Source organism: Cervus elaphus, chromosome 32 (assembly GCF_910594005.1).
Source record: "Cervus elaphus chromosome 32, mCerEla1.1, whole genome shotgun sequence".
In the NCBI taxonomy this organism is placed as follows: domain Eukaryota; kingdom Metazoa; phylum Chordata; class Mammalia; order Artiodactyla; family Cervidae; genus Cervus; species Cervus elaphus.
In genome coordinates, this window is record NC_057846.1 from 52,036,597 (window position 1) to 52,146,905 (window position 110,309).

The 110,309-nt window shown below is 39.1% G+C and overlaps 2 pseudogenes; both read left to right on the forward strand.

The window, feature by feature from the left end:
- Positions 1–22,836: 22,836 nt before the first annotated feature.
- On the forward strand, positions 22,837–88,249 carry LOC122688110 (annotated as a pseudogene).
- On the forward strand, positions 47,048–50,169 carry LOC122687728 (annotated as a pseudogene).
- Positions 88,250–110,309: the final 22,060 nt, after the last annotated feature.

The window sequence follows — 110,309 nt, forward strand, 5'->3', positions numbered from 1 at the left end:
ATTTCGATTATTACCTAAGGAAACTGTGGCTCAGAAGAATCTGCCTGCAGTGCAGGAGACCTGGGTTCCATCCCTGCGTCAGGAAGATTCCCTGGAAAAGGGAAGGGCAACCCACTCCAGTATCTCTGCCTGGAGAATCCCATGAACAGACGAGCCTGGAAGACCACAGTCCATGGGGTCACAAAGAATCAAACACGACTGGGTGATTAACACGCACACAAGGAAACTGCAAAATGCATCCTTTTTTTTGGCTGCACCATGTAGGGCATGTGGGATTTTAGTTCCACGACCTGTGATCAAGTTCAGGTCCCCACCTTGGGAGGGTGGAGTCTTAACCACTGGATCACCAGTGAAGTCCCATAATGCATCTATTAACAGAGTCCCCTGGATCAATAGTGATAGGGTAAATACAGATTCCACAGATGCTGTGACCAAGAAATAAACGAAAATTCCTACATTGAACTGCAAACCAGGTTATGCCCAAAGAGTTTCTGCAAGTAAATGATAGGAACAGTACAATAAAAAGAAATTTCCAAAAAAGAAAAATATTTGCATTTGTTTATTTTTATACCATTTGTGAAATAAGAACTATTTCTAAGAGAGAAACTTCTGGAGTCTTCTGTAGAAACAATCCTGTCTTAAACCTCAATGTGATGCAAAACGGTCAGGATGGAATTGAATTTGACCTAATTATAAGAGTGACTTTTCATCATGTTGGCACTGATTAAGGGCTTAGTTTACATTTAGGGAGTGCCCGTCTTTAAACAGCACATACATTAACCCATCCTACATTACTGACGGAAAAGCTCACTGTAATGCATTGTCAGGTGTTTTTATCCCATGCAAGAGCCAGCTCTGTGAGCAGTAATAATGTAATTAAAGCCATTAATGTTTACTCCTCTGGGAAATACAGTTATTCATAGGTATCAGAGTCTTTCATGTTCTTCTATCTACTATACAATTTATATTGTGTTTCTTGCTTATGAGACTCTTCAGGAGTTATTTTCCTGTCACCCTAAAATAGAAATGTATCCTCTGGCAATGTTTTTAATATAGCTATTTGCAGTTAAATTGAATAAAAATGAATAATGTGTTTATTAAGAGTATCAGGAGCAGAGATGGAACTTTTCTCATTATGTTATATTACTGTTTCTGCTGAGATACAATATATTAATAATTTTATAGCATAAATAGTAGATTAAGCTTTGAAAAGTCATAACATCCACTGAAACATACCTGGACCAGAAATTCTTTCATATAGTGTCAATATTTTTTGTAAATCAATGTGAAGTATAAATAGGTACAAACTTCTAGAATTTTATTTTCCTGGGAAGTGTTTTCATTTTTTTTAACTAAAATACATTTTTATGTTGATATTATAATATTGCTATAAATATTATATAAATGCACTCTTCAATATACCTACAGGGTCCTTAACCAAATAATACACATAATACAAAACTAGCAAAGATAAAGAAATCATTTTATACTATTTCCTTAACATCGCTCACACCACATACTCTATTTTGAAGGACAAATAAGCTTAAATATTAATGGACAGTAATGACTTACAAATTTTTTAGGGTTCCTATACCAGGCACTGGTTTAAAATCTTTGTATTACTGCATTAGATCTTAACACCTTATTCATATTAACTTCTTTTGACAGAAGGGGAAAGTGGAGCCCAGAAAGTTTAAGTAACTTGCTAGGAATAAACTGGCTAGTAAGTGTTGGGGCCAAGATATTAATACAAAGTTGCACGTTTTGACTCTAGTGCTGGACTTAGTAGTACTGGCTTTTCCTTGCTATTCTCTCTCTTAAATTTAGAGCTGCTCCATTTTCAAAGTTGTGGTCATTCAAGTGCTATCTACAAGTTTTTTGAACTCCCTGCTACCTCTTCATTGCTTCTGAAACAATATTGTAAAGTAGATTTTTTTTTTTTGAAGTCTACATTTTCAGGGCTTCCCTGGTGGTTCAGTAGTAAAGAATCCACCTGCAAACTCAGGAGACATGGTTCCATCCCTGATTCCGGACAATCCCATGTGCCTCAGAGCAACTAAGCCACGTGCCACAATTGCTGAGCCTGTGATCTGGAGCCCAAAAATCACAACTACTGAGACACATGCTGCAAATACTGAAGCCCAAGTGCCCTAGAGCCTGTGCAACAAAAGAAGCTGCCACAATGAGAAGCCTGCAAACCGCAAGGAGAGAGTAGCCCCTGCTGGATGCAACTAGAGACAGAGCCCACATAGCACTGAAGACCCAGCAGAGCCAGAAATAGAACAAACAAATAAATAAAAGTATTTTAAAAAGTAAAGTCTGTGTTCAGACACCAGGCTTGCCACTTGCACTGTACACATGTAGACTTGTCTTCCATACTCTCTAAACTTCAATCTCCTCATCTGTAAAGTAGTAGCTCTTTCAGAGATCCGTCTGGATGATTAAGCATGGAACACATGTAAAGCAGTTAGCTAAGTGCCTGGCTCATCGCCAGCACTTGATAAGCATTGACTACTAAGATTATTATGGCCTTATTTAAACAAAAGGTGGACCTGTATAGTCATCTGCTAAGGAGGAAAGAGATGCTTTTCTTACAGCATCAAGCCAAACACAATTTTGTGTTTGATACAAAGCTGCGCTGGTTTTGGTCTGAGTTATTTTTATTGGATCACTTAAAGGGAGGGTCTTTCCACAATGTGGATGGATAAGCTTTGTAAAATAACTGATGATCTCTCTATTGGAGTTGCAGATCTTTCTGACAGGTTAGGAATACAAACTAAATAACGGGAAAGTATCTGTGCCTTTCAAACAAAATTTTAAATGATACTTTCTAATAGTATATTGAACAAATGACAGTGAATCAGAAAGATAAGTAACAACCAAAGTTCTGGAATGGATAAAGAAGATATGCAGATATACAATGGAACGTTACTCTGCCATAAAAAAGAATGAAATTGTGCCATTTGCAGAGGCATGGAAGGACCCTGAGTCTGTTATACAGAGTAAATTTTTTTCAGAAAGAGTAAAACAAATACAGTCTATTAATACATACAGTAGAATCTAGAAAAAATGGTATAGATGAACTCATTTGCAAAGCAGAAACAGAGACACAGAGTAGAGAACAAACATACAGATGCCAAGGAGGAAAGAGGGGGACAGGGATGGATCGGGAGGTTGGGATTGCTGTGTACACACTGCCTTGTACAGAATAGATGACTCACGAGAACTGACTGTGTGGTACAGGGAACTCTACTCAATACTCAGCTGTGACCTAAATGCGAAGGAAATGCAAGGAAGAGGGGATATGTGTTTACGTGTGGCTGATTCACGTTGCTGTACAGCAAAAAGCTGACATAGCAGTGTCAAGCGACTATATTACAATTAGAAAAAAAAAAAAGAAAAAGAAAGTCCTAGTGCCCTTATTGCCTTCAGCAGCCTTGATTAAAATGAATAAGCAATTATTACTATTATTATTTTCTATGTCTGGAAATTCTTTTCTTTTTTTTTTTTTAATTTTTTTCCATTTATTTTTATTAGTTGGAGGCTAATTACTTTACAATATTGTAGTGTTTTTTTTGCCATACATTGACATGAATCAGCCATGGATTTACATGTGTTCCCCATCCCAATCCCCCCTCCCACCTCCCTCTCCACCCTATCCCTCTGGGTCTTTCCAGTGCACCAGCCCCGAGCACTTGTCTCATATATCCAACCTGGGCTGGTGATCTGTTTCACCCTTGATAATATACACGTTTCGATGCTGTTCTCTCGAAACATCCCACCCTCACCTTCTCCCACAGAGTCCAAAAGTCTGTTCTGTACATTTGTGTCTCTTTCTCTGTTTTGCATATAGGGTTATTGTTACCATCTTTCTAAACTGAATATATATATGTTAGTATACTCTATTGGTCTTTATCTTTCTGGCTTACTTCACTCTATACAATGGGCTCCAGTTTCATGCATCTCATTAGGACTGGTTCAAATGAATTCTTTTTAATGGCTGAGTAATATTCCATGGGGTATATGTACCACAGCTTCCTTATCCATTCATCTGCTGTTGGACATCTAGGTTGCTTCCATGTCCTGGTTATTATAAACAGTGCTGCAATGAACATTGGGGTGCACGTGTCTCTTTCAGATCTGGTTTCCTCGGTGTGTATGCCCAGAAGTGGTATTGCTGGGTCATATGGCAGTTCTATTTCCAGTTTTTTAAGAAATCTCCACACTGTTCTCCATAGCAGCTGTACTAGTTTGCATTCCCACCAACAGTGTAAGAGGGTTCCGTTTCCTCCACACCCTCTCCAGCATTTGTTGCTTGTAGACTTTTGCATAGCAGCCATCCTGACTGGTGTGTAATGGTACCTCATTGTGGTTTTGATTTGCATTTCTCTGATAATGAGTGATGTTGAGCATCTTTTCATGTGTTTGTTAGCCATCTGTATGTCTTCTTTGGAGAAATGTCTGTTTAGTTCTTTGGCCCATTTTTTGATTGCATCATTTATTTTTCTGGAATTGAGCTGCAGGAGTTGCTTGTATATTTTTGAGATTAATCCTTTGTCTGTTGCTTCATTTGCTATTATTTTCTTCCAATCTGAGGGCTGTCTTTTCACCTTGCTTGTAGTTTCCTTTGTTGTGCAAAAGCTTTTGAGTTTCATTAGGTCCCATTTGTTTATTTTTGCTTTTATTTCCAATATTCTGGGAGGTGGGTCATAGAGGATCTTGCTGTGATTTATGTCGGAGAGTGTTTTGCCTATGTTCTCCTCTAGGAGTTTTATAGTTTCTGGTCTTACATTTGGATCTTTAATCCATTTTGAGTTTATTTTTGTGTATGGTGTTAGAAAGTGTTCTAGTTTCATTCTTTTACAAGTGGTTGACCAGTTTTCCCAGCACCACTTGTTAAAGAGGTTGTCTTTTTTTCCATTGTATATTCTTGCCTCCTTTGTCAAAGATAAGGTGTCCATAGGTTCGTGGATTTATCTCTGGGCTTTCTATTCTGTTCCATTGATCTATATTTCTGTCTTTGTGCCAGTACCATACTGTCTTGATGACTGTGGCTTTGTAGTAGAGTCTGAAGTCAGGCAGGTTGATTCCTCCAGTTCCATTCTTCTTTCTCAAGATTACTTTGGCTATTCGAAGTTTTTTGTTTTTCCATACAAATTGTGAAATTATTTGTTCTAGTTCTGTGAAAAATACTGTTGGTAGCTTGATAGGGAGTGCATTGAATCTATAGATTGCTTTGGGTAGTATAGTCATTTTCACAATATTGATTCTTCCAATCCATGAACACGGTATATTTCTCCATCTGTCTGTGTCCTCTTTGAATTCTTTCATCAGTGTTTTATAGTTTTCTATGTATAGGTCTTTTGTTTCTTTAGGTAGATATACTCCTAAGTATTTTATTCTTTTTGTTGCAATGGTGAATGGTATTGTTTCCTTAATTTCTCTTTCTGTTTTCTCATTGTTAGTGTATAGGAATGCAAGGGATTTCTGTGTGTTAATTTTATATCCTGCTACTTTACTATATTCATTGATTAGCTCTAGTAATTTTCTGGTAGAGTCTTAGGGTTTTCTATGTAGAGGATCATGTCATCTGCAAACAGTGAGAGTTTCACTTCTTCTTTTCCTATCTGGATTCCTTTTACTTCTTTTTCTGCTCTGATTGCTGTGGCCAAAACTTCCAAAACTATGTTGAATAGTAGTGGTGAGAGTGGACACCCTTGTCTCATTCCTGATTTTAGAGGAAATGCTTTCAATTTTTCACCACTGAGGGTAATGTTTGCTGTGGGTTTGTCATATATAGCTTTTATTATGTTGAGGGATGTCCCTTCTCTTCCTGCTTTCTGGAGAGTTTTAATCATAAATGGATGTTGAATTTTGTCAAAGGCTTTTTCTGCATCTATTGAGATAATCATATGGTTTTTATCTTTCAATTTGTTAATGTGGTGTATTACATTGATTGATTTGCAGATATTAAAGAATCCTTGCATTCCTGGGATAAAGCCCACTTGGTCATGATGTATGATTTTTTTAATATGTTGTTGGATTCTGTTTGCTAGAATTTTGTTAAGGATTTTTGCATCTATGTTCATCAGTGATATTGACCTGTAGTTTTCTTTTTTTGTGGCATCTTTGCCTAGTTTTGGAATTAGGGTGATGGTGGCCTCATAGAATGAGTTTGGAAGCTTACCTTCATCTGCAATTTTCTGGAAGAGTTTGAGTAAGATAGGTGTTAGCTCTTCTCTAAATTTTTGGTAGAATTCAGCTGTGAAGCCAGCTGGTCCTGGGCTTTTGTTTGCTGGAAGATTTCTGATTACAGTTTCGATTTCCTTGCTTGTGATGGGTCTGTTAAGATCTTCTATTTCTTTCTGGTTCAGTTTTGTAAAGTTATACTTTTCTAAGAATTTGTCCATTTCTTCCAAGTTGTCCATTTTATTGGCATAGAGCTGCTGGTAGTAGTCTCTTACGATCCTTTGTATTTCAGTATTGTCTGTTGTGATCTCTCTGTTTTCATTTCTAATTTTGTTAATTTGGTTCTTCTCCCTTTGTTTCTTAATGAGTCTTGCTAATGGTTTGTCAATTTTGTTTATTTTTTCAAAAAATCAGCTTTTCACTTTGTTGATTTTCGCTATGGTCTCTTTAGTTTCTTTTGCATTTATTTCTGCCCTACGTTTTAAGATTTCTTTTCTTCTACTAACCCTGGGGTTCTTCATTTCTTCCTTCTCTAGTTGCTTTAGGTGTCGAGTTAGGTTATTTATTTGACTTTTTTCTTGTTTCTTGAGGTAAGCCTGTAGTGCTATGAACCTTCCCCTTAGCACTGCTTTTACAGTGTCCCATAGGTTTTGGGTTGTTGTGTTTTCATTTTCATTCATTTCTCTGCATATTTTGATTTCTTTTTTTATTTCTTCTATGATTTGTTGAAAACCAACAAAGCAATTCTTTAAAAACAGCATATTGAAGCCAACATCTCTATGTCCATGTTCTCATTTACACAGGATTTTTAAAAAATATTTTTACCCCTACTTCCTGTCCCTTGATTGTATCATTAGCGTTAGTGGTTTGCAGACTTTTAATCACCCTAAAGGCAATGACAGTTTTAACCACTTGAGGTACATTATGATGGGATAACTTACTAAAGCTAGAATTACTGTAAAGCTAATAAAGCTTACATTACAGGCTTCTCATTTGCCTCAGACCCTGCCAGAAAGCCTGGGATGTTGAGCTGGAGATACATTTATTTTGAGTTTAGTGGAAGATGCATTTAGTTTGAGTTTAGTAGGGGCTATTTATGTGTCTTTTAGTCACTCCTCTGCGCAGTTATTATTGGATTGTATTATCCTGATGTACAAATGGATTCCAAATGCTCTGTCTGCCCACTGTAGTGAGTTATCCAGCATGATTTTGCTAAGATGAGAGACAGAAGTCATACAGGGATATGAACGTGGCTATGGTATCCAGGACTGAAGAGTAGAAAAGGAACAAACTTGCAAATATTTGGAATCAAAAGATAGTCTGCAGAAAATTATTACACAAGTTTCTTGGCAGTTAATTATCAAAAATATTATTTCTCTTGATCTTGTGATGTTTTAGGGGTTTCTCCTCAGCTTTCCTACACTTTCAACTTGTTACTTTTTTTCTAATTTTAAATAAATGTGGACTTTCACACCTAATTCAGCATTTGTAATGGTGTGTCCTTTTATATAAAAAGAGTACTAAACTGTATAGGGCTTCAAGGTCAAGTCCCATAAAACCTAGACCTCTCCTGACAATAATAGAAGGCTAATTATCCTATTTCCATTCTTCTCCCAGAAAGGGTTACCTACAGAGTCAAATGAAATCTTCTTACTGCAAAAAACAAAAACAAAAAAAAATAACAAATCTTCTATGGAAAAAAGAAAAAAAATACAGGTATGAGAGTATCATAACCAAGGAAAATTATGAAATCATTGAAACAACCCTTGCTTATTCTTTTTCACTTGTTATAGTCATCCACATGTACATAAATTTCATCATCCCATTCATAGAATCAAAATATGCAATGATTTTATCTTACCTAAGACATTACAAGTATGAAAGATATTGGTCTTACTTTAGAATCATTTCTTTTGGAATGTATCCACTGCCTGAGAGGAAAGGTTGGCAAAACATAACCTTGATAAAGGTATACAATTGACCTATGCATACATAAATGCAAATATAAAAATCTGTCTTTGATTTTTCAATTCAGGGAAGATCAAAGTAAGAAAGGCTGTGATACAGAGTTTTCCAAAAGAGGTCAGTTTACTCCTGGGAAGGATTTCCCACATCTGCAGTACCTTTATTTAGTGGTCACCTGAAAATGCTACCTTCAAAGTGTTGGTCAATAAAATATCCAACCTGCCCAGAGAATCCCCAAGGTTGGTACCTATCAACAAACTCTTGTGTAACATCCATTGAGCATTTTGTTCTCAGCATCATAAGCTACTTAAAAGTCCATTTTGATCCTACAGTAACTGACACAGCAAAAATAAATAATCATGGACTTTTAGGTGCCATACAAAATGAGCTAAGGCATCATCCAGTCAGTAGATAATATACCCATTTATCAGAACCCTAGAGTGGAAGGAGTTGCAGTGTTGAATTCAGCTTGATAAAAAGACTGTACTGGGACTTCCCTGGTGGTCCAGTGGGTAAGACTCATGCTTCCAATGCAGGGCACACAGGTTCAATCCCTGGTTGGGGAACTAAGTTCTCGTGATGGACAAAAGGAAAAAAAAATAAAGATAATGATAAATATAATTCCTGTGCTATATAGTAAGTCCCTGTTGTTTATGTATCCGAAAAACAATTTGCCTGTATGTATGTAAAACTGAGTCACTTTGCTGTATACCTGAAGTTAACTATACTTTACTTTTTTAATGTTTATTGGGGAAAAAAGACTATAATGTAATAAGTGCAACAGACAAAAGACATTTGTGCCCAATAAATTTGACATTTACTTAAACTCTGGCACAATAGTAAAGAACCATAAAAACAGGTTTTCCCAGAGACTACATATTCCCATATTTGGCAACTGGGGGCATTAGTCTCAAATTTTACCATTAAACCACTTTTTCCAAGAATTCAGCTGAAAGAGTATATTGGAATTTCATAGTATTCTAGCTCCACCAAGTGACAGCTTCACTGTGTTGCTGCTCATCTTCTAACCCCTGAAGAGGATACTAACAAAATAATACTTTCTACAGAAAGCATTCTCCTTTAGCTGTTCAAATTTGAGAGGATTTCCCTAGATTCATGGTTCAAAAAAACTCTTGCATTTGAATTTCCAAAATTCTGTCCTTCACTCTGCCTTTCTGAAATATAACAGCTTGAAATAGGATTTCTAAAATCCATTATTTCACATTCCTTTCTGAGTTTATCATTACTTTGTTGCTGAAAAAAATGAATGCAAGGTTCTTGTTCTCCCCAGATATTTGTGTTTTGGAAATTGAAGTTTATATAACAGAATAGTCACCTTATTCTTTCAAAAAAAAAAATACCCCCATAAAAGAAAGCATCGTGGACACTTTTTAAAATATATATTTTACAACAAGAGTTTCTCTAGCTCAAAATTCCTTTTTCTCCAGCTACAAAAAGCTATAGAATAAGGGAGGAGGCCTTGTTTTTGTCAAATAGAAAGCTATATTGTATTTCTGTTAATGAAAGCCACATGTTCATTATTCAAAGGAAATTAATTTCCTACATGGAAATATATTTTTAAAAGAGAAAAATATATTAGAAATTGTTTATAATTCCTTTACCTCAAAGTAGCCAATACTGCATTCTTGGTTGATAATATCAGGCTATTTGCTTTACATACATTCACAGATGTATCTAGGGTGTACAAGTTATTTTCTACTTTTCAATACAGTGCAAGTTATTTTCTACTTTTCATTTTTATTTATAAAGGTTATAGTATGTAGTATTATTTAATTTAATTGCATACTGTTTCAAATATGAAATATATTATCCTTTGTATATCATTGTTTTATTGGTAAATATTTTTGTTGCTGCCAATTTTTCTCTATAACCAACAAATGTAAATATGCAGTTTTGCTTAGTATATCTATATTGATAACAAAAATTATCTTTAAAGCATTAGAAAAAAATAATTACTATTTCATGACTAATAGCATCTTTTCACCAAAATGATATAGAGATTTTAAATTTGTACATAGCTAAAGCACAGCTGTAAAATAAAAGCAAAAATTGACATAAATGAAATATGCTGATGTTATATGTAGAATTTTTATATTAAGTTTGCATTATATATGAAACTTATACACTTTTAGCTATTGCTATCTTAGATTCTTAAATACTTACCAAAAAATAATAAGAATATAGAAAATTTGAACAATATAATTAACAAGCTCCATGACCCCGTTTGGATAGGGTCTATGAGTCCCATGTCAGCACTGAAGAAGTAACAAAAGATTGACCATCTGATCCCCTTTCACCCCAGTAAAGATTTCTTGGGGTTCACGTCTCTCAAGGAAAATTTGAAGTAGGAGAAACATGGGTCACTGTGCTGAACAGCAGGTGATCGTCAGAGCAAAGCTGAGGCTTTGTCCTCAGTCAGACGGGAACAAGAATGACACCTATTTCCCTTTCTCCATTGATATGGAAGAAATAAAATGATGTGGGAATTTGCTGGAGTGAAAAGGAGAAAAACAAAACAAAACAAAATGGAGTGAGTTTTTTTCTTTTCTCTCCTGAAAACAAAGAAGATAAACAGCAGAGTGAGCAGGCCTGGGCATTTCTAGTTGTTTGTTTGTTCGTTTCTTTTTCATTTTGGCTGCTCCTAACTCTGCGTGTCTGTAACTTAGTTTGCTTTTCTGCCCCCTAACTCTGGAGGAGCTGCACTTCACGCCCTAGAGTCCTTTGCTTACCCTAACCACACACTGCCCCTTGTAGTTACGTACCAGAAAGAAGATCGCAGAGCCCCTGAACTGCCAGACTCCATTCCTGGATTACTGACTCCAGCCTGTGACTGTTCTGGGGAAGATTCTAACATGCTTGCTCATCACCAGGCCCTCACTGCGAGCTCTGGCCTTATATGAGCCCCCAGACTTCTCCTGGAGGCGGGGGGAGGCTACTGTGTCCCCCTGCACTGGCTGGCTGAGAATTGAAGCCCCCTTTCTATTTCCTCCGAGCTCCGTCTCCGAAAGCCACGATTTTGGCCAACAATACTTGGATGCTATTTTTAAGTGACTCTCCACACATTCTCTTAAGTACCTTGCAAACAATAGTGCAGGAGGTGCCTTTCTCTCCACACCCTCTCTGGCATTTATTCTTTGAGATGCTTTGAGGTGGCCAATCTGATCAATGTGAGTGCTTACCTCATTGGACTTTGATTTACATTTCTCTAGTCATTAGTGATGCTGAGCATTTTTCATGTGCTTATCTGCGATCTGTAGACTTTCCTCAGAGAAATATCCATTTCAATCTTTGGCCCATTAGTGTTTTTTTGTTTTTTTGTTTTTTCTGTCTTGTTGTGTATATATTTTTGACATTGAGCTGCATGAGCTGTTTGCATGTTTTGGAGATGAACTCCTTGTGGTTCTCTTCCTTTGCAAATTATTTCTACCTACTCTGAGGGTTGTCCTTGTCTTTCCTTGAGGGTTTCCTTTTGATATGCAAAAGCTTTTAAGGTTAATTCGGTCCCATTTTCTGATTTGAGGTTTATGTTTCATTTTTCTAAGAGGTGGATCCACAAAGAACTTGCTGCATTCATGTCAAATTGTGTCCTGTTTATATTTTTCTCAATAATTTCATAGTATCCATCCTTACAATTAGATTTTTTAATCTGTTTGGAGTTTATTTTTGTGTATGGTGTTAGGGAGTATTCTAACCTCATGTTCATTTTCATGGCTGAAGGAAGCTTTGCAATGTCCTCCATAGTGGCTGTTACCAATTTACATCCCAACATCAGTGGAGGAGGGTTCCCTTGTCTCCATACCCTCTCCAGCAGTTACTGTTTATAGAGTGTTTGGCCATGGCCATTCTGACTGGTGTGATGTGATAATGATGCAGCCACGCATTCCGGGAAACAAACTCACTCAGAAGGACAATGCAGACACTGGAGTACACACCAGCGGGCCCAAGGCAGAGTCTCCTCGTAGCCAAGGACCCTGACCAGTTCTTGTGAAAACCTTGTATACCCTAAGTGTATGTGATCAAACCCATCTCCCCAAATTCCCTGAGACCAGTCTGAACAAAGGAAAAGAAAGATATAATCAAAGTTAACCTGTGATTCATTTGCCTTAAACCCTTGACTCATATGCCTTAAGCCTAGGTAGTTAACAGTGGACAATTATCAATAGGCCTGTGGTCATACCCCAGTAAGCATAATATAATTTATGATTCTATTCAGTTACATAGATAATTAGGGTATTTTTTCTTTTTTCTTTTTTTTTTTAGGTGGGGGAGAGTCTAGGTACGAGCCCTGGGGTCTTCCATTCAGGGGGTCTGATTTTCCAATTTGTATGTTGTTTCCGTAGATACAGGGCATAGAGCTCAAAGTCCACAGTCCGGCCCAAGATGGAGTCTTGCTTTCAAGATGGAGCCTGTTCTGTTTCCTCCTTCAATATCTCACTGTACTTTAGATTTGCATTTCTCAATAAATACTGATGTTGACATATTTTCTTGTGATTATTTTAAAGGGTATAAATTAAACTTCTTGAAATTGGCTTCATTAATACCTGCCTTGTTTTGAATTCTTTTTCCAATGACCACCCCTAGGCATTTCTCCATGCCTTAGGAGGGCAGGTGTTTTTTAATTTGTAAAATGAAAATATCTCCTTCCATATTAATAAACAAGACATGTCACAGCCATCAGTGATTTCTGGCCTCCAAATGTGATGAGGGCTCCCCAAGCTGAGGTCCAGCAGATGCTGCCTCCCCTACGGTGACTGCTGAGGGGCTGGGGGAATGCAAGAAGCAAGGTGGACAAGGAAACAGGGTTGACCTCAGACAGCTGAGGTGCATAAGGAACTAATGTAGTGAGCCCAGAGGCCTGCATCTTCCCATACAAAGAATGCCAAATTCCTTAACTTGATACCCGGTCTCTGATGCTCAGACTGCCTGCTCCATTTGTTGCAAACTTGTATAGCCTGACTCCCCCTCTTGCCTCCTTGGAGCAGTTTTCTCAGAGCTACTGAGATGTGGTCTCCCAGGCTTGGAGTTGTAAACATTCCCACCAAGTAAAATAGCTTTCTACTTTCAGGTTGTGACTGTATTTTTCAGTTGACAACTTACAGACCTTGAATCCTTGTGAATGTTAAATGCCAAGCAGCACAGCTCTTCTCTTTTGGTTTCTTTTTGACATATAGATGATCACAGTGTGTTCAATAAACTTCCCTATACTATTCAGTAAGTGTTTTTGATTATCTATTTGATATGTGTTATAGATGGGGAAACAATGGAAACAGTGAGAGACTTTATTCTTTGGGGCTCCAAAATCACTGCAGATGGTGACTGCAGCCATGAAATTCAAAGACTCTTGCTCCTTGGAAGAAAAGTTATGACCAACCTAGACAGCATATTAAAAAGCAGAGACATTACTTTGTCAACAAATATCCATCTAGTCAAAGCTATGATTTTTCCAGTAGTCATGTATGGATGTGAGAGTTGGACCATAATTTAAGCTGAGCGCCAGTGAATTGATGGTTTTGAACTGTGGTGTTGGAGAAGACTCTTGAGAGTCCCTTGGACTGCTTCCTTCCATCCTAAAGGAAATCAGTCCTGAATATTCATTGGAAGAACTGATGTTGAAGATAAAACTCAAATACTTTGGCCACCTAATGTGAAGAACTGACTCATTGGAAAAGACCCTGATGCTGCGAAAGATTGAAGGAGAAGGGGAGGACAGTGTATGAGATGGTTGGACCGCATCACCGACTCAATGGACATGAGTTTGAGCAAGCTCCAGGAGTTGGTGATGGACAGGGAAGCCTGGTGTGCTGCAGTCCGTGGGATTGCAAAGAGTCAGATACGACGGAGCGACTGGACTGAACTGAACTGAACTGAACTGAATGTGTATATGTTAATTCCAATCCCTTAAATTATTCCACCCGTGTTTGGAGGGCAACAGGCACTCCAGGTCCACTGTGGAGGCACACTGCCTGCCACATGCTCCCAGCTCCCTCCGCCCCAGGACACTCCAGCCTTGGGACCCAAGCTAATAAGGCTGCAGGGATGTGACACCAGCTCAGGTCACTGTGTCCTGCGGGAAAGAAAGTCAGCATTTATTTTTAGCTTTTGCTGTGCTTATCTCCTCATTTGAACTGGAGTATATAGATGAATTACAGTCTTATGGGTGGCTTTTTTTCCTTCTACCACAACTAGTTACACTTCTATTAATAAATACTGAGTTTTTTTTTTTTCCATATAGGTTATTACAGAATATGGAGTAAGCATCCTTGTGTTATACAGTGGGTCCTGGTCATTTATTTTATAAATAGTAGTATGCATATATTAGTCTGAAGGAACTCATTTCTCCATGTTCCACATCTTTATATCTTGGTGATTAAAAGTTTCTTTTCTAAGTCTGTGAGCCTCTGTCTCTGGGCAAGGGGTTCAATTGTATCTATCTTTAGATTACCCCAGAGGTGATATCATATGATACTGATATGTGTCTCATCCTGTGTCCCTAACTTCACTCTGAATTATCTCTCTACTTTCTCTCCTGTGGCTTGCCTTGGAATTATTTCCTACTTCTTTATGGTTGAGAAATATTGCACTGTGCATATGTACCCCATAGTCAGTATCAATTCAGCTGTGCTGCTACAACGGGTCTGATTCCCAGTCTTGGCTATTGTACCTTACAGGGTCAAAACCACAAGGTTACCCATCATTTTTTTTTTTAATATTTTGGCTGTATTCTCGATCCCACCCCAGTCCAAACATGAGACACAAGTCTGCTCAGGCTCCAGGGATGGGATAGCAGCCCAAATCAGGGAGGTCACAGGGAATAAATTAGGCATTGATTTTTTTCTTTTGGTTTTCTTAAATCTCATGCTGAATCTATGTCAGAGTACAGCCGATTTGCAGTTTTGTGCTTGCCGTTAGTGTACAACGGCCTGATTCAATTTTTACATATATATACAGTGTATCTGCTCCTTTTGAATTCTTTTACCATAGAGATTATTGCAGAAAGTCAAGCAAAGTTCCACTTGCTGAACACCAGGTCCTTCTTGAGCATCTATGACACCTACAGATTTCTGTGTATATATGGAAGGAAGGAAAGAGAGAATCCTTTAAGATTACCTATCCCACCTACAGATTTCTGTGTATATGTAAGTCCCTATCTCTGAATTCATCCCTGCCCCCCCATTTTTTTCTTTTTCTTTTCTTTTTTTTTTACTGGAACCCTCTATGTTTGAATTCTCAGAGTCTCTTTTTGGGTTGTAAATTAGTTTCTTTGTATCTCTTTTCAAATTTTTCCCACAAGGGACATCAAAGGCTATTGTCTCCCTCAGTCTCTCTGATTTCACTTAGTGTATGATCCTTCAAGGTCCATCCTCCTAGCAACCAGTGGCATAATTTCATAATTTCAGTGGCTCTTTTTCATGTCTGAGTGATGGTCCATTGTCTATATGTAACACATCTTCTTTAACCTTTAATCTATCAGTGGACATTTTGCAGGTTCTGTTTAGGCTGTTGCAAGTAGAGCTGCAGTGAAGGTTGGGGTGCGCGTGCTTTTTTGAATGATGACTTTCTTGGGACATCAACCCAGGTATGGGGATGTCTGATCCTAGGATTGGCTCTCTTGAGAGAATTTTTTTTTTTTTTGACATGAGGAGGTTGTGCTTTCTAGTGGCTCTTGTCAATGTACATTTCCACTGAACATGTAGTGGCGTTATCTCACCTGCTGGCTCTCTCCTGCATTTGTTTGTAGACTTATGAGGATGGCCAGTCTGACTGGTAGGATTTGAATTCTCATTGTTGTTTTGATCGGTATTCCTGCAGCAATTAGGGATGCTATGCACCTACTCCTGTGGTGGAGGTTTGAACTTCTTTCTTTTCTATTTTTTCTTTTTTTTGTTTCCTTTACATTAAAGGTTGTGAGGAAAATGTACTGTGGCAATTGGCTTCCGGAAACTCTGTTGTGTTTGCAATTGATTTCTGCATCCAGCACCCTGGGAGATTCCCTGAGGGAAGCTGTCATTATCAGAGACCCCAGACCTTGTGATTTAGAGGTGCTGGTCAGCCTCTTTGCTCAAGTTGTAGTTACAGGAAATGTTTACAGACGACTGCACTTTTTAAGGGCTTCCCTGGTGGCTCAGAGCGTAAAGTGTCCACCAAAGCACATCTCTGGTTCCTGGGAAAGTCAGCATCCTGAGCTGTGGATTAGAGTGAATTGTACCTGAGCAAACACCTAAGGGCTTGTGCTTCTCTTCTGTTTCCCCATAAAGCATATCACACACACACACACACACGTACACACACACACACAGACACACACACACACGTACACACACATGTACACACACAGACACACACACATACAGGTATACACACACACAGACACACACGTACATACACACGTACACACACATACACACACGTACACACACACTTGTACACATGCACACACACATGTACACACACAAACATCCAAACACACACACACGTACACAGACACACAGACACACAAACATGTACACACACACATACACACACATGCGTACACACACACAGACACACAGACACACACACATGTACACACACACAAACACGTACACACACACGCATACACACACAGACACACACACAGACACAAACACACGTGCACACACGTACACGCACACACACAGACACACACACGTACACACACAGACACAGACACACACACATACATACACAGACACACACACACGTACACACACAGACACACACGTACACACACGTGCACACACGTACACACACATGTACACACGTGCGCACACACGTACACACACATGTGCACACACATGTACACACACGTGCACACACACATACACACACAGACACACACACACACACACCAGACCAATTACTACTGGGCCCACAGCACCCTGCCGAGTGTGCTTAGGTGTCTAGGAGGCTACACTCCAGAAAGGAGGCTTGAGCTGGAATGCCCAGCACCAGGGCACCTGCAGGGCTCATAATATTTGCTCCCAAGTCCCTAGAGGCCCGTATCCCACTGGGGAGTCTGGTCCGAGCCAGAACCTAGCAGATAGTAGGTGTTTACAAAGGGTTCAATGAAGGGCACCTGCCAGACTGTGTCAGATTCACCCCATGCAGCAGTGGGACCCAAGGCTGCTTAGGCTCCAGGGATGGGGTCGCAGCCCCAGTCAGGGAAGTTGGGGGAATAAAGCAGGCACTGCTTCCCTTTCCTTCTCTTTAATAGCATGTGATGTTATGCTGCAGTATGGTCGATCTGCAGTGTTCTGATCCTTGTCGTATATGGCCACCTGATTCAGGTACTCACAGTGTATCTATGAGATATGTCTATTCTTTCTTGGATTTCCTGTCATAGGAGGTCAAGAGTGCTGAGCATCAAGTCCTGGTAGATTATATATCTCAGATACAGTTTTCTGTGTATACATAAAAGGAAGGTAAGAGATAATCTCTGTGGATTCTCTCCTAGGGATACAGATTTCCATGTATATGGAAAGGAAGGAAGGGAGAAAGGAAGAGTTGAAAATTGAAAGGAAGGGAGAAAGGAAGAGAAAGGCAGAGTTGCCAGACCGAAATGATAGGAACTTTTCCGTTTCAGCCTGGGAAGCTGGGGCAGAGTTGTCCTCCTGAAACAGGAACTTTTCAGTTTTGTCTACAACCTCCATGCTGGATTTACCACTAACCCTGTGAGCACGGACACTCACAGTCTTGTGTGAGACTTTTATACAGATGCATGAATTCTCAGTACACCGAATTCACCAAATCTGAACGGGCCATCTACCCTGAACAGGTGATGGGGTTTCCTCAGGGTCGTCTCAACAGATGCAGCAACAGCATTTGACAAAATGCCACCTCCACTCACAGTAAACTGTCTTTTCAAAATGGGTACAGAGAAGGAGTCCCCTGGGGGCCCAGTGAGAGGGACTCCCCGCTTTCTTTGCTGGGGCCTGGGTTTAGGGACTGAGATCTCAGGCTGTGCGGCACCCCAAAAAGATACTGAGGGAATATTTCACAACACAACCAAGGCGTGTTTGATAAACTAAAAGGTAATATCAGACCCCTCAGTGTATGATACTAGCTTTGGAGATCCGCAGGGAAGCTGGACTCTGCAGCATGACTTGTGGGCGGACAGAATGGGTGCGGGCCGATTCCAATGGGGGGCCAGGCACGCCTGCAGGACTGGGCCTCTGCCCTGGGCCTCCGGAAGTATTTCATGCCCAGCAAAGTGTTTTAATGGAAGAGAAAGGATGAAAACACGAGTCAGAGTCCATTGTCAGCTGACAGGCAGCAAAGAAGACTGTGAGACATAACTTTAGAGCAAATAGAAAAGGGGCCCAGAAAGAAGATGGAGAAGGAGAGGAGAAGCAAACCAGTAAAAGCCTCGTGTGTGGGCACGATTCGGTGATGAGTAGAGGGGGAAAAGGACCTGTCTCTACAGGGCATAAAGTAAAAGGAGAAGGACCTGCCTCTACAGGGCATAAAGTAACAGTGTAGAGTCAGCTTTTGCAAGGCCAGGGGGCATTCTCACGAGAGCGCAGAAAGGCGGGCACTTACACTGAAGCCTGGGAGAGCAGAGGACGAAGGGGAAAGGGAAGCGTCAGTGCTGTAGCCATGGGTTCTGGGAAACAAACTCACTCAGAAGGACAACACAGATCGTGGAGTGCAGTTTATTACACCAGCGGGCCCAAGGCAGAGTCTCCTCTTAGCTGACCAGTTTTTGTGAAAACCTCACACCCACCTCCCCATATTCCCTGAAACTAGTCTGAACAAAGGAAAAAGAAAGATGCAATCAAAGTTAACCCAGTGGTTCATATGCCTTAAGCCTATGTAGGTAACAGTGGACAATTATCAATAGGTTTGTGGTCATACCCCAATAAGCATAATAGAATGTATGATTCTATTCGGTTACACAGGTAATTAGGGTGTTCTTTTAGGTGATGGAGAGCCCTGGGGCTCTTCCTTTGGGGGGGCGCTGCTTTCCCAGTTGGTCTGTCATTTCCATAGGTACTGTCCAGATAGCTCAAAGTCCACAGTCCAGCCCAAGATAGAATCCTGCTTTCCAGATAAAGCCTCTTCTGTTTCCTCCTTCATCAGTAGATTGCTGTGGCTCAGTTATCTTCTGTGCTCTGTGATCACCCTGAGGTGGAAGTGAAAGAGCATCTCGGTTTCTGGCTATCAGAGCAGAAACTAGGCCGCAGGTTAGATCCCCTGGGGACAAGCAGGCCCAGGTAGGATGGGGGGATCACGGAGTCCTGCCAGATGAGGCAAGGAGTAAACTTCCCGCCCAGGGAGTCCATCCCCCAAAACGCTTGGTTTAAATGGTGGGAATATGTTCAAACCTTCAAGGGGAAATATTCAGTCTGGAGAACCAGGACAGTTTTTCTTCTGGTCATGACCTGGTACTATATTTTTTCCTCCCCTGACAACAAGTACAGAATTTTCACTAGAATGAAATATCTGTTGTTTTGCATTGGGCCCCAAGAGACAGTCCCTGGTGTATCCAGCTGGGGGGTGGGGTGGAGGGAGGAACGTCCTCCCGTCCAGGGGAGCCCCCTCCAACAGGACTGGAGGGGATGCTCCGGGGCTTCCAGGGTCGGGGCGGGTTCTGTCCTCCCCAGGGCGGCAGGGGACACAGTATGGCAATCAGGGGAACACTGGGTGGAGGACTCTGAAGGGGTTCACGGTGCCCTGGAGAAAGGCTGGTTCCATTAGGTAAATGCTGGTCCCGCTGGGGAAATGCTGGTTCCGCTCTGGAAGTGCTGGTCTCCCGGGGGAAGTGCTGGTCCCACTGGGGAAATACTGGTCCCACTGGGAAAGTGCTGGTCCCATTTGGGGAAATGCTGGTCCCATGGGGAAGTGCTGGTCCGGCTGGGGAAGTGCTGTTCCCCGGGGGAAATGCTGGTCCCCGGGGGAAGTGCAGGTCCCGCACCAGATCCGCCCCCGGAGGCCCTCCACCGCCCCGCCTAGGCCCCGCTGAGTTCACAAGAGGACCTGCCCCCGCCCCGCCCTGCGACTGTTCGCTAATACCACCAAGAGACCCGCTCCATGGCCCCTCTGATCCGCCTGTGTTCGCTTGGTAGGCAGCTGCCGCAGCGCACGTGCAGAACTGGCGGCACTGGGACCCCGCTGCGATAGAGCCCTGCGGGCAGCGGGCTGGCTGCTGGCGCTCTGGGCGGCGCTGACCCCAGTCCCCAGCTTGGCCGGCCGCCCCTCGTGGCGCTACAGCTCCCCGGAGGTGGTGATCCCACAGAGGGACTTGGTGATCCCGCAGAGGGACTTGGTGATACCCCAGAGGGAGCTGCGCCGCGGCAAGGGCGCCCGCGAGCCGGGCGGGCTCTCCTACAGCCTACGCTTCGCTGGCCAGAGGCACATGGTCCACCTGCGGCGCAAGAAACTCTTCTGGCCCGGACGCCTGCGGCTGATGACCCAGGATGACCAAGGAGCGCTCCAGACGGACTGTCCCTTTTTTTTGCATAGCAAAGGAAACAATAAAGAAAATGAAAAGACAACACACATATTGGGAAAAAATATTTGCTAAGGATGTGACTGACAAGGGATTAGTTTCCAAAATTTACCCACAGTTCATGACACTTGATAGTATTAAAGCAAATAATATTGTTTAAAAACGGGCAGAAGACCTAAATAGACATTTCTCAAAAGAAGACATACCGATGACCAAGAAGCACATGAAAAGATGTTCAACATCAGTAATTACTAGACAAAAGCAATTCAAAACTTCAGTGAGATATCATCTCACACCAGCCAGAATTTGTTGTTGTTCAGTCACTCCGTCATGTCCGACTCTTTGTGACCCCATGGACTGCAGCATGCCAGGCTTCCCCTAACCATTTTCCAGCCTGAATGGTCATCATCAAACTGCAATGGTCATCCACAAACAGTAAGTGCTGGAGAGGCTGTGGGGAGAAGGGAACCCTCCCACACTGTTGGTGTGAATGTAAACTGGTACTGCCCCTATGTCCTATAGTATGGAGCTTCCTTAAAAATCTAAAAATAGAGCTACCATGTGACCCTGCAATCCCACTCCTGGGGATATATCTGGAGCAAAATATAATCTCAAAGGGTACATGCACCCTGTGTTCATTGCAGCACTGTATATGCTAGCCAAGAAATGGAAGCGACCTAAATGTCTATCGACAATAATGGATAAACAGGAAGTGGTGCCCATATACAATGAAATATTACTCAGCCATTAAAAGGAATAAAATAACGTCATGTGCAGCAGCAAGGACGGACCTAGAGATTGTCATAGTGAATACAGTCAGTCAAAGAAGGAGAACTATTGTATGATACTCCTTATATGTGGAATATAAAAAAATTATACAAATACACTCACAAAACAGAAAGAGACTCACGAACTTTTTTTTTTTTTTTTTGAGACTCACGAACTTAAAGAACAAACTTATGGTTGTTGGGGGGAAGGATTGGGGAAGGGACAGTTAGGGAGTTTGGGATGGACATGTACACACTGCTGTATTTAAAATGGGTAACCAACAAAGACCTTCCACATCACGTGGAACTCTCCTCAATGTTAGTGGCAGCCGGGATGGGAGGGGAGTTTGGGAAAGAATGGATACATACATTTGTGTGACTGAGTCCTTTTGCTTCCCACCTGAAATTATCACAAGGTTGGTAGTCTGCTACACTGCAATGAAAAAAAAAAAAGTAAAACTGAGAAACAGTCTTAGCTCTTATGCGGTCCCATGTTTTGCAACAGAGGGTAGGTGGAGCCTATATAGATATTTTTCATAACATGTGGTACATAGAGTCACAAAACAAAATTCAACTAAGTACATTTAGAGGTCTACATTGAGCAGCAGCCTATCTACCAAATCAAAAGGAGCTCTGAAGAGCTAAACAAAATAAAGGCGTTACAGTCAGAAGGAGGACAGGAAAAGGGCGTTTTTAGCAAAGAGTGAATCCACGATTGTTTCAGGTAAGCTCACCTTCCATTGGGGTATGGAAAGGCACATTACCTCACTGGTGTTAACCAGGTAATTCTAGGCTGACTGACTCAGGTTGCATTCCTGGAATAAGGTGAAATTCACTTAAGTTAGGTATTAATTCTTGATTTGCTTACATGGGGCTTAGCACAAATAACTCCACTGTGGGTCTGTTGTCTCCTTTTTAACAATCATTAAGTGCACCATTAAAGGGTCAAGTTAAAAACATAATTAACTCAATGGCAAACTTAAGAATTAGCTGAAAGAATCATAGCTCACAGTAAACTAATGTTTGCATACAGTACTGTAGTATTCAAGGCAGGAGGCACGGTATCTAGTGCCAGCCACATAAGTGTTTCAAAAGATTCAGTGAAAGAACGTTCCTGATTTGCTTTTGTTTTGATGCAGGACATTTTTGTTGAGTCAAAGTTTCTGTGCTATTACTTAAATTTCCTGGGAGTAAATGCCGGTTAAATGTGTGGTGCTCTCCCTATGGTGTTCTTTGTGATTTTGCTTTTCTCCAAAAAATGTAGAAAATAAAAGGCTTCTAAGGGCAAGGCTACTTGGTTTTCTCAGGGGTATTTCATGTATTTTGTGTCAACTTCAGAGTCTTTACCATAGTTGAATTCACTGCAAGTTGTTAAAGAAATTACCTGTGAGTTGATGACTTCAATATGGTTTCTCTTTCACAGAATTCCTCCACCTCGAGCTCCCCCAATGAACATCCTCTCTGCAGTCATCACTGAAGCCTTTGGAGTGGCCCTTGTAGGCTATGTGGCCTCATTGGCTCTTGCACAAGGATCTGCCAAAAAATTCAGATATTCAGTTGATGATAATCAGGTGTAGTATGTCCCAGTCCCTCTCCACACCTCCCCATAGCTATTGTATCATTTTGATGTGTACTTCCAGATGCTGAAAATGTTGAATTTATGAAAAATACAGCTTTCCTAAGTGTATAACAAGAATAGGTAGAACAAACCAAAACAAAAATCTGTAAATCACTGATAGAAAGGTGAAAATCTGAGCTTCTTGGGTTGGTTATAGTACACTTTTGTTTTGAAATAGAGGGATATCTTGTTCTCTTTGTTTTTAGGAGAAAATCTAAATATATTTAATGACTCATGCCAACTTTTTAAAAAATTCAGATTTCAAAATACAAAGAACACTATTATCCTTCTTAGTAAAAAACTAAAGGATGAATGGGTTTCTTAGCGTACCAAGGATGAAGATTTTACTGAGAATGTTTCTGAATCTACTTTTACTAGTGTTTTGTCTCAAGCCCCATGGCCCTGCATTCCTACACAGGTCTGCAGACATAGATGTGCAGCAGTGGTTAGAATCCCAAAGTACCTACGTCTAAAATCTCACTCTGAAATTGTTTCTATGCCCCAGTTTTGTCATTTGTAAAAAAGCAGGTTTATTAATTCAACAGATGGATATTGAACCCTATGTATAGCAGACACCAGTCTAGGAGCAAGGGATACAATGGTGCATAATACAGACCATGTCTTTCTTCATCTCAAAACCTCCCAGTGGCTTCCCGTAGTACTTAGATTAAAAGCCTATTGCCAAGGCTTACAAGGCCCAACCTGACCTTGCTACCATCTCTTTTCCTCTATAATCCCATATTTTTTTTGTAGCCTGTTCGAGCCTCACTTCTTGCCTTGTTTTTTTTTTTTTTTTTTTTTTGAGTTTACTAGCTATGTTGCTAGTTCAGGATGTCTGTACTTGCTGTTCCCTTTTCCAGGAATTCTATACCCTCAAGTAGCTGCATTCCTCCTTTATTTAAATATTTCCTTCTTAGAGAGGCCTTTCTTGGTAAGCTAAATCCTCATCTCCGAAACTTTCCACTCTCTGTTTTACTTTCTGTGTTCATCTTGTTTATTGGTAGCATCCCTCCACTAGAACACCAGTCTGTGAGGGCAGGGAGTTTTGTCTGTGTTCCTGGCAACAGCAGAAGCAGAAAAGTGTTAGGAAGCTTCTGTAGGAATCCAGGTGACATCTGATGACTTGGATGCAGCAATGAAGGAGATGAGAAGTGGACGGATTATGAATTGGATGTGGGCACCATCTGGGCAAAGGGGAAGTCAAGACTCTCTCTAAAGCTTTTGGCCCAAATAGAGCTTGAGGTGGGAAAGGGTGTGGGAGGACCAGCGTGGGAGTATGTAGAGCAATAGCTGATTAATTAAGCTTGGGATACCTGTTAACCATTCAAATGAAAATGCTGAAGAATAGGTTGCCTATATCAGTCTGAAGTTCAAAAGAGTAGTCTAGGCTTGGAGAGATAAATGTGGCGGCTGTCAGCATGTTTTTGGGTAGCTCAGAATAGAGAAAGGAGTGCTCCAATGTTTGTGATTGCTTATGTGAGGAGGAACCGCAGAGGAGGCTGAGAAGCGGTGGCCAGGGAGGTCGGAGGAAACCAGGGGGGTGAGAGGTTCAAGAAGGACCAGGAAGGAGGCTTTCAGGCAGAGAATGTGGGCGACTGTGTCAAATGCCACTTTTACTGCCAGGGAGGTTAAGAATTAACCATTGGATTTGGCACCCTGGAGGTCATTGGTGGAGTGGTGGGAACAAAACCCTTTATTGTAGTAACTTGAAACCCGAGTAATTGGCAACAGATACAGTAAATACCTTGTGCTTCCCTATAAAGTTATTATTGTTAGAAGGATCAAATGAGTGAAGGGCTCAGAACAGTTTCTGGCTCATTGTAAGCACTCAGTAAATGTTAGCTATTTTTAGAATGATGGTTAAATTACAACCAGTGGAGAGAACAGAAGAATACAAAAGATGCTGCATTCCATGACAAGCTTTATTTGTGGTCTCTCAAATCTGGGCTTCCCAGGTGGCGCAGCGGTTAAGAACCCACTGTCGTGTAAATCTATTGCTGATTCATGTCAATGTATGACAAAACCCACTGAAAAAATAAATTAATTAATTAAAAAAAAAAAAAAAAAAGAACCCACTGTCAGTGCAGGAGATGCTAGAGAGGCAGATTTGACCCCTGGGTCAGGAAGATCCCATGGAGTAGGAAATGGCAACCCACTCCAGTATTCTTGCCTGTATGAACAGACTCCTTCATGGACAGAGGAGTCTGGCAGGCTGTAGTCCATGGTGTCGCAAAGAATTGGGCATGACTGAGCACATCACACACACACACACTCAAACACACACACGCTGAAAGTGGATTGTGATTAGGAAATGATACATTGCCCTGTCATCATTCCTGCAGGAACTCCTGGCCGATGGCCTCAGCAATGTGATCGCCTCGTTCTTCTTCTGTATACCAAGTGCGGCTGCCATGGGAAGAACTGCTGGTCTCTATAGCACAGGAGCAAAGGCACAGGTAACTTCATTCTTCAGCAGGCACAGAAGGACTGAGAGAGAGAGAGAGGAATGAGCGTCTCTCTAAGTTCCCGAGAATGTTATTTCTTTAGTCTCTTAAAACTAGCATCAAGGCAGTTTATCTGTTCTCCTGCTTAGAAATGACCCTTGAGAAGCTGAAGGATTCAATGAGCAGACAAAAAGAAAGTCCTGTACTAGCGGCAGGTTTCTTGTCACCAATCGTTGAGCAAAAGCTCCCTCTCGTGGTGCCTCTGATTTTACTTTTTGCTAATCTAACCTGTCAGTTTGAAATTTTAAAATCTTCGTTCATTTCCTTTAAATAGAATGAAAACAGTTGTATGCAACATCAGTCCTTGATACTGACATTCCTGTCTATAGAGATGTACAAGTATGTGCATGAACAATACAATGTCTATGCACATTTTGGCTTAAAGAAACAGTGGTGTGTTTTAGGAACTCAAATCAGTTTGACATTTTAGAGCCTGCTGTATAGTAGTGATTATGCTGGATACTAGTAAAATTATCAACGGTGGCAATTAAGATGATCCTGTGATGATAAGGATGGTGGTCGTGGTGGAAGCATATATTGAGTTATATGCCAGGCATTGCATGTCATACTTTTTTTTTTATAAATGAACTCATTTAATGTTTTAGGAAACTATATGAAGGAGGCATAATTATTATTCTAGGTTTCCACATGAGAACATTGAGGAAAAGAGGGTTAAACTAACTTACCCAGGTCACAGAGCTAGGAAGTGGCAGAGCTGAGATTTGAACCCAGATAGATTTACTCCAAATCTTGCATTCTTAAGCACTGTTCTATACAAGGAAATTCATATGTGTGTTGATTTAATAAATTAACACGAACAGCTAACCATTGTTAAAACAATTCATGCATATTTTATTTTCTTTTTAGGCTTTTTTTTGTGTTATTAGTTGGCTGTGACGTGTCTTGGTTGCTGCACGCTGGCTTTCTCTGGTTGCAGTTGGTGGGGGTGCCTTTGTTGCCCTGCTTGGGCTTTGCATGCAGCGCCCCTCTTGTTGCAGGGCCTGGGCTCTGGACATGGGCTTCAGTCGTTGCAGCACGTGGGCTCAGGGGCTGGGGCACACGGCTCTGTTGCTCTGCAGCATGTAGCCTCTTCCTGGACCAGGGATCCAACTGGTGTCTCACGCATTGCAAGTGGAATCTTTACCTGCTGAGTGACCTGGGAAACCCATTTTTTAGTAGCCTACCTTATATTAAGTCCTTTTGGGGGTGTTGTAGAAGAGTAAATTTGAAATATATATAGTTCTTGACCTTGGGGGAAAGTGGCAAGAGAAAGATGGGTAAATAAACATTAAAATATAGCATAAAACTAATAAAATTATTGATGAATGTATCATGGAGCAGATGGGAAGCAGTAACAAATTCTGATTCTATAATAATATGACATATTATTGCCACAACACATCAGCAAGGATGTGTAATTCTCATTCAATGTTGTTTTACATGACATTTGATTTTTAGGTGGTTCATGATTTAAAGCATAAGTTCATAATGTGCATTGGCACAACCATTTTTGCCAGCTCTCAAATATTTGTAATCTAAATTTGAATGTTTAATATATAGTGTACTCAAATATCATTCCTTACTCTGAAGACTTACATCTGTAAAATTCGAGGATTCTATAGTGATTTCCACCTGGTTTCTTACAAGGATGAGTGTGTGAGATTTCCTTTCATCAGTTCTTCATGGTATTCTCTTCATTAGACTTGAGAAGAAATAAAAGGCACCTAACAAAATACTAATTCACAGAAGCAAAACTCAGCAGCACTGTATTTTTATGCTGTTTTGCTTGTTGAGATCATCCATAATCTGCTCAACTAGTCCCATTAAATTGCACAGGGAAGTAACCTGACAATGTGCATACCTCAATTGAGGATGTTTTCCCATGGTAGTCATTTTGGCATTACAACTATTAAGTTTACGTGGGGATAACAGACATGATTTGAAGAAGGCCCTGGGACAGCCGAGTCTTAAAAGTTTTGTTCTAAATAGGCTATTTGTGAAACCAACTTTCCATGTGACAAGACTTCACAAAGTAATCCCTTAAAATATCTCTCTTTCTCTCGTAGATACTAGACTTATACCCAGTAAGTTACTCTAGAAGAATGAAAATCTTTCAACTTTCAGGCTAATAATAGCCAATCGTTTCACCAATTGACTCTTATTCAGAAACACTATGAGTATTTCTGTAGAAAGATAGCTTTTAAAATGCAGATATGGCCTTGTTCCTTCCTCCCAGAGCCCATAAACGGTCTTAGCTTTCTGACCTTTCAGCTACCCAAACTGTGTGCTTCCCCCTGCAGCCTCACCCTGGACTGTTCTCCGCCTCACTCTCAGCTCTCTAGTCCGGCGCCTCCTTCCTCTTGAGCTCTGGTGTCTTCCTTTTGTCCGTTTCGTCTCTGTGGCTGCCTCCTCTTCCCTTCTAAGTCAGCTCCTCCCATTCATCAGATTTCACTAAGACTTCTGGGCCAACTGTGTTCTTTTCTTCAGAGACCTTAGCTCTATTGGACTTTACATGTTTATCGGTGTGATTACACGATTGATGTCTGCCTTCTGCTCTTGACTGCAGCTCCTAGAAAGTCCCTGTCTGCTTTTGTTCTCCATATCATCAGCGTCCAGCCCAGGACTTAGCACATGGCTAAGCACTTAGCACTTAGCACTCAGCACAGTAAGTGTGGGAAGGGTGAATGAAAAATAAAAGCATTGGATGATTATAAAAAAGTCAATTTTGCTGGTTTAAGAAGGAACAGAATAAGTCAGGCAATAGCTTTTATTCTCACTTGATATAGTACATTTGAAATCAGGAAAATGCTTTCATTTGAAATCAGGCTTAGGATCAAGTTGCTCAGTCATGTCTGACTCTTTGCAACCCCATAGACTGCAGCACGCCAGGCCTCCCTGTCCCTCACCAACTCCCAGAGTTTACCCAAACTCATGTCCATTGAGTTGGTGATGCCATCCAGCCATCTCATCCTCTGGTGTCCCCTTCTCCTCCTACCCTCAATCTTTCCCAGCATCAGGGTCTTTTCCAATGAGTCAATTCTTTGCATCAGGTGGCCAAAGTATTGGCGTTTCAGCTTCAACATCAGTCCTTCCAGTGAACAACCAGGACTGATCTCCTTTAGGATGGACTGGTTGGATCTCCTTATAGTCCAAGGGACTCTCAGTGTTTAGCCGAGCAAAGTCTTCCCGGTCTCTAAACTGAGGATAACCAACCAGTCAGTATCCAAACTAATTCTTCCCAGTGTCCTTTACACTGGGGATAACCCACTTAGTGCCTGACTTGAATAAAACCTTCCCAGTCCTTCAACTGAGGATGTCACTCAGTATCTAAACTGAGCAACCCAGGTACGTCTTCTTGAAACCAAGTTTCAAGGATAGCCTTGTTCCCCATCAACTAAAACTTAAAATCATCAATAATGGGAGATCCTAGAACCATGAAAAACTCACTCAAATTCATCTGGACTCCCTGAGGTGGTCGATGGACACATGGAGCCTCTGCTGGTACCAAGGCTTAAGACCCTCATAGGATTCAGGCAGAGGAGAGGGATCCTTCTTTGTGGTTGCCATAACTGTCAACTTAAAAAAAATATTCAAAACCTAAAAGTTGAGAGTTATGCTTTAGTGAAAGTCGCTCAGTTGTGTCCGACTCTTTGCAACTCCATTGACTATATCCAGTCCCTGGAATTCTCCAGGCCAGAATATTGGAGTGGGTAGCCTTTCCCTTCTCCAGGGGATCTTCCCAACCCAGGGACTGAACCCAGGTCTCCCACGTTGCAGGTGGATTCTTTACCAGCTGAGCCACAAGGGAAGCCCAGTTATGCTTTATTCAGTGGGAATTTTTAGGACTTCAAGCCTGGAGGACTGCATCTCAAGGGACCCTGAGAAAACTGATCTGAGGAAGCCAGGGAAGGAGTAAAGTCATGGAGAAGTTTTGCAACAAAGAACAAGTAGTGTGAAAACCAAAACATTATTATAAAAGGAAGCCAGATATATTCAGGTTAAGGAATTTGGTGCTTTTCTAGGTAGGGGAAGATAAGAGAGTCTGGGCTCCCTGAAATCACTCCTTTCATACATGTCTCCGCTATCTGGGACCAGCGTTCTGTGTTTTTCACACCCTGAGCTTCTCTGAGGTGCACCACAGGCAGTGGCTGCCGGATCACAGGGATTCTTCTTCCCGGGTGCCCTTAGGAGCCCAGGAGCTCACACTGGAGGGCTGCGATCCCTGATGGCGGTGACATCCTTGTTTACTGATACGGCAGGAAATACTCTATTTCTCAAGGTTCAGTTCAGTTCAGCTGCTCAGTCGTGTCCGACTCTTTGTGACCCCATGGACTGCAGCACGCCAAGGCCTCCCTGTCCATCACCAACTCCCGGAGTTTACTCAAACTCATGTCCATTGAGTCAGTGATGCCATCCAACCATCTCATCCTCTATCATCCCTTTCTCCTCCCACCTTCAATCTTTCCCAGCACCAGGGTCTTTTCAAGAGTCAGTTCTTCATATCAGGTGGCCAAAGTGTTGGAGCTTCAGCTTCAGCATCAGTCCTTCCAATGAATATTCAGGATGGTTTTCCCTTAGGAAAAGGTTAACACTGATGTTTGCATAGTCATCTTTGTAAGTAACCTGTAACACAGATAATATTTGTTTGAGAATGTAACAAGAAGAAAATATAGATTATTTCATTATCCTATATCAGAGTTAGCATAAACATGAATAGTTACAACTTTAGAATAAAAAGTTATCTGTGGATATATAATTACCGTGAAATGAAATGAGTTAAAGAAAACTAAAATGCCTAGAAAAATGTTTGTCCTCTGGTTAATTAAATGTGTGAACAGTTTTTTCCTACTAGTTGCAGTCTAAGCTAAGCTGGAACTTATTAAGAAAGAGGCATTTAGCTTTGTTTGTTTTCTGAGTTTAATAAAGGAAACAAGTTTATCTCCCTTCTGGTTGTAATTTGCCTTTAAATTTTTTTCTAGGTAAGTCAGAGGTATATAAGAAAGTAGCACTTCATATACAAAGTTATGGATGTTCAGAATGTGGGTAATACTTGAAAACATAGTGTAACTGTGTTATTACAGAAGTCTAAAGTCAGAGAAGTCTGTTATAGCATTGCAAATATCTCATCTTAGTTTAACCTCAGTGTATAGTGACTGAGTTGGTTATCTACGGAACAGTGGCTTGGACTGAATGCTTTTTTTTTTTTTTTTTGATGCTTTTATTTTATTTAATTTTTTTCATTTATTTTTATTAGTTGGAGGCTAATTACTTTACAATATTGTAGTGGTTTTTGTCATACATTGACTTGAATTAGCCATGGATTTACATGTATTCCCCATCCCGATCCCCCCTCCCACCTCCCTCTCTACCCGCTCCCTCTGGGTCTTTCCAGTGGACTGAATGCTTTTAAAGGCGTTTTCCAAATTCAAACTTTAGTACCTGGGTCTCTTACTTATGGAGACAAAGAGTGTCAGTATTTTGAGTTTTGAGAGTGGAAACTATTATATTATTGATTTCTATGCCCGAGGAGTAGATACCGTGGGCATAACTGATAAGGATTTCTTATCTAATTAGATGCCCTTGTCTTTTGATCTAGGGCATCAACAAAGATGAAATGCATTAAAGAGCTGACATAAGCTATTTGATTACATAGTCTGTTTCATTGTATGACTTACTATCTAAGGTAAACAAATAGATTTTTTTCACCCGTTGTTTGTCATCCTTTGAAAGTAAGATCCATTTAACTCTTATTTTAACAATAAGACTGAAATTATAGTTCAGTGAGCACACTATTGTTAATGTATTTACAAAAAGCTGTGTAAATAAAAAATAAGTAATCTTTAGAGAAAATCTTGAAGGTAGTTGACGTTTACTGTTTTTAAAAAGAATTATTTAATTAGGTTGTAGCTTCTCTAACAGCTTTAGTGTATTTAAGATATCTAGAAACTTGAAATATATTTGACTTTATGGATCTAATTCAGTTTATAATCCATATTCCTTCTAATTCTTAGCTCTGTGACCTTGGGAAAGTCATTTTGCCTTTATGTCCCTCAAATCCTTCAAAGGAGTTTAGAGTCTAGCTGTCTCAAGTTCATAGCTGCAAATAAGATTAAGGTACCTTTGTAAGTGTTTGATAAAGGTCTCACGGCGACACTGCATGCCATTGTCTTTTGACATGAAGTGCAGTTTAATAATTGGTGCCTTTTTCTTTCCACATGAACACGGATATACTGAACCACTTATGGGGATATCTGAATGAATTCTATAACTTGCCTTCTGACAACAAGCTTTTTTCAGTCTAGTGGAATGACAGGCATAATATTTTGTCATTTAAAAACTCATGTAAAATCACCAATTACTCCTAAATGATCAGTTTAGCAGCAGTTTAGTGTATTAGAACTTCCCTAACAACCTCTAGTTCCCTAATGACTTGTTTCCCACAGAAGGATTTTTCCCTTTTATATGCTATATAATGCTGTAGAGGAGTTCCACTAAATATGGAAGGAACTTGTATCAGTTTCTTTCTCTTAGTTTTATGATTTTGAGTTTAATCCGTGCTGTTACATGTGTGAATAGTCTTTTTATTATTGAGTAGTATTCTACTATAAGGATGTACCAAAATTTATCTATTCACCAATTGGTAAACAATTTAATTATTTACAGTTTTAGTGTTTATGAATACAGCTGCTATAAATATTTACATGTATGTTGATAAGCATAAGTTTTCATTTCTCTTAGGTAGTTTTAGGTCAGACATTACTTCATGAGAAACTGCCAAACTTTTTTTGGAAGTGGCTGCGCCATATCTTAAGTCCCACTAGCAGTGTCTGAGAACTCAAGTTGCTCTGAGACCTTACTATTGATTATTTGTCTATATATTTATTTTTAACCACTCCAGTTTCCTTTGATTCCTCCATTATGATATTTTAGGTATTTTTTTGGTCCTGGGAAGCCTCTTTTCTCTTGGTAGGCTCACAGTTTGGCTAAATGTTTCTATTAAGATGTGAATGTTTGTTTATGTGAAACTGATTCTCCATCAAGTGGAGCTTAGTTAGAAGTGAGCTGTTTTGAATTGCCTTTTGTCAACATATTGAGTTGGTTAAAACACAATATTAATGATTTTTTAGGATTAATAAAATTGTTTGCTTCACTGCAGAGACTGCTTCCATAATCCCATATAACTGTTTCATACTAATGAAGGACTCCTAAGAAGAGAGCAAAGGCTTCCGTGGAAATTTATCAGCCCAGAAAATCCCTAAAGCTGTGTGTATTCAGTTATTACCCATATAACTAAGAAATGAGAAGGGAGGTCAGGTGAACAACAGTAGGCTTAAGTACAATTGAAATGTCATTTTCACCATTAAACAACGGAAAATTGTGATGTGTGATAATAGTTGACGGTGTCCTGTTTCTTTGTGTAGAATGGCTTTTCTCTCAGTGCTGACTGAATTTCATCGCACTAGTTTGTCACCTGTCACGTTGGGTTGCTTCAACTACACAATATAGATAACGACAGTCTGTATAATTTAACAATCCCGTGCCAACATTTTGTTTCTTCTTATCAAGAAGAACTAAGATTATCTTTCCCCCCTATAACTTTGGAATAACAAAAAATTGAAGGATTTCTCTTTTTGCTGTCTTGTGTTTTGCAGGTGGCTTGTCTAATATCTTGCATTTTTGTCCTGGTAGTCATCTATGCGATAGGGCCGCTGCTTTACTGGCTGCCCATGGTAAGCAGTACTTTTTATTATTTAATTTTAAACTTTAACATTAAAGAGAATCATTCCATTTTAAGCATTTCTTTGAAGAACAACCTCAGTGATCCTAACTCTGAGAAGTTATGTGGCATAAGTAATGGTTGTATGGAGGAGAGATAGAAAGAGCCCACATCTGATGGGTAAGGTACGGGAGGGTACCATGGCTGTTTTCATTTAATTAGATTTATTCTGTGTTCAGTTGGAAGGTAGAATTAAGCAATCTCTGTTATGAGAAATAGACTTTGGAAGAAGTTTATAAAATTTAGACTCTTAGAAAATGCATGCTGGGCAAGAGAGTAGGGAACAAAATATTTCTTGCCACCCTTGATACATCTTTATACAAAGTGACTCAGAACATTAGTGTGGGTATCTGCCTTGCTTTTCGCAGGCCTGGGACACTATAGCAAGATGCTGGTCTTCAGGGATCCAGAGACAGTTCTTGTTCTAATTCTTCACTCATGTAATAAGAATAAATCATTTTCATGAGAGGATCTTCCAATAATCAAGTTTATTTCTCAAGAGACTTATAAATATATTCTGATGCAACCAGATAATTTATATTCAAGATGATTAAAGAAATACATGATACACTGAATTTTGCAATAAGTTGCAAACAAATGGCAATGAATAATTATTATAAAGTTAACAGGACATTCAGTCTTATCACATTCACCCTTATAATTCACTACTTTTCTTTCTATTTCCTCCTTTTTTTAAGAATGGAATAACATTTACCCTGTGACTTTTCTAGAACTGATATTATGTTCTTAAAGTACAATAATAGGTTAGTTCTAAACAAAATGAATATTACTTTAGTCTTCTAAATGGTAACTATTCTCTAGTAAGTATTTAGAAAACAAAGACATAAAATACCTTGATTCTTTTAAATTTAGATTAAAGTCTTTATCTTGCATCTTTATCAGCTTATTTTTTATTTGTAGTGTGTTCTTGCAAGTATTATTGTTGTGGGACTGAAGGGAATGCTAATACAGTTTCGAGATTTAAAAAATACTGGAATGTGGATAAAACTGACTGGGTAAGTAGAAGTTTAATCTAAAATTGCTCTCTTGGCTTAAACACATGTTACAAAATAAGCTTTAATAGTTCCATTTGCAGAAGATAGTTTTAGCCATTTAAGTCTTACATTTTACGAACAGTTTTTACTTATTTACAAACTATAATTTTTTTCAAAGTCTTAAAACATTTTTTATAAGAACAGAAATGGAATTGTATCAAGTTTTGAATGATGTGCTGTTTAAGACCTTTTTAAAAAATGTTATCACTTGAATGGTTTGTGAATTCCCAGTTTCCATTATGAATTGATTATAGAAGTTAAGATCATCAAGAAACAGCTAGTAGAAATATGACTATATATAACATATATGAAAAGCCAGCATTGATTTCTAAGAAACATGTGCTTCATTGACATAGGATAAGCATACTAATAGTGACCATGTTCTCAGTCGCTCAGTCATGTCCAAGTCTTTACAGTCCCATGGACCGTAGCTCCCTAGGCTCTTCTGTTCGTGGGATTTCCCAGGCAAGAATACTAGAGTGGGTTGCCATTTCCTTCTCCAAATGGTGACCATATTCATTCTAAATGCAGAGTCTCATGAATTGCTTTTTTAAATGAGTTACATTGAGAAGAATATTATGTTAATAGTATATCACTAGGAACACATTCCTCTGGTGGCTCAGCTGGTAAAGAATCTGCCTGCAGTGCGAGAGACCAGAGTTCGACCCCTGGATTGGGAAGACCCCCTGGAGAAGGGGATGGCAACCCACTTCAGTATTCTGACCTGGAGAATTCCATGGACAAAGGAGCCTGGTGGGCTACAGTCCATGGAGCTGCAAAGAGTCAGACACGACTGAGCGGCTAACAACATAACACAAAGGAACAGATTAAATTATACTATAAAATACGGATTCCACTAACATCAGTTTTTAGTATGCTTGTTCTAGAGAAATGTGTCTATGTGAGAACATTCAGTATTCTCTCCCTCCCATAGATGGGTGAGCTATTTCATGAGTAGACTCTGCTTAGCTCTATTATGGCATTTACCATATTGAAATGCAATTATCTATGTACTCCTCTTTCAAATTCTTTACTCTGAGAGACTTTGGAGGATTATTTATGCTGGAGCCTAATTTAATAATACTCCTCTTATATCTCAATATTACTGAGCTCCTACCAAGGTACAGTACTAGGTGTTATGTGAAAATGCAGAGACGAATAAAGAAGTACTTATCGTCTTCAGACACTGATATCTGTGCAGCGTGCAGACACAGACACATTAACTGTTACGTGAGGCATGATACAACATAACAGAAGCAAAAGTAAGAACTTGGCACTGGAGAAAAGTAGAAGCTGAAACATTTAGTTTGGACTGGGTTAATATAGTAGAGTTACAGCAGAGCTGAAATGTGGACTGAGACTTGAAGGAATAGTGTTTTTTGGGCAGTCTAAGAGGCCAAAATTAACCAGGCTGATGAAGGAACAAGACTTTTTTAAGGTAATATATATGAAGTGGCACATGGAAATAGAAAAACTGAGAAGATGCAAAGTTATTTAACAAGCTATTGATAATCCCATGATAAAGGTATTGATAAGAAACTCATTAATCACATAAGGGGGAGGACATTATCATAATGGAAGGGGAGAGATCTCTAGGAAGTGTCAGAGGATGAGATGGCATCACTAACTCAAACTAACATTAGTTTGAGTAAACTCAGGGAGATAGTGAAGGACAGGGAAGCTTGGCATGCTGTCATCCAAGGGGTCACAGAGTTGGACATGACTTAGCAAATGAAAAACTATATATATGTATACATATATATGTATATATTTATGCAATGAAATATCATTCAGCTATAAGAAGGAACAAAAATGGGTCATCTGTAGAGATATGGATTGACCTAGAGACTGCCATAAGGAGTGAAATATGCAGAAAGAGAAAAGCAAATATCATAGAATAATGTATGTATGTAGAATGTAGAAAAATGGTGCAGATCAACCTATCTTCAGGGCAGGAAGAGCGATGCAGATGCAGAGGCTGGACATGTGGACGATGGTGCAGGCGGTGGGGTGAGATGGATTGTGAGGCTGACATGTATACCCTACTGTGTGTGAGGCCAGTGGGAACCGCTGCGTAGTGCAGGGTGCTCAGCTCAGGGCACTGTGGTGATCTAGACGGGTGGGATGGAGATCCAAGAGGGTGGGGATACATGTAAAAGTTCAGTTCAGCTCAGTTCAGTCTCTCAGTCCGGTCCGACTCTCTGCAACTCCATGGACTGCAGCACGTCAGGCCTCCCTGTCCATCATCAACTTCCAGAGCTTACTCAAGCTCATATCTATTGAGTCAGTGATGCCATCCAACCATCTCATCCTCAGTCGCCCCCTTCTCCTTTCACCTACAATCTTTCCCAGCATCAGGGTCTTTTCCAATGAGTCAGTTCTTCCTATCAGGTGGCCAAAGTATTGGAGTTTCAGTTTCAGCATCAGTCCTTCCAAATGAGTATTCAGGACTGATCTCCTTTAGGATGGACTGGTTGGATCTCCTTGTTGTCCAAGGGACTCTCAAGAGTCTTGTCCAACACCACAGTTCAAAAGCATCAATGCTTCGTGCTTAGCTTTCTTTATAGGCCAACTCTCACATCCATACATGACCACTGGAAAAACCATAGCCTTGACCAGACGGACCTTTGTTGGCAAAGTGATATATACTCACAGGCTGATTCACTTTGTGGTGCAGCAGAAACACACACCATTGTAAACCAACTGTACCCTAATAAGTAAACTAGAGAGCCTTATGCATCATTAGTAGTAAGCTACCTTAGTTCTTTTAATAGCAGTCCTAGAAAAAAGAAAGCTATTGAAAATGACCAAAACTATTCACAGTTTTATTTGCAATATCATTACATTAAATGAGAAAATAGTGGAAAATTATGGCATGCTTTTGAACCAAACACATAAACCAACAATTTACAGATTTTAAATAAAGTCTTTGTGAGGATTGAATTAGCGGTTGGCAACATCTCTATATAAAAGACTGAACTTTGTCACTTTGCCTTTCCATTAACCTCTGCCACAGGGAGTCTGATGGAGTGTGGATTTGTTTCTGTTTTCCTGGACTTTGTGTGTGTGTTTGTGTGAACATATATTTTTATCTCTCTCAGGTAATTACCCAGTAGTGAAACAGGTTGGTTATGTGGTATGTGTATGTGTATATATATATATATATATATATATATATATATATATATATATATATATATGCCTCCCTGTAGCTCAAATAGTAAAGAATCTGCCTACGATGCAGGAGACCAGCGTTTGATCCCTGGGTCTGGAAGATCCCCTGGAGAAGGCAGTGGCAAGCCACTCCAGCATTCTTGCCTGGAGAATCCCATGGACATAGAAGCCTGGCAGGCTACAGTCCATGGAGTCCCAAAGAGTTGGACACAACTGAGTGACTAACACACACACACACATATATATAATTTAATTTATAAAAATATATATAATTTATTTTTAATTGGAGGATAATTGCTTTAGAATGCTGTGTTGCTTTCTGCCATACAACAATGTGAATCAGCTATAAGGATACATATGTCCCCTCTTTATTGAATCTTCTTCCCACTCTCCAACCCATCCCACCGCCCCTGGTTGTCAGAGGGCACAAGTTTGAACTTCCTGTGTTATCCAGAAACTTCCCACTAGATACCTACCTTGCATATATTAATGTATATCTGGGTCTTGTAGTGTTTTTATTCCTAGTTTGTAAAGAAATCTTCATAATGTCTCCATAGGGGCCCTATCAATTTACTTTCCCACTAACAATGAAAGAAGTTTGCCTTTTTTCCACATCCTCTCCAACATTTATTTTTTGTAGATTTTTTTATGATGGCATTTCTGACTAGTGTAAGGTAATACCTCATTATACTTTTGATTTGCATTTCTCTAATAATGAGTGATATTGAGCATTTTTTTCCCTGTGTTTGCTGGCCAGCTGTATGTCTTTTTCAGAGAAATGTCTGTTTAGGTCTTCTGCCCATTTTTAGATTGGATTGTTTGTTTTTCTGATATTGAGCTTGCTGCATGAGCTGCTTATATGTTTTGGAGATTAATCCTTTGTCAGCTATTTCATTTCCAACTATTTTCTCCCATTCTGAGGATTGTCTTTTCATCTTGTTTATGATTTCCTTTGCTGTGCAAAGACTTTTAAGTTAAATTAGTCCCATTTGTTTATGCTTATTTTTGTTTTCATTACTTTAGGAAGTGGCTCAAAGAGGATCTTGCTATGATTTATGTCGAAGAGTGTTCTGCCTATGTTTTCCTCTAAGAGTTGTATAGACTTTTGGTCTTACATTTAGGTTTTTAATGCATTTTGAGTTTATTTTTGTGTACGGTATTAGGAAGTGTTCCAATTTCATTTTTTTACATGTACGTACACTTGTCCAGCATTCCCAGCATGGCTTCTGGAAGAGGCTGTCGTTTCTCCATCAGCCTGTGTTTCTGTTTTTGTGTCAGGATCATGCTCTTTTGTTTATTCGTTTTTTCTGACAATGCAAGGGACTTTATTAGGAAGGGATGCCTGAGTGGAGAGCAGCAGGGTAAAGGAATCCAGGGGAACTGCTCGGCCACATGGCTCACAGTCTTAGGTCTTATGGTGATAGTATTACTTTCCAGGATCTCTTTGGTCAATTATTCTGACTCCTTCCTGGTGTTTCCTGGTGGCACGCACATTGCTCAGCCAAGATGTATGCCAGAAAGAAGGATCCTGAGAGGTAGTCGGACATGTGAGTACCATATTGTCTTGATCACTGTAGCTGTAGAGTGCAGTCTAATGTCAGGAAAATTGATTCCTCCAGCTCCATTGTTCTTCCTCAGGATTGCTCTGGCTATTTGGAGTCTTTTATGTTTCCATAACCATTGTAAATTTTATTGTTCTAGTGATGTGAGAAATGTCAATGTTAATTTGATAGAGTTTGCACTGAATCTGAATTACTTTGGTTAGTATAGTCATTTTCACAATATTTATTCTCCCAGTCTAAGAACATGGTATCTCTCTCCATCTGTTTGTGTCATCTCTGATTTTTTTCACCAGTGTCTTAATTTTCTGCATACAGATCTTTTGTCTCCTTGGTATATTCCTTGGTCTTTTATTTCATTTTATGTGTTGCAATAGTGAATGGAATTAATTCCTTAATTTTTCTTTCTGATTTATCATTGTTCATATATAAGAATGCAAAGTATTTCTGTGTATTGATTTTGTATCCTGTGACTTTATTAAATTCATTGATAACCTCTAGTAATTTTCTGGTAGTGTCTTTAGGACTTACTATGTATAGTACCATATCGTCTGTAAACAGTGAGAATTTTACTTCTTTTTTCATCTAGATTCCTTTTATTTCTTTTTCTTCTCTGATTGCCATGGCTAGGACTTCCAAAGCTATATTGAAAAATAATGGTGACAGTGGGCATTCTCGACTTGTTCCTGATCTTAGAGAAAATGCTTTCAGCTTTTCACCATTGAGAATAATATTTTCTGTGGGTTTCTCACATATGGCCTTTATTAGGTTGACATAGGTTCTGTCTATGCCTATTTTCTGAAGAATTGTTATCACAAATGGGTGCTGAATATTGTAAAAAGCTTCTTCTGCATCTATCGAGAATATCATATGATTTTTATCTTTCAATTTGTTAATATGATATGTAACATTGGTTGATTTGCATATATTGAAGTATTTGTAGGATTAAACTCTAATTAATCATGGTGCATGATGTTTTTAATGTGTTGTTGGATTCTGTTTGCTGGAATTTTGTTCAGAAATTTTTCATCTATGTTTACCTTTGATATTGACCTGTAATTTTCCTTTTTTGTGATGTCTTTTCCAGTTTTGGCATCAGGGTAATGGTGGCCTTCTAGAATGAGTTCATTAGTGTCCCTTCCTCAGCAATTTTTTGGGAAGAATTTAAAGAGCAACAACATTAACTCTTCTCTAAACATTTGATAGAATTCACCTGTGAAGCCATGTAGCCCTGGGTTTTGTTTTTGGGAGATTTCTTTTTTTATCACAATTTCGATTTACATGCTTGAGAGTGATCTGTTTGTATTTCTGTTTATTCCTTGTTCAGTCTTAGAGGTTGTAATTTTCTAAGAATTTGTCCATTTTTTCCTAGGTTGTACATTTTATTGGCATATAGTTGCTCGTGGTAGTCTCTTATGATCCTTTGTATTTCTGCATTGTCTGTTGCAATCTCTCATTTTTCATTTCTAATTTTGTTCATTTGTTCTTCCTTCTTTTTATCTTGATGAGTCTGTCTAATGGTTTATGAATTTTGTTTTTCTTCTCAAAGAATGAGTTTTTAGTTTTATTGATCTTCGGCATTTTTCTTTCATTTCTTTTTTATTTATTTCTTTTCTCATCTTATGATTTATTTACTCCTGCTTACTTGCTGTGTTTTTTGTTTGTTTTTTGTTCTTTTCCCAGTTGCATTATGTTGTCTCTTTGATATTTTTTCCTCTTTCTTGAGATAGGATTGCATTGCTATATTCTTCCCTCTGAGAACTTCCCAATAGGTTTTTTGGGTCATCGTGTTTTCAGTGTCATTTGTCTAAAGGTATTTAAGAAATCTTTTTAGTAACCTATTGGCTATTAAGAAGTATATTGTTTAAATCTCCATGTGTTTGTGCTTTTTTACAGTTTCTTTCCTATTATTAATATCAACTGTTATAGCATTGTGGTCAGAGAAGATACCTGTTACAATTTCAATTTTCTTAGATTTAGTAAAGCTTGATTTGTGACCCAAGATGTGACCTATCCTGAGAAAGTTCCATGTGCACTTGAAGAGAAAGTGTATTCCAGTGCATTGGCTGGAATGCTCTGAAGATATCCATTAGGTTCATCTGATCTAATGTGTAATTTGAAGCTTGTGTTTCCTTATTAATTTTCTGCCTGGAAGACCTGTCAATTGGTGGAAAAGTCCCCTACTATTATTGTGTTGCTCTTGATTTCCCTTTTATGTCTGTTAATGTTTGCCTTATGTGTTGAGGTGCTCCTATGTTGGGTGCATGACTATTTATAATGTTCTGTTTTCTTCTTGGATTGATAGCTTGATTATTATGTATCATCCTTCTTTACCTCTTGTAATGTTTTTTATTTTAAGGTCTAGTTGTCTGATATGTGAATTGCTTATAAGGTCTATTTGTCTGATATGCAAATTGCTACCCTGGGTTTCTTTTGATTTCCATTTGCCTGAAATACAATTTTCTATCCTCTCACTTTCAATCTGTATGTGCCCCTAGGTCTGAAGTGGGTCTCTTTTAGAGAGCATATATAAGGGTCTTATTTCTGTATCCATTCAGCTAGTCTATGTCTTTTGTTTGAAGCATTTAACCCATTTACACTTAAAGTACTTATTGGTGTATATGTTTCTTTGGGCATTTCCTTAATTGTCCTGAGTTTATTTTTGTAGGTCTTTTCCTTCTCTTGGGTTTCCTGCCGTTAGAAGTCCCTTTAGCATTTGTTGTATAGCTGATTTGGTGGTGCTGAATTGACTTTTGCTTGTCTGTAAAGCTTTAGGTTTCTGCCTCAAATCTGAATGTGATCCTTGCTGGGTAGAGTAATCTTGATTGTAAGTTTTCTCCTTTCATAACTTTAGGTATATCTTGCCACTCCCTTTTGGCCTGCAGAGTTTCTGCTGAGAGATCAGCTATTAACCTTATATAGTTTCTCTTTATTTTACCTGTTGCTTTTCCCCTTCTTGCTTTTACTATTATTTTCTTTGGGTGTAATTTTTGTTAGCTTGATTAATAAGTGTTTCGATGTGTTTCTCCCTGAGTTTGTCTTATGTGAAACTCTCTGTGCTTCTTAAACTTGTTTGGCCATTTCCTTTCCCATGTTAGAGAAGTTTTCAACTATAATTGCTACAGAATTTTTTCTCAGGCCCTTTCTCTCTTCTTCCTCTTTTGTTGTTCAGTCACTAAATTGTATCCAACTCTTTGTGACCCCATGGACTTCTGCACGCCAGGATTCCCTGTCCTCCTGTTTTATGTGGATCTGTATATTCCTTCCCAGTGGTCAGGGACTCCTGCCAGTCCTCAGCTGGCGCTCTGTGGGATCCCCACCTGCAGATGTATTCCTGATGCATTGTGGAGAGAGATGTACTCCACATCCACCTAGTCCTCTGCCATCTTGTCACCTTCCCTGGGCTTTTGTCTACTACTCCTTAAATGATGTATTCTTGCTGAGAGATTTCATCACAGGGATGTTGTAGAGCAAGACTGTGAGGACTTAGCAATCAGGAGGAAGATGAGCATACGAAAGGACCCATACACTCTGTCTCCTGTTCTCTTCCAGGGCATATGGGTCAGTACATACTTATTCACAGTATGTTTTGCTGCCAACGTTGGGCTGCTGTTTGGTGTTGTGTGTACCGTAGCTATCGTGATCGGTCACTTCCCAAGGTAAGATATTATTTAAATGCTGTTTATTCTGACACAGCAGCAAAATAAATGGTGTTGGCAGTTACTTTTATTTCTGTGGAATAGATGGTATTATAATCTCATGCTTTTAGATTTAAAGCTAGAAACAAAAGTTTTTATCTACATGTGATATATAACAATGTTAGTCTTAATGGAGAAGAAATGGCCTTAATGGAGGAGAAATATTTTGTTATAGCTATAAAATAGAATATATAAAAACTATTAAAGTGAATTAATTAGCCTCATAGCCATATACTGCATTATAGAGTTACTTTTTTTTTTTAATTAAGGGAATGGATATAGTCTCTAATGAGACCCAAACAATATAGCAGTGTAATCATTTGAAAAGTTAAATAGCCTCAATACATTTAATTTTTCTGAAGTTGTATTAATTTAGCTACTTTTTCCAGATGACTTATTAAAAAGTGCATTGTTTTTGTTTTTTACTAAACATCTGTAAAGCATTCCATATTTTGACTATTTTTTTGTTTGCTCAGTGTTCACCATCTGATAAAGCTTCTACTCATATCTTATCCTTCTTTTGAAATTCTTTGTGAAATAATGTAGTCTTAAAAATTAAGTTTTATCTCTATAGATTCAATTGTTATAGAGTCTATCAGTGCAGTTCAGTTGCTGAGTGATGTCTCATTCTTTGCGGCCCCATGGACTGCAGCACGCCAGGCCTCCCTGTCCATCACCATCTCCCGGAGCTTGCTCAAACTCATGTCCACTGAGTCAGTGATGACATCCAATCATCTCATCCTCTATCATCCCCTTCTTCTCTTCCTTCAATCTTTCCCAGCATCAGGGTCTTTTCCAATGAGTCAGTTCTTTGCATCAGGTGGCCAAAGTATTGGAGTTTCAGCTTCAGCATCAGTCCTTCCAATGAATATTCAGTGTTGATTTCCTTTAGGATGAACTGGCTGGATCTCCTTGCAGTCCAAGGGACTCTCAAGAGTTTTTTCCAACATCACAGTTCAAAAGCATCAATTCTTCAGCACTCAGCTTTCTTTATGGTCCAACTCTCACATCTACACATGACTACTGAAAAACCATAGCTTTGACTAGATGGACCTTTGTTAGCAAAGTAATGTCTCTGCTTTTTAATATGCTGTCTAGGTTGGTCATAGCTTTTCTTCCAAGGAGTAAGCATCTTTTAATTTCATGGCTGCAGTCACCATCTGCAGTGATTTTGGAGCCCATGAAAAGAAAGTCTGTCATGGTTTCCATTGTTTTCCCATCTATTTTCCATGGAGTGATGGGACCATGATCTTAGTTTTTTGAATGTTGAGGTTTTTTTTTTGAATATTGAGTTTTAAGCCAATTTTTTCACCCTCCTCTTTCGCTTTCATCAAGAGGCTCTTTAGTTTTTCTTCACTTTCTGTTATAAGGGTGGTGTCATCTGCATATCCGAGGTTATTGATATTTCTTCCAGCAATCTTGATTCCAGCTTTTGCTTCATCCAGCCCGGCATTTCGCATGACCTAGTCTGCATATAAGTTAAAAAGGCAGGGTGACAATATGCAGCCTTGGTGTACTTCTTTCCCAGTTTGGAGCCAGTCCGTTTTTCCATGTCCAGTTCTGACTGTTGCTTCTTGACCTGCATACAAGACGGTCGGGTCATGGTGGAGAGTTCTGACAGAATGTGGTCCACTGGAGAAGAGAATGGCAAACCACTTCCATATTCTGGCCTTGAGAACCCCATGAACAGTATGAAAAGGCAAAAAGATATGACAGTGAAAGATGAACTCCCCAGGTCAGTAGGTGCCTAATATGCTACTGGAGAAGAGTGGGGAAATAACACCAAAAAGAATGAAGAGATGAAGCCAGAGTGAAAACAATGCCCAGTTGTGGATGTGACTGGTGATGGAAGCAAAGTCTGATGCTGTAAAGAGCAACATTGCATAGGTACCTGGAATGTTAGATCCATGAATCAAGGTAAAATGAAAGTGGTCAAACAGGAGATGGCAAGAGTGAACATTGAGATTTTAGGAATTAGTGAACTATAATGGACTGAAATGGGTGAATTTAATTCAGATGACCATTATATCCACTACTGTGGGCAAGAATCCCTTAGAAAAAATGGAGTAGCCCTCATAGTCAACAAAAAAGTCTGAAATGCAGTACTTGGGTGCAGTCTCAAAAATTACAGAATGTTCTCTGTTTCCAAGGCAAACCATTCAATATCATAGTAATCCAAGTCTATGCCCCAACCAGCAATGCCGAAGAAGCTGAAGTTGAACAGTTCTGTGAAGACATACAAGACCTAACACCAAAAAAGATGTCCTTTCATCATAGGGGACTAGAATGCAAAAGTAGGAAGTCAAGAGATACCTGGAGTAACAGGCAGGTTTGGCTTTGGCGTATGAAATGAAGCAGGGCAAAGGCTAACAGTTTTGCCAAGAGAACGCATTGGTCATAGCAAATACCCTCTTCTAACAACACAAGAGACGATTCTACACATGGATATCACTCGATGGGCAATGCCAAAATCAGATTGATTATTTTCTTTGCAGCCGAAGATGGAGAAGCTCTATACAGTCAGCAAAAACAAGAGTGGGAGCTGACTGTGGCTCAGATCATGAACTCCTTATAGAGTCTCTCTCTCTCTCTCTCTGTCTATATATATATATATACATATATATATGTATATATATATATGTATTAATTGTTATCTGATCCTATCTTGCTATTGATTTCCTCTTTACTTCCTGTATTTTACACAAGATTTCTGACAAACCATATACTTTCTAGCCTTTTCCCTTATTGCTCACTCTTTTTTGTCAATTCACCTCCTACACCTTGAAGATAGGATAGCTGGGAGTTCAGGTGAGATAAATTACATTTTAAAAATCTCAGTTTAGATGTCTGTGCTGTTACTTTATTTCTGAGGGTCCCAGAGAGATACACATTTACCAGTGTCTTATAAACAGTTGGGATGTAGTGTGAAAACCACTCTAGATACTTTCTAATTGTTATAATGAAGTGACTCATCCTTTTTACTTCTTCATGGTTAATGTAGTAACTTGCAAATTATATATTTTATATATGCTTTCATTCTAGAGCAAAGACTCTGAGTACAAAAAATATGAAAGAAATGGAATTTAAAATGAAGACAGAAATGGATGATGTAAGTTTAGTTTCCTTTTCCTTTGTGTAATTAATAATTTTTGTAGGTCAGATAGTTTCAAGATATAAGAAGCAGATAAATTACTAATTTTAAAATGATAATTCTATTTTTGATTAGTTTGAACTTTTAATAGTATATGTGACCACTATATATATGGCAATCAACATGCAACAAATCAAGAGAACAACAACAGAAATTTTGTATCAGCATTCAAATAATAGAATAACATGGCACATAAAAATACAGTTCACAGTAGAATCATGGTCCAGATTAGTTCAAGTATTTGGAAACCTCTTTTCCATCTGACATGTCTGTTAGTTTGTGTGTGTGTCACTTAGTTGTGTCTGACTCTTTGCGACCTCATGAGCTGTAGCCCACCAGACTCTTCTGTCCATGGAATTCTCCGAGGATACTGGAGTGGTTTGAAATTTCCTTCTCCAGGTGATTTTCCTGACCCAGGGGTCTCCTGCATTGCAGGCAGATTCTTTACCATCTGAGCTATTAGTTTATATTGACATGTAACAGTCAAACTAAACTAATAGTCTATTCCAAATTAAATGATGGAGGAAGATAGGGAAAAGGGAAGGGAATAAAGAAAAGTAGGATCATGGTATTTGTTAACACAGTCAATGAATCTTATCAGCAGGGCCTAATTAATGACTCTAGGCTTGGTTTCTTGCACAGTGGACACCTTTTTAAGGAAGTAACTTATTAAATTATCTCACCCCCAGGTGGCGCTAGTGGTAAAGAACTCGCCGGCCCAGGCAGGAGGCGTAAGAGATGCAGGTTCGATCCCTGGGTCTGAGATTCCCTGGAGGCGGGCATGGTAACCCACTCCAGTATTCTTCTCTGAGGAATCCCATGGACGGAGGAGCCTGGCCGGCTACAGTCCATAGGGTTGCATAGAGTCAGACACGACTGAAGAAGCTTAGCAGGCACACACCGCAATCCATGTTTAGGCAGGCCAATTGTGTTTGATTTCTAGCTTCTTGTTCTGAAGGACGATACAAGTTTAAGGTGAAGAAAGAAAATGTTGACTGAAATTCTTGTCAATTAAAAAAATTAGCCTTACTTTGAAACTGCTTTGTGATGCTTGACTAACCTTTTTTATCTTTATTTTTCATTTTTACTTGTTTTAATACCTAATGATTGTCCTCAGAACAGAGAGAACTTACCTCCTACCAGAAGGATCAGTGTCAGGGTATTTCTGAGTAGACTGGAAGTAAAAAGTAAGCAACAGGAGCCCTTCTCTGATACCCAGGGAAATGGCTTGTGTTTTTAATAAGTATGGAAAGATTTGCTTCACAGAAAGCTATCAGAGTTCAAAGACTTTGAAGGTGTCCCAGACTCAAGTTTTCCACCAATGTTACCTTTCTTTCCTTCCTGTCCCTTTCTTTTCTTCCTTTAAATTTTTCAGGTGCCAAATCCCAGACTCAGGCCTCTGTGTATCCACCCCACACATGCAGCTGTGTGCCATAGTCTTGACGTTCTTAGCTTTGAAGCAGAATTCAAATTTAACTATTTTTCAGTTTAAAGATCACTCATTATAAACTGTACCTAATCCATACCTTCTCCTCAGGCTAAATGTGTGAGAAAATGAATGAGGGGCTTTGCAGAAAGATGAAAGTGCCACAGTCTCTCCATGTCTTGCCCTTGATTTGTTCCAGTCTAGTTACCTACCCGAATAATAACTGTACCACAGGAAATCTTAATTTTATTAGAATATTGCACCTCACTGGTTATTTAATGTATTATATCAAAACTAAGAGGGAAAACACTAAGAGAAAGATTTGAATATGAACTGTTCGGTAGAGTTTTAAGCTAATGTCAAGTGTAGCGGTGATCTGTCCCTTCTCTCTCCCTCTCCGTCTTCATATGAAACAGTTTGGAAGGTCTCTTTCTACTCAGGGACTTCAACTCTATTGAGAATTTCTTTTCTGGCCCAACTCCATTCCTTAATAAATGCCTATCTTTAAAAAGCACACTAACTTAAAACATACTGGCCCAATCATATGGTGAGATGAATGAGACAATCTAAGATGCGGGGGATTTGTCATAACTAAACACGACAGGCCACGTGTTTTATTTTGTCTTTTAAGAGATTTCCTCTTTATTAAAAGTTCCTTTGGTAACATAAAGGTTTTTATTTTCTTGAATTGTTTAGTTGTGGCAAATGTCCTCACTTTCTAGAGCTTGAACAGTTGTGTAGCTATAGAAACTTTCTGAGATTATCCGGTTTAAAATGTCCCTGCTTTAGCTCTCACGATCCCAGTAGGGGAAGGAGGAGGAGGCAACGAGCAGAGTCGCTGGGGGTGACGGGGGCGGCTGTGGTTTCTGCGGCTGCTGCAGCGCCGTCTCTGTGCTGCTGGGACGGGGAAGGACGTGAGGATCCCAGGTGGGGCCAGCGGCCGTGGGAGGGCGATGACAGCATCATCCGATGGCTGCTGCAAGTGAGAGGGTCCAAGTCTGGCAAGAATGTTCAGCTACAGGGACAGGAAATCGGAGGACTGTGGTTATTACAGTCCTGAGAGAGCTTTCTCAGTCAGCCTATCCTACTAGGACTGGAAGCACCATTCAAAATACACAGTGATATCCATGGGCAATCCTATAGGATTTGCTGTGACTTTCTGAGTACAGTGGTTTCCCTCCAGAAGCAATTACCTGTTTCCTGGGGACTATGTGAACAAGGGAAAGCAGTCAATGGACACTGTGCCTCTTACTGGCTTATAAAATCAAATATCTCTTGATTGTTTTGTTCTCAGAGGAAAACACGAATGTGACAGTATCAGTAGAATTTAGGGATTTTATCATGAATCAAAAGAAGATATATCATTAAAGTATGGAAAACTTTCGCAGACTACTTTAACTGTTTATGGATAGCAGTCATCCCGGATGAGAAAATATTCTGCTGTCATGGAGGATTGTCACCACATCTCCAGTCTGTGGAGTGGATTTGGTGAATTATGCAGCCAACCGGTGACCCAGATCAAGATTGTCTTTGTGACCTTTTGTGGTCTGACCCTGATAAGGATGTTTTTGGCTGGAGTTTGAAAATGACAGATGGTCATGCTTTGCACTTGGTGCAGAAGTGGTTGCAGAGTTCTCCATAAGCATGATTTGGATCTTACATGTAGAGCCCATCGGGTGGTTGAAGATGGATAGACGTTTTTGCAGAGAGACAGTTGGTCACTCTGTTTTCTGCATCCAGTTATTGTGGAGAGCTTGACAAAGCAGGTGCCCTGATGACTGTGGATGAGACACTAATGTGTTGTCTTCAGATTTTGCAGCCTGCAGAGAAAAAGAAGTGCCATGAGACCTGAAGTACCTCCAAGGGCTATGATCACAAAGCAAGCAAGGAAACAGACGTCATTTTGACACTGCCTAGTTGGGACTTGTAACATATATAGCTTTTATTTTTAAAGCTGTAATGTGTATTGGCCAGCTTACTTAATGTTTGTGGGCCCCCATTACATTTTTTACTTTATCAATAGTATTTTTGATTTTAACAGCAAATAAAAGATTCCCCACTCTCAAGGAAAGATGTTTTATTTTCTTTAGTTCTCTGTTCCTTTTGCAAACAATTTTAATGATAGTGTAAAGCTGTACACCCCAGGACAGTTTATCCTGACTAAGGGGTGAGTGTACAATTGATCTTTCTTTACATTTGTTACAGCTCATGAATAATGTAAATACCAAATTTTTTAGGATATAAAGAGAGATCTAGGGTGCTCAGTGTGTACATGTTATTGTCATAAAAGGCATACTGTTGGATACAAAACACCATGAACTTTTTGTTTGCTTGCTTCAAAGAAATTGCTCTTTTTCTTGTCATGTACAAACTAGTTTTTAGAGTTATCAAAATTAGGAATAGCTTTCAACCTTGCCAGCCTCTCTTGTATGTATATTTAATTAAAGTACACTTTCCCCTGTGATACACTTAAAATGACAATTAAAACCATTATTTTAAGTGTTTGTGACTCTTTCCTAAAACCAAAGTTTCTATTGAAATATAAATGGACACTCTCCTAAGTACAAGGTGACATGATTGTGTATGCCTGCCGCTTTCTTGGGGATTCAAAAATAGGTTTTTAAGTTTGAATAACAATTAATAACATAAGGCTGTTTACACTACTAATGATTAAAGTTAATAACATTTGTACTATTTTCAGTCTATTCATTAAATAATCTTTTTATAGTTAGATCAGGACTGAACCTGTCCATTCAGAAAGCTTCAAATTATAAAAACAATACTGTTCTGTATGTGTGACTGATTATGCCTTCTTTGGCCTATGTTCTTTATTCTGTGATGAAGTTGAAGCTTATAAGTCAAAACAAAGGAACTTAACTTACAGAACTCACAGTATCTATGACTTTTTAAAACTAATATCTGTTTTAAAAAAAAGAAAGCGGTTTCAACAGATGACCAGGTACAATACCATGTGGGAAAAATGAATTCAGACTTATTTAATGATGAACTTGTTAAAAAAATTACCTACTTTAAAAAACAAGGAAGCTAAGAGAGGTTAAATGAATTATCCAAATTCACAGTATCTATTATTTTCCAATCTTTCTATCTCCATCTGTATGTGTCTGAAGGAGTACTGCTTTATTTAGTTGGTGAGGAATTAACATTTCATAGAGCTTCCATTTCTCTCAGCTTCTAAGATAGACCCCTGCTCCAAAGGTCATGGTGCTGTGCTGCACTTAGTCACTCATCACGTCCGACTCTTTGTGACCCCATGGGCTGTAGCCTGCCAGGTTCCTCTGTCCCTGGCGATTCTCCAGGCAAGAAAACTGGAGTGGTTTGCCATACCCGCCTTCAAAGGATCTTCCCAACCCAGGGATTGAACCCAGGTCACCCGCATTGCAAGTGGATTCTTTACCATCTGAGAAGATGGTATTGCCAGGAAGACCTGGGCAAATGGCTGCAGCAGACAAATTCTGTATTGAAATTTCTCCTCCATTTCTTCATGTCTTGCCTACATCCTGGCAATCCAATATAATCTAGGCCTGCCCAAAGTGAAAGTACCTTCCTGATAATACCTCTTGGTTTCTTTCTCCCAATTAGAACTATCAGTCACTTGTAAGGTGACTTCCAGGCAAAGGAAGGCTACATCATTATCAGATAAATGATTGACAGTTGACCTTTCAGGCCATATTTTCATTTTAAAAAGTACGGGATGGCTAGGCAAAGGAATTTTAAATTTCTGGATTGAGTGGAAGAGGTACTTGCAGGAGGATAAGTCTTTCTGATACTCTTTGGATAGTCTTTTGCCTCCCCAAAACTCAGTAGGAATAAGGGGTATTTTCTGAAAGGCTACAGACTTATTTAATGATTGCAAAAGTTTCTTAGTAAAGAAGAAGTACATATTTTCCTTGAGAAGTATGGTAGTATAGTAAGTCCTCCAACAATTTTTAATAATGAAAACATCAGCAAAGAAAATGTCAATCATGATTGAGTGACAGTTGGACTTACAGGGTTTCAATTCATTGTAGGATTTATTTCATTCAGAACTCTGAATCTGTTCTTTTTTTTTCTCTCTCTCTAAAAGGAAACCCTGCAGCAGGTGAAAATTATCTCAATAAACAACCCGCTTGTTTTTCTGAATGCAAAGAAGTTTCATACTGATATAATGAACATAATCCAAAAAGAAAATACTGGAAACCAACCACTTGATGAAATCAGAAAGGTAAGGTCAACTCTTTTGATTATATTATGCTACAGGTAATCCTATATCTTGATACCCCAAAAAGGAATCATGTAAATATAATACATTGTAAAAATGTTTAGAGGCCTCTTCCCTCAGTAAAAGCTTATATTGTGTTGTAGTTTTTATCTGGTTTGTAGTTAGCTTTTAGGTAATCACTCTTGTTCATTCGTTTGTTCATTCACTCATTAATTCATCATGTATCTAAAGGACATGGGCGTTGTGCTGTTCTGTGCTTAGTCACTTAGTTGTGTCCAACTCTTTGCGACCCCAGGCTCCTCTGTCCATGGAATTCTCTAGGCAAGAATACTGGTTTGGGTTGCCATGCCCTCCTCCAGGGGATCTTCCCAACCCAGGGATCGAACCCACATCTCCCACATTTCAGGCAGATTCTTTACCAGCTGAGCTATCAGGGTAGCCTGTGTTCTAGGTGCTATAACCCTGGGAGGAATAAATAAGATAATTTACTTAAAGCATATTTTTACCCAGTGAAAGAAGAGTTAGGTCTACCTCTAAAAGAGAATATAGTAGATGACTCAAAGAGGTATAAACTGTCCACCTCATTGTGATAACATTGTCTTAAATTGCCATCATTTTTTATCCCCACAAATTATCTCAGTTAACAGAGATAGCAAATAAAATGTGCATGAGAAAGAGTTTATGCATAATCATTTGAATCCTTAAGCCCTCTGCAATGTTAAGAGCATAGACTTTGGAGCTAAGCTGCCTGGGTAAGCCACTTAGAAGCTACTAGACCTTCAGTTCAGTTCAGTTCAGTTGCTCAGTCGTGTCCGACTCTTTGCGACCCCATGGACTGCAGCATGCCAGGCTTCCCTGTCCATCACCAACTCCCAGAGTTTATTCAAACTCATCCATTGAGTCGGTGATGCCATCCCACCATCTCATCTTCTGTCATCCCCTTCTCCTCCTGCCTTCAATCTTTCCCAGCATCAGGGTCTTTTCAAATGAGTCAGCTCTTCGCATCAGGTCGCCAAAGTATCAGACCTTAACCAAATTATTTAATCTTTTCTATTTAAGTTTTCTAATCAGTGCTATCAACAATTAAATATGTTAATATATGCAAAGAAATTAGATAGTGCCTGGCCTACTTAATACTCTAAAATCTTAGCTAGTCTTACTGGTTTGATTGAGTGCAAATAATATCCTCTGAATGAAGAGTTTCTTGACTATTGTAGATCACAAAGTTCTCTTCTTTCTCTTATATCCTTGAGCATATACTATCTCTCTGTCAGTCAGATGCATAGGAGACCATGGTCCTCTCATTTCTGGTATCTCAGGAACTAATTCCATATTCCTGTCTCTGAAGCTTGACGTGTCTACCCCAGGCCTCATGCTGATCCACACTACAGAGACCCTAGATACAAGATCAGATATGAAATTTGCTGGGCACAGTTCAAAATGAAAGTGTGAAGCTCTTTGTTCAACAACTGTTAGGAATTTCAAAATGGTGACAACACAGCATTAATCCAAATGAGAGACCCTTCTAAGCTTGAGGTCTTATGTGACTGCGCAGGACTCTAGCCCACAAAACTGGCTCTGCCTGTCTATCTCCAGACCTTCTTTACCACTCATTGAGCTCTTTTAGATGTCACTTTCATTGGAATATTAGGAGCCACCTCCTGTGATTTTGGTTGAAAAGAACTTGCTCTTATTCTAAAGGGGGAGATATATACCTAATTATTCAAGTTGTACTACTATATTAGGCCTGTTTTTAATCACAAAGCCATTCTATACCTATATGTGAAACAGGTATGTTCTTGTAGCTGACTTTAAGCTCATAACCACCATGTATAACAGCATTATGGGAAAATCTGTCTAGAGCTTCATGTAATCTAATTAACCTACAAGAAGTTTGTGGTCTTATTTTTCCAAAATGTAAGCTTACTTCTTGAAATAATATACTAAATTGTGGGCTTTATCATTTCTAGTAGAGTACCTGACATGGGAATTCTTACAACTAATTATTTATCAGTAGTTGATAGTGTTTTCCTTATTTTCCTGCAAGATTAAGATTGCTCCAACTTGTTTTCAGAAATTACAAAATGACATGTGTTTACCTTTAGTATATCTTAGAAACAAATCTCATTAACACAGTCTTCTGTGAGAAGTTTCCACATATATGATTTTACCTACTTGGGATTTCAGAAAATTGAGTCAAAAAATCAAACAGGCAACTAAAGAGAAAATTAACAAGGAAACGCAAACCTTATATGACACAATGGACCAGCTAGACCTAATTGATATCTATAGGACATTTCACCCCAAAACAATCAACTTCACCTTTTTCTCAAGTGCACACGGAACCTTCTCCAGAATAGATCACATCCTGGGCCATAAATCTGGTCTTGGAAAATTAAAAAAAATTGAAATCATTCCAGTCATCTTTTCTGACCACAGTGCAGTAAGATTAGATCTCAATTACAGGGAAAAATTTGCTAAAAATTCAAACATATGGAGGCTAAATAACACGCTTCTGAATAACCAACAAATCATAGAAGAAATCAAAAAAGAAATCAAAATATGTATAGAAATGAATGAAAATGAAAACACAACAACCCAAAACCTATGGGACACTGTAAAAGCAGTGCTAAGGGGAAGGTTCATAGCATTACAGGCTTACATCAAGAAACAAGAAAAAAGCCAAATAAATAACCTAACTCTACACCTAAAGCAATTAGAGAAGGAAGAAATGAAGAACCCCAGGGTTAGTAGAAGGAAAGAAATCTTAAAAATCAGGGCAAAAAAAAAAAAAATCAGGGCAGAAATAAATGCAAAAGAAACTAAAGAGACCATAGCAAAAATCAACAAAGCTAAAAGCTGGTTTTTTTGAAAAAATAAACAAAATTGACAAACCATTAGCAAGACTCATTAAGAAACAAAGAGAGAAGAACCAAATTAACAAACTTAGAAATGAAAATGGAGAGATCACAACAGACAACATTGAACTACAAAGGATCATAAGAGGCTACTACCAGCAGCTCTATGCCAATAAAATGGACAACTTGGATGAAATGGACAAATTCTTAGAAAAGTATAACTTTCCAAAACTGAACCAGGAAGAAATAGAAGATCTTAACAGACCCATCACAAGCAAGGAAATCGAAACTGTAATCAAAAATCTTCCAGCAAACAAAAGCCCAGGACCAGATGGCTTCACAGCTGAATTCTACCAAAAATTTAGAGAAGAGCTAACACCTATCTTACTCAAACTCTTCCAGAAAATTGCAGAAGAAGGTAAACTTCCAAACTCACTCTATGAGGCCACCATCACCCTAATTCCAAAACCAGACAAAGATGCCACAAAAAAAGAAAACTACAGGCCAATATCACTGATGAACATAGATGCAAAAATCCTTAACAAAATTCTAGCAAACAGAATCCAACAACATATTAAAAAAATCATACACCATGACCAAGTGGGCTTTATCCCAGGAATGCAAGGATTCTTTAATATCCGCAAATCAATCAATGTAATACACCACATTAACAAATTGAAAGATAAAAACCATATGATTATCTCAATAGATGCAGAGAAAGCCTTTGACAAAATTCAACACTCATTTGTGATTAAAACTCTCCAGAAAGCAGGAATAGAAGGAACATACCTCAACATAATAAAAGCTATATATGACAAACCCACAGCAAACATTACCCTCAGTGGTGAAAAATTGAAAGCATTTCCCCTGAAATCAGGAACAAGACAAGGGTGTCCACTCTCACCACTACTATTCAACATAGTGTTGGAAGTTTTGGCCACAGCAATCAGAGCAGAAAAAGAAGTAAAAGGAATCCAGATAGGAAAAGAAGAAGTGAAACTCTCGCTGTTTGCAGATGACATGATCCTCTACATAGAAAACCCTAAAGACTCTTCCAGAAAATTACTAGAGCTAATCAATGAATATAGTAAAGTAGCAGGATATAAAATTAACACACAGAAATCCCTTGCATTCCTATATGCTAACAATGAAAAAACAGAAAGAGAAATTAAGGAAACAATACCATTCACCATTGCAACAAAAAGAATAAAATACTTAGGAGTATATCTACCTAAAGAAACAAAAGACCTATACATAGAAAACTATAAAACACTGATGAAAGAAATCAAAAAGGACACAAACAGATGGAGAAATATACCGTGTTCATGGATTCGAAGAATCAATATTGTCAAAATGGCTATTCTACCCAAAGCAATCGATAGGTTCAATGCAATCCCTATCAAGCTACCAACGGTATTTTTCACAGAACTAGACCAAAGAATTTCACAATTTGTATGGAAATACAAAAAACCTCAAATAGCCAAAGTAATCTTGAGAAAGAAGAATGGAACTGGAGGAATCAACCTGCCTGACTTCAGACTCTACTACAAAGCCACAGTCATCAAGACAGTATGGTACTGGCACAAAGACAGAAATATAGATCAATGGAACAGAATAGAAAGCCCAGAGATAAATCCACGAACCTATGGACACCTTATCTTTGACAAAGGAGGCAAGGATATACAATGGAAAAAAGACAACCTCTTTAACAAGTGGTGCTGGGAAAACTGGTCAACCACTTGTAAAAGAATGAAACTAGAACACTTTCTAACACCATACACAAAAATAAACTCAAAATGGATTAAAGATCTTAATGTAAGACCAGAAACTATAAAACTCCTAGAGGAGAACATAGACAAAACACTCTCCGACATAAATCACAGCAAGATCCTCTATGACCCACCTCCCAGAATATTGGAAATAAAAGCAAAACTAAACAAATGGGACCTAATGAAACTTAAAAGCTTTTGCACTACAAAGGAAACTATAAGTAAGGTGAAAAGACAGCCCTCAGATTGGAAGAAAATAATAGCAAATGAAGAAACAGACAAAGGATTAATCTTAAAAATATACAAGCAACTCCTGCAGCTCAATTCCAGAAAAATAAATGACCCGATCAAAAAATGGGCCAAAGAACTAAACAGACATTTCTCCAAAGAAGACATACAGATGGCTAACAAACACATGAAAAGATGCTCAACATCACTCATTATCAGAGAAATGCAAATCAAAACCACAATGAGGTACCATTACACGCCAGTCAGGATGGCTGCTATGCAAAAGTCTACAAGCAATAAATGCTGGAGAGGATGTGGAGAAAAGGGCACCCTCTTACACTGTTGGTGGGAATGCAAACTAGTACAGCCACTATGGAAAACAGTGTGGAGATTTCTTAAAAAACTGGAAATAGAACTGCCATATGACCCAGCAATCCCACTCCTGGGCATACACACTGAGGAAACCAGATCTGAAAGAGACACGTGCACCCCAATGTTCATCGCAACACTGTTTATTATAGCCAGAACATGGAAGCAACCTAGATGCCCATCAGCAGATGAATGGATAAGGAAGCTGTGGTACATATACACCATGGACTATTACTCAGCCATTAAAAAGAATTCATTTGAATCAGTTCTAATGAGATGGATGAAACTGGAACCCATTATACAGAGTGAAGTAAGCCAGAAAGATAAAGAACATTACAGCATACTAATACATATATATGGAATTTAGAAAGATGGTAACGATAACCCTATATGCAAAACAGAAAAAGAGACACAGAAGTACAGAACAGACTTTTGGACTCTGTGGGAGAAGGTGAGGGTGGGATGTTTCGAAAGAACAGCATGTATACTATCTATGGTGAAACAGATCACCAGCCCAGGTGGGATGCATGAGACAAGTGCTCGGGCCTGGTGCACTGGGAAGACCCAGAGGACTCGGGTGGAGAGGGAGGTGGGAGGGGGGATCGGGATGGGGAATACGTGTAACTCTATGGCTGATTCATATCAATGTATGACAAAACCCCCCAAAAAATAAAAAAAATAAAAATCAAACAGGGTTCATTGAATTTAGGTTATTAGTAGATGAAGTCACTCAAAAGGATTCTTCAACTCAACTTTATGATGGTGAGGAAGAATTTGTTGAAACTGAGTTCCACTATAATGATAATGATGCAAATATTGTATGTATATTTGTATGCTGTGAATTTTAAAGGAACTCCAAGGATTCAGATGGCAATTTGGAAGCCCTTCTCTCAGAGGAACATGGGATAAACCTTTATTTGGAATGATTAAAAGGATAGTCTTGAGCTTGAGTGCTCTTTGGGGCATTTCGTATTATTCTTGTCAGACACTGTCAAGGATATCTACCTGTCTTAAGGACTGTGCACTTATTCCAAGTTCAGTTTTAGAGTAAGACGTCTGCATCAGTTAATCTCTACTGCAGCGTTGCCTCCCTTTATCAACCTGCACAAAATAGTTCACAGTTGTGCCTTGAACCAGAGTGCTCTGCTGGGGCCTCGGTTTTCTCTTCTCTGACAGCTGGTGGTGATGGAAGGACATTGAAAACACTCCAGAGCAGGAAGATTCACATCCCATTCAAAACAAGAATTGAAAAAGTACCCTCTGTTAGGTTATATAATGATATACTTCTATGTTGCTATACTTCCTGTATGCTCAGTCGTGTCCGATTCTCTGAGGCCCCATGGACTGTAGCCTGCCAGGCTCCTCTGTCCACAGGACTTCCCAGGCAAGAATACTGGAGCAGGATGCCATTTCTCACTCCAGGGGTTCTTTCCGACCCAGGATTGAACCCGAGTGTCTTGTGGCTCCTGTATTGGCAGGCGGATTCTTTACCACTGAGCCTGTATATCACCATTAAATATCTCCCTGAATGCAGAAGCTTAGAAGGATCTCAGGCTGCTGGTGTTTGATGGATTTGTGCTCGCTATTATATAGAGCTACAGATATTCACTATTCATTATCATTTGTGCTCTCACTTTGCAAGAGAAGTTTCAATCTACCATTTATCTAAAATTTTCTTTTGCTCAGACAAAATGTTTTTCAAAACTAGACTTTGTTTTTGGAACAGTTTTTTAGATTTACAGAAAAATTGAAAAAAGTTAGTATAGAGAGTTCCTGTATTAGAGAAAATTCCTATATATACCCCACATGACACGGTTTCCTCTATTATTAACATCTTGCATTAGTGTGATATATTTATTATAATCAATCAACCAATATGGATACATTATCATTAAGTAAAGTCCATGCTTTGTCTGGGCTTCTCAGGTGGTGCTAGTGATAAAGAACCCACCTGCCAATGCAGGAGACTTAAGAGATGTGGGATCGGTCTTTGGGTCAGGAAGATCCCCTGGAGGAGGGCATGACAGTCCATTCCAGTGTTCTGGCCTGGAGAATCTCACGGACAGAGGAGCCTGGTGAGCTATACTGCCTAGGGTGGCATAGAGTTGGACAGGACTGAAGCGATTTAGCACACATGCTTTATTTAGATTTACTTAGTTCTACCTGATATCCTTTCTCTGCTCTAGAATTCCATCCAGTATATCATGTTACATTTAGTTGTCCTATCTTCTTAGTTTCCTTTTGACTGTGACAATTTCTTAGGCTTTCCCTTTATTTAATGGTCTTGACAATTTTGAGTAGTACCGGTCAGATATTTTTTAGAATGCCCCTCTGTTGAAATTATCTCCTATTTTTCTTGTGATAGCACTGGGGATATGGGTTTTTTAAGAAGGAAAACTATAGAGGTGAAGTGCCATTTTCATCACATTGTATCAAGGGTACATAATACCAACATTATTTCTCGCTGTAGATATTAATCTTGATCTTCTGGATGAGGTAGTATTTATCAGGTTTCTCCCCTATAAAATTACTTTCTTTCCCCTTTTGCATGCTGTAATCTTTGAAAGCGAGTCACTGTGTGCAGCTTGTATTTAGGGAAAGTGGAGTCATGCTCCACCTTCTAGAGGGTGGAGTATTTATATAAATAATTTGAAGTTCTTCTGCAGAAGAGACTTCTGACAAGGTATTTTTAAGAGGAGGGAAAGGAAACTCACATTCCTTGACTGTCTTTCAGGGGCTCATCTCTTTACCTGGGCTATCTAACATACTTATCGTCAGCCCCATGATGTAACTGACTTTACCTGAATGTTACGAAAAAAAAAAAAGATTGAGACTTAGAAATGTAAAATAACCTGGGGGAAATTATTTGATAACTGTCAGAATCAGACTTAAAGTACATAATCTGGGCCAGTGGGTGCAGTACCAGTGGCTTCCCAGGTAGCGCTGGTAGTAAACAACACGCCTGCCGGTGCAGGGGACTTAAGAGTCGTGGGTTCGATCCCCGGATGGGGTTTGATCCCTGGGTTGGGACGATCCCTTGGAGATGGGCATGGCAACCCACTCAAGTATTGTTGCCAGGAGAATCCCATGGACAGAGGAATCTGGTGGGCTACAGTCCATAGGGTCACAGAGTTGGACATGACTGAGCGGCTAACACACACACAGTGGGTATTAAGAAGGGAAATTGATATTCTGTGATCACCCTCCAAGATGAAAACTGATTTCATGGGAAAGTAGTATAATGTAGCAGTTTGGAGCAAGAGGTACAGAGTTGAAAGACATGAACTTAGATTTTAACTTAACTCTTGCTAGCTTTGTGACTTTGGTCAAATTATTTAACCATTTCAATCATTAGAAGTCTTCCAAATTTAAAAATTTTCCAACTTTCAAATGGAAAATGATATCAGTAACTTCATAGGATTATTCTGATAATTAAATGATTAATGTAAAGTTCTTAGGATACAGTAAGCAGGAAGTACTCAAGAAATAACAATTGCTATCATCATGAACCGTAACAACAAGACATTTTTGAGAAGTATATAGCCTGTTATAATTTTAGAGGCATCAATTATTTTTAATTTCAAAAAGTTTAATTGTAGGATATAAAGTCATTTTCATTCTCTAGCGTTTCCATAAATCAGGAATCTTTTTTTCTTAGACATTTTCATGAAGCTTCAGATGAACAGCTAATTTTTAAAAAAATTATTTTTATTGAAGTTTAATTGATTTACATTTTGTTAGTTTCAAGTGTATAGCATAGTGATTCAGTTACACATACATGTATTTTTTAATGATTCTGTTCCCTTATAGGTTAGTACAAAATATTGAGTATAGTTTCCTGTGCTATACAGTATGTCCTTGTTATTTATCTATTTTATATGCAGTAGTGTGTGTATGTTAATCCCAAACTCCTAATTTATCCCTCCCCCACCCTTTTCCTGTTGGTAACTGTAAACTTGTTTTCTATGTCTGTGAGTCTGTTTTTGTTTTGTATGTAAGTTCCTTTGTATCTTTTTTTTTTTTTTATTGGCTTCCCTGTGTACGTTATGTTATGTGATGTTTATCTTTCTTTGTCTGGCTTACTTCATATTACTCAGCCATAAAAAATACAATACTGCCATTTATAGCAACATGCATGGACCTCATACTAAATGAATAGCTGACTTTTGTATAACATGAAATGCAAGTTTGGTGGCTCTCTCTTTGAGAGTGCTGTGTTAATGAGGTTAATTTCTGATTGGATACATATATGAAAAACACATGTAAATGTTCACTTCCTGATATAAAAATCAAAACAATCTTGCAGAAAATGTTCTAAAAAGGAGAGTCTGACTTGATAAATTATCAGCTGAGCTAACATAAACTTAGGACTAACTTACTATTTCAGTTTGTTGTATTTATCATTCTGAAAAAAGGACTAGGGAAAATAATTATTGGAGACCATTTTCTGTTGTTATTATTATGGAGAAAAGAATGATGTTCTTTTTTAGGGGCAGAAATGAATTTTTATAATGTTGTTCATCTTTTTATGTGTTTTTATTTCAGTATGAACAAAGCACATTGCTCACTTCTCTGAGTGGCATTTGCAACGGTGAGTTAGCGTAAAGGAAATGTAAGTGTTCTGACGTGACTGTAGAGCAGAAGATGAAGCCTTTGCCTTCTTGCGGCTTCCTGCTTCTGTTTCCCCTTCCTCTCTCCTCCTGTCTGCCTCTGCCCTCCACTTTCCTCCCTTCCTGCTCTTCCTCTCCTCATTCTACTCTCTCCCCCCCCCCATTCCTCCTCCTTCTCTTCTTTGTCTTCCTCCTCACACTCCCAGTTTATTTTAGAGATTAATTTCAGATGTATCAGCCTACAAAGAATGAAGGTATAAAAATTTATTATGAGACATTATGAATACCTGAAACACTTAAATTAATGGTATTTTTTAAAATGGAAGGAAATACAACGTCCATCAATCAGAATACACAATGTTGAAAAGATGTCAATTCTCAAATTTTGTTATAGATATAAATTGAATCACAATTAAAATTCTGATAGGACATTTTAATGGCAGTTGATAAACTCATTCTAAACTTTGTACAAAACTCAAATAGCCAAGAATAGGCATGACTATTGAACTATATGAACAAGAGAGAGAGCTTGCTTTCTTATGTATGTATAAATGTATTATAAAGTTCTAATAATCAGTGTAGTGTGCCACCAGTTCAGAGACAAATGAACAGGTCAATGGACAGAGCAGAGAGCACAAAAGTGAGGAAAAACTCACATATATTGTGACAAATATGGCACTGCAGAGCAGTGAGCAAAAGACTGTCATTAATATACAATGATGAGACAATCACACACCCATAATGAATGGAATTAGACCTTCATCCCATCCCATCCCATCCCATCCCATCCCATCCCCCAAATCAGTACCAGCTCAACGTCCTAAGAGTGGTAGGCAAATTATAAATTTAAAAGAAAATATAGGAGCATATGTACAAGAAATGTTAAACGTTATCATTAAACTTCACTAGATTATAAAGAGTTTTGTTTACCAAATGACATCATATGAAGCCTGAAGAGATAAGCTAGGGTGAAAGAAGACAGACGTAATTTATAAAATGGAGAAAGAATTGTATTCCCCAACATATGAAGGAGTAAAAATGGCAGATGACCCATTAGAAAAATGCGCAAGAGACATGAACAGGCATTCCACAAAAAGAGACATTTTAAAATTTACTAATAAGCATATGCAGATATGCTTACTTAGATTCACTGATGCTATTCATAATACTTGGGGAAATCTAGATTAACCTCACAATAAATAACACAATATATACGATTGATAGTTTTTGAAGTCTGACAATACCAAGTATTGATGAGAATGCAGAGCAACAAAAAGTCTCTTGCAATGCTAGTGGGAGTGTAAACGGTAACAACTACCTTGGAAAACAGTTTGGTAATATCATATAAAGCTGAAGATACACAAGATACACAAACCAGCAATTCCACATCCAGTTTACATTCTAATAAGTTACATAAACAAGAATGCTCGAACAGTATTGTTTTTAACTATCCAAACCTGGAAACAGTTCGTATTTCAAAAAAAAAAAAAATAGCTGGTATGTATAAGTATGGAATATTTATACATTTGAATTTTTAGTTGATATATTTATTATATGGTACATATATACAATAATGAAAACTACATGAGTCTTATAAATGTAATTGGACCAAAGTGAAAAGGCAAAGGAAAACATAAATTCTATTATATAAACTTAAAAAAAAAAAGCAGGAAAAGCTGACATACTGATTTTAGCTCTTCTAAAGACAATAAAAAATGGAGCCTCTTAATATCTGCACCTGGAAACATATACAAGATTGTTTATAGTAACTCTGTTTATAATCCTCCTTAATGAAGAAAAACTAACACTTCTTAGCAGTACAGTGGATAAAAGAACATGTGGAATGTTTATATATAAATATATATTATAATATCTATCATATTACTTTAAGGTACTCTGCATAAATATATAAAATATAGAATAGAATAAAATAAATATCATATAAATATACAAATTAATTGCACGGCCCACATCAACAGGGTAGCAGTTCAGATGTTAGCTTCTCTGGTCTTTTCTAATTTCTCCTGACAAATTTGTGGGCTTCCCTGGTGGATTAGATGGTAAAGCATCTGCCTGCAATGTGGGAGACCTGGGTTTGATCCCTGGGTCAGGAAGATCCCCTGGAGACGGAAATGGCAACCCACTCCAATATTCTTGCCTGGAAAATTCCGTGGACTGAGGAGCCTGGTGGGCTACAGCCCACTGGGCACAAAGAGTTGGACACAACTGAGCAACTTCGCTTTCTTTCACTTTCAGTTTCTTTTCATGACAAATTTGCTTTCTTCTACTTTGTGCTCTGAAAGGATGCTTATAATACTGGTATTGTACTTATTTAATGGTTGTTTCTTTCAAGTCTTTCTCTTCTGCTAGTCTGACAAGTTTACAAGGGCATTGTCACCTCTGCATCCCTAGATCAGGCCCACTTTGCAGAGAGCAGTAGCTGATCAACATGGTCACCCTTGCTGTGTCCCTGGGAAACCTTTGGTACCCAGTTACCCTTATATATAGTTAGGATTGGTTGCCCAGAATGTTTTCCTGGTATCCTCCTCTCTTCTCCTGGCACTCCAGAGTATCCTGAGTCCCCCTCCCTCTCTCTCACTCAGAAACAGCATCCAGCTGTCACTTCCCTGTGCTTTAAATGCTTAGGTTTCTTTTACTGCTCATATTTTTGACTTCCTCTCAAAGTTTAAATAGTAAAACCTGTAACTCTAGGTTTTGTTGTGTTTACATTTTCACTTCTGTTACTCTGATTCTGTCCTTAACCATATTCAGTTAATGAATGATGACTGAAAGATGAATCAGTTTGACTTTCCTATTTTTTTTTTCTGCTATGAGACAGTCTTGGTCTTACTCTGTGAATAGAGAACACCCAGTTTCCTGTGATTACAGAAGATAAAATTAATCGATCAAGGCACTTCCTCCTGTGAGCCAAAGTAACCTGAGACTCTTCTGAACAGGGAGCTCTAATAAGCTGTTACAAATGGCTAGTGTTGACCAGGAGTCGGTGATGGACAGGGAAGCCTGGCATGCTGCAGTCTATGGGGTCACAAAGAGCCTGATGTGGCTGAGCAACTGAACTGAACTGAACTGACACACAAACTGAGATGCAGTTGCCATCCTAGCTTTATTCTATGATGACAGTTAATCTTAAATAATCTTTAAAAAAAAAGCCAAAGACTTCTTATGCATTAGAGATCCCTTCAGAAGATCAAATGCCCAGTCCTCAGCTTGATACCTAAAACCCTTCCGCATCTTCTCAAACTGATTTCCCTTTTACTACACATGCCAGTCAGATGAATCAGTTTTCATGGCTCCTACATCTAATTTAATCATTCCTGGATCTAATTCTTTTTTAAAAAAATTTATTTATTTTAATTGGAGGCTAATTACTTTACAGTATTGTAGTGGTTTTTGCCATACACGGACATGAATCAGCCACAGGTGTACACGTGTCCACCATCCAGAAGCCCCTCCCACCTCCCTCCCCATCCCATCCCTCTGGACTGTCCGGTGTATCTGGATCTAATTCTTTATTCATATTCTCCCTTCTAGAACCATCTACTTTATGCCAATCCAAATATTATACTTTCTTCAAGGTTTAATAAGAGAAGAAAAGTAAGTCAAAGGGACATAGTCTTTGGCAAACTCATCAGGTAGAAAAAGAAGTCAACCAGATCCATAGAGGCAAAAACACAACAGTGCAGTGCCACTTGGAATGCAGCTCCTTCAGCTGTGAAATGGGAATTGTAGTGACTTGGAGAGGTTACCACATGCCTCACTCAATCACATATCACTTTATATAGTTACAAAGTTGTTTTATTCATGCACATTTTCCTCCTAATTAGATTTTTAAGGGAAGAGATGCATTTTAATGTTGATTGCATTATCCTTCATTGTCCAATGAATACTTGGTCAGTGAATGAAAATTAACACTGCTAATATTTGTATAGCACTTCCAAGGTTTCAAAGGATATTCTTCTAAATAGATGAAATAGGTAACTGGTAATTATCATTTTCAAATAGGTAATAGGATAGGATACTCTTAGTTTTATTGATGAAGTTGAGGCCCACTTTTGCCTTCTGAGGTGGTCTGTATGCTGCCTATTGAATGTGTATCTCTCTAAATAAACTTACTTTCACTTAAAAAACATTGAGGCCTTAAATAACTAACTTGCTTAGGATCATGCAGTTGGTTAGGGACAGAGGAGGACCTCAAGACCCCTTAGAAGGCCAATGTGTATAGCAAAGGGTGCTTAAAGCTGAGATTCGAGAGTTCAGAGCCAGATACAGTCTGCAGAAACACAACCAAGAAGGGTGGGTTTGTGCTAATCCAGAGAAAAGGAGGTGACAGAGAGTGGCACTCTTCTCTGCTTTGGTTGTAAGCTTGTGAAAATGGAGATGAATATGGACTTAAAAGAAATTTCAGTATGTAATTAACATAACCAGCACTGTTTGGGTATTGAGGGAAGGAGGAGGGCAATACAAATGATGATTCAAAACTCTGAAACTCTCAAACTGGGATAATATGAAATCCAGGAGGGTAGCTAAAAGGAAAGGGAAGTTTATTTTAGAAGGTGGTGAATTTATGATACTGGGAAACCTTCCAGGAGATATCCTTGGGTTTGGGGGACCATTGAATAGATCTGGAAGTAACTAAAGCAAAGGGAAATGTTAGCTGGGTGAGGGAGTAGGAAAGAAGAAAGAGAATAAGTAATACCCACTCCTGTAAACAGTCTTTAGAGAAGAGAAAGAATTGATTGAATAAACTAAATAAACTTACAAACCATGTAAATAATAAGATTAAAGTCATCATATTTTTCTGAATGAAAACAAAAATCACTCAAATGCGAAGAAATTTCCCATTACCATGTTCGGTGAATTGTGTTCCAAAGCACTTCAGTCACATCGTGCCGTTACCAAGAGGCGCTCTGTCAACATCTTTCTCAGCATTGTGATTTTTCAGGTTTACCTCCACCACCTTCTTACCTGCTTCCCTTCAAATTATCCTCCAAGTCTCATCTTCCTTGTCCCATTCTTCCTTTCATTCCTGTGTCAATTAATAAATGTCCTTGTTCACTTAGCAAATCTTTCTTGTATTTAGTGAGCATTTACTAAGTCTTAGGCACAGTGGTGGGTGCTATATGTTCAAGGATGAGAAAGCAGGTGTGACTTCTGTCATCACAGTTCCTGAAGCCTAAATTGGTTCCCCTGCCACAGCTGCCCCCATCCTCATCCAGTTCCCTAGACGAGCTGTACTTTGGAGGCTACTGGGGAGAATCCTCTTACTTCCTTACCCTTTTCAGCTTCTAGAGGCCATCCACATTCCTCAGGTCATATCCTTTCCTCTATCTTCAAACCAGCAGTGCTGACATCTTCAAACCTCTCTCTGACCTCTTCTTGCATCACCACTTCTCCTTCTTTGCCTCTTACCCTCCTGCTTTCCTGTGATAAGAACCCGAGTAACATTTGGACTTCCCCCCCACCCAGGGTAATTCAGGATAATCTCACTCAGGATTCTTAATTTAATCAAGTCTGCAACATTCCTTTGACCATGTAAGGCAACATATCCCACAGGTTCTAGGGATTAAGCTATGGACATCGCTGGGGGTCATTTTTCTGTCTACAATACCAGGTCTATCCTGTACCTCCTGAGTGCTTTCTGCGTAACTTTCAGCCTTGGTAACACTTTAGATTACTAGTTCAACTGACTGGTTTCTCAGTTTACTTGTGAGTCTACTGAGAGTAAAGACCATTATCTCGCTTGTCCATCATTCTACTTGTATTTCTTAGGACGGTGCTTAGAGTAAGCACACACCACATCTATATTAACCAATTGTTTGGATGAATGAATAAAACAGATAATTTACACAATCATGTGCATACATGTTTTCCAAAGATAGTGTTTTGGTTTGTCCTAAATATTTCTGATTCCTTATTTTCTTGAGATATTAGAGATATAAATCTGTTTCTCAATAATTACTTGATATCAACAGAAAATGCCTTCTTTTAAAAAATTATGAGTGATTCACAAACTGCCAGAAACCTTTCGAAGTATAAAAAAAAGCACCCCTAAATTATGCATCTATGAATACTTTTTAATTAAACAAGTTAATGAATATTCCACAGGAGAGAACTGACTTGCAGAGTCTGGAGTTAATCACCCACCCACACCTGATGGTTAATTTCTTTCTTTAGTTTTCTTTGACTTTTGTAGATAAAGCCCATCATTTACCACATCCCCCATGAGTATATATTAGTTATCTCCTTTGCACATGCTCCAAGCTTACCTCATTTTGTTTAAGGCATATTAGCTGTTCATTCAGTTTTCTACAACAATATGAACTTTATTGCATGATTGATTTACTTAGAAGCTTAGAACACAAGTATATATTAATAGTCATAAAATCAGCACAATGACAGAACTGAGAGGCTACTATATAAAAGAAAACTTCACTTATTTTTGGAAAAATTTCAGAAATGCCCATTGTATTTAAATTTTCATTTGAGGGAATTGGTAACTTTGCCATTAACAATGTCTTTTTATTTACAAAAAAAAAAAAAAGAACTGCTTCTCTTAATTTTTTTTAAGCTTTTTTTAGCTTACTTAAATTATTATCCACAACTACATGGCACAATTCTTTTATTTCTTTTGGACAGTCTGAAAATGTGCCTACATTTTGATTAAAGGAACACAAAAGAGGAACCTCAGATGTAAAAATGAAGGACAAAGCAAGCACATTCTGAAACAAAAGAAAAATTTTTGTCTCACTATTGATTAAACCCAAACATTTTTAGTTAGCAATCTGTCGTCACTTAAATTATGAAATAATTACAAGAAAATATAAAGAATGGCAAGTATAATTTATAAGTGAAATTAAATAGGATAGAAAAGAAAAAAAACACCTTCTTTCTTAAATAATTTTCTGTATCCTTTTACCACCATTTCCTAGTCATTTAGATTAGTGATCAATCTCTCTAAATAATATGCATAGTTTTTTCACTGGATTATTAAGTTCAGATTGACAAGTAAAATTGCTTATGAACCAGTAGTGACTTTCTGAAACACTGAATTGATAGAAATTCTAGGGTCTTCTTTGAACTGACTGGGAAAAAGTACCATGATTGATTAGCCATGTTTGGCTTGTTAAAGAATACGGGATGATAGAATGCATGTCATAAATTTAGTTGCAGATAATAATTTATGTACCTCCTTCATGAAAAGCAATTATAAATAAAATAGTTGTTAATATTTTCTGGATTATATTGAATATATATGTTGAATTATATTCAGTTTTACCACTGACAGTTATGTTTTCTAATAAATGAAGAATAAGGCTTAAAGATCTCAAAGAATTCATAATTTAATTTGGGTGGATTAGATGTTAATGATAACTTTTTCTACATAAATTTTTGGACTAAGAATTTTAGATTTAGCTTTTTTGTATGTACTTACTATAAAAGACTATAAGGAGATGGAAAAAAATACTTCATTAATTTTGTTATCAAATTGTATCATCACTGTCACTTTAAGATCTATTGCTAAATATGTCAGAGGTTTAAGTCATTTATTTAATCCAAGCTATTGAATTTTTTTAAAAATTACTGATTATTTTCCTTGTGTTTAGTAAGAGTAACCAGATTTACCTAATGATATGTTGGTAAATCCAAAAAACTTTTGGAGTGGAGAATATGGCCTGGGGTGGTGGAGAAGTGTGATTTGTTGCACTTGCCAATTTCCATGGTGTAAATATTTTCAAGCTACCACCATGCTGTCATTAAATGTGGAGCTTGAAAAGATTTGTACACAGTTGACATGCTGAAAAGATGTCAAAATAGCTGGACTGAGTTGTCTTCTAAAAAATCATATACGTTTTATTTTCTAAAAATAATAGAAGTATTGCATAGAAACCCTTCAAATTTTGAACTCCATGGTACATTAGCAAATGATCAGGCCATGTGGATTATTGAACTTTTGTAGGAGAGCTTATCGGATATTCAATTGTTAAAGATTCTTATACTCTGAAAATTCAACAAAATGTTTCCAAATTGGATAAAACATGTTTATGAATCATAAAAAATTTGCAAGGAAGTACATATCACAAACAGATAGTGAGTCAAATATCTCAGCAAATCTTTTAATATTTCTCTAGTAATTCTTCTTCTATAACTCTAAATAAAATGGAATAAAAGTATCTCTAAACTAATTAGTGTAGTGCCAACCTGTGTATGTGTGTTTGTGTGCGTCTGTTTGTGAGACTAGGAGACAAAAGGAATAAATACCAATCAACAGTCCGCTGTTTGTCCTTGCCTAGGATTCATATTTTTATTTTTCCTGTGATCTTAAACCCACTCTCCAATTTCTGATAATAGCAATGACATATTATATCTGAGGCTAAAAATAAGAGCCCTTCTGTAGTGGGGCTGTGTTCTATCTTTAGGCAAATAGTGAATGATGATGATTACTACTGAGTGGTCAGTGGATGAGCTAAGTTGTGGTCACTTTTCATTTTGCTTGAAGTTCTAATTTACCATGTCGAGCCAATGGTAGCATTGCCTGAATCTGTACTTGCCCTCAGAGCTCCCTCTTGGGAGGAAAAGGGAAACAGAAGGCACTGCTAGAGTAGCTGGCATGTGGGAGGTCCCCAGTAAATTCTTAAAAATATATTTTTTTAATTTATTTGGCTGCACTTGGTCTTAGTTGCAGTACATGGGATCTTAGATCTTGTTGCAGCACGTGGGATCTTTAGTTGTGGCATGTGAACTTTGGGTTGCAGCCTGTGAACCCTTAGTTGCGGCATGTGGGACTAGCTCCCTAGCCAGAGATCAAACCTGGGCCCCTGCATTGGAAGCATGGTTTCCTAGCCACTGCACCACCGGCGTAGTCCCCCCAGTAAATATTGGTTGAGTGGGACAGGAAAATTTTGAGATCTCAAACTGTCATCAGTGTTTCATTAAAGTTGTTCACATGATTGGAAGGCTAACAACTCTGTATTGCTTCTACTTTTAGAATTAAATATGTCTTCAAGGCTACTTTTGCATGAAGCCTTCCCTGGTTGCTCCAGAGGGACATCTTATTGTAAATTTCCATTTCCTTTCATTTTTAATCATATGCTATTTACCAATATTATCCTTGGCGCTCAAGTTATGTAATAATTACCTGAGATAATATTAGAATAATAAAAAATCAGAGTTCAAAAATAATTAGTAGCCAACTGAAAATGTAAAGTTAAAAGTGTTTGGAATTGGTTTCGTTAAACATTAGGCCACTGTTGATCTTCCCAATGTTCAACAAAACCAGTGGTGAAAATCTCTAAGAATTTTCTCTGATTCAACTCTGTTCTTCTTACAGAAGAAGCTACCCAGCCCTGCCTGAATCCAAAGTGTTCTTTAATCCTGGATTGCAGTGGATTGACCTTTTCTGACTATTCTGGAGTCTCCATGGTTGTTGAGGTATTTGCACAGCTTGTGTTTGGACTGATTCTTTCCCTTCTCTTTAGGAACAGTGTTTTCACGGACTCTTGCTCAGCTATGAGGTCGTGACCCTGCTTGTCTCAATACTCATCTCACCCATTCTCCCCAAAGGACATAGACTTTATGCCTCCCACTACAGTAGATTTCTTTTCAGGAGATTTCATGAAGTTTCTAGCTTTGCGTGTATCAGGAGGGTGTAAGCAGAGTAGAGTAGGTATTCACGTGGGACATGACTTTTTACATTTTCAGTTAACTGCTAATTATTTTTGAACTCTGACTTTTGATTATCCCAATATTATCTCAGAATATGTATTTGAGATGTAGTGGGTATAGTCCATGCTGGGTAGTCAACTCCCAGGCTTCTAGAAAGAAAGAGAAAAGCCCCCTCCATGAGCAAGTGCCCTGAACTTGGCAGGATATGGGCTTTCATATCATGGATGGGTACAGTCTGACCTGAAACCATTCCTGGCCTGAATTATTGGGAAACTACCTCCCAGACAGGGACAGGTCGAGCTTTGGAAGCTCAGAGGAGAGCACAGCAACAGGTGTGTGCGAGGCAAAGCAGAGAGGGTTCAGCACAGAAATCGGCACCGACCAGCATTTCCCAACCTGAGCCACTCGACGGCCCGGCCGCCCACCGTGGCGGGGGGCTGGGTGCTGAGGCGCAGGCTTCAGGGGTCTGACCCCAGGAGAGGACTGGGGCTGACTGTCGTGGAGACACTCTGAGGGGGCGCGTACGACACAGCTGAGGGGAAAGCCTGGGACTGCCAGAGGGGCGACAGGCGATTGCCTCCACCTCGGATGCTTAAAGATGCTAGGACACCGCCTTGGTGAGCGCCCACGGTGGGGCTGGCCACAGCTGCGGTCTGCAACCCCAGAGGGATTTGGGCTGGCTGCTACGAAGGCTCACGTGAGTGCCCGAGCCAGGACTGGTCACGGCTCTGGCCTGCAGCCTCAGAGGCGGACACACTGGCCCGCCACGGAAAGGCTGGCGTGAGTGCCCGAGCCAGGACTGGTCACGGCTCTGGCCTGCAGCCTCAGAGGCGGACACACTGGCCCGCCACGGAAAGGCTGGCGTGCGTGCCCGAGCCAGGACTGGTCACGGCTCTGGCCTGCAGCCTCAGAGGCGGACACACTGGCCCGCCACGGAAAGGCTGGCGTGCGTGCCCGAGCCAGGACTGGTCACGGCTCTGGCCTGCAGCCTCAGTGGCGGACACACTGGCCCGCCACGGAAAGGCTGGCGTGCGTGCCCGAGCCAGGACTGGTCACGGCTCTGGCCTGCAGCCTCAGAGGCGGACACACTGGCCCGCCACGGAAAGGCTGGCGTGAGTGCCCGAGCCAGGACTGGTCACGGCTCTGGCCTGCAGCCTCAGAGGCGGACACACTGGCCCGCCACGGAAAGGCTGGCGTGCGTGCCCGAGCCAGGACTGGTCACGGCTCTGGCCTGCAGCCTCAGTGGCGGACACACTGGCCCGCCACGGAAAGGCTGGCGTGCGTGCCCGAGCCAGGACTGGTCACGGCTCTGGCCTGCAGCCTCAGTGGCGGACACACTGGCCCGCCACGGAAAGGCTGGCGTGCGTGCCCGAGCCAGGACTGGTCACGGCTCTGGCCTGCAGCCTCAGAGGTGGACACACTGGCCCGCCACGGAAAGGCTGGCGTGCGTGCCCGAGCCAGGACTGGTCACGGCTCTGGCCTGCAGCCTCAGAGGTGGACACACTGGCCTGCCACGGAAAGGCTGGCATACGTGCCCGAGCCAGGACTGGTCACGGCTCTGGCCTGCAGCCTCAGAGGTGGACACACTGGCCCGCCACGGAAAGGCTGGCGTGAGTGCCCGAGCCAGGACTGGTCACGGCTCTGGCCTGCAGCCTCAGAGGCCAGCCGCCGCCCGGGCCGGTGGGGGTGCCGGAGGCAGGGATGAGGAGCGCCGCAGGCCCAGCCCCAGGGGTCGCAGGTGCAGGAAGCTGCGAGCAGGCACAGGTCACAGCCCACAGCTTCCTGGAGCTTCTGCACCTTGGCGTTGCTGAGGTTCCCACGACCCGGGGCCAGTTCCCCTGGGAGAGTGATGGCCTGCCTCAGGCTGCAGCGGCATTCCGAAGGCCTTTACCGCCCCAGTCCCTCCCCACACATTCCACTTGTGCCTGCCATACCCCTCCCTCTTCCCAGCCCAGCTGAGTAAGCGAGGTCCCATACCCTCTGCTTCTGCCCCACCTTGTCTGGGTGGGAAACAGACACCAGAGCGTAGCCTGCAGAGGCAGGGCAGAACTAACGTGAGCCGCAGAGGCTGTGTGACCAAAGAGGACGTGAACTGCCTCCTGCAGCCACGGGAGCAGCAGATTAAATCCTCACAGTTGGCTTGAGGGTGTGGAGTTTGGGGGCAGTTGTGGATTTTGGAAGCAAGTACAAGTTGGAGTGCGGACAGGTTTGAGTCTGAGCTGACCCCATAGTGCCCACAGCAGGTCTGGAGACCTTCCTAGAAATATTGGAGGTCTTTCTAATGAGGCACATTAGCTGGAACTCACTGTGTGGCAGGAAAACTGAGAACTGAGGCCACAGGAAAATAGTCTTCTTACCACCTCTCTCTCTCTCTTTTTTCATTTTGTTCTGTTGTTCTTTTTTATTATTATTACTTTAATACTTATTTTTTACTTAATTTTTCCTTTTTTAAAGCTTTTATTTTTAAGTAAGTTTATTTTATTTTTTCCTATTTCTACACTAGCATTTTGTTCTGTTGTACTTTTTTCATGTTTTTGGTTCTGAATTTTTTCCAGACTAGTTTATTCTGTGTGTTTTCATTTATGAGTTTGCTTATTGGTTTGGTTGCTCTCTTCCTTTGTGGTTCCACTTTTTAAAATTTTATTTTAGTTTTTTGTCTTATTTTCTGTTTTTGAGTATGAGTGTATGAGTCTCAATGTATGTTCTTATCTGTTCAGTGTTACTTTTATCATTTGTCTTGGGGATTTGTCCGTTCATTTTTTGTTTGCATGTTTGTTTGTTTGTTTGTTTTCTATTTATTTCCTTTTCTCTTCTGTGCTGTGTGGCTTGTGGAGTCTTGTTGCTCCAGCCAGGGGTGGATTCTGAAACTCCAAGGTAGAAGGTCCAAGTTCAGGATGTTGGATCACCAGAGATCTCCTGACTCTAAAATATTAATTGGCAAGAGCTCTCCCAAAGGCCTCCATCTCAGTGCTAACACCTGGCCCCACCTAAAGGCAGGCAAACTCCAGTACTGGATGCCTCGTACCAAGCAATTAGCAAAATAGTAACACAAACCTACCCATTAGTAGGCAGGCTGCCCAAAGCCACACCAAGCTCATAAACACCCAAACACACCATTGGATGTGACAGTGCCTTTCAGAGGAATAAGATCCAGCTCCACTCACAAGAACACAGGCGTCTGTCCTCTTACCAGGAGACCCTCACAAGGGGCTGGTCAAAACCCACCCACTGGGGGCAGACTTCAAAATTAAGAGGAACTGTGGCCTTACAGCCATCAGGAGAGAGGCCCCAAACACAATAAATGAAATGGAAAAGAAGCAAAACAAAACAGCGAAACATGCATCAGATGAAGGAACATGGTAAAAGCCCACAATACCAAACAAATGAAGATGAAATAGAGTGTCTATTAGAAAAAGAATTCAGAGGAATGATAGTAAAGATGAACCAAAATCTTGGCAATAAAATGGAGGCATAGATAAATAGAGTGGAGGCATGGATTGAGAAGATACATGAAGTGTTTAACAAGGACATGGAAGAAATAAAGAACAGACTGTCAGCAATGAACAATGCAATAAGAGAAATAAAAAATACACTAAAGGGAACGAATAGCATAATAACTGAGGCAGAAGAATGTTCAAATGAACTGGAAGATAGCATGGTAGACGCAGAGCAGAGCAAATAACTGAAGCAGAGCAGCATAAAGGAAAAAAATGAAAAGAGAAGAGCCCAGTCTCAGAGATATTTGGGACAATATTAAGCACATCAGCATTCAAATTATAAGGATTCCAGAAAAACAAGAGAAAAAGAAAGTGTATGAGAAAATCCTGAAGGAGAGTATAGTCAAAACTTTCTCTAACATTAGAAAGGAAATAGTCACCCAAGTCCAGGAAGCACAGAGAGCCCTACATAGGATAAACACAAAGAGAAACATGCCAAGACACATATTAACCAAACTAGCAAAAATTAAACACAGAGAAAAAATATTACAAGAAGCAAAAGGGAAAAGTGACAAATAACATACATGGGAATCCCCATAAGATTAACAGCTGAGCTTTCAGCAGTAACTCTGCAGGCTGGACGGGAGTGGCGGAATATACATACAGTGATAAAAGTGAAAATATGAGACCAAGATTACTCTACACAGCAACAATCTCATTCATATTCAACAGAGAAATCAAAGGCTTTACAGACAAGCAAAAGGTAAGAGACTCAGCAACACCAAACCAGCTTTATTTACAACAAATGCTAAAGGAACTTCTCTAGACAGGAAACACAAAAGAAAAGGCCTACAAAAACAAACCCGAAACAAAAAATAAATGGCAATAGGATCATACATGTCAATAATTACCTTAAATGTAAATGGATTAAGTGCTCAAATAAAAAGACACAAACTAGCTGAATGGATACAAAAGCAAGACCCCCTACCTATGTTGTCTATAAGTGACCCACTTCCCACATAGGGACACAAACAGAATGAAAGTGAGAGGCTGGAAAAAGATTTTTGATGCAGATGGAAATTAAAAAAAAAAAATAAAGACTTTAACAACAGACAATGAAGGATCTTGGATTGATCAAGGGATAAATCCAAGAAGATGATATAATAATTATAAATATATATGCACCCAACATAGGAGCACTCCAATGCATAAGGCAAATGCTAACAGACATAAAAGGGGAAGTCAACAGTAACACAAAAATAGTGGGGGACTTTAACACGTCACTCATGCCAATGGACAGATCACCCAGACAGAATATTGAATAAGGAAACACAAGCCTTACATGACACTTTGGACCAGAAGGACCTAATTGCTATCTAAAGGACATTCCATGCAAAAGTAGTAGAATTCACTTTTTTTCTCAAGTGCACAGGAAACATTCTCCAGGATAGATCAAATCTTGTGTCACAAATCAACCCTTCATAAATTTAAGAAAACTTAAATTGCATCAAGCATTTTTTTTTCTTACCACAATGATATAAGATTAGATATCAATTACAGGAAAAGACTGAAAAACAAAAACCACTTGGAGGCTAAGCAATATGTTTCTAAATAACCAAGAGGTCACTGAAGAAATCCAAGAGGAAATCCAAAACAAACAACACAATCAGAACAACTCAAAACATATGGGAGGCAGTATGAGCAGTGTTAACAGGGAAATTTATGGAATACAAGCTTAAATCAGGAAATGAGAAAAATATCAAGTAAACAACCTAACCTTACACCTAAGGCAACTAGAAAAAGAAAGAAGAAGGAAAAGAAAACCAGAGGTAGTAGAAGGAAAGAAGTTATGAAGATCTGTGTACCGTGTTTTAATCACTCAGTCATGTGAGTGATCTTTGTGAGTCAGTGTCCGACTCTTTGTGATGCCATGGACTATACCTCTCCAGGCTCCTCTGTCCATGAAATTCTCCAGGCAAGAATATCAAAGTGGGTTGCCATTCCCTTCTCTAGGGTATTTTCCCAAACCAGGGATTGAACCTGGGACTCCTGCACTGCAGGCAGATTCTTTACCATCTTTTTATTTACTTCTGCTCAGATGAAGATCAGAGCAGAAGTAAATTTAAAAAACGAAGGAAACAATGCTGAATACTAATAAAAATAGAAGCTGCTGCTTTGAGAAGATAAACAAACTTGACAAACCATTAGCCAGACTCATCAAGAAAAAAAGGGGAGAAAATTCAAAACAAGAAAATTAGAAATGAAGAAGTTATAACAGACAACACAAAAATAGAAAGGATCAAAATAGAGTCTTATGAGCAACTATATGTCAATAAAATGGACAACCTGGAAAAAATGGGCAAATTCTTAGAAAAGTACAACCTTCCAAGACTGAAACAGGAAGAAAAAGAAAATAGAAACAGACCAATCACAAGCACTGAAATTGAAACTGTGATAAAAAATCTTCCAACAAACAACAGCCTAGGGCCAAATGGCTTAAAAGGCAAAAAGTAGCAAACTTCTAGAGAAGAGCTAACACTTATCCTGCTCACTCTTCCAGAAAATTGCAGAGGGAGGAAACTCCCAAACTCATTCTGTGAGGCCACCATCACCTTGATACCAAAACCAGACAGATATCACACACACAATAATTACAGGTGAATATCACTGATGAAAATATATGCAAAAATCCTCACAGTAATATTAGCAACAACACATGAAAATGATCATAAAGCATGATTAAGTGGGGTTTATCCCAAGGATGCAAAGATTCTTCAATTTATGTAAATAAATCAATGTGATACACCATAGTAACAAATTGAAAGATAAAAACCATATGACATCTCAGATACAAAGAAAGCTTTCAACAATATTCAACACCCATTTATAATAAAAGTTCTTCAGAAAACTGGCATAGAAGGAACCTACCTCAACATAATAAAGGCCATATACAACAAACACACAGCAAACATTATTCTCAATTGTGAAAAAATGAGGGCATTTCCTTTATGATCAGAAAAAAGACAAGGGTGCCCACTCTTGCCATTATTATTTTATATAGTTTTGGAAGTGCTAGCCTTGGCACTCAAAGAAGGAAAAGAAATAAAAAGAATCCAGATTGGAAAACAAGTAAAACTCTTACTGATTGCACGTGACATGATGCTATACCTAGAAAACGCTAAAGATGCGACCCTAAAATTACCAGAGCTAATCAATGGATTTAGTAATTTCCTAGGATACAAAATTAAAACACAGAAATCTTTTGCATTCTTATACAATAATAATCAAAAATCTGAAAGAGAAATTAAGGAATCAATCCCACTCACCATTGCAACAAAAAGAGTAAAATACCTAGGAATAAATGTACCTAAGGAGACAAAAGACCTGTATTCAGAAAACTACAAGATACTCATGAAATAAATCAAAGATGATAAAAACATGGAGAGATACACCATGTTCTAGGATTGGAAGAATCAATAGTGTGAAAATTCCTATACTACCCAAGGGAATCTACAGATTCAATGCAATCCCCATCACATTACCAAAGGCATGTTTCACAAAACTAGAGCAAATAATTTTACAGTTTGTATGGAAACATAAAGACCCCAAATAGCCAGAGCAATCTTGAGAAAGAAAAACGGAGTTGGAGGAATCAGTCTTCCTGATGTTTGACTATACTGCAAAGTTACAAAGCTATGATAATCAAGACAGTATGGTACTGGCAAAAAAGCAAAAATATGGATCAAAGGAACAAGATAGAAAGTCCTGACATAAACCTACATACCTATGGACACCTTCTCTTTGACAAGGAGGCAAAAATGTACAATGGATAAATGATAGTCTTGCCAGTAAATGGTGCTGGGAAAACTGGACAGTTACATGCAAAAGAATGGAACTTGAACACTTTCTAACACCATACATGAAAATAAACTCAAAATGGATTAAAGACCTAAATATAAGGCTAGAAACTATAAAACTCTTAGAGGAAAACATAGATAGAATACTTTGACATAAATTGCAGCAAGATCCTCCCACCTCGTAGAGTAATGGAAATAAAAATAAAAGTAGGAGAAGAAAATGGCAACCCACTCCAGTGTTCTTGCCTGGAGAATCCCAGGGATGGAGGCGCCTGGTGGGCTGCAGTCCATGGGGTCGCACAGAGTCGGACACGACTGAGGCGACTTAGCAAAAAAATAAAAAAATAAAAGTAAACAGTTGGACCTAATTAAACCTATAAGTTTTTGCACAGCAAAGAAAACTATAAATAAGGTGAAAAGACAACCCTCAGAATTGGGAAAAAATAATAGCAAATGAAGCAACTGATCCCAAGCAACCTAATCAAAAACAAAAACAAACAAACAAACAAAAATGGGCAGAAGACCTAGAGAGACCTCTCTCCAAGGAAGACATACAGATTGCCAACAAACACAGGAAGAGATATCATTTATTATTAAAGAAATGCAAATCAAAACTACATCGAGATATCACCTCACACTGGTCAGAATGACCATCATCAAAAAAATCTACAAACAATAAATGCTGGTGAGGATGTGGAGAAAAGGCAACACTTTTGCACTGTTGATGGAAATGTAAATTGATAGAACCACTCTAGAGAAGAGTATGGAGATTCCTTTAAAAAAAAACAAAAAAACCCTAGAAATAAAACTACCGTATGACCCAGCAATCCTACTACTGAGCATATACCCTGAGAAAATCATAATTCAGAAAATACATGTTTACCCCAATGTTCATTTCAGCACTATTTACAATAGCCAGGACATGGAAGCAACCTAGATGTCCTTCAACAGATGAATGGATAAAGAAGTTGTGGTACACATATTCCATGGAATATTACTCAGCCACAAAAAGGAACCGGCTTCCCTTGTGGCTCTGCTGGTAAGAATCTGTCTGCCATGTGGGAGACGTGTGTTCAATCCGTGTTGGGAAGATCCCCTGGAGAAGAGCACAGCAATCCACTCTAGTATTCTTGCCTGGAGAATCCCATGGGCAGTGGGGCCTGACGGGCTACTGTCTATGAAGTTGCAAAGAGTCAAACGCGGCTGAGCGACTAAGGGCATACACACACAGACACTTCCGTAATTGTCCCCCCCGCCCTTTTTTTTAATTCAAAGTCAACAAGGAATGCACTCCCTTTCTTATTTCTATGTATTCTCTCCCCCAGTACCCCAAACATGCAGGAGGATCTTGAGGATTAGGCCGTGTCTGTTTCAAAATGGCCGTCAGTCCCCCATTAGCTTCTGCTGTGTGAAATCGGCTCTCCTCACCTTGGCTGTCTCCTCCCCAGTGGGTCTCTTACTCTGGCCTCAAACAGTCTCCTGCTGAGTGAGACTTTCTGTTCTGTCAAAAACTAATCATAGCCCTTAATAATTTCTGGGGCTCTTTTCCGACATATTTCCCTCCTTTCCATTGTTCTTGCTCATAAATCTACCCACTTGATCCTTCGTGAATGCCAATTCAGTCTTCTCAGCTCCGTAAGTGGCTGCATTTTGCATGGGTCCCCCTATCGTGTATTGGCCCACAAACTGCTTTGCAGTAGAAATCTGAGATGATCTGAGAGCTGGTCTCATTCGTTTTCTTTCTCTCAGAGAACTCAATCCTTTGCTGCCTGTTCCCATTGCTGGAAAGCACTTTGTATATTTTGTCCAGTTGTTTACTTACTTATGGAGGATAGGATAGCCTTTATATTAGTTACTCAGCATGGCCAGAAGTCAGAATTGAATATTGACTTTTTAAGAATTAAGACCAGGGCAGTCTTTAGAAGAACTTTTGTAGATTTTGATTATTTCCTCATGGTGTTGCATAACTGTGTTTCCATTCATATTTTAAATTTGAAATGTCCAAACTTTGAAACTCAAAACAGTACAAAGGTCAGCTTTAATCTGGTTTTCCTGTGAAGATAGACTGGGGTTATGTGAAGGGAAGCACCTTAAATATATGACAGTCAGAATATATTCTAAGATCTAGCACACTGGGAGCTGTTAAGGAAATTGTCTAACTTGTCTGGATCTCAGTTTATTCATTTCATAAAAATGAGGGAGTGACTTTGTTTCAGAACTAGTTAGATATTAAAAAAAGCAAATTATGCAAAAGAACTGGGTTTAAGTTTCCTAGGCCTTAAATCCAGTGGCTATTTTTTGGTAAGTTGTCCTTTTTCTCATGTAAAGATGGGCACAATAAAGGACAGAAATGGTATGGATGTAACAGAAGCAGAAGATATTAAGAAAAGGTGGCAAGAATACACAGAACAGAAGAAGAACTATACAAAAAAGATCTTCATGACCCAGATAATCACGATGGTGGGATCACTCGTCTAGAGCCAGATATCCTGGAATATGAAGTCAAGTGGACCTTAGGAAGCATCACTATGAACAAAGCTAGTGGAGGTGATGGAATTCCAGTTGAGCTGTTTCAAATCCTAAAAGATGATGCTATGAAAGTGCTGCACTTAATATGCAGCAAATTTGGAAAACTCGTCAATGGCCACAGGACTGGAAAAGGTCAGTTTTCATTCCAATCCCAAAGAAAGGCAATGCCAAAGAATGCTCAAAATTCTCCAAGCCAGACTTTAGCAATACATGAACCGAGAACTTCCAGATGTTCAAGCTGGTTTTAGAAAAGGCAGAGGAACCAGAGATCAAATTGCCAATATCCGCTGGATCATCGAAAAAGCAAGAGAGTTCCAGAAAAATATCTATTTCTGCTTTTTTGACTATGACAAAGCCATTGACTGTGTGGATCACAATAAACTGTTGAAAATTCTGAAAGAGATGGGAATACCAGACCACCTGACCTGCCTCTTGAGAAACCTATATGCAGATCAGGAAGCAACAGTTAGAACTGCACATGGAACAACAGACTGGTTCCAAATAGGAAAAGGAGTATGTCAAAGCTATATATTGTCACCCTGCTTATTTAACTTATATGCAGAGTACATCATGAGAGACACTGGGCTGGAAGAAGCACAAGCTGGAATGAAGATTGCCGGAAGAAATATCAATAACCTCAGATATGCAGATGACACCACCCTTATGGAAAAAAGTGAAGAAGAACTAAAGAGCCTCTCAAAAGTGAAAGAGGAGAGTGAAAAGTTTTGCTTAAAGCTCAACATTCAGAAAACTAAGATCATGGCATCCAGTCCCATCACTTCATGGCAAATAGATGGGGAAACAGTGGAAACAGTGGCTGACTTAATTTTGGGGGGCTCCAAAATCACTGCAGATTGTGATTGCAACCATGAAATTAAAAGATGCTTCCTCCTTGGAAGAAAAGTTATGGTCAACCTAGACAGCATATTGAAAAGCAGAGACATTACTTTGTCAACAAAGGTCCATCTAGTCAAGCTATGTTTTTCCAGTGGTCATGTATGGATGTGAGAGTTGGACTATAAGGAAAGCTGAGCACTGAAAAATTGATGCTTTTGAACTATGGTGTTGGAGAAGACTCTTGAGAGTCCCTTGGACTGCAAGGAGATCCAACCAGTCCATCCTAAAGGAAATCAGTCCTGAATATTCATTGGAAAGACTGATGCTGAAGCTGAAATTCCAATATTTTGGCCACCTGATAGGAAGAACTGACTCATTTGAAAAGACCCTGATGCTGGGAAAGATTGAAGGCAGGAGGAGAGGGGGACAACAGAGGATGACATGGTTGGATGGCATCACCAACTCAATGGACATTGGTTTGAGTAAACTCTGGGAGTTAGCTATGGACAGAGAGGCCTGGCTTGCTGCGGTTCATGGGGTCACAAAGAGTTGGACATAACTGAGCGACTGAACTGACTGACTGACTGATGCTTTCGTATTCTTGTTGTTCACCACAAAAACTTCTCATAACTTGGCATAGAGTTCAACCTCAGTTCTTTTCTTGCATCTGAATCTAGACTGGAAACAGATAGTCCCTCATCACTGGAGGGCTTCTATGTTCCACACTTTTACTTACTGTGCTGCCAAGGTCTGGAAGAGCACTGTTAAACCACTTTTTAGAAGGATCACGTTGGGAGCTTATTTAAGATGTAATCTTCTGATGGTAACCTATAGTGATCATTTTGAAAAGTATTTGTTGTTATTTTCCAGTTGCTCAGTCATATCCAACTCCTTGCAACCCCATGGACTGCAGTAGACCAGGCTCCTCTGCCTTCCTCTATCGCCCAAAGTTTGCTCAAATTCATGTCATTGAGTTGGTGATACTATGAAACCATCCCATCCTCTGCCACCCCCTTCTCCTCTTGCCTTTAATCTTTTCCAGCATCAGAGTCTTTTCCAATGAGTCAGCTCTTCACATCAGGTGGCTAAAGTATGCTTCAGCAACAGTCTTTCCAATGACTATTCAATGTTGATTTCCTGTAGGATTGACTGGTTTGATCACCTTGCTGTCCAAGGGATTCCCAAGAGTCTTCCACAGCATCACAATTCAAAACCATCAATTCTTTGGCTCTCAGCCTTCTTTATGTCCAACTCTCACATCTGTACTTGACTACTGGAAAAACCATGCCTTTGACTATATGGACCTTTGCTGGCAGTGATGTCTTTGCTTTGAATACCTTATCTAAGTTTGTCATAACTTTCTTTCCAAGGAGCTAGCATCTTTTAATTTCATGGCTACAATTACCATCTGCAGTGATTTTGAAATCCAAGAAAATAAAATGTCATTGCTTCTACTTTTTCCCCTTCTATTTTCAATAAAGTGATCAGACCAGATGACATGATCTTAGTTTTTTAAATGCTGAATTTCAAGCTATGTATACCTGTACATGACTACTAGAAAAACCATAGCTTTGACTATATGGACCTCTAGTCTTTCCCATTCTATTGTTTTTCTCTCTTTTCATTGTTCATTGAGAAAAGCCTTCTTATCTCTCCTTGCTATTCTCTGGAATTGCATACAGTTGGTTATATCTTTCCCTTTCTCCCTTGCTTTTCACTTCTCTTCTTTCCTCAGCTATTTGTAAAGCCTCCTCAGACACCCACTTTGCCTTCTTGCATTTCTTTTTCTTTGGGATGGTTTTGGTCAATTACATCCTGTACAGTGTTATGGACCTCTGTCCATACTTCTTCAGGCACTCTATCAGATCTAATCCCTTGAATGTATTCATCACCTCCACTGTATAATTGTAAGGGATTTTATTTAGGTCATTCCTGAATGGCCTATAGGTTTTCTTCACTTTCTTTAGTTTAAGCCTGAATTTTGCTATAAGGAGCTGATGACCTGAGCCACAGTCTTGTTTTTTCTGACTCTATAGTTTCTCCATCTTTGGCTTCAAAGAATGTAATTGATCTGATTTTAGTATTGACCATTTGGTGATGTCCATGTGTAGAGTTATCTCTTGTGTTGTTGGAAAAGGATGTTTGCTATGACCAATGTGTTCTGTTGGCAAAACTCTGTTAGCCTTTGCCCTGCTTCAATTTGTACTCCAAGGCCAAACTTGCCAGTTAGTCCAGGTATCTCTTGACACCATACTTTTGCATTCCAGTCCCCTATGATGAAAAGGGCATCTTTTTTGTGTTAGTTCTAGAAGATCTTTTAGGTCTTCATAGAACCAGTCAACTTCAACTTCTTCGGCATTGGTGGTTGGGGTATAGGCTTGATTTATTGTGATATTGAGTGGTTTGCTTTGGAAACAAACAGATCTTTCTGTCATTTTTGAGATAGCACCCAAATACTGCATTTTGAACTCTTTTATTATGAGGGCTACTTCACTTCTTCTATGGGAATCTTGCCAAAAGTAGTAGATATATTGATCATCTGAATTAAATTCACCCGTTCCCGTCCATTTTAGTTCACTGATTCCTAAAAGGTCGATGTTCACTTTTGCCATTTCCTGCTTGACGATATCCAATTTACCTTGATCCATGGACCTAACATTCCAGTTTCCTATACAGTATTGTTCTTTATAGCATCTAGTTTTGCTTTCACTACCAGACACATACACAGCTGAGTGTTTCTGCTTATGTCCTTCTTGCATTCACTTTTCTTTGGGATCGTTTTGGTCATGCCTCCTGTACAATGTAATGAACTTCTATCCATAGTTCTTGAGGCATTCCATCTACCAGATCTTATCCCTTGAATATACTAGTCACCTTCTCTATATAACAATAAGGAATTTGATTTAGGTCATTCCTGAATGGCCTAGTGATTTTCCCTACTTTCTTCAATTTAAGCCTGAATTTTGCAATAAGGAGCTCAGGATCTGAGCCACAGTCACTTCAACTGCAAGTCTTGTTTTTGCCTACTATACAGAGCTTCTCCAACTTTGACTGCAAAGAACATAATCAATCTTATTTCAGTATTGACCATCTGGTGATGTCCATATGTAGAGTCTTTTCTTCAGTTTTTGGAAAAGGGTGTTTGCTGTGACCAGAGTGTTCTCCTAATAAAACTCTGTTATTCTTTGCCCTGCTTCATTTTGTACTCCAAGGGCAAACTTGCCTGTTATTCTGAGTATATCTTGACTTCCTACTTTGCATTCCAATTCCAATTGGAATTCTCTTAAGAGAATAAATCCTGAGAGTTCTCATGACAAAGAAAAAATATCTTTTTTCTATTTGTTTAATTTTGTATCTATATGAAATGACCAATATTCACTAAACTTATCGTGGTCATCATTTCAGGTTGTATGCAAGTCAAATCCTTATGCTGTACACCTTAAACTTATACAGTGCCTTATGCCAATTATAACTCAATAAAAATGGAAGGACAAAAAATACAGATTTCTCAATCCTAGTCCTGGCCCAGGAATCTTCACTTTAAACAGCATAGGTTGTTTATGGATGATAAACGACATAGGTTGCTTATTGTCCAAGGTTCGTGTTTTGAGAAACACTAGACTAGGATTGTACATTTACTGGGAAAAGCCATTATGTATATATGTTATCCAACTGTATTTAAACTTTGTTTTTGAATATACTCCAGCATTTATTAGCTACTTTCTCTAGATACTGCAAATCAAGACTTAGAGTTAGTAAATATGAGGAAGTGGTTAACTATTCCCACTGAGTTTAAGATCTAAGGTTGAAAGTTCAGAGGAATTCAAATAACCTAAATACTGGGAATGCTAAGAAAGAAAATTTTAAAAATCTCGTCTTGTTTAAAAATGCTACACAATAGAATGAAGGAATAAATCAACTGATGCATAAATTTGAAGAAAATGACACTTGTGCTTCTGTATACATACAACCAGCCGTTTTGTATTAGTTTGCCACTTTTAGTTTCCTTATCACTGTTTATTTCATTATGGTTACAGTAAATTATGATATGTGTTAAGAACATAGACTTTAAAGATAGACAAATTCTGGGTCCACATCTTAGCTGGATAACTAGTTCTAGGATCTGGATTTTAAGTATTTGTTTGCTTAAGTTGCTACTACTTGAGAATTTCTAGGACTTAAAGAAGGCAGGACCCTGCAATATGCCAAGAAAATTAGTTAGGATCTCTCATCTTAATGGACCATAAAAATGGAAGGTGGGGATCAAACTTGACTTTGATTGTAGTGAGGTTTTCAATTTACCATCCATGGATGGAGTTTAGCGACACCGTGAATATATAAATAAATAGCAAAACATTAAAGTAAGCAGATTTCATCATTTTCACAAATGGGTCCTTGACTTCCAATGAGGCAGTTGAAAACAGTTTTATATTATTCTTACAAGGAGGGAAAGGTGGTGTGTTTATTTTTATTAAATAAAGTGGAGAATGTAAGCAGCAAAACTGAGTTACATGAAAGGTGAATGCCTTGCTGGCATTTAGCTTCCTTCGCTAAGACCATCTCTTTTAGAAGTGAGTCAGAGTATGCCTGATTGTGTTACGGTGCCACCCCCTGGTGATACAACATCATTTTTTTTTTTTTAAACTAGAAATTCTCCCTTCTGAGCTTCTTATTTTTTCCTGTCAGCTATCCTGAATTAATTATGAGTGTATTATTTTAATTCTTTCAGGTTTACATGGACTGTAAGAACAAGAGTGTGGATGTGTCCTTGGTCCATTGCACAGGTAAGGGAGTACCCTTGACTAACACTGGACCTGATCCTTCTGCTGCTCCATGAATCCTTATGTCGCTTGTGTTTTCTTATAGCTTCCTTGATAAAAGCAATGAAATACTGTGGAAACCTAGATTCAGAGAAACCAATTTTTTTTTAATCAGTGTCTGCTGCAATAAGTAACATGCATCTAAATAAGGTGAGTTGAACAAGTTGGTGTGCCAGAATCATAAGAAAATTGGAATGTAGAATCAAGGGTTTTGTGATTTTTATATTAGACTACTGTCCCATTTGCACCTTAAAACCTATTAAAATGTGTCCGCTCCTCAGAGTCCTCTGCTACAAGCAAATAAATTTTTTCATTCCTTTTTTGGACAATGCATGAACATTGTTTAAGAATTTGGAGTTTCCAGCAATATCACTGTTTAAAGGATCTGGTGATCACCTATTAATTGCAAACTGCTTGATTATAAAATAAATGCATCTTCCAGGATCCACTATCCTTGAAGTTGGAATCTACCTCTGTCAAATACAAAAACTCTAAATGTAACCAAATAGCTTTTAACTGCTCTGATACCCTTTAGTCTAAGCTCATATTGCCATTTTTGGAAATACTATTTACAGAACCCAGCACTCACATGGTCTGAAGTGTCAAAGTTATCTTCTAATACTGGGCTGTATGGTTAATTTTAGAACTATTCCTAGAAATTTGATTTCCCACAATTTTTCTTTTTTTTATCTTGAATTGTTTTGCCTTTCCTTATTCCTGGAAGAGCATTTATTGTCTTCCTGGGTCATCCTCATTACATGCAACCAGAACAGTATGCATTTACAGAGTAATAAAAATTAAAAAATTAAAGTAGAAATAATTATTATTTCTACTACTACTACTACTAAATATTATATCTTATGAACATTCATTGAGTGCTCATGTTCCAAGACTATGCTAAGAGCTTTACCTATATTTCTTCACTAAACTCACCACAAGCTTATGAAGTAGATACTATTATTTAACCTATTGTTAGAAATGAAGAAACTGAGGTTCGGGGAAGTTGTACCATTTGTAAGTGGTACAGCCAGTTTCAAAGTCAACAGTCTGACCTGGCACTTGGAACTATAAACTTCAATACTCTGATGCCTCGGGGAATACCCATTTTCTTCGTCTGACTAGACAGCTAGCTTCAGCTTCTAATGTTCCTTTACCTGCGGTTATCAACTTAAATTTAAGTAGCAAGTGGGGCTTCCCAGGTGGCTCAGTGGTGAAGAATCCGCCTACCAATGCAAGAGCCGCAGGAGACGCAGGTTCAATCCCTGGGTCGGGGGGAGCCCCTGGAGGAGCAAGTGACAATCCACTCCAGCATTCTTGCCTAAAAAATTCCATGGACAGAGGAGCCTGGCAGGTTACAATCTGTGCCGTCGCAAAGAGTCAGACATGACAGAGTGCCTGAGTGCGTGCACACACACACACACACACACACACACACACACACACACACACACACACACACACACACACACTCACACACACCAAACCCAGTATTCCTGCCTGGACAATTCCATAGACAGACGAGCCTGGCCAGCTGCAGTCCATGGGGTCATGAAAGAGTCAGACCGCACTTAGCGACTAAACAAGAAAACAAGTAGCAAGTGCTAATTTCTTCCTCTTCTATTTCAGAATTTGAGCATACTCAGTGACCCCAGTGAAGTCTGAGACTCCTTTGCTGCAATACCTGTCTTTTCTTTAGCAACTTCCCTGGAAAGGTCATAGTCAAGCGTTTTGCACAAACTTTTTCATTGTGTGGAACCTACAAATGACCTTTCTGACATGTGTGTGACTTTGTAACTGCATAACCCCTGCTCAAGGTTTGCCAACAATTTTATCTAATCTTTGTCAGTAAGTAAATTCACTTTGTAGGTTATTGTATACTTATTTTATAAAAATCAATATGCGTTTAGTTTTAGTGTACTGAAAGATAAACATGAATTTATTTCCTTTTTTTATACCACAATATTTTGTGTTAATTTAGTTTTGTTATAGGTTGATTTGTAAAAGTGAGAAGTATTTTGTCCTGTCGTAGGAGATTTAGAACATTTGCAAGTCGTTTGTAAAAATGCAGGATCATATGTATAATACAAAGAAACAACTTATCAAGTGTGCCATTTTCCACTACCAAAAAAGCCATTAAATATCAATAAGCCATGAAATATTCATATAATATGATACGAAATTCATAGAAAGCAAGTCAAACAAAACAAATGACAAATTGGAAACCATTCTTCTTCGTATCTTTCCATGCCTGGAAGTCTTCAGGAATGTTTTTACATCACTAGTATCCCAGTGAAATCAAGTTCTTGACTTTGGTTTTGTTGTGATTATTAAAAAGGTTTAGGATCTTCAGGCCTTAGCCCTAGTTTGCACATCCCCACCCCATAAAAGTCTCTATTTTCAGCTTAAGTTTTGTTGGAACTAGAAAATGTGGAAGTTGCACATTTTATGTTTTTTTTTTTTTTTACAAATATGATTTATAGATGAGAAAGTATCAATAGCAGAATAACTTTGTGCTAGTCCAGTGTAGGATTAGCTACAGTAGTTTGAGACTTTCCTATTTCAGAGAGATAGTCAATATAATATAATACATTTATCTGTCTAAGATAGATAGATCTCCAGAGAATGCTTTATTTTTTTTCTTTTGTTAGAGAAGACTTAGATAAATGCTTATCTGTAAACCCACTAAATCAACAGAGTAATTGACAAGTAAAACCACAGGCTAGGCTGACTTACATAAGTTACTGTTTTCATGTTTCTACATATATTTCAAATCACATAGTTTCTTATGTTTATCTAGCAACTTGATTTACCTATAAAAATATCACTTTGAAAAATAGGTATAGATACATGCTTTAATCTTAAGGCATTTTAGCTGTTCTAGAAAGTACCAGTTAACAAAAAGCCAAGTACTTTGAAGTGAGTTTGAGAAAGAGTTTGCAAACAAAATGAAAAGGGTTTAATTTTAGGTCATTTAGGTGTTTTTCTGGACATCTGTAAGAGAAAATTTTAATATCTGCCAAGTGATGTAATGGTCCCTAGCAAATGTATAACAAACATTCGTATGGCCCTTGTTTTTACCATTAAACTCTAAGCAGACAATGTAAAAGAGGAATAATAAGCATTTCAAAATTTTATAACTTATTTAGCTATGTTAATTTTGATTGACATGAAATACAAAGATAGTTTTTGTCTCATAGGAAGCCTCAATCCCTTCATCACTAATTTGGAATGAAATGAGTGAAGCCAATTTTCCTTCCCATCAAATACTGTTCCAAGAAAAGGTGGAAGTAATAGTTGAAAGTAAACTTTCCTTAAAAAGAGGAATTTCACTCTGCTTTGCCTGGTTAAATTATTCCAGTTGTGGATGGTGGCAACAGTCACCGTCTCTAATCCATTGGTCACGGGCACACAAATTGATGTATTTCTATGCAACTTTGGCCTATTATTAAATTTATGCACTGTAGACATTTTCTAATTTGTTAGAGATTATGGACTATAGATGGAATAAAAATCATTACAGTTAATCAATGGATAGTTTCTTCTATTTTTTATTGAAGCTAGCATACAATTGCTTGAAAAGATGTACTTGAATGCACTTCAGTATTTATAGTATATATTTAATGGATAAAACTTAAAAGTCATAACTTTTATCAAATATTATTGTTCTCAAAGTAAAAGAATATCAAAACAAAGGTACCATAAACCCTTTGTTCTAAGGCTTATTCTGCATGCTAGGTCACAGTGACTGTAGACCTAGAGGAACGCCCTGGAATTAAGTCTTGAAAGCCCAGTAACTCAGTATGAGTTTCACACACACAAGATCCTCCTAAAGTATACATGTTTATTTCAAAACAGATAATGATAATAGAAAAACTACAACAAGGTCCTGATGCTAGAATGTTTCTAATCATGTTGAACTGTTTTTATGAGATTATTTATTTTTGTATATGATAAACTACTTATATATTACTTATTATGGTAAAATAAAACAGGGAAAAATTAAAACTGACCTATAAGAGTGTTAAGGACTTAACAGAGGGACATACAATATACAAATTAACCATAAAGCAAGTAACCAGGAAAAGACTGTTAATATTACATTTATACAGATTAAATGTCCTTAATTTACCATTTGTCTTTCATTTTAAAGATTATTTGCTCCCAATTGTATGATTCTAGTGTTAAAAGTCTAACTTGAATTACTTTGCAGTAATTTATTTGACAGATCTCTACTGTGTAAATGCGTAATATAATGAGAAAAGAGATCTCTCTTTTTTAATGAAAATGTTAATGTATTAATACCCTGTATGGATGATGTTTGACATTTAGTGTTTACCCAAATATGTTAATATGTTTTTGAATATACATATGACTGGAGATGCATGTTCTACATTCTGTGGGATGATCATCTACTTCAACATAGACTATCCTTTTTATGGTGATTTTGTTGCCAATTTTTCAATAGGGAGTTTAGTGAGGCTTGCACAATATAGAGATTTTTAGTTACAAATCATATCATCTAGTATGTCACACTTACATTTTTATGTTTCAATACATTTAATTACTTTTTAAATAATCCTTTGCAATGACTCAGCATATAGCAATCGATTTACATGGAAAATAAACTGAAATATTACTGTGCTTAAATGGATTTCTATTAGTTCAAAGTACTTATTGAAGAGCAAATAGTACATTTTGCTTGCTTAGACTGACCTACAGAGTATTATGTGTTGACAATTACTGGATTCAATATTCTTTGTAATTTATTCTTACAAAATTTCAGCCTAAAATTGTAAAATGTTGTATGTCAATTTACAGAAGTTTAATAAAGCTACTTTTTGCTGCAACACTACTTTTACACAGTCCTTTACACCAAGTTTAAATCCTTTCTTGTTCTAATTTTAATTAATACATAATTTAATTTGTTAATTTGTTTGGCTCTTCATTTATATACTGTTGTTTGTCTTTTCTGAGTTTCTAGGCTGAGTTCAATATTCTCCAGAATTAGGTGACTGCTCAAAGAACAAGAAGATAAGGCTCTTTTCCAGGTGTTGGAGATATGGCAGTGAATAAAGCAGAAAAAAAAAAAAAAATCCCTGCCCTTATGGAGCTTGCATCCTTACTGGGGGAAGACAAAATAAATAGAATAAAATTTAAATACCTTTAAGTTAAATGAAAATATGTGCTGAGAATAAGAATAAATCAAGGAAAGAGCATAAAATGTATGGCAGAAGGAGGGTGTTGTGTCCCGAGATAGAGTGACAGGCATGGTGACTAATGAGAATGTCTTAGTAAGCTCAGGTTACTATAATCAAATAGCACAGACCGGAGAACTAAACAGTAGACATTTATCTCTCAAAATTCAGTAGGCTGGGAAGTCAAAGATCAAAGTAGCACCTGATTCCGCTTCTGGTGAGAGCTTGTTTTGTGTCTTGTAGACAGCTGCCTTCTTGCTGTCCTCACGTGCCCTCACATGTTGGAAAGGGAGTGCGCTCTGGTTTCTCTTCTGAAAGATCCTATAATTCTGTAAGCTTAGGACTTCACCTTTATGACCTTATTTAACCTTATTACTTCTGAACATGCTCAGCCTCCACATACAGTTACACTGGGGTTTAGGGAAACACAAGTCCATAGCAGGGAGTTACAAATTTCTTCTATTTTAAAACATTCCTTTTTATATCTAAAAATTAGGCTTGCTAGAATTTTATAAGTTAGGTTGCCTAAAACGTTCATTTGGGTTTTTCTGTAAGATGTTGCAAAAAACCCATGTGAACTTTTTGACTGACCCAATGTTTAACATAATGCTTTTGCATGAAAAACATGATAAATAATTGTGAACTGTCTGGCTAAAGTATTTTAATGCTAGAGACTGTAGATGAGCATAGATATTACCAGCCATATCTGGCTACTGAGATGAGATTCTGGCTATGAAACATAGTGAAGTGTTCAGGAATGGGTTTGCAATATACCAATGGCTATTCGAAAGCTGAGACATTATATTCTGGTGATGGTTTCTAAGGATTAGCCATCCTGTTATAAAGATAGAATTGAATTAGTTAGCTTTCCTTTAACTATCATATTGTTTTAAAGAAAATAACAGCAGAGATGTGCTTAATTCTACCAGCAGTCACAGAGACAGACGCAGAACAGAGTCCTGATGCCGACTGCAGTGAGAGCTTTCCACATTTTTGTTTGTTTTTTGTTTACTAAGAAGAAAAGAATAGTAGGTTACTGCACAAATGAGCTAAGTGCTGTGAAATGATGGCTCTCAGGGTGCTCATTATGTAAAAACCCTCACTCATTTTCTACTGATTCCACGCTAGAAAGGTCATTTTGGTCAAGCTTATTTCCTTTCTGTCCTTAATAATAAAGACCATTCTCTCCACTAAGTATAGAAAGCTTTTCAGTACTTTTTTCCCAATTTGGTACCATGTGTTTTTATGGCCACATTTAGAAATTGGCTAATAAATAAGTCTAGTGAGAATTTATACTTAACAAGAACAACTGTTGCATTAAAAAATAAAATGATTCAATTAAAAAAATCTGGAATTGTGTCTTTATCTCCTTTGCTACTAGAGCTGCCTTTTTCCCCTTCTTGGTTTTGAAGCAGTTTATGGCCTTGTGAGGGCAGAAAAGTGAGGAGAGGCAGATTATTTTAGACTAGAGTATGTTTCCCTCAACTTCCATATTTAACACCCCTATTTCCACACTTCCTTTCACCTTGATTTATATCCTACAGAGTTCTCAAGCTTACCTGCTCCCTGTTTTCTTAAATTGGTGTTAATAGTAAGAGATCTATTGCTTAAATAAAGGTGCCTTTCCTCAGGCCAATGAAGCCTGAGCCAGTGTGGGGAAGGGAGGGCAGTGAATGCACTGCCTGGCCACTGGAAGGCTTTGGGGGAGGAGGAAGAACTGAGGGTAAAGGCAGGTAGTGAGTAGATGAGGAGAAAGTTGGCTAGCATGACTAACCCTATGATTTTAGGAATTTCTAGCTGTCTTCTGAGTCCAAACATATACTCCATTATTCTTTTTTTTAATTAGTTAATTTATTTTAGTTGGAGGCTAATTATTTTGCAATATTATTCTTTTAAGAGGCCTGAGATTCTCAGCGTTAACCACTTTGTTGCTGTTCAGTCGCTCAGTCATGTCTGACTCTCTGCGGCCCCATGGTCTGCAGCACTTATTTAGGGTGGAGTAAATACGATAAGAAAGGAAGGACGCATGTAAGCCCTGCAATGCATTGTGTTAGTCTTGGAAAGAGCTAATTCATTCAATAAGCTTATGACACTGTTGGGCTTCTCTGGTGGCTCAGACGGGAAAGAATCTGTCTGCAGTGCAGGAGACCTGTGTTCAATCCCTGGGTCCGGAAGATCTCCTGGAGAAGGGAATGGCAGCTCACTCCAGTGTTCTTGCCTGGAGAATCCCATGGACAGAGGAGACTGGCAGGCTATGGTCCATAGGGTCGCAGAGGGTCGGACAGGACTGAGCGACTAACACACATACATGATATCGTCATCAACGGCCAGAGAAAACAAAGCACAGAATAAACTTTGATGAAGATTGGTTGCTTCATGGTGTCTGACTCTGTGCAACACTATGGACTGTGGCCTGCCAGGATTCTCTGTCCATGGGAATCTCCAGGCAAGAATACCAGAGTGGATTGACATGCCTTCCTCCAGGGGATATTCCCAACCCAGGGATGGAACCTGTGTCTCTTACATCTCCTGCACTGGCAGGCAGGTTCTTGACCACTAGCACCACCTGGAAGATTGGTTAGAACTCTCTTTTGGAGTTCCCCCCCTGCTGAGGGCAGGGATGAGAATGGTGATGTGATTTGGGGATACAGGCTGAGCAACATGCCTTAAGCATGCGTGGATGTCCAGGGCCCTCTCCTCATCACCCCACTCTAAAGACACAGACATGGTGGAACTAACTGGTGTTCATGAAGTCAAACACAGTTCTTCCCATATATCATCTTTTCTTGGAGCTTGGACCCGGGCCTTTCACTTTTGCTCTGGAATTAAAATTTAACAGTAGCAGTGTAACTGCCAAAAACAGAATTGACATACAATTTTTATCTTGTATGAACCTAGTTCTTCAATTGCTCTTTCCACTCTGCCAATGAAAAGACTGAAGTAGTGTGAGTCTCACCAGAGTAGAGGCTTATTCAATTAAAACCAAGAAAATGATGATGCCAGGTCTCTCCTCAACCTTGGTTGAAATGTGATCCTTATAATGTCTGCACAAGAATCACTACGGGTATTTTCTGCATACGTAGATTTAAGCACTCTACCCCAAACCTAGAGGATCAGAATTTCTTTGGGGTTAACTTAGAATAAGAGTTTTTAAACAGTCATTCACTTTCATTTTATATACTACAGTTTGGAATCACAGTCACAAAGGCTTTCTTTAGTCTAGTATTTGAAAAAAGCCCTGTACTCTAAGACTTGGCACATATGTGTTCACTTGCTTTATTTGGGCTTGTGCAACGGTCAGAGTGTTGTGGGTGTATACTGGATCTACAGTGCTATTCTTCAGCAACCAGGACTGAGTGTAACACGGCAAAGCGCCATGTCAAATTCACCATAACTTTGGATCAGTATGGGTTTGTCTGAGTCAGAAAGGATCTGAAACATATTATCCCTATTCAGTTCCTCCTGGGTGAATTTCCTAAGATTGGAAATTTGTATTTAGTCTCTTTCATCATGGAAAATTTCAGTCTCCTCCTTCTTTCACAAATTTATACTGTTTCCGAAAGATACTCATGTGGTCATAGAAGAAAACAGTCTCATACTCCAAGTTGCTCCTCACACATTTCCTTTAGAAACACTTCATAAAGAGAGATTTCTCTTCAAGCCTAAGGCTCCTTGGGTAACTATTTTCTTTCAGCCCCTTCATTGAAATTTCCTGTGAAATGCTACCAGAGTGAACTGTAGTTAAAATCTCTCATTCTTCACGTACGGAGCTGTAATAAAGTGATGGTGGCAGTAATTATATTACTCAGCTATTTTTAGTTTGGGAATGGGGCTGATATAAACCATCATAACTACAGAGAAAATGATATTCAGTTATGAATCACTACCAGATGTGTGAATTTATATCTTCAGGTTTAATTTTTCTATAATATTCCTAATGCAGTATATTCCTTATCCACTTTTTAAACTGATTTTCTCTCTATGGGTAATGGATTTAATTGCATTAAATGTTCAGAAGATCCCAAAATTAATAAAATATGTATTTGTACTCACAAATTTCACAATCCTTTTTTAATTTCTTTTTTTTTAAAAGAAATCATTCATGTGTTCATGTGTTCAAAAAGTATTTGAACATGTATTGCATTCCATGTACCATGCTGGTTGATATGGATACAAGAATGAGTAATATCTTACCTTTAAGATATTAGAAGGGCTTGCCAGGTGGCGCTAAGTAAGTAAGTAAGTGAAGTCGCTCAGTCATGTCCGACCCTTTGTGACCCCATGGACTGTAGCCTACCAGACTCCTCCGTCCATGGAATTTCCCAGGCAAGAGTACTGGAATGGGTTGCCATTTCCTTCTCCAGGGGATCTTCCCAACCCAGGGATCGAACCCGGGTCTCCCGCGTTGCAGGGAAACGCTTTACCATCTGAGCCACCTAACACAGAACAAATTGAGAGGACGCAGGTCAAACACCGCTGAGCTCCACTCAGCTCAAATCAGACGAGTCTACTGCCTCCAAAGCTGCTTTCCTAACGTGGGGGTTTCAGCAGCATGAGATAAGATTTGCTGAGCACCAGAGCAATCTTTCAAGACACTGATCAAAAACATGGTCCTATATTTTAAAAGCCCCAGAAGTGGTTTTAAAATGGCAGAAGCACCTCAGCCACTAAAATAAGCAAGATTCTAGTAAAATTACCCACACAACAAATCTTTTAACAGTTCAGCAACCGGTAAATGGAAAATGTTCCTTAAAATCTGCTATTTCCAATTATTCCAAAGAATCCTTCAACTGTAGTTAAGCTCTATGAAAAATAATTAGTTGTCATAGAGCTTCTGACCACGTTGTGTGTTTCTTAGGAAAGAACACTGGTCTGAGCCAAGCATGGTGACCTTGGACCAGGCACACAGTAGGTGCTTCCAGTTCTGAGGCGGTGGGCTCCTCCTGAGTAGTGTCTGACAATTGGGCAAGTGTCACAAGACTGTACAGCCTGACATAAAAGTGATGCCAACACTCAGCTCTCCTAAAATCAATCCAAGAAAGAGATGACTAGTGTTAAAGGCGTACTACAAATACACAGGCCTGAAGCTTCAATAAATTAAAACAGCCCTTGTTAACATATACTGAACACATCAGCAAATACTGTTATATTGAAGTGCATATAGTCAGACAAATATTATATGTTACCACCTTTAATATATTAGAAGGTCTTGCCAGGTGGCACTAGTGGTAAAGAACCCGCCTGCCAATGCAGGAGACATAAGAGACATGGGTTTGATCCTGGGTCAAGAAGATCCCCTGGAGAAGCGCATGGTAACCCACTTCAGTATTCTTGCCTGGAGAATCCCATGGACAGAAGAGCCTGGTGGGTTACAGTCCGTGGGATCATGAAGAGTCTGACATGACTGAAGTGACATTGTGTGCACGCGCGCACACACACACACACACACATGAATTAGATATCTCTGGGTAAGACATAAACAGGTTAAAAAAAAAAAGAATTATAATCCCACATGCTAAGTACACACAGTTTAAAATGCCATTCAAATATCATCCAGGCTACATTTTATGATCATCTGTTTGTGGTGACAAGATAGCTACACTTACTCAAAACTTGGTTTGAGACTGATGATGGGACATAGGCACCAATACGTTTTGAAAATGTTTGTTGCTTGCATAATCAGCTTTCTGTGGGTAGCAGGGCAAGCCTCCTACCCTGGTAAAAAAATGATTTGAGAGATCAAGGGAAGGAGGTGAGTTTGAGATTTTTATGGGATTTAAGGGGTATGGTTAGGGTGGCGCTATTGGTAAAGAACTTGCCTGCCAATGCAGGAGACAGAAGTGATGCAGGTTCCATCCCTGGGTTGGGAATATCCCCTGGAGAAGGAAATGGCAACCCAATCCAGTATTCTTGTCTAGAGAACTCCATGGACAGAAGAGCCTGGTGGGCTACAGTCCATGGGGTCGCAAAGAGTCAGACACGACTGAGCAACTTTCACTCTCACTTTTTCAGGGAAAATGTTCTTGAACTATCCATAACAAAGGAGGAAACACTCAAGTCTGCTTAGAAGTTTGCCCAGATGTGGGGCAGAAGGGGAAATGAGAGGTGTTTGGCTTAAAAACTGTCAGCAGTAGTCACATAATGGAGTCTTAAGTCTTTTTTACAATTCACCCAGTTTACATTAGATAACTACCCATTCCTTCCTCTAAGGTTTTTATTTATTCCTTCCTCTAAGTATTTTATTATAATTGTTCATTTATATGCTTTTAAGGTAAAGCATCAGCTATATAGTAATCATTGTGTTCCTGGTTCAGTGACTGTTATGTTTAATATGTGTTTGTTGAAGGAATGAAGGAAGTGATAAGTCAATCAAAATTAACACTATCTAAAGACATTAAAAACCTAGGAATCAACTAAGAAAAAGAAGTCCCTTCAAGGGACTCAAAAAGCCCATGTGTTTAGGAAAGAATAAAAATGTCAGTGATTTGAAGTAATTCTGGGGAGATAAATAGAAATTTCTTCATGAAAAGGTTACTTTCTCTATTGAAAAATGTAAGCATGCCAGTTTCTAGTGACAATTACACTGCAGGGTTCTAACCTTGACTGCAGAGAGCTAATCTCTAGTTTCAGGTGGAGTAAGCAGGTATCTGTAAGATGCCGTCTGAGGGGGAATCAGAAGTTTCAGTTCTTCAAATACTTTGCCAATTTGTGACAGTTCTCAAAATTTTTACCGATAAAACTCTTCTTTTCCAGTAAAGCATTAATTCCATATGTCATCAATAAAAATACTATAATATGAAAAGCAAAAATTAAGATATTAACTCACTATTACAATATACTATATTTCATTGCCTACCAAAACCTGGGACTGGGGTAAGTGGAACTTACAGGTGGGACATATTGGATCAATAGAAATATCTTTTTGGCAGTCAGTTGTAGTATGTTAAATTATCCATTTCTTCCTAACAAACTAACTCCAAAACATAGTGATTTATCATTTCTGGTAGTTCTGTCTGTCGGCTGGATCTGCTGGGCTCCCCTGGGCTCACTCGTGTTGCTGTGTTCAGTTGCTGAGTTAGCTGAGGGCTGGGCTTCTTCACAAACCTGGAAGTCTTACCATCCAAGACAATGAAGGCAGCAGTCTCAAGGTCTCTTAAGGCTCATGATCGGGAACTTAAAAATGTCACTTCCACCACCTTTTTTCCACCACAAGTCCAGCTCAATTTTAAGAGACTGGAGAATGGAGAAACAGACTCCATCTCTGTGTGGGAGGAGCAGCAGAGCCACTTTGCAAAGGAATGTGCACAATGTTCATCGCAGCTCTGTTTATAATAGCCAGGACATGGAAGCAACCTAGATGCCCATCAGCAGATGAATGGATAAGGAAGCTGTGGTACATATACACCGTGGAATATGAATCAGTTCTAATGAGATGGATGAAACTGGAGCCTATTACACAGAGTGAAGTAAGTCAGAAAGAAAAACACCAATACAGTATACTAACACATATATATGGAATTTAGAAAGATGGTAATGATGACCCTATATGCGAGACAGCAAAAGAGACACTGATGTAAAGAACAGTCTTTTGGACTCTGTGGGAGAAGGCGAGTGTGGCATGATTTGAGAGGGTAGCGTTGAAATGTGTATATTATCATATGTGAAGCGGATCGACGGTCCAGGTTCGATGCATGAGACAGGGTGCTCAGGGCTGGTGCACTGGGACGACCCTGAGGGATGAGAGGGGGAAGGAGGTGGGAGGCGGGTTCTGGATGGGGAACACAAGTGCACCCATGGCTGACTCATGTCTATGTTTGGCGAAAACCACTACAATATTGTAAAGTAATTAGCCTCCTATGAAGATTAATTAGTGAAAAACATAAATGTGGGCAGGACTGGGTTGATGAGGGTCCGTAGGCACTTGCAGCTGCACTCTGTGCTGAAAGGGGTACAGGAGGATTTGAAGGGGCCAAAGCTGAAAGTAGAGTCTGACCATTAGGGAGAAACACATCTGTACCCGCCAGGGGTCTCAGGCCACTAACTGCATCAGCAAAAGGCATTCTTCCAGTTTTCATATCAGATGAAGGCAGAGTAAAGGTTGCAGGAAACATAGATCTCGGACACATTTCTTACTGGAAGGCTAAGACTCGGTCATCTAGAAAGGGGTGGGTCCTAAGATGGAGCTGACAAAATGGAGACAGGTTAAGCCATATAAAAGAGTGTCTAAAATGTTTATGAGGTAAAATATAAATGATCAGTTTTGGTTTACCTCCTTCAAAATATTATAGTAATTTAAAGCCTAAAGCAACTCTGTGATACAGAAGGTTTTCCTCAAAGTTGTTCTTCTTAAACTCTGGTTAAGATAACCAAGGATTTGAACATTCTTTTTTGAAAATTCTAGGAATATCCACGTTTTCTTCTCTGTATTTATCTTTATGTGTATCTATTTATTCTAAGGGAAAATAGCTGAATTTATACACAATTTTGCTTTATTTTGTGCTTTCCCCCCTTCAGTGTAGTTAGTTTATGCTTGGGGGGTACTTTCTTAAAGTTAAGAAGTTACAGAGCTTAAAAGCATTAGTTTTCAAACCACAGAGACATTCTGAGATAAAAGTTTTAGACTATCATAGAAGATATGATATATTTAAGAATCTCTTCTCCTTTTTCATATAGATATAAAATAAAGATGAGATTGTAAGAAAAATATGACATAATATTACAAAGCTTCCCTCGTAGATCAGTTGGTAAAGAATCTGCCTGCAGTGCAGTAGACCAGGGTTCGATTCCTGGGTCGGGAAGATCTCCTGGAGAAGGGAATGACAACCCACTCCAGAATTCTTGCCTGGAGAATCCCCTGGACAGAGGAGCCTGGCAGGCTACAGTCCATGGGATCACAAGAGTCAGACAAGACTTAGCGACTAAACCACCAACCACCAAAGGTTTTGTGAAAACTTTTTATATAATTTTTCCCTATCATATAAAATGCTCAGATCCAATAATATGGGAAATGCTATGTCACCAAATATGTAGATGCCAATATGCAAGTGGTCCCTATTTTATTAAATTTCCCCAACATCCCAAAGGTCAATGACTATTCAAGATCACTGCAGATGGTGACTGCAACCATAAAATTAAAAGATTTTTGCTCATTGGAAGAAAAGCTATGACAAACCTAGACAGCATATTAAAAAGCAGAGACATTACTTTGCCAACAAAGGTCCATATAGTCAAAGCTATGGTTTTTCCAGTAGCCATGTGAGTAGTAGATGTGAGAGATGGACCATAAAGAAAGCTGAGCACTGAAGAACTGATGCTCTTGAACTGTGGTGTTGGTGAAGACTCTTGAGAGTGCCTTGGACTGCAAGGAAATCAAACCAGTTAATCCTAAAGGAAACCAGTTCTGAATATTCATTAGAAGGACTGATGCTGAAGCTCCGATACTTTGGCCACGTGATGTGAAGAACTGACTCATTGGAAAAGACCCTGATGCTGGGAAAGATTGAAGGCAAGAGGAGAAGGGGATGGCAGAGGATGAGATGGTTTAATGGCATCACTGAATCAATGGACATGAGTTTGAGCAAGTTCCAGGAGTTGGTGATGGACAGGGAAGCCTGCTGTCCATGGGTTCATAAAGAATTGGACACGACTGAATGACTGAACTGAACTTAATGACTATGGGAAGACAGCAACATAAAGACATGACTTAAAATCATAAAGAGATGACATATGAGAAGCGATATGTCAAAGCGATATGTCAAAAACACTGTATAGGGTTTTGCTTTTGGCAGAGGAAACTGTCCCAGTCAGCTTGGGCTACTATAAACAAAATGCCACAGTAGGGGTAGCTTAAACAATAGGAATTTGTTTCTCAGAGTTGTGGAGACTGGAAGTTTGAAGTCAAAGTGACAGAGGATCAGTGTCTGGTGAGAGCTCTCTCCTTGGATGTGTTAAAAAAAAAGAAAAAAAAAAAAAAGGCTCAATGTGAGAGTTGTGAGTAGTTTTATTTGGGGCAAAATCAGGGCTGTAACCTGGGAAACAGCAACTCAAATAGCTCTGAAAGGCTGCTCCAAGGAGGTGAAGAGAGGAGCTAGAACACATAGGAATTTTGTAACAAAGGGGAGCTAGTCAGGAATGCCATAAGATTATTGTTAGTTAAAGAAAACCAGATATCTCAAGTTAAGCAATTTAGTGCTTTTCTATGTATGGGAAGATGCAAGAGTCTGGGCCCACTGAAATCATTTTTTAATATTCATCTCACCTATCTGGGGCCAATATCTTTATTATCACATCCTGAGTTTCCCCAGGATTCACAGCTGGGGGCAGCATCAGATATTCTTTTTCTCCCTGCCTTTCCGCAGAGTTCACCAGCTCATGTAGGAGGGCTGTAAACTTTGATGACTGTGGCATCCTTTGTTTACTGTTATGGCAGGAAATGTTCCATTTTTCAGGTTTTTGGTGTCTGCCTTCTTCCTGTGTCCTCACATGGCCTTTCCTTGGTGCCTTCCATTGGAGAGAGAGAGGAAGCAAGCCCTGTGATGTCTCTTTTTATAAAGGCACAAATTCCATCATGAGGGCTCCACTCTAATGAGGGCTCCACATCTAAACTTAGTTTGAGGGCAGGAGGAGAAGGGGGAGACATAGGATGAGATGGTTGGAAGGCATCATCAACTCAATGGACATGAGTTTGAGCAAACTCCAGAAGATAGTGAAGGATAGAGAAGCCTGGTGTGCTGCAGTCCGTAGGGTTGCAAAGAGTCAAACACAACTGAGGGACTGAACAATAACAACAACAAAGCTTAATTAACTCCTAAATGCCTTATGGTTAAATATCTTCACATTGGAAGTTAGAGCTTCAATATATGAATCAAAGGGTGGGGGGGGGGGTGGTGGGGTGGGGCCCAATTCAATCCATAACAGAAACTTCATCGCTTTCTCTTTTAAAAACAACCCATATATCCTGTACATCTGTGTCTCTTTTTCTTTTTGCATATAGGGTTATCGTTACCATCTTTTTAAATTCCATATATATGTATTAGTATACTGTATTGGTCTTTATCTTTCTGGCTTACTTCACTCTGTAAAATGGGCTCCAGTTTCATCCATCTCATTAGAACTGATTCAAATGAATTCTTTTTAATGGCTGAGTAATATTCTATAGTGTATATGTACCACAGCTTCCTTATCCATTTGTCTGCTGATGGGCATCTAGCTTGCTTCCATGCTGGCTATTATAAACAGTGGGAGAAGGCGAGGGTGGCATGTTCTGAGAGAACAGCATTGAAACAAGTATACTATCAAGGGTGAAACAGATCACCAGCCCAGGCTGGATGCATGAGATGGATGCTCAGGGCTGGTGCACTGGGAAGACCCAGAGTGATGGGGTGGGGAGGGATGCGGGAGGGGGGATCGGAAGGGGGAACAAATGTAAATCCATGGCTGATTCATGTCAAAGTATGGCAAAAACCACTACAATATTGTAAAGTAATTAGCCTCCCACTAATAAAATAAATGGAAAAAAAATAAAATTAAAAACAACCCTTATGTCCTTACTAGCTTAAGTTAGAAGCCTCAGTAAAATACAGCAAAGATTCCTTTCAAATTCTAACCAAAGCTCCATCTAACAAACTGCTAAGGTTCATGCAGCTCTAACTCATACTGAGGTGTTAAAAGAGAGCGAGAGTTTTATTCCCAGGGCTTGTATATAGCAGGAGCTATATATACGGGGGAGCATGTGTCTTGCCTTTTTTCCTTTCTTGATCTACTTTACTCCAAGTTGCCGAAGAGCTACTAAGCTGAATATAGCTGATGAACACTTGGGAGAAGTGGCGCTAAACAGGATTTTGTATTGGTCAAAATTGTGAAAGAGCCTTTTAAAAAACACAAACAATTCTAAATATCTATGCCAAACTGATGCTATGAATCTGTGAGTTTGTCAAATGGGCACATAATGGAGAAGGTCCAGGTCTGAAGGCCTACAGAATTGGCTGGCTTTGGATTTTACCATAGGCATTTATTCGCTGTGTGACCAACAGCACATTGTCCTCAGTCAGCTCACAGGAAGACCATTCATTAAATGGGAGAATTAATGCAAGGCATTCAGAACATTTTTTCATCTAATGAATGGTTATTAAGCACACCAGTCATGGGCCAGGTTCCTTGTTATGTGTTGTGTATTGATTGGGGACTGAGAAGGAGCTGGAACCTGACTTTTACTTTATTATAGTAAAGAAGAGACAAAAATAAATAAACTGGAAAGTGCCTTGAGGAACTAAACAAGTTACCACCATGGTAGAGAAGAACACAGCTTGGAAGGAGGAGGAGAGAGGAGCAATTGACTGAGACAGTTGCGAACCTAACACTTCTCAGAGGAGATGATTTTAAGTGAAAATTTATGGAGAAGCCAGAGATACCCCCCCAACAACAAAAAAAAATAAGTCTAGGGTGGGTGAAGCTGACACAAGATGACTCTAAAACAGGAAAACTCAGCGGCAAGAAAGAGCACAAGTGTTAAATGCTGAAAGGACAATAGCATGGCTTGAGGGTGATGGTGTGGGGGTGAGAACAGAACCTGGCATGAAGGAAGTATCTACAAATGCTTTTAGCTTTTATTCTCAACATTTTTATGAGAAAGAAACAAGATAATGCATGAAAACTATCTAGTATAATGCTTGAAACATAATGGGTGCTCAATCAACAGAATTAATTGTAGCTGTTATTTTTAGCAGTCCTAGTAGCTTTGCTATTTTCTGAAAACAGTTTTTCTTGATTTGGGTCATATGCAGCAGTAAGCAGTGGCTAGAAGTAGGATCTTAGTTCCCAGACTGGAGGTCCTAACCACTGGCCCGCAGAGACCAGCTGTGAGGGCCTGAGTCCCTCATTTATGCCTGCTTTGTCAAGAAAGAATTCAGGTGAGGAGGTAGAAGGTAAAGAGAAAAGTAAAATTTATTGGAAAAGAAAAGTGCATGTGGAGAGATGCACGGAACTCAGAGAGAAAGGCACCTTTGGGGAGTTTAAATCCTTTAAAAGTGTTGGGTAGTTAGAACAGGAGAAAGGAGTCCAGAATGGCGGTGGCTAAAAGACAAGGAAGGGAAAAACCCTCGAAAATAGAGCAAAGGAAGGTCTGAGGACTGGAGTGAGGACCTCAGGTAAAACAAACAGTACTCCTGGCTAGCCCAGTTTACATAGGGCAGACACAGGGCGAGGAGAAAAAACATGTAAAAAGAGGAGCCAGAACTGGGCTAGGGACCTTTCTTCCCTTTGTGTCTTTTGGGTGAGCATGCCCTCATGTCTCGAGGGTGTATTTTCCTTTACTTTCTAAATAAAGCTGAGCTCTAACACGGAGCTGTAACACTGGTCTGGCCATCACTTCAAATTTTTGCTACGATGAGACAGAACCGAGGAAACTACACACTCCCCCGACAAAAGGAGCAGCCTTCCGGATCTTTGTCTTCTTTCTCACCAATCATTCTGTTTTGACCCCTGTGGCTAATTTGCCTCTGGACCCTCCCCAGGGTGTGCTGCACCCCTCAGTTAAGATGAATCCCACTGTGGAGACTTACGGCAGGGGATAGCAAAACGTGTATGTCTGGCATCCCCTGCCTTTTTGACCCCATGAAGGATTTTGTGCATGCATAGTGTCCCCTTTGTGCTAAAGATGGGGAGTGTGTGACTTCTTGATCTTTCAACAGGGTTTAGTCCCACTCTGTCCTTGCCATTAAAATGCCCAATGTCTGGTCACTTACCCCATTAGTATTGATGGTTTTTATATCAGAGTGGGCTTGCTTGGAGAATCTCCATGGACAGAGGAGCCTGGCAGGCTACAGTCCATGAGGTCTCAAAAGAACTGGACATGACTGAGCGACTAAGCACAGCACAGATCTCAAAACATAGGCAGGAGTTCAGTCCTAAACACGACGTCCTGGAGTCCTTTGTCTTTTGCCTCAGGAAATGTAAACGGAGGGCTGGTAATAAATGTCCTGCATGGAGCTCATCTTCTCACCCCAGGAGAGGTGACCAGGAGGCCAGTTGTTAAGTACCTAGCCTAGAGCCCATCTCTCTTCTGCCTCAATCTCACTTTGAATGTCTCCTTTTGATAATCCTCTTATCTGTCTGTCTGTCTGTCAGTCTCCATGACTCTCCCTCTTGCTTTTCGTGCTTACCTTCAGAGTATCTATCTTAAGCTATCATACCCTCTAGATATTCTACACATAGTTGGTAGACTCTTTGGAATATTTGTTTCTCAAAAACATTTACACTTTTACTTTAACTTTTTATTTATTTATTAAAACCTATTTTTAAAGAGAAAAGACTAAATAAAAATTTTAAAATCAAGTTGGTTTGATCAGATACCCTATATTTGGTACTGAGAGGAATGATCATAACTCTGATTATCTGACAAAAATTAGGAGCCTTGGTCTTGTGAGTGGGATTTGGGAACGCCCCCAAATTTGTCGCTTTTCAAGCATAGGGATGCCTGCTCCTCTCTGCAAACTGTCGTGAATGATTGATTTGAGATTCTGGATTCTTCAGAGCTTCTTCCAAATGAACAAAAGACAGTCATTCTTGGAGTCTTGATGGCATTTAGTCAGCCCTTTAATGTGATTCTAACAGTTTGTGTGTGTGTGTGAAAATTAACAGTAAATTCATTATGAAAACCTATTTACCACAGGGTTGACACCAGCAAAAGCCTGAGGCAGCTCAGCGAATTCTGGGACATGCCATCTGTTTCACTGAGCACAAGTCAGATCGTCCACATACAAGCTCACTCACTGGGGCTTAATAACTTCTTGCATAGCTCCTTCTCTCCTTGGGACATGCACATTCAGACACAGAAAACCATAAAGGCCAACTGTCTTCTTTAACCCTCCAAGGCTTAGTTAGATAAAGGGGAACTGTCAAGAGCCATAGCAACTAGCTATGTGAAAATAAAACAATAAGAAAAAGAAGAAAGAAAGAAGTCAATTTGATGATTTAATTCAAGATCCTATATTTCCCTCTATTGATGCTTTTGCATCAAATTTTTATGTATATTTAAAATAGAAGGTATAATTCGATTATACCTACTTGTTATTTTTTACTGTTAATAAGTTTGTTGAAGTGTAAATGGCCTCATATACTAATTGGGTGTTCTTCCTGTGACATATGCAAACTGACTTAGAAACTAACATATGCTGTTATTACTCATAATACATCAGCTTTGTCTGAAATATTTGTGCCCAAAATTACCATTTGGCATGTCTCCAAATTCAAATCCACCTTCTGCCCTGAGATGAAATTCAAGGATTTGTTTTCTGTTTTATATATTTTGGAGAGGCTGCTTTCACTGCTATAATAAGGCGTGTTCAGTGTTTACATTATAATGACTATTTATGGAGGTTTAATATGTTGCTTGTTGCAAATCACATCCGACGGAAGCTTGGCAAAGCAGCGCAGAGATGTGGGACCACATTCAACTATATTTAACATCATATCATGCAGTTGATCTTTTGAAAATCTATTTGCATTCCCACCAGCAGTACAAGAGGGTTCCCTTTTCTTCACATCCTCTCCAGCATTTGTTTGTAGACTTTTTGGCGATGGTCATTCTCACTGGGGAGAAGGCAATGGCAACCCACTCCAGTACTCTTGCCTGGAAAATCCCATGGATGGAGGAGCCTGGTGGGCTGCAGTCCATCGGGTCGCTAAGAGTCGGACACGGCTGAGTGACTTCACTTTCACTTTTCACTTTCATGCACTGGAGAAGGAAATGGCAACCCACTCCAGTGTTCTTGCCTGGAGAATCCCAGGGACGGGGGAGCCTGGTGGGCCACCGTCTATGGGGTCACACAGAGTCGGACGCGACTGAAGCGACTTAGCAGCAGCAGCGTTCTCACTGGTGTGAGGTAGTACCTCATTGTAGTTTTTATTTGTATTTCTCTAATAATTAGTGATGTTGAGCATCTTTTCACGTGTTTGTTGGTCACCTGTGTGTCTTATTTGGAGAGATGTCTTGGGTCTTCTGCCCTTTTTTCTTTGATTGGGTTGTTTGTTTATGCGATGCTGAGCTGTATGTGTTGCTTATTTATTTTGGAGATTAACCCTTTGTCCGTTGCCTCATTTGCAATTATTTTCTCCCATTCTGAGGGTTCTCCTTTCATCTGGTTTATAGTTTTCTTTGCTGTGCAAAAGCTTTAAAATTTAATTAGGTCTCATTTGTGTACTTTTGTTTTTATTTTCATTACTCTAGGAGGTGGGTCAGAAAAGATTTTGCTGTGGTTTATATCAAAGAATGACCTTCCTATGTTTTTCTTTAAGAGTTTTACCGTGTCATCTTACATATAGATCTTTAATACATTTTGAGTCTATTTTATGTATGATGTTAGGGAGTGTCCTGATTTCATTCTTTCACAGACACCTGTACAGTTTTCCCAGCACCACTTATGAAGGGGCTCTATTTTCTCCTTTGTGTGTCTTTGCCTGCTTTGTCATAGGTGCCCACAGGTGCCCGGGCTTATCTCTGGACTTTCTATCTTGTTCCATTGGTCTATATTTCTGTTTTTGTGCCAGTGCCATGCAGTCTTAATTACTGTAGTTTGTAGTACTCTCTGAAGTAAGAGAGCCTGATTGCTCCAGCCCCGTATTTCTTTCTCAAGATTGCATCAGCTATTCGGGGCTGTTGTATTTTTATACAAATTGTAAGACTTGTTCTAATTCTGTGAAAAATGCCATTGGTAATTTGATAGCAATTGCATTGAATCTGTAGGTTGATTTGGGTAGTACAGTCATTTTCACAATATTGAATCTTCCAATCCGAGAGTATGATATATCTCTCCATCTGTTTGGTCATATTTGATTTCTTTCATCACTGTCTTATAGTTTAATGAGAACAGATCTTTTGCTTCCTTAGGTAGGTTTATCCTAGGTATTTTATTCATTTCGTTGCAATGGTAAATGTGATTATTTCCTTAATTTCTCTTTCTGATCTTTCCTTATTAATGTATAAGAATGCGAGAGAATTTTGTGCATTAATTTTGTTTTATTCAGCTTTACCAGACTTCCCTGGTGGCTCAGATGGTAAAGAATCCTCCTGCAATGCAGGAGACATGGGTTTAATTCCTGGGTGAGGAAGATTCCCTGGATGAGGGCATGGCAACCCACTCCAGTATTCTTGCCTAGAGAATCCCCATGGACAGAGGAGCCTGGCAGGCTACAGTCCATAGGGTTGCAAAGAGACACGACTGAGTGACTAACACTTTCACTTCCTTTAATTTTCAACTTTACCAAATCCATTGATTAGCTATAGAAGTTTTCTGGTAGCATCTTTAGGATTTTCTATGTATGTCACCTGCAAAAAGTTTTGCTTCTTTTTCCAATTTGGATTCCTTATTTTTTTTTAATTAATTTATTTCTTTTAATTAGAGGATGATTGCTTTATAATATTGTGATGGTTTTTTGCCATGTATGAACATGAATCGACCGTAGGTATACATGTGTCTCCCCCATCTTGAACCCCCCTCCCATCTCCCTCTCCGCCTTATACCTCTGGGTGGTCCCAGAGCACCGGCGTTGGGTGCCCTGCTTCATGCGTCAAGCTTGCACTGGTCATCTATTCTACATATGGTAATGTACATGTTTCAATGCTATTTTTTCAAATCATCCCATCCTCGCCTTTTCCTACTGAGTCCAGAAGCCTGTTCTTTATATCTGTGTCTCCTTTGCTGCCCTTAATGTAGGAATTTGGCACTGTCTTTCTAGATTCCATATATATGCATTAGTATACAGTGTTTGTCTTTCTCTTTCTGAGTTACTTCACTCTGTATTATAGGCTTCAGGTTTGTCCACCTCATTAGAACTGACTCATGTGTTCCGTTTTAAAATGGAGTAATATTTTATCGTGTATATGTACCACAACTTCCTTACCTATTCATCTGCCAATGGACGTCTAGGTTGCTTCCATGTCCTATTTATTGTAAGCAGTGCTGAAATGAACTTTGGGGTACATCTGTCTCTCATTTCTGATTTCCTCGGGGTGTATGCCCAGCAGTGTGATTGCTGGGTCATAAACAGTTCTACTTCCAGAGTTTTAAGGATCTCCACACTGTTCTCCATAGTGGCTGTACCAGTTTTCATTCCCACCAACAGATGTAAGAGGGCTCCCTTTTCTCCACACCCTCTCCAGCATTTATTGTTTGTAGACTTTTTGATGATGGCCATTCTGATCAGAGTGAGATGATACCTCATTGTGGTTTGATTTGCATTTCTCTAGTAATGAGTGATGTTGAGCATTTTTTCATGTGTTTATTAGCCATCTGTATGTCTTTGGAGAAATGTCTGTTTAGGTCTTTTGCCCACTTTTTGACTGGGTTGTTCGTTTTTCTGGTATTGAGCACATGAGATGCTTATATATTTTGGAGATTGTCAGTTGTTTCATTTGCTATTATTTTCTCTCATTCAGAAGGCTGTCTTTTTCACCTTGCTTATAGTTTCCTTAGTTGTGCAAAATCTTTTAAGTTTAATTGGGTCATATTTGTTTATTTTTGTTTTTATTT